General features: G+C 40.8%; 1 protein-coding gene and 1 pseudogene across 7 annotated transcripts; one reads left to right on the forward strand and one right to left on the reverse strand.

The window, feature by feature from the left end:
* The first annotated feature begins 12,936 nt into the window (after nucleotides 1–12,936).
* On the forward strand, nucleotides 12,937–101,749 carry NSUN6 (NOP2/Sun RNA methyltransferase 6). Of its 7 annotated transcripts, none has more exons than XR_005018649.1 (13): nucleotides 12,971–13,433; nucleotides 15,842–15,997; nucleotides 20,306–20,385; nucleotides 35,461–35,570; nucleotides 36,334–36,487; nucleotides 47,479–47,560; nucleotides 51,025–51,144; nucleotides 68,252–68,396; nucleotides 86,153–86,301; nucleotides 97,420–97,545; nucleotides 99,221–99,600; nucleotides 100,071–100,646; nucleotides 101,625–101,687. XR_005018649.1 is itself a non-coding variant. In XM_036842148.1 (11 exons), the coding sequence occupies exons 1-11, from the start codon at nucleotides 13,359–13,361 to the stop codon at nucleotides 101,627–101,629; spliced, it is 1,149 nt and encodes a 382-aa protein (XP_036698043.1). In that variant the 5' UTR covers nucleotides 12,971–13,358; the 3' UTR covers nucleotides 101,630–101,749. The 7 variants fall into 7 exon arrangements, 5 of the variants coding, with proteins under 5 accessions (XP_036698044.1, XP_036698043.1, XP_036698041.1 ...); XR_005018648.1 differs by having other exon boundaries at nucleotides 100,081–100,646; XM_036842148.1 differs by lacking the exons at nucleotides 97,420–97,545; nucleotides 99,221–99,600 and having other exon boundaries at nucleotides 100,574–100,646; nucleotides 101,625–101,749.
* LOC118889981 lies at nucleotides 77,899–78,707 on the reverse strand (annotated as a pseudogene).
* Nucleotides 101,750–102,253: the final 504 nt, after the last annotated feature.

Consider the following 102,253-nt stretch of genomic DNA (forward strand, 5'->3'; position numbering starts at 1 on the left):
TTTCTCACTCCATTGACATTGGACTTGGTCAAAAGTCTTCCACTGGTTGATTCAATAGGGCGAAAGTGATAGCCCGCCAGTTCCAAGTACCAATTAAGAGATGTTATGCTTACTGTTTTTCCCCTTGGGCTCCTACCACCTGCCGCGCTCTAGGTAATCATCAATCATTTAACCTGAGCTCCAGAATGAGAAGATACGGGAGGCACGCTTGATCCCAACCTTCAGCCTGGTAACTTAGCCAAGTGTATCTGAACCCGAACTGACCTGTGGACCTGAGAGTGAGAAATGAGAGTTCATTATCGTAAAAGCCACTGCAACTTGGGGGTTGTTTGTGCTGCAGCATTATCACAGCAAAACCTGATGAATACATTTCCCCAAATTTAGTAGTATCTTTTCTATTTTTATTAAAAGAAAAAAACAAACAAACAAAGAAACAGAGGACTTGTTCCAGTTGTTAGTTCTTCCTTAAACTTATTTTCACACATGACCTATAAAATAGTAGTCAGTCTTCTCCATGCTGGATACCATCTGTTTGCCCCTCCAAATGCACTCTCCCTTCTCTCCCACCAGGCTCTGCGCTTTAAGAGGCTTAACGTCACGTTTGGCCAATGGGGAGCATTGACAGAGAGTGGGAGTGGGAATATTTAATTCCTGAACGTTCCCCCTGCTGGGTCGCTGCAAACTGGCTGCTTCCAGTGGCCAAAGCACATAGTCTCAGCCAGGCAGCCCTCTCTCTCTGCATTTCATTCACAGCCCACTCCCTTTGTCCACGGGGGGCGGGGGGCCTTGGGGTGGTTAAATCCTGGTCACTAGCCCCAAGGTGCTGCACTGTCCCTTGTGGTTTCCTTATACCCTGCCCTCACCTCCACAAAGAACCCCTTCTTAAACTTCCTTCAAAGTGCTCAGTTGGAGTGTGACATCCGTTTCCTGCTGTGATCTTGACAATACAACTTCCTTGGTTAAATTTTATAAGAAGTATTGAAGTGGTGGAAGTTCAATTTAATCTGGTGTTCTGACTGACACACTTTATATCAAAAAGAAAACTGAAGCCCATCTATGTGGAAAATGTGCATGGCTCCCAGCCTTATTTTATTCTCCCCTGGAGACTCATTTTGTACTTGATCAGGCACCTGAGACCTTTTTCAGGGGCCCCTTTTCTGTCAGGCACCTTCATATTACTTCTAGCTCCAAAAGTTTATGCTAATTCACTCAAGAAACTTTCATAGGTTTTCCCTGTAATTTCCTCCATAATTGCTAGACTAACTTAGCTTTCAAATTTCTTCTCAGGATTCATAAATGAGAAAGACAAGTGAAACTAGAGTGGGGGAGGTAGAAGAATAGTTCTTCTCTTAATTCTCTAAACTTTTGTTGTAATGACCCTCTTTTTTTTTTTTGTTCCCCCAGTAATAGGCAATACTATTTTCCTAGGCTGCAGATCAGCCTTGAGACCTTAGGCAACATATTTGTCCTTTCTATACCCCAGTTTCTTCAGGACTAGCATGTCAAAATCAGTACTAGAATATCTACTTTCAGGTTTATTGTGAGAATTTAATACAACATATGTAGAAGTGATGAACCTGTATGGGGACCCAACAAATGCCCATTTATTCTTTCTTCCAACTGCATACTTTAAAATAATGCATTTCATGTACTTTTAAAGTTCATTCAGTCCTTCTGCAACTGCTTTTCAGAAAGTCTGGGTACTTGGAGGACTTCCTTTTTTTCCCCTTACTTAATATTTTTTTTTAATTGTGGAAAAATATGCATAACATTTTACCCTCATAAACATTTTAAAGTATATGGGTTCAGTATTGTAAAGTATATTCACATTGTTGTGCAACCAATCTCCAGAACTTTTTCATTTTGCAGTTTTGAAACTCTATACCAATTAAACAACAATTGCCCATATCCCTCTTCCCCAACTCCTGGCAACCATGACTCCACTTTTTTTTTTTCCCCAAAACTAGAGTCTTTTTTTAAAAAACTGAATGGTAGTTGATTTACAATGCTGTGTTAGTTTCAGGTGTACAGCGCAGTGTTTCAGTTATACATATATATAACTGAATATATATACACATACACATACACACACACACATGCACATATACTTTTTCAGATTCTTTTCCCTTAGAGGTTATTACAAAATATTGAGTAAAAAAAAAAAAAAAAAAAAAAAAATTGAGTATAGTCCCCTTTGCTATACAGTAGGTCTTTGTTGGCTATCTATTTTATATATAGTCGTGTGTATCTGTTAATCTCAAACTCCTAATTTATCCCTACCCCCTCCTTTACCCTTTGGTAACTATAAGTTTGTTTTCTATGTCTGTGGGTCTATTTCTCTTTTGTAAAGAAGTTCATTTGTATCTTTTGTTTTTAGAATACACATAGAAGTGATATCATATAATATTTGCATTCTACTTTCTGTTTCTATAAATTTGACTATTCTAGATACCTTAGGTAAATGAAATCACAGTGTTAGTCTTTTTGTGACCAGCGTATTTCACTTATCATAATGTCCTCAAGGTTCATCCATGTTGTAGCATATGTCAGAATTTCCTTTGGTGGACTTCCTTTTTTTTTTTTTTTTTTAATTTTTTGGCCACGTTGCGCGGCATGTTGGATTTTAGTTCCCCCACCAGGGATTGAACCCGCACCCCCTGCATTGGAAGTGCTGACTCTTAACCACTTGACTGCCAGAGATTGGTGGACTTCCTTTTAAAAGTGAATTTTCTAAGATATACTTACCAAAATTCCTATGTATCATTTAATATTATATTTCTCCATGTGTTGAAAGTGCCCCCAATGCTGCATTATGGTGAAACTGCAGAAAGTGTAATATGTCCTTAGAAAGCATCCTTTAGTTACTAATATACTCCTTATGAATATCCCATTTTGTTTGGTAAGTGTCCACATGGGGATGCGTATTATCCTGAATCAGCCAGCATTCTCTTCCACAGCCTCTTCTCCGTCAGCGCTCTTGCTTAGAATTGTTTTATGACGTTTAATGAACAAAAAGGATTTCTCTAAAAAAGCATATTTCAAACATTAACTATGTAGACCCTCCATTGACTCTGGAATTCCTGAGCAATTTTAATTTAAAATGCTCATTTTCCGCACTCATGCCTCCAGTGACTAGATTCCTTTCCAGGCTCCACTTCAAGCCTGGATTTCCGTATTCTTTCTCCCTGTTTGGAAAGTTCAGCTTCCCAGCGTTCCTGGAACTCTTCCAAATGTGAAGATTTGGGTCTCTTCCAAGACCTTCGCTGAATGCAGATGCGCCACTAACTTCTCCAGAGCCCGCCCCTGGGAAACAGGCACAAGGCAGTCTTGGTGGTGAGTAGAAAATACTGTCTCGGAGTCAACCTGGAGCAACTGTTATTCACTCTTTGTAGCTGTGGGAACAATTTCTGTTCTCTCTCTGCTTCATGAGGAAGTGGAGGTGCAGTGTGCAGAGGAGGATGACCCAGCTGTGGAGAATGCCCCAAATAGGGTCAACGTTGCCCCTTCCCCAGTTTTATTGAGACATAGTTGACATATATCATTGTATTACCTTAGGGTTTGAACACGATGATTTGAAATATCTGTATATTGTGAAATGATTACCACAGTAAATTCAGCTAACATCCACTGCCTCACATAATCACAACTTTTTCCCCTTGGGATGAGAACTTTTAAGAGTTATTCCCTTAGCAACTTTCAAATATACAAGAGTATTGTTAACTACAGTCACCATGCTGTACATCACATCCCCAGAACTTATTTGTCTTATAACTGGAACTTTGTACCTTTTGACCCCCTCCACGCCCACCTCATGCCTCTAAGCACCCATCTGTCATCTGTTTCCACGAGTTGGATTTTTTAAGATTTTACATATCAGTGAGATTGTACAGTATTTGCCTTTCTCTGTCTGACTGATTTCACTTAGCCGAATGCCCTTAAGGTTCATTCATGTTGTCACCAATGGCAGGATTTCCTTCTTTTTTTATGGCAGAGAAAAAAATTGATATCATATATATATATGTATATACGCACACACACACATATATAGAATCTCACATTTTGTTTATTCATTCATATGTTGATGGACACTTAGGTTGTTTCCATGTCTTGGCTATTGTGAGTTATGCTGCAGTGAATGTGGGGTGCTTGTATCTCTTCGAGATAGTGATTTTGTTTCCTTTAGACATACACCCAGAAGTGGGATTGCTGGGTCATATGGCAGTTCTATTTTTAACTTTTTCAGGAACCTACATGCTGTTTTTCATAGTGGCTGCACCAATTTCTATTCCCACCCACAGTGCACAAGCTTCCTTTTTCTCCACACCCGCACCGACACTTGGTATCTCTTATCTTTCTGATGACAGCCGTTCTAACAGCTGTGAGGCCATATCTCAATATGGTTTTGATTTTTGTTTTCCTGATTACTAGTGATGTTCAGCATTTTTTCATGTACCTGTTGGCCATTTGTATATCTTTGTTGGAAAAAAGCCTATTCAGTTTTTAATCAGATTGTTGTTTTTGTGTGTTATGGGGTTTTATGAGTTCCTTATGTATATACTTGGATATTAACCCCTTATTAGAGATATGATTTGCAAGTATTTTCTCCCTTTTCATTTTGTTGATGGTTTCCTTTGCTGTGCAGAAGGTTTTTCGTTTGCTGTGGTCCCACTTCTTTATTTTTGTTTTTGTTGCCTTTGATTTTGGTGTCATATTCAAAAATCACTGCCAAAACACGTCAGGAAGTTTACTCCCATGTTTTCTTCTAGGAGTTTGTGGTTTCAGGTCTTACACTGAAGTCTTTAATCCATTTTGAATTTGGGGGGAAGGATGATCTAGCTGTGGAGAATTTTCCAAGTGGGACCAACATTATGTCTCTTATACTTTATGTCTCTTAAACTTTCCTAAGTTTCCCAGTTTTAAAAGTTAACTTATTTTTAAAAACTTTTTTAAAATTAATGACCTTCATCCCTGGCCCTCTACCACAGCCCCACTTTTCATTTTCTTTTAGACTTGCCACAAAAGGTGTTTTCCTCATCCAGAATAATTTACCCAAGTCCCTCTCTACCATTCCGTAGGTTTCCCGTCCTTTAAATTCATCTAAAACTCACCTACCTCAGGGATCTTTCCCTGATTAAAAGGCACTGCTCTCTGTAGTAATCTGTTTACAAGGAAGTGCATTATAATTTATATAAGAGAACAATTCCTGAAATGCTTGCAAATTACTTTCTTTATAGATGCAGTATTTTAATGCACAGTCAAGCTCTGTGCTTAAAAGAGCTCTATAATGGGATTAATCACCCTTTTAATTTCTCTGTTGTGTTCTACGAATGTATACATATGTATATATAACTTAAATATAGATGTTTATACGTATATATCTTAAAGTTAATTATAATGAAAATTAATTAGTAGTACTTGTGTTTAATACTCTTGAGATAAACTGCCTTGTAAATATTTTGGTTGTGATATGTGATTAAGTGCAAGGGCTCTGCTACTATTTTGAGTTCCTCAAAAGCAACTGGCACACTGCTCAGACTATGGTGGACACCTAATTCCATAAATTTTTTGTTAACAATTGCTTTTTCTTAACCAAATTTTTAAAAAATTTATTTATTTTTTAGTTATTTATTTTTGGCTGCGTTGGATCTTCATTGCTGCGCGCGGGCTTTCTCTAGTTGTGGCGAGCTGGCTTCTCATTGCAATGGCTTCTCTTGTTGTGGAGCACAGGCTCTAGGCATGCAGGCTTCAGTACTTGTGGCACGTGGGCTCTAGAGCGCAGGCTCAGTAGTGGCGCATGGGCTTAGTTGCTCCGCGGCATGTGGGATCTTCCAGGACCAGAGATTGAACCCATGTCCCCTGCATTGGCAGGCAGATTCTTAACCAGTGCACCACCAGGGAAGTCCCTAGATTATAACGAGTTGAAAGTAAATGACAGGTAAGGAACTCAAGAGGGTAAATGTAGATTATTCTTTGGATTATAAAATGAAAAAGGCATATGAAGTATTAACTAGAGGAAAATTGAAGTTGGAAAGGAAGGGGTGTGTTAAGGTAGGAAAATTCCTGAAGAGACGGAATAATTGAATGAGTAAATGATCAATGTTTAGACTCTCCAGTCACGAATAATTAGGTTGAAATAGTCCTCTGCCACTTACTGCTTATATAATGTTAGGCAAGTTATAAAACCTCACAGTAGCACAGTTTTCTTATTTGTAAAATGGGGATAAGAATAATAATATTTACCTCATAGGCATGCATAGATCCTGATTTTGTGGGACCTTGAAATTCATACAATTTGGGGGTCTTTTAAAGAAAAGGAATAAAAGATAAAAAATTAAAAATTAGACAATGCTTTGGATGACTTGTGCAATTGAATGCTTTGAAGTTTAAGGTTCATTAGTCTCACAGTAAATCTGCCACTGCTCATAAAGTTTAATCTCAGAGGATTAAATGCTATAATGAAGCAGACCATAACCTAATGCCTGGCACCTAGAAAAGGCTCAATAAATGTTGCTGTGACTATTATTTGAACCTGTTTATAGAGTGGTGGGTAGAACCTCTTTAAATGGAGAGCGTGAAGATACAAGTGAGAGAGTGAGATAGACAGACAGAGAGAGTGAGAGAGAGAGAGAGAGAATCACCAATGGAGGAAGACACAGGTGGAAATGAGATGTTAGAAAATAGAGGCAGGTGAAGAGAATAAGTTTTCAGAGAGCAGTTCTTAGTTTGCTGAAAATGAGGTTACATGTATGCACAAATAAAGTTTTTAGGTGTATAGGAGCTCTTGATTCAAGAAACTCACGATTAATTGCCTCTGTCTTATCTGTAGGTTAGAGGCAAAATCACCTGTTGTGCGTAGAAGAACCCAGCTTGATGATACATTGCTTTAAAGAGCACCTGTATTAGTTTCTTATTGCTGCCATAATGAACTACCACAAATGTAGTGGCTTAAGACAACACAGATTTAATATTTTGTAATCTGCAGGTCAGAAGTCTGAAATGCATCTGCAGGGCTGTGTTCCCTCTGGGGGCTCAGGGAAGCATCTGTTCATTGCCTTTTCCAGCTTCTAGAGGATGCCTGCCTCCCTCAGCTTGTGGCCACAGCACTCTGGCTTCCATCATCACATCACCTTTTCTGATTCTGACCCTCCAGCCTCCCTATTATAAGGACCTTTATGATTACACTGGGGCTTCCTGGTTAATCCAGGATGATCTCCCCATTTTAAGGGTCCTTAACTTAATCTCACCTGCAAAATCCCTTTGCCATTCACAGGTTCTGGAGATTAGGACATGGACATCTTTGTGAGGGGGAGATGGGGCTATTATTCAACCTACCACATCATCTAGCTGAAACAATAATCAATATTGATTGACTACTGACCCACTAAAAACATAACCCAACAAAACGGCTTGTTTGTAAACTTTCCATTTGTGTTCTATTTGTCCTTTTTTAAAATTGCCCTCCAAATGTAAGTAAACCTATTAGAGAACAGTTCTGCTATAGCTCATTCTTTGTTGCAATTTACAAAAACTTTCATATGTAGTACATAATCTTATTTAATTCCTAGGATAGAACTCCATTGTCAGAAGAAACACGCACCACAAGTATAAAATTCTGGAAGATAATGAGTAATGCATAAGGCTCCCCAAAGATGGAAGTATTCCAGATAACTCTAGAAAAGAGTTGAATTAAAATGATTACAATAACAAATCATCTCCATGATTTATGTAAGTTAATAGGTAGGAAGGCAGAAATATGGGTGCAAATACTGGTGGGTCCATAGAAAGTTGGAATTTCTTCTTGATTCTTTCTTCCCCTGTCCTCATGCATCCACCTAAGTCACTAGGTCCCACCGAATTCCATGTGTTAAATGTCTTTCACATCTACCCACCTCCCTCCGACCCCATTGCCTGTATTACTGGAACTGCATTCTGATAGGTTTTTCTGCCTCTATTCTTGCATCAGTTGGAGACCTTTTCCCACAATCATCTGGCATGATCTTTTAAAAATGTTACATGAATCTGAGCCTGTTACTCTTCTGCTTTGAAACTGTTTAATGACTTGCCATTGGTCTGAGGATGAAGTTCTTCCTTGCTTACCAGGGCTAACAGGAAACTTCAAAATTAGGGCTGGGGCTCTCTCTCTCTCCATGCTATACTCTTGCCACTCAACCCCTCCCATACTATGTACCAGCTTTGTACACGACAATTCCTTCTGCCTGGAATATTCTCATTTTGGTCTTTTCCTCTTCCTCCCCAGTGTCCCTCACCCCTCCTGCCTGGTTAACTCCAAGTCAGCTTTCTGGTTTTAACGTAACCATCTCTTCTGGGAGGCCACGTCTCCTTTCTGAGAGGTTTCTGTGCTCTTTGATTCAGTTTTAGATTAGATTAAATTAGATTTTCTTGCCATTTCCTCTGCCTTGCACCCCATATTTCCCTAGTTTTAACAGTCATCATCTTTTTCACTGCTTAATAATTTTCTCTACTTCCAAAATAGACTGTGAACTCTCTGAAGGCAGTTGACTGTTTTCTCTGGCTGCTCTGCCTGAGTACCCAATGCAATGCTTGTTGCTTACTGACCCTAAATAAATACTTGCTGGATATGAATGATAAACTATTCTTATTGGTTCCGTTATTCACCTATCAATATATACCGAGTGCCTAATATGTGCTAGGTACTGCCCTAAGGCTGGGTCTACAAAGGTAAGTAAGACTGACATGGAACTTAATGTTAGTTTTCATCGTAGCCTAACCTGTATTTTGAGTAATTATTTAAATGACTCCATCTCTGCCACCGTGACTACTTCTTTCATGTGCCCATCGTGCCAGGCATGGGGTGGCTGAAGACAAAGGTTGGCTAACATCAATGGGCTGAATCATTCTGTCCAGTAAGTTGTTCAGTGCTTCCTCGGTGGTGGATGCCTTCTGGTAGGCAATTACATGTGATGTGAAAATTTTCATATGTCCATCCACATGCCTCTGCCTAAGATCTTATCTCTGACCTTTCAGTTTATTTTCTTCCAAGCCCTTGATGAGCAGGCCAAGCAGTTTGCTGCCACCCAGGAGTCAATATATAGTCTCATCTTGAGCCACTTCCTCCATGCAAAGTGGGTAGCAAATACACTGCTCACAGATTCTCTCATCAGGAAAAATTTCCCTTGACACTGTCATTCAAGGTCATCCCTAACTATGACTGTAGTCCCACCACTATCTATTTTTGTCTTCTACCCACATACCTAGACAACCAAACTGAAAACCAACCTCTAAATTTTTCTTCTCATTCAGCTGGTAGTAGAAAACCCCGAAAGAGCCAGAGATGTGAGCTGAGGGAGAAGCACTGGTGCAACTGTGGTGGGTGACATGGGGGTACAGGTTACTTCCTTGTGTAGATTGCTCTTGTTCATGCTTAATCCCAGATGTACCTTTTCCATCTCATGATGGGTTGCTGCTGGGTTCACGCATATTTATGACTTGGCGGATCTAAGAGAACCCAGTTTGTGATGGGCATTTTTTTTTTTTTAACTTGCTAAAGGAAGGTTTATTGACTACCAAGAATTGACAACATTTTCTCTAGGGTAATCAGATGGGTCATCATATTGTATGTGACATTCTTCCAGATGAATGGGAAGATACTATCGATAATGCTATTGATTGCCCAGATAGAGATTATATTTCGGTAACAGCAAGACAAGAGGACAGACCTTTTTCTCAGACTTGCTCATTTTTCCAGACAGATATTTAACGCCTTCTCTTCTCAGAGAGTACTTGGCACATGCTCTCTCTTGTGTATCACATTAATTGCTTTGAGATCTCTCTGCCAGGGAGTGCAGCCTGCTCTAAGTATTTTGCTGCGTTGGTCTAACCTCCTCAGGAACTCTCTCAGCCACTAAGGCTTGGCCGAATCGTTGGTTTGGTTTCCCACATTTCCAGGTCCATAATCTTTCGACTTGTAACCTCCAGACTTGCAAGCTCCATCATCTCCACCGATGAGGAGACAGTAGGTCCCAGCTTCCTTTTCCAGGGGGACCTGAGGAGCTGCTTGTACTGCAGTTTCTGGCCCTCGGTCTCGGTTCTGACCTGGTGCAGCTGCTCCTCCAGGGCCCCGATCTGAGGCTGGATCCGGGCAAGCCGAGCACAGTAGCTGCCTTTGGTGTAACACGCATTTTCTGACACTTACATTCTGGGGTGGGGTGGGTGGGGAGATAAGCTCTTCAAGACTCTGGGACCCACCACTTCAGTAAATACTTTAGAGGTCAGGGGCACGTTGGTACATCCTCTCCAAAGGATGTCATTTTTTGTTCCGTCTTCCCTTACAATACATTGATTTTCAAGCTTGTTGTCATTAATGCCCTGCTAAGGAAACTTTTAAGATATTTTTTTTGTCTAACAACTTCCCCATAATGGAATATTAACAGTACAGGTATACTGTATATTTGTTGAGGTTACTGTGGCCTTTGGAGGACCGCAAACCATTGTATGGTATACATTTTTCGCCCCCTTAGAACCACCTTTTGTCCCCATTACGATGACATCACCCCCAGTAATAATGCACACACTACTACAAAGAAGGAATTACAGTATCTGGCTGGTCTCTTTGGCTTCTGGTGGCGACACGTCCCACAACTCCGAGTACTGACCCAGCACATCAAGCATGTGACATGGAAGATGGCCACATTTGAGTTGGGCCTTGGGCAGAAAAGGGGTCTGCATCGCAGGTCCAGGCTGTGATGTAAGCTGTATTGCTGCTTGGGCAATACAATCTGTCTTTCTTTATGGATTTAGACCTGTTAGTGATGGCAAAGATGCAGTGTGGAGATGATGGCGAGCCCAGGGGGGACAGTCACAAATTTGAGGGGCGCTCTCAGGGCTCACACGTGAGAGCGAGGGCCTCCTTACGGGGTGCACACTAGGGGCCTCTCTTGCCTCATCATAATCCTAGTAATCCATAGTCCCGGGGGTCAAGTTCTCTTGACTGCTCCTCTGACCTTGTTGGCTGTAGGGTGACTCTGGTTACTCCTATGTTTTATTCTAGAAGCTTTTTAGATATAGATTTTACATTTAGGGAGGTCTAGGATCCATTCTGAGTTAATATGTACTTATGGAGGTTAGTCTCCAGATGAATTGAGATTGATAGATTTCCAGCCTTTCCTAGACTTTCTTTTTCCTAATCCTCTCATGCCTTCTTCATGAAATTAAATATTGAGAAATAGGGTTTTTATGTTTTTTTTGGGGGGGGGGGGTAAAAGGAAAGTTTTGGAGCATCACAAATTGAGATTAAGATTATATGATTATGTCTAAGATTTTGTTTCGCTCTCCCCACATTGGGGGCCATATCACCCCATCGAGAGCACAAAACCCCAACGGCCCTTGTATGGGTGTATTCTTATAGGGGGCTTCTTCTTCGTTTTTTTAAAGCTTACATTTTCTTTTTATTTATTGATTTAGACCACATCGCACGCATGCGGGATCTTAGTCCCCCCCACCAGGGATTGAACCCAGGCCCCCAGCAGTGGAAGCATGGAGTTATAGGTGTCTTCTTTTGCTTAGGCAATATGTATTTACTATGCCAACTTCAGATCTGTAACATGGACCAACTTTAGAACACCAAGAGACCTCGTCATCAACATAACCGTCACTTCAGTAATGTCTAGCCAAAGATTGTCTAAATGTCCTCAGCACTGTTCACAAGTGCTGAACTAGTGAACTAATGTCCAGCAAATACAAATATATGCTTTATCAGCACTTCCTTTCTCTGGTTTACAGAGCTATCCGTCCATTTATTCATCTACTCCTTCAGTATCTGAGTGCTTCTTACATGGTAGGCACTGGGTCTGCAGCAGCGAGGTAAAGTTTCTACCTTCTCAGAGTTTACAATCTAGTGCCCCTTGTTCCTTCCTCTCCCTTTTCTCCTAGATATCGATTCCAAACATTATTGGTGCTGTGGTCACAATCTTGAGGTTGCAAAAATTCCTTTGGAAATGGCTGGACTCCACATTTTCCTGATCACTTTCATATGATTTAGCCACAGAAGAATTCCATAAATTTACTGAAGAAATATGCCGTGGTGGAAAGAGTAGGTATTGGTTTTAGAAGCCAGGTGGCTACGGTCTTTATCCTGACGTTCTCACTCATTGTGAGAGAGTTATCATACTTCTAAAAACACCTCCGTGTGAGATTTAAAGAGAAAAAGACTTAAGAAAAAACTTCCTTCAGTTCTGTGTTAATGACAACGGTGTGTTTCAAAAAACACTGTCTCGGAGACAGAAGAATTATTTCTAGTTTCCTATTCAATCATAGGAAACTCTGCGACTTTCATTAGGTCCCTTCTCCCTTTGAATCTTTCCTCACCTGTAACACAAAGATTACGCCAAAGGTCTCCCGAGCTTTAAAGTAGAAATCAGTTCCGATACAGGGAACCTGTTAGTGTTATTCAACTAATTGTAAAAACTACCTGTGCGTTTTAAAGTTTTACCTGAGCATGTATGGATATTACAAGACCATTAACCCAGCTTTTAAAAATGTGAATAATGTTGTTTATTCACAACTGAAGTCAGACCAGCAAGCCTAAGAGAGGGAAGGTAATTTCAGAAAATCAAAGGGTGGATGATAGGCCCAAATAAATTCTGGTTTCATTCTTTCTTTGGAGGTCACCTAGCAGGTAACTGATTGACTCCTCACCTTATTCAGGCTAGCACGACTCAACCCTCCCCAATTGGCACCCAGCTCTGCCCGCCCACCTCCGCCCGACAGCTGGGCCTGTTTGCAGGTCCCGGAAGCAGCTCCTCCTCCATCCCCTTAAAGCGCCCGCCCAGGCCCGCTGCACGTGGATGCGCCGCGGGCGGAGCTGGGAAACTCCGGGGACGTGACGTAGCGGCAATCTGCGGCTGCGGATTGGAGGGCAGGGGAAGGAGGGGTGGGCCGCATTGCCGGAAGTGACGCATGACGGAAGCGGCTTTCTGCCGAAAAACAGGGGCCGAGGGACTGGAGATTGGGCCGCGGTGTTCCCAGCCTGGTTTCCACATCTCTGCCCAGTTCACGGCGGATTCACTCCTCACGGCTTTTTTTTTTCTTCTCTGCAACGTGAGTGGCATTGCCTCGCAGTGATTTCCGTGGGCGTCGCTAAAGAAGGCCCTGGGAGGAGAGGAAGCCGCTCCAAACTGGCCACGCTCCAGAAGGCGTGGAAGATTCCTCCGCGTTTCCCATTTTAACTCGGCGTGAGCAGCGCGCTCTTCCCGAGCATCGGTGGTCCCGGCACGTTGTGGGTGGGATTCATTGCCCAGACGCTCCGTGTAATTCGCAGAGAGGAAAAACCACCGTTTTCCAGCATTTCTCGTGGAGGAGGAGAACTAAGCGATAGGAAAATGTCTGTTTTTCCTAAAATATCTTTGAGACTTGAGGTTGAAAACTATTTGAAAGCGGGCTTTATGAATGAGGAGGTAGGTCAGATAAACACGTTAGATGCTACTTGCAAAAATTCAAATATGTACACGCTCTAGAGAAACAAAAATAATCTAAAAGGCAATCAAATGTTTACAGCCGTTTCTTAGTATTCGTCTTTCCGAATGTAAAATATGCTGATATCTTTCTGCAGGTATTTAATGAATGCTTTCCGAGCTAAGAGGTGTATGGGGTGTATGTTTTAACATTTAGGAATGGGAAAGGAGGGAGGGGGAAAAAGCGGTTGTGTGTCTGGCGGCGGGAATGCACTGAAAGGATTACAAGGGTGAGCAAGACAAGATCCCCGTCTCCGAGAATTTATGTCCTGTAGAGAAGAAACGCCTGTACTCTTACAGCGCCTGCCTTGGCACTCAGGTGGAAGGTTTACTATCATTCAGTGAGTGCTTCTTAAATGCCACCAGTTGTGCTAGATGAACTGCAGACCTTTACATCTCAATCTGCGCAGTCTTTTTTTGGTAGAGATTTCCTCCCCATTTTTTAAAGGTGAGAGAACTGAGGGTCCAAAGAGCGACGTTACTGAATCAAATTGACACCGCTGTCACGTAACAGTGTTGAAATGTGAAGGTAAAGAGCTCAGGTCGAATGGGAAAAGGAATGGATTTGGGACCCCAAGCCCCTGGTTTGCATCCCAGGGCTTTGAGGCAGTTACTTCACATCCCTTAACCTTTCTTTCCTTTTCTGTGAAATTTGAGGACGGTTAACAGTACTAAACTTTCAAGGTTGTTGTTTTAACGTATTAATCGTAAGTGCAAGCACCTGGCATCGCTTTGGCGCCTAATAGGTCCTCCACAAATGTTCCTTCCTTGTTCTGTTGGCCGTGCAGAGCACAGAAGTCCTCAATGAATGTTGATTGTCTTTTATTGCCAAGCCTGTGCTCTCTCCACCTTTCCACCGCCCCTGTAGGCAACTTTGTATTTTCCAAATCTTTGGTTTTCTATTCGAAGTGAAGCCGCAAAAATGTTACTCATTTTCAGAGATGTTGGTGAAGCCATGACTTCTAGGTTTGATTTCTACATTTTATTTCCAGAGATTATGTTAAGGGGCAAGACGGTACGGAAAGAGAAAATACCTTCTTGATTTCAAAGAACTTACAGTATAAGGAGCGTATTAAGAGAAATAGAGGCAGTCAGCAGTTTTTTTCCCCAGCAGTTTTAAAAAATGGTTAACATTGTTTTATAAAAAAAGATTCAAATGTCTGTCTTTGACACCACTTCTGCCTCAAACCCACTAACTATACGATTTTACAAAAAGAAAAACCATCCCTTTGTAAAAAGTATCAAAGGTAATGGAATATTCAGTTAAAAAAAACAAACCTTGAGAGAGTACTAATATTTTTAGGCTAGTGGATTATTAGGCTGGCAAGTGGTTTATGAAGATTCTGTGAGGCAGGGTATAGTCAAAGATGACAAAAAATGGGGAAATACGTGTCTCAAAAGCTTTAGTTAATTACAAGGAAACTTGGTCGTTTGAGTTTAACTTTATATCTGACAGGTATCTTGCTACCTGTCCTTTTTGGGACAATATCTATCTGTTACATTTAATAATACCATATTAAGAAGCTGATGTTATGGGGGCTCTTTGGGTGACGGTATCAGTGTTACTTATTCTTCAAATATTGGTGTTTTAAAACGTTACTAACCAATTTGCTCTAGGATACGAGGTTAGCAAGGAACTAGTTCTACAGAAGTGATGTAACAGTTAATGTTTTTAGAAATAAGTAGAGTGAAATCCTGAATTTATATGAATAAATGTAGCAGATATGTTAAAATGTTAATAATGCTTTGAAGTGAGGCAGTATTTTTAAAAAGTTTTTTAAAATTATTTTTATTTTTGGCTGTGTAGGGTCTTCGTTGCTGTGCGCGGGGTTTCTCTAGTTGCGGCGAGCGGGGGCTGCTCTTTGCTGCCGTGCGCGGGCTTCTCATTGCGGTGGCTTTTCTTGTTGCGGAGCACGGGCTCTAGGTGCACGGGCTTCAGTAGTTGTGGCTCGCGGGCTCAGTAGTTGTGGCTTGCAGGCTCAGTAGTTGTGGCGCACGGGCTTAGTTGCTCCGCGGCATGTGGGATTTTTCCAGACCAGGGCTCGAACCTGTGTTCCCTGCATTGGCAGGCAGATTCTCAACCACTGCACCACGAGGGAAGCCTGAGGCAGGGTTTTCTAAGCCCTTTTTGTCTGGTGTTTCACTAGGTGTTTATTAGCATAACCCTGTGAAATATCGCGATTCCCTTAGTGTTATTAACACATAAACAATACAGAGAAGTGAAATGGAACCGAACAATTGCTGAATGATGTTTCATTAGTTGGAACAAATGTATAGGCATATAGCCTGCTTAATATTTTTAATTTGTATAATGAAACTGAAACATTAACTTGTTCTTTTCTTCTTTTCAGGTTGTATCTGCTTTAGGTAAAGAAGAAGCAGAAAGGAAGTTTGAAACTCTGTTACATAAGTTGTCCCACCCTCCATCATTCACTACTGTCAGAGTAAATACGCATCTAGCCTCAGTACAACATGTGAAAAATCTGTTATTTGATGAGCTTCAGAAGGTTTGTGCACATTTTTGTCATTATGTACAGAATTAGATTTCTACAATCTATGTCATGTCACTCCTCACTAATATCATGTGAACGATATACTATTACAAGTTTACAGGTGAGGAAATTGAGGATCACGAATGTTGTTCAAGGTTACATAGTGAGTGCTCATGCTAGAACTTGAACCTAGTACTTCTGATTCTGAATTAATTTAGTGACTGGATAGGTCACTCAACTCCTCCGGGCCTCCGTTGCTTCGTCATTAAAATACATAAGCGGTCCATTCTAACCCTAAATGTCTGTGATATTGTAATAAGCAGCGTATAACGACCATGAGGGCAGATCACATAGCCAAGGTGAGCCCAGAGGTAAGGAGGTGCCTACTGATTACCTGTAGGATTATATTTTTTATTTTAATATAATAATTTAATTAAATATAATAAAAGCAGGAAATTAAATAATGTAAAGATATATTTTAAAGATAAAACAAATTTTTTTTTGTTCAACCAATAAAATAGTTTTGGCATAATACTCATTTTCTATAAGTGAAAACAGTATTATAAAATGGCATTTTTAAAGTTCCAGGCAGAAAAATAATATTGGAATTTTCTTGTTTGTATTGTTCTTCTTTGCTTTCAAAAGCTGTACATTTTATAAGTGAAATAAGTCAGATAGTGAAAGACAAATACTGCATGATATCACTTATATGTGGAATCTAGAAAATACAACTAACTAGTGAATATAACAAAAAAGAAGCAGACTCACAGATACAGAGAACAAACGAGTGGTTACCAGTGGGGAGGGGGGGAGGGCAGTATAGGGGTGGGGAGTGGGAGGGACAAACTGTTGGGTGTAGGACAGGCTCAAGGATGTGTTGTACAACATGGGAAATACAGCCAATGTTTTGTAGTAACTGTAAATGAAAGGTAACCTTTGAAAATTGTATTAACATTTTTTTTAAACCAGAAAGAAAACCCCAAAGCTGTGCATTTTGTGTTTCATACACTGTGCACTGAAACTTGCCTCCAAAGAAATGTAAGATGGAGGAAAACAGTTGCTTGAAGGGGGTACTTCAAGTTGCATTTTGTAGTTATTAAATCTCTTCTAACAAATAACCATGATAGGTGTCAGCAGACCTATTTCTACCTAATTACTGCCTAAATGAAAAGGAAGAGGTAAGCATGCTTAAAAGACTTGCATTTGTATATCACAGGCTGTGTTATCAGTTTACTCTGGATATAACTTACAGAAATTTTCAGAGAATTTTCACTGGTATTGATTCTTTTTTAAAAATTTTATTGATGTATAGTTGATTTACAATGTTGTGTTAATTTCTGCTGTACAGCAAAATGACTCAGTTATGCATATAAATATTCTTTTTCATATTCTTTTCCATTGTGGTTTATTACAGGATATTGAATATAGTTTCCTGTGTTGTACAAATAGGACCTTGTTGCTTGATTCATTTATTTTTTGTCTTTAATCTCATTACATTTATGGAATGTTTATCATACTCTCTTTAAGAACAATTCTATGAACTTCAAGTTGTGAGGAGATGACCAGGTTATAAGAAGAACCAGCTATGATTTCTGGCTGTATGAGAGCAAAACTTAGTATAATAATTTTAAATAAGACTTGGAGAAAGGTTAATGTGATTTTTAATAAGAGTGGTAATTTTATCGAGAGTAATGGCATTAGGCATAAAATATAAGCAGTTCCTCTAAGCAACTAAGATTATTACTTTTATGTAGTCATGCATGTAGGTTTTCAGTATGAAGGAAACTGTTCTGAGGCCTGTAAGGTGTCCATAACTTAGGCAGATCCAGATTGTTTTCTTTTCTAGCAAATTATTCCTAGAGCTTAGATAATCTAGGAGCCCACTCTGATGGGAATAGAAGATCTCAGGGGTTGTATCTAAGATCAGGCAGACAAAATCACTCCGGGCTTTTGAGTCCCTTTCCTTGAAGGTTAAGATAAGACTGAGGAGGTTGGGTCGTGGGCACTAGGTAAGAATCTGGTGGTTTGAGCAGTGCCTGTTTCTAGCAGGAAAAGAGATTCGCAGGAGGTTTTAGATTGTACATCTCCTTTCTTTTGCCATGTCCCAAGCTCATGTGTGTCCTAAAGACATATCCTGAACAGTATATGAGTGGGTGCTTTGTCTCCAAATATCTCTGTGTCACATATTGAAATTTAATCATTTAAAATTTCATTTGACTGGTGAAGGATGTGGAGAAACTGGAACCTTTATATGTTGCAGGTGGGAAAGTCAAGTGGTTTGGCTTCTTTGGAAGACAGTTTGGTGGTCTTTTAAAAAGTTAAACATAAATTTACTGTACAACCCAGCAATTCCACTCCTAGGTGTCTACCCAAGAGACATGAAAACATACGTCCATGCAAAGGCTTGGGCATGAACATTAATCGCAGCATTGTTCATAATCACCAAAAGGGAGAAGCTATCCAAATGTCCATCGACTGGTGAATAGAAAAACAAAACGTGGTATGTTGACAGTAGAACAGTACAGCAATGAAAGTGGTGAACTGATACATGCTACCACTTGGGTGAACCTCAAAAACACTATAGTGAGTGAAAGAAGCCACACACAAGACAGTCTGCATTGTATGATCCTGTTTATATGAGATGTCTCGAAAAGGCAGATTTCTAGAGAAAGAAAGTAGGGTAGTGGTTGCCTGGGGTTGGAGCTGGGAACAGGGATTGGCTGCAGGTGAGCATTAGGAATCATAGTGTGTTGACGGACGGGATCTAAAATTGGATTCTAGTGATGGTCGCACACTTCTGTAAATTTACTAAAAATCATTGAATTGTGCATTTAAAATGGGTACATTTTATGGTATGTAAATTAACTTCACTAAGGCTGTTTTCAAAAGGGCATGGGGTAGAAACAAACAGAAAAACAAGCAAGTGATATGCTTGGTTTAAAAAAAAGTTTGTGGTGTTTTATGGAAGTTACAGACGTGTGGTTTTATAAAAGTTTTATTTCTGTATCATTTTAATATCTGATAAAAAGGGAGAGAAGGAAAACCTTGGCCTGAGGAGGATTGATCTCTATGTAGAATATTTCTATAGTATAAAGAAATAGTACTTCCAAAGCAAAACAAAAACAAATGGCAAAATTCATTCTCTTCTCCTTGGAAGGATCCATAGTCTGGATGCTGTAAGGTATCAAACAATGAGAGAACATGAGGGAGAGAGGGAAAAAAAAAGGGAGAGAGGTTTGTTTGAATGAGTTTGCCCTTAAGATTTCTTACTATTCTGTTGGATATGGTTAGTTCACAGTATCCTTTGCCTGGAAGAAGCAGAAGGCAGAAGAGCTGTTGACTTGGTAGAAATATAGTTAGATTTCTAAAATCTGAAGAATTTTTTTTTCTCTTTCCTTATCAACTTAGAAATAGGTTGATTTGGGAAGTTTTCAGTAGGTAGTGTACGGATGCTACAAGGCAGTGCAGATATCTATTATGGTCACTGCTCTTTGGTGTATTATGTGAACATGAGTGAGTTGATAATCCCTAGCCTACATGACAGAGACTCGTTCTCCAGTATTTGCGTGTTGCGCTCTGACAGGGTACACAGCCCTTGCTGTCCAGTCCACTCTTCCGCGTGGAGTGCCCAGTTGTCTTCCGCCTGCAGCTGTGGTGTGCTGGTACATCCTGCACAACCCACTTTCTGGGAAAAATAACCCTGGTGTGTGGTGTTTGCTGAGTTTTCTGGTGTAAATGCTCCCACTCTGGTCGATTTCAAGCTACCAGCATGACCATGGAGTTGGGAAGAGCTGCAGAGTTGGCTCCCATGAGACTGGGAGTTGGCCCCAGCACCTATACCACTGGCCCTGCACTTATTCCCAGTCTGAAGGCCAAGTATGGTAGAGGATACTGAAAATCCTGAGCCTTTGCCAGAAAGCATCATCCAACTGACATGGCATCCAGTGTTGATAATATATAATAAATAGCATTTAATAATCTCAATCTTTAATGTCCTATTCATGCAATTCTGTATTGGATACATGTTTTCAGAGTAAGTCACGTAAGGTCAACATAGTTCATGTTTACAAAGTCAAAAACAGTAAGCAAAATTGAGCCTTTTACTTGTAAAGAAGTCAAGATACTTGAGAATCAAATTATAGAGAAAACATTGTTGTTTTGAAGTCTTTGATTTTTTTATAGTATCCCATGGAATAAAGTGAAAATACCCTAAATCAAGCTCATTACCATGCTCTGCTAGGTAATGACACTGAAAAGCTCTGTAATTTGAAATTTAACCAGTATATTGATTGCTTTGTAATCCTATGTGTTTATTTTTAACAGCAGTTTAATGGATTAAGTTTTCCTATTCTTCAACATCCAGACCTTCAGGATGTCTTACTTATTCCTGTTATTGGACCTAGGTTTGTAACTATTTCATTTTCAAATTGTATTCTTCTAAGTAAAAATGTCACAGGTTCTTTTTTACTGTTTGGTGAAAGTACTAAGTTTCTCCATTATTAGCCATTTGATTTAGATAGGAATTCACAAACTTGATAAATGCTGACTCTATAGTCTTTCATGGAAAATATTACACAAGAACACTAGGAATGGGCCCAGGTACCTTGAGAGTAATGCATTGTAGTTGCATTTAGTGCAGTGATTGATTTTTTTTCTGTGTTATATCATGTTTTCTTTTTTTTTTTAAACATCTTTATTGGAGTATAATTGCTTTACAATGTTGTGATAGTTTCTGCTGTGCAGTGATTGATTTTTTTCCATTCTGTAAGAAAATTACGTTTGTTTACTTGTATATCTTGATTCCACTGCTAAATTAAAACTTTTTTGAGCTACAACAAAAATACAAAGCAACGTTTCCTACTTTCATAATTGATATGTTTGTAAAATTTTATTAATTCACAGTTATGTTAAATTACTGTGTTTGTTCTCTGAGTAGAACAGATACTGTGTGTTTGGAAGGGATGTGTTTAAAAATTGAAAAAATAGGCTTTCATATTATAATGGGAGTTGTATTGAAAATCCCTAATTGTGATAAAAATTTTTTAATACCTCTAAGACTTTATAATAAACATAAAAATGCTCATTTTGTTAAAGCTTTAAAGTAATTTAGTGGTCAACAGTAGAGCAGTGGTTTTTGGTTTATCCACGCAGTGGAATGTTATATGGCCTTTATTATTATTATTTTTTATATGACCTTTAATGTGGGAGAATTATATGTACAAATAAAAGGTGATGTTCTCGATAAATTAAATACCAAAAGCATGTTGCTCTGTGTAGGAATGTAAGAAATCACATTTCTTTTGCAATTAAAAAACACACACAACTACAGATTTATACATATTTATTTATATACGGAAAAAAGTCTGGAAGGGTATAACATACCCAACTGTTGACAGGGATTAACTCTGAGGAAGTTGGATTGGGAGAAACTGGGTAAGAGGAGATTTTCACTTGTAACATTTCTGTCTTATTTTTTTTTTTACTGTAAGCACGTATTCTGCAATTAAAAAAATTGATTTTGTAAACTCTCTCTTTTTTTTTTTTGGCTGTGTTGGGTCTTAGTTGTGGCACGTGGGATCTTCATTGAGGCTTGCGGGATCTTTTGTTGCGGCGCGGGGGCTTCTCTCTAGTTGTGGTGCGTGGGATCTGTAGTTTGCAGCACGTGGGCTCTCGTTGAGGTGTGCGAGATCTGTAGTTGTGGTGCGTGGGATTAGTTGCCCCGCGGCATGTGGGATCTTAGTTCCCCAACCAGGGATTGAAACCGCGTCCCTTGTGTTGGAAGGTGGATTCTTTACCACTGGACCACCAGGCAAGTCCTGATTTTGTAAACTCCTTCTTCTAGCTCATTGTTAAGGGGGAATTTGCATTAGTGAAATGCAGAGATCTTAACTAAGTGTACTATTTGCTGAGTTTTGGTAAATTCATACAACTGTGTAGTGAAGACTCACCCCCATCAAGATATACACCATTTCCATCACCCAGAAAATTCTCTGCATTCTGCCCCCCTACCAGGAAACCACTGTTCTGATTTCTTTCATCTCCTAGTTTTAAACCAATTAGTTACTACAGTTGATCACAGTCACAGGTCTTTTGAGACCTGCGATTCATTTCAGAATGTACTGTGGACTCCATAGTTTTCCATAATCCTATATAACACTATTTCATTCTTTTTACTGGCTACGTAATAATCCTTTCATCTGTTCTTTGTAGTGAGCTAAACTACTCATTAAAACATTAGTGGGGACTTCCCTGGTGGTGCAGTGGTTAAGAATCAGCCTGCTAATGGAGGGGACATGGGTTTGAGCCCTGGTCTGGGAAGATCCCACATGCCGCGGAGCAGCTAAGCCTGTGCGCCACAACTACTGTGCCTGTGCTCTAGAGCCCGTGCGCCACAACTACTGAAGCCCATGCCCGTAGATCCCATGCGCCACAACAAGAGAAGCCTGAGCACCGCAACAAAGAGTAGCTCCCGCTCACTCCAACTAAAGAAAGCCTGCGCGCAGCAACGAAGACCAAAAACGCAGCCGAAAGTGAATAAAAAGTTAAAAAAAGTTAAAGCGTTAGTGAACTATAAAACACAAATGGTGAGTTACTACAGGAAAGCACTAAGAAATCTTTTAGGATTGTGGATTCATATACCTACCTTTCGTTTCTAAAAGGAACAGTTCGGCTCTTTTTTGCCTTTTAAAGTCATCATCACTTTTATTAGGTATCTTTTGACTTTCTACTATGAAATTTGAAGAAATTCTTAGGCTTAAATTTGCCCTAAAACCTCCACCAACCAATTTTTATTTACTGTTAGTTTTTTAATATTGTAAAGCCTTGTAACATTTTTATTCTACAAGCATAATTCAGGTGAATGCAGCGCTTGCTTGTAGCCCTATTGGCAGTTTATTTCTGAGTTCTTTATCTTAATTGATCTCTTGGTTGATCGAATAGCGTCATTTAGCAGGTCTCCAGCGCCTGCTTCCCTTCTCCCAAGTATGTCTCTTGTATGCTCTGTTTCCTTTCTCGCTTGAGAATTGCTTGTTGCCTTTATATTTAAACAACAACTTATAGGCTGATTATAGTCATTTCAGGCCACATGTTATTTCCCTCAGCCCTTTGTAGACACTGCTTCTACAATCTTATGGCCTCACATGTTGCTATGAAGAAATCTGAGGCCAAAAAATATTTTCCCCCTTACAACAGAATCTTGATTTTTCACTTGGAGATCTATGGGATTCTTAGGCACTGGACTTTAGAAACTATGCTGGGATATACCTTATAATTATAATAATAATAATTATTATTAATACTTATAATAATAATTATTCTCCTTAGTTTTCATTGAAATGCAGTGTAATTTTTAAATTACAAGTCTTCTGGTAGTTCTTTGAATATTTTTCTGTTCCATATTTCTGCCCTCTCTGCTAGGAGGACCCCGGTACTCTGCATGTTGGATGTCCAGTGCAGATGCTGCCTGTTTTGGGACACCCCCAGGCAGCCCAGGGTCTTGTGACGGGCCGGAAGGACTCACGGGACTCAGCGTCTAGTCGGGCTCATGGCGGGGATTCATTACACGAAAGGGGTACAAAAGCAGAATCAGCAGAGGGAGAAGGCACGCGGGGTAAAGTCTGGAGGAAACCAGGCGCAAGCTTGCAGGAGTCTCTCCCCATGGAGCTACCAGGACAGGCTTCATCCCTCCAGCAGTCAGTTGTGACGTGTGTAGAACCATTGTCTATGAGAGGAGCCCATTAGAGGCCCAGCACCCAAGGTTTTAGTTGGGTGCTGGTCATCTGGGCGCCCTCTGCCTGGCATGTAACGAAATTCCAGGCTCCCAAAAGGAAAGCAGGTGTTCAGCATAACCATGCTGCTTGGACGAACAGTTTAGGAACAGTAATTCACTCTTACAAGAGGTGGTTTTATATCAGTGCTGGGAACTGTTTGCCAGTCAAGTTTCCAGATGCTGGCCAAGGGCCAACCTTCCAAGTTGGCCTTTCTAAGAATAGCTGTCGCAAGCCTGTTACATTAACTGTTTAATTTCTGAGGATTTACTATCCTTTGCTTGCTGAGCTTGGCTAGTTCACTTTTGTTCTTTATTTTTTTAATCTTGTTATTATATCCCTTTTTTAAGGTTCTTTTTAGTTTCTTTGAAACTATGGAGAGTTTATTTGAAATTCTGCCCTTTTTTAGTCTGTACATTTTGTACTGCCTTTTGTTTATTACAACTTTGTTTAGTACTACGGATGTCCCTTGGTATCCATGGGAGATTGGTTCCAGGATACCCACCCCCTCCACCCCAACATACCAATAATCACAGATGCTCAAGTCTCATATAAAATGGTGTAGTGTTTGCATATCACTCATGCACATCCTTCAGTATGCTTTAAATCATTTCTAGATTACTTATAATACTTAATACTATGTACGTAGTTGCCAGTGCACAGCAAATTCAAGTTTTGCTTTTAGGAATTTTCTGGAATTAAAAAAAAATTTTTTTTTCATCTGTGGTTGGTTGAATCCATGGATGCAGAGCCTGAGGGTAGACAGGGCCATCTGTATCTACACGTAGTTCCCAGTTTGAATGAATCCTTGAATGAAAACTTTCACATAGATTCACCTAGTTTGTACTTCAAGTCAAGTCAAGTGTATGCCTAGACAACTCATCAGATGTGTCTTTCAGAAATTCTTTCACCAGGTCTTTCCTAGTGGCACAACTCTAGTCCTGGTGAGCTGAGCTGAAGAAGACTAAGGCTCCGTGTGAGGGGGTCCAGCTCACAGCTTTTCTGTTGGGGGCTTTAATTTTTGTTTATGCTTAGTGAACTCAGGGGAGGAGTGACAGAGTTGGCTGCGCTTTCCCTTCTCTTCCCTTAGCTACTTCTAGGCAGTTTGTCCAGTTTTGTTACAGAAAACACAGATTGTCCGCTTGTGCCAATTTTGCCAGTCCAGATCCTCTTTCATCTTTATCTGTAGGGAACAGGACACTGACAAGACATTCCCAGATTCTCCTTTTTTCTATCTGACCCTCTGGTCCTGGATCTAAGCAGTAGATATTTGTTTAGGCGCCCAGAAGCCTTTCCTTTTCAGAAGCATTCATACCCTGTTGAGGAACTAGGTTTGATCCAAATTTTACTGTGTTAGCTAATTATTCTCAATCATTTGGGTGATAGCTGTTTCTTAGTTTTCTTGCAAATGGAATTTTCTTTCAGATGTTTCTTTCCCCATTTCTGTGGGCTTTAGAAAAAGGAATATATTTATACTTTTACTCTTTGACTAATCTTTTACTAGAAGCTCAACATCATCCAATTATTTAAGATATCAAAACATAGGTTAAACTATTTATAGACAGTAAACAATTTAAAAAGTAATTTCTCACCATAAAATTCAGGTTCCCTCATTTTATTTAACATGCTATTTAATTTACTGATCAAATATATTTTAATGTTAGGAAGGTTTTATCACTGGTAGTAATTAGATTGAACATAAGGTTGCAATGCTGATTTTGATGGTATCAGTGTCAACTTTATTGAAAAACTTAGAGAAAATTGAATGCCAGGCTTCTCTTGATACAAGAGTATTTTGTATTTTTTATTTTTTTATCAAATTATAGTTGATTTACAGTGTGTTGTTAGTTTCAGGTGTACAGCAAAGTGACTCAGTTAAATATTCCTTTTCAGATTCTTTTCCCTTATAAGCTGTTACAAAATATTGAGTATAGTTCCCTGTGCTATACAGTAGGCCCTTGTTGGTTGTCTGTTTTATATAGTGTGTATATGTTAATCCCAAACTCCTAATTCATTCCCCCCACTCCCAATACAAGAGTATTTTTTTTTAAAGAAGTTTTTATTGGAGTATAGTTGATTTACAATGTTGTGTTAGTTTCTGTTGTACAGCAAAGTGAATCAGGTATACATCTACATATATCCACTCTTTTTTAGATTCTTTTCCCATATAGGTCATTACAGAGTATTGAGTAGAGTTCCCTGTGTATACAGTAGGTCCTTATTAGTTATCTATTTTATATATAGTAGTGTGTATATGTCAATCCCAATCTCCCAATTTATCGTTCCTCTCCCCCCATGACCATAAGTTTGTTTTCTACATTGATACAAGAGTATTTTTTTAAAAATGTTTATTTTACTATTTATTTTTATTTTTGGCTGTGTGTAATTAAGTACCTTCTTACTATTTTTCCTCCAATCTTTATTACTGTTCAATTGGAAAATCATCTTTAATGTTGATGCTTCACTCCTTTATTTAGAAACAGTTCAATAAAAATCAAGCTTTTAGTGTTTTTTATGGCCCTACGTCAACTTTTACATTTCCTCGCTAAAATTTCCATGAAGCTGACGTACACCTTGCCACTTGAATATGCTATCTTACATTTTTATACAATTACTTCTTGTGTTGAGGGATCCCCAAGACCACTCCCTGGCTCTGTGATTCCCTGGGAGGACTCAGAGGACTCAGCATATAATCGTATGCGTGACTATGATTTAATCAGTGAAAGAATCTGAAGGAAAACCAACAAAACAAAAGGTGCATGGGATGAGGTCTAGGGAAAACCATTTGCAAGCTGTAGGGTCTTTTTCCAGTGGAGTCATACAGGGTGCACTTAAGTCCCTCAGTAATAAACAAGGATGACAACATATACGTGAGATGTCACCAGCCAGGGAAGCTCTAATGAGACACGGCATCCAGGATTTTCATTCAGGGCAGGTTGTGTGGGTACCTCCTGCCTGGTATGTACCCAAATTCCAGCCTCCCAGAAGGAAAGTCAGTGTCCACCATAAACCATATTATTTGTTTACAAATACATTGTTACAAACAGTGTAGGCACAGTGAGCTACCCTTATCAGTTAATAGTGGGAACTCCCCTGATTCTAAGTTCCAAAACACTAGCCGAGGACCAGCCTTGTCACCAGGCCTCCCAAAGAAATGATAGCAGTTCTGGCCCACTATGTTAAGACTCATCTTTGTGGTCTCCCATTCTCTTCTTGCCATGAAATGGTTTTTCTCATAAAAACTTTCTGATTAACACTACAAGTTTCCATTTCACAAGATATTTTTTGAATTGGTGCTATGTGTGAGACGCAAAGACGTTACAAAGATGGATGGAACATAGTTTCTAAAAGCAGAGAATATTGGTACAAGTTAAACTGCAATAGATGCCATGGTAGCGGTGTGAATTAAATACCACTAGAGCATAGAAGAAGAAGGGCTGAGTGCGAAGAAGTGGGTAAAGATTTTCTCCAAATAGATGTTACTTCGGTTGAGCCTTGAAGGTGAGTAAGAATGAGGTGGATGAGGAGATAAAGTAGGTAAGGGTATGCGAGATAGAGAGAAAACATGCAGAAAGTACAGAGGTGTGAAAATAGATGGTGGTTCACGACAGAAGTGATCAGGCTTGGCTAATGAGTTCTCAGAGAGACGGGTGAAAGAAGATGCTGAAGTAGTTAGGAGAGGTAGACTGTGAAATGTGAAGGGCTTTTGCTTTTAAACTAGGGAGTGTTTTCTTTTTTGCATAGAATATAGGAGCCAAATAATTTTTATTACAGTCATGATTTTAGAAATACAATACTGGTAGTAGCATAAAGGTATGTTTTCCAAACTGTGTGTAGATCATGACCCATTAGTAGGTTGTGAAATCAATTTAATCGGTTTTTTTTAATATAATGGAGTATTTTGCATTTTTTTTTAAAGGAATTCCTTTATTTTTATTTTATTTATTTATTTATTTATTTTTGGCTGTGTTGGGTCTTTGTTTCTGTGCGAGGGCTTTCTCTAGTTGTGGCAAGCGGGGGCCACTCTTCATCGCGGTGCGCGGGCCTCTCACTATCGCGGCCTTTCTTGTTGCAGAGCACAGGCTCCAGACGCGCAGGCTCAGTAATTGTGGCTCACGGGCCTAGTTGCTCCGCGGCATGTGGGATCTTCCCAGACCAGGGCTCGAACCCGTGTCCCCTGCACTGGCAGGCAGATTCTCAACCACTGTGCCACCGGGGAAGCCCAATTTAATTGGTTTTTTGTTTTTTTTTTTTAAACATCTTTATTGGAGTATAATTGCTTTACAATGGTGTGTTAGTTTCTGCTTTATAACAAAGTGAATCAGTTATACATATGTTCCCATATCTCTTCCCTCTTGCATCTCCCTCCCTCCCACCCTCCCTATCCCACCCCTCTAGGTGGTCACAAAGCACCGAGCTGATCTCCCTGTGCTATGCGGCTGCTTCCCACTAGCTAGCTGTTTTACATTTGGTAGTGTATATATGTCCATGCCACTCTCTCACCCTGTCACATCTTACCCCTCCCCCTCCCCATATCCTCAAGTCCATTCTCTAGTAGGTCTGTGTCTTTATTCCCATCTTGCCACTAGGTTCTTCATGACCTTTTTTTTTTTTTTCCCCTTAGATTCCATATATATGTGTTAGCATACAGTATTTGTTTTTCTCTTTCTGACTTACTTCACTCTGTATGACAGACTCTAACTCCATCCACCTCACTACAAATACCTCCATTTCATTTCTTTTTATGGCTGAGTAATATTCCATTGTATATATGTGCCACATCTTCTTTATCCATTCATCCGATGATGGACACTTAGGTTGCTTCCATGTCCTGGCTATTGTAAATAGAGCTGCAATGAACATTTTGGTACATGACTCTTTTTGAATTATGGTTTTCTCAGGGTATATGCCCAGTAGTGGGATTGCTGGGTCATATGGTACTTCTATTTTTAGTTTTTTAAGGAACCTCCATACTGTTCTCCATAGTGGCTGTATCAATTTACATTCCCACCAACAGTGCAAGAGGGTTCCCTTTTCTTCACACCCTCTCCAGCATTTACTGTTTCTAGATTTTTTGATGATGGCCATTCTGACTGGTGTGAGATGATATCTCATTGTAGTTTTGATTTGCATTTCTCTAATGACTAATGATGTTGAGCATTCTTTCATGTGTCTGTTGGCAATCTGTATATCTTCTTTGGAGAAATGTCTGTTTAGGTCTTCTGCCCATTTTTGGATTGGGTTGTTTGTTTTTTTGTTATTGAGCTGCATGAGCTGCTTGTAAATCTTGGAGATTAATCCTTTGTCAGTTGCTTCATTTGCAAATATTTTCTCCCATTCTGATGGTTGTCTTTTGGTCTTGTTTATGGTTTCCTTTGCTGTGCAAAAGCTTTTAAGTTTCATTAGGTCCCATTTGTTTATTTGTGTTTTTATTTCCATTTCTCTAGGAGCTGGGTCAAAAAGGATCTTGCTGTGATGTATGTCATAGAGTGTTCTGCCTATGTTTTCCTCTAAGAGTTTGATAGTGGCTGGCCTTACACTTAGGTCTCTAATCCATTTTGAGTTTATTTTTGTGTATGGTGTCAGGGAGTGTTCTAATTTCATACTTTTACATGTACCTGTCCAGTTTTCCCAGCACCACTTATTGAAGAGGCTATCTTTTCTCCACTGTATATGCTTGCCTCCTTTATCAAAGATAAGGTGACCATATGTGCATGGGTTTATCTCTGGACTTTCTATCCTGTTCCATTGATCTATGTTTCTGTTTTTGTGCCAGTACCAAACTGTCTTGATTACTGTAGCTTTGTAATATAGTCTGAAGTCAGGGAGCCTGATTCCTCCAGCTCCATTTTTCGTTTTCAAGATTGCTTTGGCTATTCGGGGTCTTTTGTGTTTCCATACAAATTGTGAAATTTTTTGTTCTAGTTCTGTGAAAAATGCCAGTGGTAGTTTGACAGGGATTGCATTGAATCTGTAGATTGCTTTGGGTAGTAGAGTCATTTTCACAGTGTTGATTCTTCCAATCCAAGAACATGGTATATCTCTCCATCTATTTGTATCATCTTTAATTTCTTTCATCAGTGTCTTATAATTTTCTGCATACAGGTCTTTTGTCTCCTTAGGTAGGTTTATTCCTAGATATTTTATTCTTTTTGTTGCAATGGTAAACGGGAGTGTGTTCTTAATTTCACTTTCAGATTTTTCATCATTGGTGTATAGGAATGCAAGAGATTTCTGTGCATTAATTTTGTATCCTGCTACTTTACCAAATTCATTGATTAGCTCTAGTAGTTTTCTGGTAGCATCTTTAGGATTCTCTATGTTAATTGGTTTTTTATGGGCTTTTTTTTTTTTTTTTTTTTTAAAGAAATGGGGTATTTTATAATATTTTGGATTGTACATAGTAAGGTATTTCGTGAAATGTTTGCTATAAATGTATGTGTGTGTATACACACGTGTACTGGGATGTGACTTAAGTGCATTTCTTACCCTGGGTTATAGCCCAAAAAGCTTAAACACTTTTTTCAAAAGAAGATGAATTGCAAAACTGGAGCCAAGTTAGGGAACTATTTCAGTCTTTTATTCCCAGCAATACGGTGAACTAGATAAGTTGAGGATGTTTCTGCTACATAGGACTAGGAATACTGACTAAAAAATAGGTCATAAAATGCACAGTGGAGTGATTAAGAATGTAAGTGAAATATTCAGTGGTTAGAATGAAGAGTAACTGAAAACAGAGCAGTAAGTGTGTGAGCTAAGATTAAGGGTTGGGGAATTTGAGGGAGAAAATGCTTGGTCCCCTGAATTTAGGGGCTTTGGTTTTTTAAAAAATTTTAAGTAATTAATTTTTGGCTGCATTGGGTCTTTTGTTGCTGCACACAGGCTTTCTCTAGTTGTGGCGAGAGGGGGCTACTCTTCATTGCGGTGCGTGGGCTTCTCATTGCGGTGGCTTCTCTTGTTGTGGAGCATGGGCTCTAGGCACGCGGGCTCAGTAGTTGTGGCTCGCAGGCTCTAGAGCTCAGGCTCAGTAGTTGTGGCTCACGGGCTCTAGAGCCACAGACTCAGTAGTTGCGGCGCACGGGCTTAGTTGCTCTGCGGCATGTGGGATCTTCCCGGATCAGGGCTTGAACCCATGTCCCCTGCATTGGCAGGCAGATTCTTAACTACTGTGCCACCAGGGAAGTCCCTGGGTGGGGGCTTTGGTTTTAACAAGAGGATTCTAGTGCTAGGAGGTGAGAAACATCCAGTAGTCAGTACAAGGCAGTAATTAGGAGTTGGATCTCTCTTGCCTTGGAGTTTTTAGTTGGAGGAAAAAAAGTCTCTGAGATGCAGAATTCAGAGGTTTCATACCTATAAGGGCTTGGAATTCAAATTCATACCACCCAAGTGGTCTGGAAACCTGCAGTTTGGGAAATTAACATAAAAATTGGATCCTAAGCCAGTTCCTGAGATGCTTGAAACCACTCTGGAGTGGCACCCGTCAGCCCAGGCCATGCACCTTTCTCACAGTTAGAAGCCACACTAAGAATCAAACCACCACTAGTGAGGACCAGTGTATACCACAAACTGAAGGGATTAGATTCCCCCAGAACTGTAGCAAATAGAGCTAACTGGTAGAGACTGTAAAATCAGTCTCCTTGAAATGATAAAAAACAAAGGAAGAATCTAAAACATAAAAGACCCTAAGAGGGAAAAAAGAATTGAAAAAGAATTTCTAGAAATAAAAATATCATTAAAATTAAAAACTCATTCAATGAGCTAAACTGAAGATTAGACCCAACAGATGAGAGAATTAATGAACTAGAGGATGACTCATAGGAAATTACCCAGAATGCAGCAGATAAAGAAGGTAAAGCAGTTGAAAGTATGAAACTGAGTCATGGAAAAAAGAATGAAAAGGCACTACACGTTTCTAATGAGTCGCAGATGTATAGATTAGAAATAATGGGGAGAGACAATATTGAAAAATATAATGACAAAGAATTCTCCAGAATTGATGAAAGTCAGATTTAAGAAATACAATGTCTGAAGCCAAAAGTAATGATAAATCCATATCTAGGTACCTCAGAATGGAACTGAAGAACGCCAGAGACATCAGGAGGATCTGAAAGCAATCAAAGATAAAACGTGGAAGCTACTCAGTGATCAGGTTAAGAGGCGATGCACGTCTGATGTCAGGGGATGGGCCCCGAAGACCTGTCAGAGAGTTAGAGGTGGCATCACTTGGTAACTCAGTGAATGTTCGAAGTTTTCGGAAGAAGAGATTTAAGATGATGCCAGGCTTTCCAGTCTGGCTATTCAGATAGATAATGGCACTTTGTTCAAGACTGGAGACATAGGAGGATGAAAAGCATTGGGGTGTTACCAAGGATTTGAGGAGTGGGTCAGAGAATCATAACATTGTTCAGGACTTGTTGAGTTTGAAATAACTGTGGGACATGTATATATAGCTACCTGCAGGTAATCAGTCTGGAAAGGCTAATCATTAGAATATGTGGGTTAATAACAAGGTCCTGAAAACATAGGAAGAACACTCTTTGACATAAATCACAGCAAGATCTTTGTGGATCCACCTCCTAGAGTAATGGAAATAAAAACAAAAATAAACAAATGGGACCTAATGAAACTTCAAAGCTTTTGCACAGCAAAGGAAACCATAAACAAGACCCATAAACAGGACGAAAAGACAACCCTCAGAATGGGAGAAAATATTTGCAAACGAATCAACGGACAAAGCATTAATCTCCAAAATATATAAACAGCTCATGCAGCTCAATATTAAAAAAAGCAAACAACCCAATCCAAAAATGGGCAGAAAAACTAAATAGACATTTCTCCAAAGAAGACATACAGATGGCCAAGAGACATATGAAAAGCTGCTCAACATCACTAATCATTAGAGAAATGCAAATCAAAACTACAATGAGGTATCACCTCACACCAGTTAGAATGGGCATCATCAGAAAGTCTACAAACAACAAATGCTGGAGAGAGTGTGAAGAAAAGGGAACCCTCTTGCACTGTTGGTGGGAATGTAAATTGATACAGCCACTATGGAGAACAGTATGGAGGTTCCTTAAAAAACTAAAAATAGAACTACCATACGACCCAGCAATCCCACTACTGGGCATATACCCAGAGAAAACCATAATTCAAAAAGACACATGCACCCCAATGTTCATTGCAGCACTATTTACAATAGCCAGGTCATGGAAGCAACCTAAATGCCCATCGACAGACGAATGGATAAAGAAGTTGTGGTACATATATACAATGGTATATTATTCAGCCATAAAAAAGAACGAAATTGGGTTATTTGTTGAGACATGGATGGATCTAGAGACTGTCATACAGAGTGAAGTAAGTCAGAAAGAAAAGCAAATATCGTATATTAACGCATGTATGTGGAACCTGGAAAAATGGTACAGATGAACCGGTTTGCAGGGCAGAAATTGAGACACAGATGTAGAGAACAAACGTATGGACACCGAGGGGGGAAAGCGGCGGGGGGGTGGTGGTGGTGGTGTGATGAATTGGGCGTTTGGGATTGATGTGTATACACTGATGTGTGTAAAATGGGTGACTAATAAGAACCTGCTGTATAAAAAAAATGTGCTGTGTTGATAAAATGTTTAAAGAAAAATAACAAGGTCCTACTGTATAGCACAGGGAGCTATATTCAGTATCCTCTGATAAACCATAATGGAAAAGAATATGTATGTGTATAACTGAATCACTTTGCTATACAGCAGAAATTAGCACAACGTTGTAAATCAAATATACCTCAATAAAATTAAAAAAAAATATATGGGTAATTTTTGTGATTATTGAAATCCTGAGATTGCCAAGATTTAGGATTCAGAGTGAGATGAGCTGCCTGGCATGCTTTAGCACCTGGGGGAGTGCACCTCTTCTAGAGATAGCTAGAGAACGGGCAGTGAGAGTGTGGGACCAGGAAGGAGGATAAAGCTGAGAAGTTTACTGAGGTTTGATCATTTCGAGATCATGGGAAGAAAACGCACTTAATTCCCCCAGCAAGGAGTTACGACAGCACGTGTGAAATGTTGCCAACCAGGGAAGCCCATCAGACATGCAGTGCTCAAGATGTTTGTTTGGGGTAATCACACAGGCACTGCTGACCTTTGAAAAAGGCCGCTCTGAGTGTTGGAAGTGATACCCAGGCTTCAGTGATTTGAGGAATGGATGGGAGGTGAGAAATTGGAGAACACTCAAAAAAGCTGGATAGCAAAGGAAGAGAAAAAGACTTACCTTTGTCTAGTTTGAAATATTAATAACTTACTGTGCACCAATCTACCACTTTAGAAATATTTTTGAATTCCTCATATGTTGTCTATTTTAGTCTTTGAAGGCAGGGACTTTATTTCTCTTCTCTCCTAATGCTGTTATGAAACAGTATGAAACAGTAATGCTTGTTAAATGATGAAGCAGTTTTTTTTTTTTTTCCTTTGGGGGTTGTGATTTTAATCCACATAAAGCTTCATTGGGTGATTAGAATAGAAACACTTGATCATGTCCATTCTAACATGAAACGCATCAGGGCTGGTGATGGCAGATACCAGGCTGAGCCCCAAGGGGCCCCTTTTCCTGTTCTACCCTGTGTGTCATTTCCTGTGACCTCAGTCCTGCCTAATTATTTTTAAATTGAGGTATAGCTGATGTACAATATAAGTTACATGTGTACAGTATAGTGATTCACAATTTTTAAAGGTTATGCTCCATTTATAGTTATAAAATATTGGCTATACCATTGGCTACTTTGCTGAAATAATGCCATTTGCAGCAACATGGATGGACCTAGAGATGATCATACTAAGTGAAGTTAAGTGAGAAAGAGAAAGACAAATATCATATGATACCACTTACATGTGGAATCTAAAAAAAAATGATACAAATGAATTTATTTACAAAATGGAAATAGACTTAGAGACATAGAAAACACATTTATGGTTACCAAAGGGTAAGGGGGTGGGCGAGGGATAAGTCAGGAGTTTGGGATGAACAGATACACACTACTGTATATAAAATAGATAACAAGGTCCTACTGTATAGCATAGTGAACTATATTCAGTATCTTGTAATAACCTGTATGGGAAAAGAATCTGAAAAAGAAATATTTATATCTATGTATCTATATATCTATATATATAAAACTGAATCACTTTGCTGTACACCTGAAACTAACTCAATATTGTAAATCAACTATACTTCAATAAAGAAAAAAATATTGGCTATATTCCCTGTATCATATAATAGATCCTTGTAGCTTATTTTATACATAATAGTTTGTACCTATTAATCCCCTACTCCTTTCTTGCCCTTCCCCACTTCCCTCTCCCCACTGGTAGCCACTAGTTTGGTCTTTATATCTGTGGGTCTGCTTCTTTTTTGTTATATTCACTAGTTTGTTGTATCTGATGAAGCAGTTTTTGGTGCCACTTACTATCTTGCAATAGGATCCTCTTTCTATTTTCTTTTTCTCAAGTGTCCATCTTCTTTGTAACTTTTTTAAAAAACTATTTCTTCCGTATTTATCTTTTTTCAGCTTTTTCTCATTTATTCATTAGTGGCATTCCCACGGGACAGTTGAAGACCATCGAGGTTATTTACTTAGGGTTCAGATTGAAACACTGAAAAGGTTGATAGGCGCTGGAGGTGTATCACTGTTCACTTTCTCTCATCTTGCATCCCTAGGAAGAATGTAAAACAACAGCCCTGTGAAGTTATTGTTGGAGCCCAGTGTGGCAATGCAGTCTCACGAGGAGCCCACGTCTATGTTCCAGGAATCGTGTCAGCCTCAAAATGCGAGTATAACGTTCAGGTTTCTCTGTAGAACAGCCACTAAAATTTATGTGTATCATCAAATGGAGAATTTATTAAATCATCACGCAGGTATATTTCAGATTTACTTTAATAAGGATATTTTCCAAGTTTTGCATTTAGTATAGCCGGTTGAGGGGTATATCTGATAAGGACTAACAAGTGAGGCATCCGTATATGGGTTTTGTGCCCATTTCTTTTATTCCCTTTGAGGACGTGTGCGATGTTTAGAGGATCAGGACTGATGAATAGAGCGTAAGATGTCTGAAATTTTGTTTCGTATTCTTTACTCTGTTGCCCTAAAACCTCAGGCTGCTGTCCTGTCATTTGTGAGGGGAACATTCGGAACCTGGAATCTTAAATATTGGGATGAATCTCAGTATTCTTAATTTACTCTTTTAGGGAATGTTAGGTTTGGGAAAAATAATTTAAATAGAAGATATCCTTCCTTTTCTGCTCAGCTAAAGACTTCCAGCTGAGGTCAGATGTTTTGAAGACTGTTCTGTATCTTTGTTTTCCTAGGGGAAAAAAGCATCAATTCGATTTATTGTTGGCAAATGTTTGAAAGTAAAAAGTTACATTTTCTATTAGGGGTTACAGTGAGGCGGGTTAGTCTGCTTCATGCCCACTACTGATGCCCCTAGGCGTCCCCAGTCTTAAAGCTTGAAGACTTAAAGCTTAAAGAATTTTCACTATTCTGCCAAAGTACAGATAGATCAGTGTGATATGATTTTCTTCTTTCTCTAGTTATGAAAGGTGGAGATGTTGTTTCCGTGTACTCTGATATTAAAGGCAAATGTAAGAAAGGAGCCAAAGAATTTGATGGAACAAAAATATTTCTTGGAAATGGGATTTCTGAACTAAGCCGCAAAGAGATCTTCAGCAGGCTCCCTGAACTGAAGTATGTCAGCAAATGCCATTTGGGGGAAATAAGCATCCTTTCTGTGGTTCAAAGAAAATGAAAAACAATGTAAAAAATATATCTAGAAAACTTTAATGATCAAAGGGCTTTTTAGTCCAGACATAGATGTGGCTGCCTTAACTCTGTTTTCTATGAACGGAAATATACTTCACTGACCTTAAAAAAAAAAAAAAAAAAAAAATATATATATATCTAGTTGCATTATATGAATGATTTTTTTTTTTTTAGTGTAAGTTCAACTGGAAAATACTTTTTTAACCCATATTGCCATTTTTGGGGGGGGAAATATCCTTTTAGGTAAAAGAGTAAATGCTCAGATTAAGGAGCCTATTGTATATTAAGTTGAAAAGTTTTGTATCTTTGGAAAACATTACTTATCTTGATAAAGGATGAATTAGACCACCTCTCCAGATCTTTTTTAAACAGTCTGTGTGAAAAGAAAAGCTTATGGTTTTAATATTAAAAAGAAAAAAAATATTTAACTAAAAAATTTACCAGAAAGCCAGTACTCACATGAATACTTGTGGTCAAAAATTAATGTTTGGACTTACACCGAATTAAAATCCAAGTTATGTTAAAATCATCTCCGGTTGCTACAGGTGCTGAATAAATTAAATCGGTGGACAATCCAGTTTCTTATAATTTTTAAAAATTGAAGTGTAGTTGATTTATAATGTGTTAATTTCTGCTGTACAGCAAAGTGATTCAGTTATACATATACATTCTTTTTTATATTCTTTTCCATGATGGTTCATCACAGGATGTTGAATATGGTTCCCTGTGCTCTACAGTAGGACCTTGTTGTTTATCCATCCTGTATGTAACAGCTCACATCTGCTCACCCCAAACTCTCAGTCTACCCCCTCCCCAATCCCCTCCCCAATCCCCTCCCCCTGGGCAACCACAAGGCTGTTCTCCATGTCTATGAGTCTGTTTCTATTTTGTAGGTAGGTTCATTGGTGTCTTATTTCGCTTAGTGTTTTCAGGCTGTTTTAGGAATCCTGGGGACAGCTCTGTTACTCCACAGTTGACAGCTGATGGAAACATGCTGAAAGCTGTGAATTTATCCTGCTAGGACAGAGCCACATCCCTGATTCCTGGGACAGTTTTTTATATTAAAGCAATTTGGATTTATAGTTTATAGTTGAAAGCTGTGAATTTATCCTGCTAGGACAGAGCCACATCCCTGATCCCTGGGACAGTTTTTTGTATTAAAGCAATTTGGATTTATAGTTGAAATTAATTCTTCTAAAGAAATAGGCTATTCTCTCCACTTAGAGATAGCAGTACTTTCCAAATGGCCAAGAACAAGTATTTTCTTCTCCTTGGAGCACCTTCTGAAGATTACGCATACATCTGCTGTGTTAACCTTTGGGTCTGTAATGGGGAGTTGATAGCTTGACTGCTTCCTTTAGTTCGTTATTAGTGGTACTTGCTTTATCCTCTTATTTGACATGGTGGTTCCAGTAACTGGGTCCACAGATTTCTGAGTACTGTTTTCTTTGTTGGTGGGAGTAGGAGGCAGCCATCTTTTAGGAAACTGTTGAGTTTAAAAAAAAATTTATTTTTTATTGGAGTACAGTTGATTTACAATGTTGAGTTAGCTTCAGGTGACAGCAAAGTGATTCAGTTATACATATACACATACCTATTCTTTTCCAGACTTTCTTCCCACGTAGGTTATTACAGAGTATTGAGCAGAGTCCCTTGTGCTATGCAGTAGGTCCTTGTTGGTTATCCGTTTTAGACATAGTGGTGGGTGCATGGTAATCCCAAACTTCCAATCTTTCCCTCCCCCACACCTTTCCCCTCTGGTAACCGTAGGGCATTCTCTAAGTCTGTGAGCCTGTTTCTGTTTTGTAAATAAGTTCTTTTGTATAATTTTTTTAGATTCCACGTATAAGTGATACATGAAATTTGTCTTTCTCTGTCTGATGTACTTCACTTAGTATGATAATTTCTGGGTCCATCAATGTTGCTGTAAATGTCATTATTTCATTTTTTTTAATGGCTGAGTAATATTCCATTGTATATATGTGCCACATCTTCTTTATCCATTCATCTGTCAGTGGACACTTAGGTTGCTTCCATGCCTTGGCTATTGTAAATAGTGCTGCAATGAATATTGGGGTGCATGTACCTTTCTGAAGAATGAGTTCCTCCAGATACATACCCAGGAGTGGGATTACTGGATCATATGGTGGCTCTATTTTTAGTTTTTTAAGGAACCTCCATACTGTTCTCCATAGTGGTTGCACCAATTTACATTCCCACCAACAGTGCAAGAGGGTTCCCTTTTCACCACACCCTCTCCAGCAGTTATTGTTTGTAGATTTTTTGATGATGGCCATTCTGACTGGTGTGAGGTGGTACCTCATTGTAGTTTTGATTTCTCTAATAATTAATGATGTTGAGCATCTTTTCATGGCCATTGGTATGTCGTCTTTGGAGAAATGTCTGTTTAGATCTTCCCATTTTTTGAATGGGTTGTTTGTTTTTTTGATATAGAACTGCATGAGCTGTTTGTATATTTTGGAGATTAATCCCTTGTCTGTTGCATCATTTGCAAATATTTTCTCCCATTTTGTGGGTTGTCTTTTCATTTTGTTTATGGTTTCCTTTGCTGTGCAAAAGCTTTTAAGTTTCATTAGGTCCCATTTGTTTATTTTTGTTTTTATTTTCATTACTCTAGGAGGTGGATCCAAAAAGATATTGCTGTGATTTATGTCAAAGAGTATTCTTCCTATGTTTTCCTCTAAGAGTTTTATAGTATCAGGTCTTATATTTAGGTCTTTAATCCATTTTGAGTTTATTTTAGTATATGGTGTTAAAAAATGTTCTAATTTCATTCTTTTACATGTAGCTGTCCAGTATTCCCAGCACCACTTATTGAAGAGACTGTATTTTCTCGATTGTATTGTCTTGCCTCCTTTGTCATAGAATAATTGACCATAGGTGCTTGGGTTTATTTCTGAGCTTTCAATCCTGTTCCTTTGATCTACAAGTCTGTCTTTGTGCCAGTATCGTATAGCTTTGATGACTGTAGCTTTGTATTGTAGTCTCAAGTTAGGGTGTCTGATTCTTCCAGATCCGTTTTCCTTTTTCAGGATTGCTTTGGCTATTTGGGGTCTTTTGTGTTTCCATATAAATTTTAAAATTTATTGTTCTGGTTCTGTGAAAAATGCCATTGGTAATTTGATAGGGATTGCTTTGAATCTGTAGATTGCCTTGGGTAGTATAGTCATTTTGACAATATTGATTATTCCAACCCAAGAGCATGGTATATCTTTCTATCTGTGTCATCTTCAATTTCTTTCATCAATGTCTTATAGTTTTCAGAGTACAGGTCTCTTGCCTCCTTAGGTAGGCTTATCCTTAGATATTTTATTCGTTTTGTTGCAAGGGTAAATGGGATTGTTTTGTTAATTTCTCTTTCTGATCTTTTGTTGATAGTGTATAGGCATGCAAGAGATTTTTGCATATGAATTTTGTATCCGGCAACTTTACTGAATTCCTTGATGAGCTCTGGTATTTTTCTGGTGGCATCTTTAGGATTTTCTATGTATAGTATCATGTCATCTGCAAACAGTGACAGTTTTACTACTTCTTTTCCAATTTGGATTCCATTTATTTATTTGTTTATTTTGGATTCTGTTTATTTATTTATTTATTCATTCATTCATTCTTCTCTGATTGCTGTGGCCAGGACCTCCAAAACTATGTTGAATAAAAGTGGTGAGAGTGGACATCCTTGTCTTATTCCTGATCTTAGAGGAAATGCTTTCCACTTTTCACCATTGAGAATGTGTTAGCTGTGGGTTTGTCATATGTGGCCTTTATTATGTTGAGGTAGGTTCCCTCTATGCCCACTTTCTGGAGAGTTTTTATCATAAATGGGTTATCATAAATTTTGTCAGAAGCTTTTTCTGCATCTATTGAGATGATCATATGGTTTTTATTCTTCAATTTGTTAATGTGGTGTGTCACACTAATTGATTTGTGGATATTGAAAAATCCTTGCATCCCTATGATAAATCCTACTTGATCATGGTGTATGATCCTTTTAATGTATTGTTGGATTTGGTTTGCTAGTATTTTGTTCAGGATTTTTTGCATGTATGTTCATTAGTGATAATTGGCCTGTAATTTTCTTTTTTTTGTGGTATCTTTGTCTGGTTTTAGTATCACGGTGACGGTGGCCTTGTAGAATGAACTTGGGAGTGTTCCTTCCTCTGCAGTTTTTTGGAAGAGTTTCAGAAGGATAAGTGTTAACGCTTACGAAAATGTTTGATAGAATTTGCCTGTGAAGCCATCTGGTCCTGGCCTTTTGTTTGTTGGAAGTTTTTTAATCACAGTTTCAATTTCAGTACTTGTGATTGGTCTGTTCATATTTTCTATTTCTTCCTGGTTCAGTCCTGGGAGATTGTACCTTTATAGGAATTTGTCCATTTCTTCTAGGTTGTCTGTTTTATTGGCGTATAGTTGCTTGTAGTAGTCTCTTACGATCCTTTGTATTTCTGTAGTGTCCATTGTAACTTCTCCTTTGTCATTTCGAATTTTATTGATTTGAGCCCTCTCCATCTTTTTCTTGATGAGTCTGGCCAAAGGTTTATCAATTTTGTTTATCTTTTCAAAGAACCAGCTTTCAGTTTCATTGATCTTTCCTTTTGTTTTCTTTGTCTCTATTTCATTTATTTCTGCTCTGATCTTTATGGTTTCTTTCCTTCTATTAACTTTGGGTTTTCTTCTTTCTCTCGTTGCTTTAGGTGTATGGTTAGGTTGTTTATTTGAGATTTTTCTTGTTTCCTGAGGTAAGATTGTCCCTCTTTGAACTGCTTTTGATGTGTCCCATAGGTTTTGGATCGTTGTGCTTTTGTTTTCATTTGTCTCTAGGTAGTTTTTGATTTTCTCTTTGATTTCTTCAGTGATCCATTAGGTTGTTTAGTAACATATTGTTTAGCCTCCACGTGTTTGTGCTTTTACAGTTTTTTTTCTTTATTTTATTTCTAATCTCATAGCGTTGTCAGAAAAGATGCTTGATATGATTTCAATTTTCTTAAGTTTACTGAGGCTTCATTTATGGCCCAGCATGTGATTAATCCTGGAGATTGTTCCATGTGCACATGAAAAGAATGTATATTCTGCTGCTTTTGGATGGAATGCTCTGTACATAATCAAGTCCATCTGGTTTAATGTGTCATTTAAGGCCTGTTTTTCCTTATTGATTTTCTGTCTGGATGATCTGTCTGTTGATGAAAGTGGGGTGTTAAAGTCCCCTACTATTATTGTGTTACTGTCGAGTTCTCCTTTTATGGCCGTTAGAATTTGCCTTATATATTGTGGTGCTCCAGTGTTGGGTGAATATATATTTACAATTGTTATATCTTCTTGGATTGATCCCTTGATCATTATGTAGTGTCCTTTTTTGTCTCTTGTAACAGTCTTTATTTTAAAGTCTATTTTGTCTGATATGAGTATCACTACTCCAGCTTTCTTTTGATTTCCATTTGCATGCAATACCTTTTTCCATCCCCTCACATTCAGTCTGTATGTATCCTTAGATCTGAAGTGGTTCTCTTGTAGACAGCATATGTATGGGTCTTGTTTTTGTATTCATTCAGCCAGTCTGTGTCTTTTGGTTGGAGCTTTTAATCTACTTACATTTAAGGTAATTATCGATATGTATGTTCTTATTGCCATTTTGTTAATTGTTTTGGATTTGTTTTTGTAGGTCTTTTTTCTTACCTTCTTTTGTTCTTTTCTTTTGTGATTTGATGACCATCTTTAATGTTGTGTTTGGATTGCTTTTTCTTTTTTGTGTGTGTATCTATTGTAGATTTTTGGTTTGCGGTTCCCATGACTTTTATATATATATATATACAAGATTGTTTTAAGTTGCTGGTCTCTTAATTTCCAGTGCATTTCCGGTATCTGGCATTTGTACTCTTCTCACGGTTGCTGGTTTTGATATCATATTTGTGTGTGGATGATTTCCTACCTTTATGTTTGCTTTTACTGGTGAGCTTTTCGATTAGTAATTTTCTTGTTTCTAGTTGTGGCTTCTGTTCCATCTAGAGAAGTTCCTTTAGCATTTGTTTTAAAGCTGGTTTGGTGGTGCTGAATTCTTGTAGCTTTTGATTGTCTGTCAAATCTGAATGAGAGCCTTGCTGAGTAGAGTATTCTTGGTTGTAGGTTTTTCCCTTTCATCACTTTAAATATATTGTGCCACTCCCTTCTGGCCTGCAGAGTTTCTCCTGAAAAATCAGTTGATAACCTTATGGGGAATTCCCTTGTATTTTATTTGTTGCTTTTCCCTTTTTACTTTTAATATTTTCTCTGTCTTTAATTTTTGGCAGTTTGATTAATATGTGTCTCGGCATGTTCCTCCTTGGGTTTATCCTGTATGGGACTCTGTGCTTCCTGGACTTGGGTGACTGTTTTCTTTCCCATGTTAGGGAAAGTTTCAGGTATTATCTCTTCAAATATTTTCTCAGGTCCTTTCTTTCTCTCTTCTCCTTCTGCGGCCCCTATAATGTGAATGTTGGTGTTTTTAATGTTGTCCCAGAGGTCTCTGAAACATTCTTTTTTCGTTTCCATGGCAGTGCTTTACACCATTCTGTCTTCCAGCTCACTTATCCGTTCTTCTTCGTCATTGTTCAACTCTGTTGTTTAAATCTGTTGGCTCTTTCTTAAACATTTCTTGTATCTTCTTGGTCTGTGCCACCATTCTTTTTCCAAGATCTTGTACCATCTTTACTGTCACTACTATGAATTCTTTTCCTGTCTCCACTTCATGTAGTTGTTCTTCTGGCGTTTTATCTCGTTCCTTTGTCTGGAACATACTCATCTGCTGTCTCATTTTGTGTAGCTCTCTGTGTTTGCAGTCCCACAGGCTGCAGGATTGTAGTTCCTCTAGGTGTGTGCCACCTGGTGGGTGCAGCTGGTCTAAGAGGCTTGTGCAGGCTTCCTGGTGGGAGGGACTGGTGCCTGCCCACTGGTGGGTGGAGCTGGGTGTTGTCCCTCTGGTGGGCAGGGCATGTCCTGTGTTGTGTTTAGAGGTGACTGTGGCTCGGGAAGACTTTAAACAGTCTGTCTGCAGATGGCTGGGGCTGTATTCCCACCCTGCTTGTTTTTTGGCCTGAGGAATCCCAGTACTATATCCTAAGGGCTGTTGGGTGGGGTCAGGTCTTGGCTTCAGAATGGCGGCCTCCAGGACAGCTCACACCAATGAGTGCTCCCCAGTACCTCTGCCACCAGTGTCCTTGTCCCCACAGTGAGCCACAGGTGCCCCCTCCCTCCCCAGGAGACCCTCCAAGACCAGCAGGTAGGTCTGGCCCAGGCTCCTATGAAGTCACCTCTTTTTCCCTTGGGTCTCGGTGTGTATGAGACCTTGTGTGTGCCCTCCAAGAGTGGCGTTTCTGTTTCCCTCAGTCCTGTGGAGTTCCTGTGGTCAAGCCCCACTGGCCTTCAAAGCCAAATGCTCTGGCCTCTTCTCCTCTTGATGCCAGACCCCCAGACTGGGGAGCCTGACATGGGGTTCAGAACTCACTCCTGTGGGAGAACCTCTGTGATATAATTATCTTCCAGTTTCTGTGTCACCCACCCAGCGGGTACGGGATTTGATTGTATCATGAACGTGCCCCTCCTGCTGTCTCGCTGTGGCTTCTTCTTTGTCTTTGGAAGTAGTATATCTTTATAGGTAGGTTCTGACCCTTTTTTGTCGATGGTTGTTCAGCAGTTAGTTGTGATTTTGATGTTTTCATGAGAGAAGGTGAGCTCAGGTCCTTCTGCTTCTCCATCTTGTTAGGAAACCAAGAAAGTGTTGATTTTTAAACTCAGCATTCAGGTAGGCTGTTACGATTTCTTTCTCTGCCTATGTGAGAAAAAGCGTGCTTCCACAACAAAGAAATGTGGCATTTAGACACTGTTCATTATTTATATTCTTTTAAAACTTAGGACCAACTCTTTTAACAGTACATTTGTACAGTCAGTCAGTGAATTTGTGCCCTTTGGTTTCTTGAATGCCAGCTGAGTTGAATCATTAGTAGACTCAGAGATAGATTAGTTTACTAACAGATTGTTCATCCTATGAGGTGTCGTATTTCGCATTATTATATGGAAGTACATGGTACAGAAATAGTTTTAAAGGAAACATGTCAGCCCATACCTGAACAATAATTGGCTCAAGTTATTCTTTGTCATGTTACTTTAAATTAAATACCGTACAGATGGACACTCTTGTGCTGGTAGGCGTGGTCAGAGGGAGATAGTCCAAGGGGAACCAGAACTTGAAGCCCTGGTGGGAACTGGGTTAGGGAGGCAGGCGTATAAGTGTTCGTTTTAGTATTTTGCAGAGGACTGGAGCCCTGCAGGTTAGAGTCACTTGAGTGATGATTCAGGGCATTCAGTAATGGGTCTAGGTGCTGGCACTGGGGGCAAGGTGTTGATCAAGGTAGGTGCCCCAGTTGTCTCGACAAAGGACTGACTTTTGAACGTGAGGCAGTGACATTTCGCAAGTTTCTTTTGTGTATTTTCTGCTCAGGGGCAAGAACTATTAAACTAAGAAGTGGTTTGATTTGATGCTGACTGGAGCAAGGACGAGGCTTAACTCTGATTAAAGGTGCAGATTTGGAGATACCAAGTGTTGCACAGATGAGTGAGGGTAAAAGGCATGGGAAGAAGAAGAAAGGAGTTAACACTGGTAGTCAGACCCACCGCAGTGACAGGCCACAAATGCCTGCAGAAATTATTTCACTCTTAAAGGTCAGCATAAACCTGCTCTGCTGTGGCATAATAAGAAATACATAAATAATTTGATCTATGTCCCAGGTTGCTGGCATAGAGCTCCCAAAGCCCTTGGAATCTCAGGAGTGGTAAGAGTGCTTCTGTACCCCCGCCCGGCAGCTTCAGGACGGGGCTGTTGGCCGGAGCAGCCAAGCACGCGATCAGAGGCTGGCACTTGTGCCTCATCCCAGACCTCCGGGGAAGAGAGAGGGCCTGGAGACTGAGCTAGCCACCAGTGCCCGTGATTTAATCAGTCATGCCCGTGTGATGACACCTCCCTAAAAGCCACTGCACGAGGGGCTTGGACAGCTTCCAGGTTGGTGAACACATCTAGGTGCTGGGAGGGTGGTGTGTCCATGCCCCCTCTCACGCCTTGCCCGATGCGTCCCTTCTGTTTGGCTGTTTCCCCAGTTGTATCCTTCATAGTAAACTGGTGACCGTAAGTGAAGTCACCAGTTTTTTTTTTTTTTTTTTTTACAGAAAAGAAAGTCAAACTTATTTAATGAAAAACTAGAATTAATAAAAATTAGCAAATACACACACACACAAAATATACACACACAGCAGCACTGTGTATTGACTCACATAGGGGAAAAGCAGTGGTCCAAGTCCTCTCAACATGGCTTGTCAGTTAAAGAAAAAAAGACCCAAACGCACACACACGTGCGCGCGCACACAAAAAGACAAAACAAAAAACAACCCAATATTTTTCAACAGTATACTCAATCTACAACCAACACAAATTCAGAATTATTTTACAATGCTTCCTTTTTTAATACAAAAGATGCCCATCTTGGGTGTATATATATATATATATATATTTTTTTTTTTTTTTCCCAGTGGTTTACTGTTGACTTATTTTTAAATACATTAGTGTTACTGCATGCAACTGTTTCCTGTATTTTAATAGCCTTTCCTTTTATTTACCTTCATGTGTCAACAGCTTCCGGTTGGTAGGCAGACAGGTAAATTGTTTTCCTGAGTTCTGTGAGTCATCCTGGTGAATTGTCGAAGCTGAGGAGGGAGTCTAGGAGCCTCCAAATTCATAGCCGGTCAGTCACAAGGCCAGGTGGCAGCCTGGGAGGTGCAGCTGGCGCCTGGAGCGGGGCCAGTCTTGTTGGACTGAACCTGTGGATTCTGACGATGACCCCAGGCAGTCTGTCAGAAGTTAAGTGAATTGTAGGACACCCACTTGGTGTCCAGAGAGGTGGAGAGTTGGTGGGTGAGAGAGAAGCCCACACATGTGGTGTCAGAAGTGTTGTGAGTAAAATTAGCCCATCTACATCACGTAGGGTACACACCGTCTTTGTAGGTGTTTCTTTGCCACGGTCAGTTCATAGACTCTGAACTTATCTGCGTGCCGTGTCTGCGGGCCCCCTTCTTCTTTCCGTGCCCCTTTAATCCCTGGAACAGCACGTTGATTTTCCCGTTTTCTCTCTCTCTCTCGTGTAACCTATGCAGCTGGCCACGCTTGGCTTCTCTCTAACAGTGTGCTTGTGTACCTTCTCTCCCCTTGGACAGCCTCTCTGACTGCGATGTTTGTCTTAGTGGATCCCCGTCCACCAGGCCATCCTGGGCCCTGGCCCTTCCTGCTCTGATCAGGTCCACTGCCACTCACAGTTGGGGACAGAGGTGGCAAAGGTCATCCTGCGGATGGTGTCAGTGCTGGGCAGTTACTCTCTAACGAGATGAGAGGGAAGCAGTGTGGCACGTTTGTCATGGCTTATCACCAGCATGATTCTTAACATATGTTTTTATTTTTCATACAAGTACCGAGCATAGTGCCTGGCAAACCGAAGGGATCACAAAATGTTTGTTGAATTGAAAGGCTAATAACAATGGTCATAAATCTGTTACCAGAAAGATGAGAATGCATCAGTGAATAAAGACTCAGATGGTCTTCACTTTTTAGTCTGTGCAGATCTCTAAAGGAATGCAGTGGTGCTTAAATGAAAATTTTATGTAATTTTATCCTTTTTAGTGCTCCCAGTGGCCTACTCTCCTGTGGGTAAAAATCCAGAAACACTTCACAGGAATACTTTTAAGTATTTTGGTGTTGAGTAAAAAAGGTTTTAAAAAGGCACAACATCTTGTATTTGACATGTTACTTGTGTATATCCTTAGAAATGGAGATTGTGTAGATTGTCTAATTTATACTGAGTAATGTTAGACGTCCTGTTTTTCAGAGGCATAGGCGTAAGAATGACAGACCCAGTGTATCTGAGCCCCTCATTTGACAACGTACTGCCTAGCTACTTATTTTTACAAGTAAGTATTTGTGAAAGCAAAATACTTAGTGACATTGAAATATACTTCCGTGAATTATTTGAAATCTAAGGGTTTGTTTTTTCGCTTCTATTAACTTTTTTTTTTTTTGCAGTGTATTTATATGGTTTCTGATCTACCTTCGGTTAAGTAGTAAGGAAAAGCTTAGTAAGCACGTCCTCTTTTTCTCAAGTGATTGGCTACCTCTTCTCCCTTCCTTTGCCCAGCGGTGCTTATTGTAGGAGAACAAGGAGGATGAGACGGTGTGCACGGGGTGCTGGTGTCGTTGCTGCTCACCCGTAGGAGAGGAGAGGCTCCGCCATGTGGGACGGCGGGGTCTGTGTTCGTTTCCTCTCGGGCACCAGTTCTGAGCTTTAGTTTGAGAGCTTCTTCCTGAATGTGCTTTCCTCCCTCTTTCCTTCCTACCCTCAAGTTTAATAAATATGGTTGTACTTTTCTTATTATAAAATAAATGTCTGTAACTGCTGTAAAAAAAAAAAATCTACTTACTGTAGCTTATTGTAATGATTGCTTTCCATTTCCACTATTAATCCCTAAATAAAGCATGCATTTGCTATACATGTACGTGGTCCATGTGTAACTCTGAGTGAGATTCAGATGGTTTGCTACTAGCAGATTTTGGTCAGATGGTTATCAATTGCTGTGATATAACAAGTAATTTGTTTTCCTTTGTCCAGTTTATGATGTACTTTCATGTACATTAGCTCATATGATTTGTTACAGTCTGCTTGTTAGGTGGTAGTTTTATTATTTTATTATTAGTAGAATTACCAGTGTAACATGAAGATACTGAAGACCGGATCTGGTCGGGTTCTTGAATAAGGTTGCACAGTTGGTAGGTAGTAGCATCTGTACCCTAACTTAAGCGTAGATGACATTTGCTTTCTGCTCTGCTTAGTATGTAACCAGAAGTCATTTTATAAATCCAGAGGTTAATTCTGGGGTGAACAAATAAAAAACAGATTTACGTTTGTCATCTGATTCTACATTAGTGATGATGTAGACCATTAGGATGCATAACCTAATATAAAGTCATACGCGGTTATATAGAATCTTCTTCAGTAGTCTTTGCCAGCCTTTTTTATTTCTTTCTATTTTTTTTTTTTTGTTAATTTATTTTTGGCTGTGTTGGGTCTTCGTTTCTGTGCGAGGGCTTTCTCTAGTTGCGGCAAGTGGGGGCCACTCTTCATCGCGGTGCGCGGTCCTCTCACTGTCGCGGCCTCTCTTGTTGCGGAGCACAGGCTCCAGATGCACAGGCTCAGTAGTTGTGGCTCACGGGCTTAGTTGCTCCGCGGCATGTGGGATCTTCCCAGACCAGGGCTCGAACCTGTGTCCTCTGCATTAGCAGACAGACTCTCAACCATTGCGCCACCAGGGAAGCCCTATTTCTTTCTACTTTATTTTTATTTAAAAAATTTTTTTTTTAGAGAAACAGTTCCCAAGACTGCTCTTGCTTCTTTTTTAAAAAAAATTTATTTATTTTGTTTATTATTTATCTTTGGCTGCGTTGGGTCTTCGTTGCTGCGTGCAGGCTTTCTCTAGTTGCAGTGAGCGGGGGCTACTGGTGGTTGCAGTGCACGGGCTTCTCATTGCGGTGGCTTCTCTTGTTGAGGAGCTCGGGCTGTAGCCGCATGGGCTTCAGTAGTTGTGGCACGTGGGCTCAGTAGTTGTGGCTCATGGGCTCTAGAGCGCAGGCTCAGTAGTTGTGGTGCACGGGCTTAGTTGCTCCGCGGCATGTGGGATTTTCCCGGACCAGGGCTCGAACCTGTGTCCCCTGCATTGGCAGGTGGATTCTTAACCACTACGCCACTAGGGCAGTCCTGCCAGCCTTTTAAAAAGTGTGGTGTTGTGCTGGGCTCTTTGAATATATTATCACAAGCCTGCACTGACTGTAACTGAAGAACACTGATACCATTTCTTGAATGATGTTCAGCAACCTCTTAACTTGTGAAGATGAGGTAGTTCGTAGGGTGATTGGCTGTATTCCTTGTAAGCCCCAGAGTTAGGCAACTAGTACTTTGTCCATTCTGTGTGATTATTGAAGGTACTTTACAGATAGGTAGAATTATAGACTTGGGAAAATCCCTGGTGAAATTTGTGGGTTTTTTTTTTTTTTTTTGATGCCTCTTGCCTTGCCTTTCTCTGGAAACCATTATCCCCAAATCTGTACTGTTACTTGTTTGCAGCAGCTAACGCGGAAGCTTCAGATTGTGGGTTCCTTGTTGAGGAGAGAAGGTTGTAAAGGGCTGGTGATAATTGATTATTTCTCATGTTAACACTTGAAGTTACACAAGGATGTACTTTATAAAGTTAATTGGAGTGTTGCACACAATCATTAAAATTACGAATGTGCAATATTGTTTGGTTTTTCAAAACCACAAAGGAAACTTTTGATGTGCCTGATCACAATCCACAGAAGTACAGAAATGCCTTTGATGTCTTTCACAACTGAAATGATTGACAGTGAAAGGTTTAACACTTAGATATTTACAACAGCTGTTTTCAGTTATAGGCTAGTTACATTCTAGGTTACCTGGAATCAAAAATGGTGCTCAAAAGTTGATCTTTTCATTGCCTGGTTTCTTGGAAATGATTGATTTAAAAGCCAGATGAGGTTGGATCATCTGAGTGCTTTAAATGCATACTGCTGCCTGGACGCTACCATAGGAGTGGGTTTTAGTTGGTCTGTCTGGGGTGGGGCCTGGGTCAGGATGGCGAAAGGCTCTCCCAGGTGGTTCTAGTTTGCAGCTAAGGTTGAGAATGGCTGTAGTGTAGCACGGGTGCACAGCTAGCTGCACGTTAGAAGCACCTGGGGAGATCGTAAAAACACTGATGCCTGGCCCTATTGCCAGAAATTCTGATTTAACTGTTCTAGATGACTGCACATTAAGAAACAGCAAAAGACAGAACTCACAGGGTGATTGTGTCATGCAGCCAGGATTGAGAAATACTGTAGAGAAAGGTAGTAGATGAAATTGTTTTAGGGAAACTTTGTCGTCACCTAAATATTTAATGAAGCCTCTTCACTGGGACTATTTCATGCTCTCAACTGATTGCATACCAGAAGGTTCTTAACGTATTACGTTGGATTGGAAATTTCTGTCATCTTTGGGCATTACATTAACGTTATCTTTGTTAGGGGTGAAGCATCACTATCATCTCTAGATGGAGAATCACTGAATCTTCAATGGCCACATACGTGTTTTAGTGTCTTTATATTAGAGTTCAGTGTTTAATGTGTCGTGCATGTGTGTGGCTGTCCTGTGAGATCGTAGGACACCCTGGGAGATTGTTAATATCCCGACACTGGTATGCCTACAGAAAACATACTCTTGGCCAAGGATGCTGTACTGGGTTACCTCCAAAGATTTCTTTACATCCTCTGATTCTGAAACTTAAAATGATCTCTTGTCACTGATAACAAATTATTTTTTTTTTCCTTATAGAATTTGCCGTCTGCTGTAGTAAGTCATGTTCTGGATCCTCAGCCTGGAGAGAAGATTCTAGATTTGTGTGCGGCCCCCGGAGGCAAAACAACACACATTGCAGCGCTGATGCACGACCAGGTGAGGCCGTCGTCACGCAGAGCTGCTCTTGATACACTGCGTGTCTCAGTGATGGAGGTGGGAGTATGTGTGACTTACGGAACATTATACAGATATTCATAATCTGGTCGATTTCGATTCAGCCAAAGAGAAGGCTGCTCAGTAATGTCATGCATCACATATTAAGTTCAGTAGACCATTGTCAATTGTGAAGACTATCTCAAGACCTTCCTGAGTCCCAGATTTGCCTAATACATTCATGGAATGGAATTTTTCCCTGAAATAATTAAGTCTAAATGAAACATTTAAGAGACCTTTTCATGTTCTTAATTACAGGACTTGACACTTTTTTTTTTTTTTTTTACATGGATGACCACAACAAAAGCAACAATGATTGCAATTACCAAACATGAAACACACTCATACTATGTCATAATATTGACATTCAGTCCAGTAATCCTCCACTGTAACAGCTCCTTTACTTTGCAGTGAAAATTGATTTGTATATTCTTTGCCTCTGAGTCCTTGTGGGATTTTTTTTTTTTTTAAATTCAGACAGAAAGTCACAAAAATTATACTCATCCTCATCAGTTCACTCAGTCCCATGTAATTAATTTTTTTTTCATCTTGATCTTTTGTTAGCACTTTTATGAGTTCATCAGTTTTTCATTAGAGTTCTGAAATGCTTATTCATTCAGTTCAGCAGTACAGTCAGTTACCAGAACCTGTACTTGTCAGAGTCTTTTCCATGAATTTCTTGAAGATGAAAACCCTTTTATAGGAACATATTTGCAAAATCATCAGAGTACACCCAGAACTGTCTGTAAATGACAAAAGACTTAAAAATGACCACGGTTAAAGATTTGATGAAGTTCATAATAATGCAGTTGACAAGAAAATTAGTTATTTCTGAGATATACATTTTAAAGTAATAACTAGGATTATTACTTATAACATTATACCAGAACATATAAGATTTTTAGAAATTTCATGTAATGTCTGAAACATTTATATTAACATATTTCCATACATATTTCCATACAAATACAAATATAAGATTTTTAGAAATTTCATGTAATGTCTGAAACATTTATATTAACATATTTCCATACATATTTCCATACAAATACAAATATAAGATTTTTAGAAATTTCATGTAATGTCTGCAACATTTATATTAACATATTTCCATACAAATAACCCAATGAAAGTTTAGTATTAGTTGTTTTGTTTGTTTTTTTATACTGCAGGTTCTTATTAGGCATCAGTTTTATACACATCAGTGTATACATGTCAATCCCAATTGCCCAATTCAGCACACCACCATCCCCACCTCACCGCAGTTTTCCCCCCTTGGTGTCCATATGACCATTCTCTACATTTGTGTCTCAACTTCTGCCCTGCAAACTGGCTCATCTGTACCATTTTTCTAGGTTCCGCATACATGCATTAATATACGATATTTGTTTTTCTCTTTCTGACTTACTTCACTCTGTATGACAGTCTCTAGATCCATCCATGTCTCAACAAATGACTCAATTTCGTTCCTTTTTATGGCTGAGTAATATTCCATTGTATATATGTACCACAACTTCTTTATCCATTCGTCTGTTGATGGGCATTTAGGTTGCTTCCATGACCTGGCTATTGTAAATAGTGCTGCAATGAACATTCGGGTGCATGTGTCTTTTTGAATTACGGTTTTCTCTGGGTATATGCCCAGTAGTGGGATTGCTGGGTCATATGGTAATTCTATTTTTAGTTTTTTAAGGAACCTCCATACTGTTCTCCATAGTGGCTGTATCAATTTACATTCCCACTAACAGTGCAAGAGGGTTCCCTTTTCTCCACACCCTCTCCAGCATTTGTTGTTTGTAGATTTTCTGATGATGCCCATTCTAACAGGAGTGAGGTGATACCTCATTGTAGTTTTGATTTGCATTTCTCTAATAATTAGTGATGTTGAGTATCTTTTCATGTGCTTCGTGGCCATCTGTATGTCTTCTTTGGAGAAATGTCTATTTAGGTCTTCTGCCCATTTTTGGATTGGGGTGTTTGTTTCTTTGATATTGAGCTGAATGAGCTGTTTATATATTTTGGAGATTAATCCTTTGTCCGTTGATTCATTTGCAAATATTTTCTCCCATTCTGAGGGTTGTCTTTTCGTCTTGTTTATGGTTTCCTTTGCTGTGCAAAAGCTTTGAAGTTTCATTAGGTCCCATTTGTTTATTTTTGTTTTTATTTCCATTACTCTAGGAGGTGGATCAAAAAAGATCTTGCTGTGATTTATGTCAAAGAGTGTTCTTCCTATGTTTTCCTCTAAGAGTTTTATAGTGTCCAGTCTTATATTTAGGTCTCTAATCCATTTTGAGTTTATTTTTGTGTATGGTGTTAGGGAGTATTCTAATTCATTCTTTTACATGTAGCTGTCCAGTTTTCCCAGCACCACTTATTGAAGAGACTGTCTTTTCTCCATTGTATATCTTTGCCTCCTTTGTCATAGATTAGTTGACCATAGGTGCGTGGGTTAATCTCTGGGCTTTCTATCTTGTTCCATTGATCTATGTTTCTGTTTTTGTGCCAGTACCATACTGTCTTGATTACTGTAGCTTTGTAGTATAGTCTGAAGTCAGGGAGTCTGATTCCTCCAGCTCCATTTTTTTCCCTCAAGACTGCTTTGGCTATTCGGGGTCTTTTGTGTCTCCATACAAATTTTAAGATGATTTGTTCTAGCTCCGTAAAAAATGCCATTGGTAATTTGATAGGGATTGCATTGAATCTGTAGATTGCTTTGGGTAGTATACTCATTTTCACAATGTTGATTCTTCCAATCCAAGAACATGGTATATCTCTCCATCTGTTGGTATCATCTTTAATTTCTTTCATCAGTGTCTTATAGTTTTCTGCATACAGGTCTTTCGTCTCCCTAGGTAGGTTTATTCCTAGGTATTTTATTCTTTTTGTCGCAATGGTAAATGGGAGTGTTTCCATAATTTCTCTTTCAGATTTTTCATCATTAGTGTATAGGAATGCAAGAGATTTCTGTGCATTAATTTTGTATCCTGCAACTTTACCATATTCATTAATCAGCTCTAGCAGTTTTCTGGTGGCAGTTTTAGGATTCTCTATGTATAGTATCATGTCATCCGCAAACAGTGACAGTTTTACTTCTTCTTTTCCAATTTGTATTCCTTTTATTTCTTTTTCTTCTCTGATTGCCGTGGCTAGGACTTCCAGAACTATGTTGAATAATAGTGGTGAGAGTGGACATCCTTGTCTCGTTCCTGATCTTAGAGGAAATGCTTTCAGTTTTTCACCATTGAGAATGATGTTTGCTGTGGGTTTGTCATATATGGTCTTTATTATGTTGAGGTAGGTTCCCTCTATGCCCACTTTCTGGAGAGTTTTTATCAGAAATGGGTGTTGAATTTTGTCAAAAGCTTTTTCTGCATCTATTGAGATGATCATATGGTTTTTATTCTTCAATTTGTTAATATGGTGTATCACATTGATTGATTTGCGTATATTGAAGAATCCTTGCATCCCTGGGATAAATCCCACTTGATCGTGGTGTATGATCCTTTTAATGTGTTGCTGGATTCTGTTTGCTAGTATTTTGTTGAGGATTTTTGCATCTATATTCATCAGTGATATTGGTCTGTAATTTTCTTTTTTTGTAGTGTCTTTGTCTGGTTTTGGTATCAGGGTGATGGTGGCCTCATAGAATGAGTTTGGGAGTGTTCCTTCCTCTGCAATTTTTTGGAAGAGTTTGAGAAGGATGGGTGTTAGCTCTTCTCTAAATGTTTGATAGAATTCACCTGTGAAGCCATCTGGTCCTGGACTTTTGTTTGTTGGAAGATTTTTAATCACAGTTTCAATTTCATTACTTGTGATTGGTCTGTTCATATTTTCTGTTTCTTCCTGATTCAGTCTTGGAAGGTTATACCTTTCTAAGAATTTGTCCATTTCTTCCAGGTTGTCCATTTTATTGGCATAGAGTTGCTTGTAGTAGTCTCTTAGGATGCTTTGTATTTCTGCGGTGTCTGTTGTAACTTCTCCTTTTTCATTCCTGATTTTATTGATTTGAGTCCTCTCCCTCTTTTTCTTGATGAGTCTGGCTAATGGCTTATCAATTTTGTTTATCTTCTCAAAGAACCAACTTTTAGTTTAATTGATCTTTGCTATTGTTTTCTTTGTTTCTATTTCATTTATTTCTGCTCTGATCTTTATGATTTCTTTCCTTCTGCTAACTTTGGGTTTTGTTTGTTCTTCTTTCTCTAGTTTCTTTAGGTGTAAGGTTAGATTGTTTACTTGAGATTTTTCTTGTTTCTTTAGGTAGGCTTGTATAGCTATAAACTTCCCTCTTAGAACCGCTTTTGCTGCATCCCATAGGTTTTGGGTCGTCGTGTTTTCATTGTCATTTGTCTCTAGGTATTTTTTGATTTCCTCTTTGATTTCTTCAGTGATCTCTTGGTTATTTAGTAACGTATTGTTTAGCCTCCATGTGTTTGTCCTTTTTACGTTTTTTTCCCTGTACTTCATTTCTAATCTCATAGCGTTGTGGTCAGAAAAGATGCTTGATATGATTTCAATTTTCTTAAATTTACTGAGGCTTGATTTGTGACCCAAGATGTGATCTATCCTGGAGAATGTTCCGTGCGCACTTGAGAAGAACGTGTAATCTGCTGTTTTTGGATGGAATGTCCTATATATATCAATTAAATCTATCTGGTCTATTGTGTCATTTAAAGCTTCTGTTTCCTTATTTATTTTCATTTTGGATGATCTGTCCATTGGTGTAAGTGAGGTGTTAAAGTCCCCCACTATTATTGTGTTACTGTCGATTTCCTCTTTTAGAGCTGTTAGCAGTTGCCTTATGTATTGAGGTGCTCCTATGTTGGGTGCATATATATTTATAATTGTTATATCTTCTTCTTGGATTGATCCCTTGATCATTATGTAGTGTCCTTCCTTGTCTCTTGTAACATTCTTTATTTTAAAGTCTATTTTATCTGATATGAGTATAGCTACTCCAGCTTTCTTTTGATTTCCATTTGCATGGAATATCTTTTTCCATCTCCTCACTTTCAGTCTGTATGTGTCCCTAGGTCTAAAGTGGGTCTCTTGTAGACAGCATATATATGGGTCTTGTTTTTGTATCCATTCAGCCAGTCTATGTCTTTTGGTTGGGGCATTTAATCCATTCACGTTTAAGGTAATTATCGATATGTATGTTCCTATGACCATTTTCTTAATTGTTTTGGGTTTGTTTTTGTAGGTCCTTTTCTTCTCTTGTGTTTCCCACTTAGAGAAGTTCCTTTAGCATTTGTTGTAGAGCTGGTTTGGTGGTGCTGAATTCTCTTAGCTTTTGCTTGTCTGCAAAGCTTTTGATTTCTCCATCAAATCTAAATGAGATCCTTGCCGGGTAGAGTAATCTTGGTTGTAGGTTCTTCCCTTTCATCACTTTAAGTATATCATGCCACTCCCTTCTAGCTTGCAGAGTTTCTGCTGAGAAATCAGCTGTTAACCTTATGGGAGTTCCCTTGTATGTTATTTGTCGTTTTTCCCTTGCTGCTTTCAATAATTTTTCTTTGTCTTTAATTTTTGCCACTTTGATTACTATGTGTCTCGGCGTGTTTCTCCTTGGGTTTATTCTGTATGGGACTCTCTGCGCTTCCTGGACTTGGGTGGCTATTTCCTTTCCCATGTTAGGGAAGTTTTCGACTATAATCTCTTCAAATATTTTCTCTGGTCCTTTCTCTCTCTCTTCTCCTTCTGGGACCCCTATAATGCGAATGTTGTTGCGTTTAATGTTGTCCCAGAGGTCTCTTAGGCTGTCTTCATTTCTTTTCATTCTTTTTTCTTTAGTCTGTTCTGCAGCAGTGAATTCCACCATTCTGTCTTCCAGGTCACTTATCCGTTCTTCTGCCTCAGTTATTCTGCTATTGATTCCTTCTAGTGTAGTTTTCATTTCAGTTATTGTATTGGTGATCTCTGTTTGTTTGTTCTTTAATTCTTCTAGGTCTTTGTTAATCATTTCTTGCATCTTCTCAATCTTTGCCTCCATTCTTATTCCGAGGTCCTGGATCATCTTCACTATCATTATTCTGAATTCTTTTTCTGGAAGGTTGCCTATCTCCACTTCATTTAGTTGTTTTTCTGGGGTTTTTTCTTGTTCCTTCATCTGGTACATAGCCCTCTGCCTTTTCATCTTCTCTATCTTTCTGTAACTGTGGTTTTTGGTCCACAGGCTGCAGGATCGTAGTTTTTCTTGCTTCTGTTGTCTGCCCTCTGGTGGTTGAGGCTATCTAAGAGGCTTGATGGGAGGCTCTGGTGGTGGGTAGAGCTGACTGTTGCTGTGGCGGTCAGAGCTCAGTAAAACCTTAATCCACTTGACTGTTGATGGGTGGGGCTGGGTTCCCTCCCTGTTGCTGTGGCGGTCAGAGCTCAGTAAAACCTTAATCCACTTGACTGTTGATGGGTGGGGCTGGGTTCCCTCCCTGTTGGTTGTTTTGCCTGAGGCAACCCAACACTGGAGCCTACCGGTGCTCTTTGGTGGGGTTAATGGCAGACTCTGGGAGGGCTCACGCCAAGGAGAACTTCCCAGAACCTCTGCTGCCAGTGTCCTTATCCCCACGGTGAAACAGAGCCACTACTCGCCTCTGCAGGAGACCCCCCAGCACCAGCAGGTAGGTCTGGTTCAGTCTCCCCCAGGGTCACTGCTCCTTCCCCTGGGTCCCGATGCACACATTACTTTGTGTGTGCCCTCCAAGAGTGGGGTCTCTGTTTCCCCCAGTCCTGTCAAAGTCCTGCAATCAATTCCCACTAGGCTTCAAAGTCTGATTCTCTAGGAATTCCTCCTCCCGTTGCCGGACCCCCAGGTTGGGAAGCCTGACGTGGGGCTCAGAACCTTCACTCCAGTGGGTGGAATTCTGTGGTATAAGTGTTCGCCAGTCTGTGAGTCACCCACCCAGCAGTTATGGGATTTGATTTTACTCTGATTGCGCCCCTCCTACCGTCTCACTGTGGCTTCTCCTCTGTCCTTGGACGCGGGGTATCCTCCTTGGTGAAGTCCAGGGTCTTCCTGTCAATGATTGTCCAGCAGCCAGTGGTGATTCTGGTGCTCTCGCAAGAGGGAGTGAGAGCACGTCCTTCTACTCCGCCATCTTGGTTAATCTCCCTTCAGGACTTGACACTTTTTAAACTATTCAAATAAATTCTACCACTGAAAGTTAATTTGGCAGTCCGTTATTAAAGTGTCCAAATATATATTGTTGATATATATGCAAATATAAAGATGATAATAAATATATTGGGTTGGCCAAAACGTTCGTCCGGGTTTCTCTGTAAGATGTTTTTGGCCAACTGAATACATGCACACATACTGAACATCTGTATGTGTCCGTGTCCTTCTTGCCTTGGGGTTCAGAAAAACCATGATTTGGCTTAATTAATAAAGCCTGCTTCATTGTCACAAAAGAAAAGTCTGTCCTTGGATAACTTTAGCTCAGATATTACTGCTTTTTCCTATGTATGCATATTTGCTGATGTGTTTTCTTGCATCGTGCGCTAGTTTTATCTGTGTTCAAAGCTGTGTGGCCTTGTAACCACTCTGTGCTTCAACTGGGATTCTTCAGCTCGAGAAGGATACGGCCAGTTGATGCTGTCTTTCCGGTTTGTTTCAAATTCTGTAAAACCAAATGGTTCCTAAAATATTTGCACATGCTAGTAGCTCCACCTACAGTAGCTTTCTTGATCTAGAGTCAGATTTTAATTGATGGACTGATTTAAAAAATATTGATTTATTCTTACTGTGTGCCAAGTACTGGCGTACAGCAGTAAACCATAGTGACCACAGTTTCCTTCTTCGTGGAGCTTACATTCCAGTAAAAGGACATAGATGAGAAACAAATGAGTGAGTAAAAGATAAGGCATATATAGCTGTGGGAGGGGTATGGGATTGGGAATACTGGGGAAGGGAGAGTGAGTTTGCAGTTTGAAGTGGGTGGCGAGGGAGAAGCCCACTGGAAAGGTGGCATTTAGGGAAGACTTACAGGTGGGAAGAATGTACCAGCCAGAAGAGACGTAAGTGCGAACGCTCTGAGGCTGGATGCTGCCGACCTGCTAGGGAAACGGGTTGGGGGGGACCGTGGTAGTTTTGCGGTGTAGACTAAGTGAGGAGCGGGGTTGGGGGGGGAAGAGATCAGAGAGTGGGGGCCGGGGCATGGGCGGAGCAGCTTCGCAGGCTCTCCCGGGACTTCACGTCCGCTCCAGCAATGGGACGTCCTTGGAGGTTTGGGGCAGAAGAGCGACATAAGCTTGCGTGCTCCTTACCTTGGCTGCGGCGTTGCAGACAGGCTGCAAGAGGACAGTGGCGGAAGCAGAGAGACCGCTTAGGAGACAGCAGTTCAGGGGCGTCATGGGGGTGGTGAGAAGTTGATCAGATTCTGGGTGTGTTTCGAAGCTGGGGCTGTTAGGAGTTGTTGGTGGATTGGACGTGGGTTGTGAAAATGAGAGGCCAGCGCAGCGTGACTCCTTAGGTTTTTGGCCAGAGGACCTGGAAGGATGGAGCTGCCAGGTCGGGAGGACTACGGGAGGGGCACGTTTTGCAGGGAAAAATCAGCCATTTAGTTTTGGTTCTATTACAGTGCGGTCCCATTAGGCAGCCGGGTGGTTCTATTACAGTGCGGTCCCATTAGACAGCCAGGTGGTTCTATTACAGGGCGGTCCCATTAGACAGCCGGGTGGTTCTATTACAGGGCGGTCCCATTAGACAGCCGGGTGGTTCTATTACAGTGCGGTCCCATTAGACAGCCGGGTGGTTCTATTACAGGGCGGTCCCATTAGACAGCCGGGTGGTTCTATTACAGAGCGGTCCCATTAGACAGCCGGGTGGTTCTATTACAGTGCGGTCCCATTAGGCAGCCGGGTGGTTCTATTACAGGGCGGTCCCATTAGACAGCCGGGTGGTTCTTACAGTGCGGTCCCATTAGGCAGCCGGGTGGTTCTATTACAGTGCGGTCCCATTAGACAGCCGGGTGGTTCTATTACAGTGCGGTCCCATTAGGCAGCCGGGTGGTTCTATTACAGTGCGGTCCCATTAGACAGCCGGGTGGTTCTATTACAGGGCGGTCCCATTAGACAGCCGGGTGGTTCTATTACAGTGCGGTCCCATTAGGCAGCCGGGTGGTTCTATTACAGGGCGGTCCCATTAGGCAGCCGGGTGGTTCTATTACAGTGCGGTCCCATTAGGCAGCCGGGTGGTTCTATTACAGGGCGGTCCCATTAGACAGCCGGGTGGTTCTATTACAGGGCGGTCCCATTAGACAGCCGGGTGGTTCTATTACAGGGCGGTCCCATTAGACAGCCGGGTGGTTCTATTACAGGGCGGTCCCATTAGACAGCCGGGTGGTTCTATTACAGGGCGGTCCCATTAGACAGCCGGGTGGTTCTATTACAGTGCGGTCCCATTAGGCAGCCGGGTGGTTCTATTACAGTGCGGTCCCATTAGGCAGCCGGGTGGTTCTATTACAGTGCGGTCCCATTAGACAGCCGGGTGGTTCTATTACAGTGCGGTCCCATTAGACAGCCGGGTGGTTCTATTACAGGGCGGTCCCATTAGACAGCCGGGTGGTTCTATTACAGGGCGGTCCCATTAGACAGCCGGGTGGTTCTATTACAGGGCGGTCCCATTAGGCAGCCGGGTGGTTCTATTACAGTGCGGTCCCATTAGACAGCCGGGTGGTTCTATTACAGTGCGGTCCCATTAGACAGCCGGGTGGTTCTATTACAGGGCGGTCCCATTAGACAGCCGGGTGGTTCTATTACAGGGCGGTCCCATTAGACAGCCGGGTGGTTCTATTACAGTGCGGTCCCATTAGACAGCCGGGTGGTTCTATTACAGGGCGGTCCCATTAGGCAGCCGGGTGGTTCTATTACAGGGCGGTCCCATTAGGCAGCCGGGTGGTTCTATTACAGGGCGGTCCCATTAGGCAGCCGGGTGGTTCTATTACAGTGCGGTCCCATTAGGCAGCCGGGTGGTTCTATTACAGGGCGGTCCCATTAGACAGCCGGGTGGTTCTATTACAGGGCGGTCCCATTAGACAGCCGGGTGGTTCTATTACAGGGCGGTCCCATTAGACAGCCGGGTGGTTCTATTACAGGGCGGTCCCATTAGACAGCCGGGTGGTTCTATTACAGTGCGGTCCCATTAGACAGCCGGGTGGTTCTATTACAGTGCGGTCCCATTAGACAGCCGGGTGGTTCTATTACAGTGCGGTCCCATTAGGCAGCCGGGTGGTTCTATTACAGGGCGGTCCCATTAGACAGCCGGGTGGTTCTATTACAGGGCGGTCCCATTAGACAGCCGGGTGGTTCTATTACAGGGCGGTCCCATTAGACAGCCGGGTGGTTCTATTACAGTGCGGTCCCATTAGACAGCCGGGTGGTTCTATTACAGTGCGGTCCCATTAGGCAGCCGGGTGGTTCTATTACAGGGCGGTCCCATTAGGCAGCCGGGTGGTTCTATTACAGGGCGGTCCCATTAGGCAGCCGGGTGGTTCTATTACAGTGCGGTCCCATTAGGCAGCCGGGTGGTTCTATTACAGGGCGGTCCCATTAGACAGCCGGGTGGTTCTATTACAGGGCGGTCCCATTAGGCAGCCGGGTGGTTCTATTACAGGGCGGTCCCATTAGACAGCCGGGTGGTTCTATTACAGTGCGGTCCCATTAGGCAGCCGGGTGGTTCTATTACAGTGCGGTCCCATTAGGCAGCCGGGTGGTTCTATTACAGGGCGGTCCCATTAGACAGCCGGGTGGTTCTATTACAGGGCGGTCCCATTAGACAGCCGGGTGGTTCTATTACAGTGCGGTCCCATTAGACAGCCGGGTGGTTCTATTACAGTGCGGTCCCATTAGGCAGCCGGGTGGTTCTATTACAGTGCGGTCCCATTAGGCAGCCGGGTGGTTCTATTACAGTGCGGTCCCATTAGACAGCCGGGTGGTTCTATTACAGTGCGGTCCCATTAGACAGCCGGGTGGTTCTATTACAGTGCGGTCCCATTAGGCAGCCGGGTGGTTCTATTACAGTGCGGTCCCATTAGGCAGCCGGGTGGTTCTATTACAGTGCGGTCCCATTAGGCAGCCGGGTGGTTCTATTACAGTGCGGTCCCATTAGGCAGCCGGGTGGTTCTATTACAGTGCGGTCCCATTAGGCAGCCGGGTGGTTCTATTACAGTGCGGTCCCATTAGGCAGCCGGGTGGTTCTATTACAGTGCGGTCCCATTAGACAGCCGGGTGGTTCTATTACAGTGCGGTCCCATTAGACAGCCGGGTGGTTCTATTACAGTGCGGTCCATTAGACAGCCGGGTGGTTCTATTACAGTGCGGTCCCATTAGGCAGCCGGGTGGTTCTATTACAGGGCGGTCCCATTAGGCAGCCGGGTGGTTCTATTACAGGGCGGTCCCATTAGGCAGCCGGGTGGTTCTATTACAGGGCGGTCCCATTAGGCAGCCGGGTGGTTCTATTACAGGGCGGTCCCATTAGGCAGCCGGGTGGTTCTATTACAGGGCGGTCCCATTAGGCAGCCGGGTGGTTCTATTACAGGGCGGGTCCCATTAGGCAGCCGGGTGGTTCTATTACAGGGCGGTCCCATTAGGCAGCCGGGTGGTTCTATTACAGGGCGGTCCCATTAGGCAGCCGGGTGGTTCTATTACAGTGCGGTCCCATTAGGCAGCCGGGTGGTTCTATTACAGGGCGGTCCCATTAGACAGCCGGGTGGTTCTATTACAGGGCGGTCCCATTAGACAGCCGGGTGGTTCTATTACAGGGCGGTCCCATTAGGCAGCCGGGTGGTTCTATTACAGTGCGGTCCCATTAGGCAGCCGGGTGGTTCTATTACAGGGCGGTCCCATTAGGCAGCCGGGTGGTTCTATTACAGAGCGGTCCCATTAGACAGCCGGGTGGTTCTATTACAGTGCGGTCCCATTAGACAGCCGGGTGGTTCTATTACAGGGCGGTCCCATTAGACAGCCGGGTGGTTCTATTACAGGGCGGTCCCATTAGGCAGCCGGGTGGTTCTATTACAGTGCGGTCCCATTAGACAGCCGGGTGGTTCTATTACAGGGCGGTCCCATTAGGCAGCCGGGTGGTTCTATTACAGGGCGGTCCCATTAGGCAGCCGGGTGGTTCTATTACAGGGCGGTCCCATTAGGCAGCCGGGTGGTTCTATTACAGTGCGGTCCCATTAGGCAGCCGGGTGGTTCTATTACAGGGCGGTCCCATTAGGCAGCCGGGTGGTTCTATTACAGGGCGGTCCCATTAGGCAGCCGGGTGGTTCTATTACAGGGCGGTCCCATTAGGCAGCCGGGTGGTTCTATTACAGGGCGGTCCCATTAGGCAGCCGGGTGGTTCTATTACAGGGCGGTCCCATTAGACAGCCGGGTGGTTCTATTACAGGGCGGTCCCATTAGACAGCCGGGTGGTTCTATTACAGGGCGGTCCCATTAGACAGCCGGGTGGTTCTATTACAGTGCGGTCCCATTAGGCAGCCGGGTGGTTCTATTACAGTGCGGTCCCATTAGACAGCCGGGTGGTTCTATTACAGGGCGGTCCCATTAGGCAGCCGGGTGGTTCTATTACAGGGCGGTCCCATTAGGCAGCCGGGTGGTTCTATTACAGTGCGGTCCCATTAGGCAGCCGGGTGGTTCTATTACAGTGCGGTCCCATTAGACAGCCGGGTGGTTCTATTACAGGGCGGTCCCATTAGACAGCCGGGTGGTTCTATTACAGGGCGGTCCCATTAGGCAGCCGGGTGGTTCTATTACAGGGCGGTCCCATTAGGCAGCCGGGTGGCTCTATTACAGTGCGGTCCCATTAGACAGCCGGGTGGTTCTATTACAGTGCGGTCCCATTAGGCAGCCGGGTGGTTCTATTACAGGGCGGTCCCATTAGGCAGCCGGGTGGTTCTATTACAGGGCGGTCCCATTAGGCAGCCGGGTGGTTCTATTACAGTGCGGTCCCATTAGACAGCCGGGTGGTTCTATTACAGGGCGGTCCCATTAGACAGCCGGGTGGTTCTATTACAGGGCGGTCCCATTAGACAGCCAGGTGGTTCTATTACAGTGCGGTCCCATTAGGCAGCCAGGTGGTTCTATTACAGTGCGGTCCCATTAGACAGCCGGGTGGTTCTATTACAGGGCGGTCCCATTAGGCAGCCAGGAGATGACGTGGAGCAGGCAATGGGATATTTGAGTCCAGGGTACAGGGGAGAGGTCTGCATTGGAAATGGAAGTCTGGAAGTCGTCAACACATGGATAAAACATGCGAGGCCGTGAGGCTGACGCGGGGCGGTAGAAGGTAGGGGAGGCTGGAAGGTGAGCCTCGGGGCTGCGGTGTGCCGACACTCGGGGCTCGGGGAACCAGGAGCAACGGCCACTGATGCGGCAGGACCACCAGAGGCCCGTGATGCCCTGGGCGCCGCGCCAGGAAGGGGTCGAAAGGGGACGGAGCGAGCAGCTGGGTGAAATGTCCCGGCTGGGCCAGTGAGGTGAGGCCCGAGAACCCCCTCCCCGTGGACTCAGCACCTCGTAGGTGATGGGCGGTGAGTGGAAATGCCTGCTTGGATAGAAAATGAGAGGAAGCAAAGAAAGTGAATCAGGACAACTCCTTTGTGGGGGCAGGGCACGTTTGTATCGGAGGGCAGGGAAATGGGGCAGTGCTTGGAGGGTGGACTCGGGGAGTCCTTTTTCTAAGATGAGGGAAATAGCAGTGTATGCTGATGGAGAAGAGAGATTAAAAGGGGAAATTGGTTACCCCCGAGGGAACGGGAAAATGGCTGGAACAGGATCTTGGGGTAGGTGAAATGGGACAGGATTTGATGCACAGTGGCTTTAGATGGTGGCATGAGACAGCTTATCCATGGAAATAGGAGGTAAGGCCGAGGATATGGGTAGAGGTGTTGGTGGGCTGGTACACGTGGTGGGAGGCTGGGAGTTGGCTTCTGGTTGTTCCAGTTTTCTCTGAAAAGGAAGCAGGGTCTTCAGATGGGAATGGGGATGGGGAAGGGGAAGGCAGGGGGTCAGGGGTTTGAGAAGACAGGAAGTATCGATCTAGGGTAAGGAGTGAGAATGGCCTACGGATGTGTCATGCGAATTCAATTTTGCACCAAGGGCCCCATGAGTACAGCAGTCATGGATTTAGAGTGAGATGAGTTGGGCTAGTGATGTGCTTTTTGGCTGTGTGGGGATAGACAGGAAGTTGGCGAAGGCCTGGGTTTAATCACAGCTGAGCTTTTGTCCCTTGGATGTGCGAGAAGCAGACGCACGTGAGTTGAGGATGTATATACGGGAGTGTATGTAATGTGCCGTAGAATCTCAGCCGGCTGAAGAGCAGAGCAGGGACACGAGAATAGTGAGGGCCGGATATCCGCTGTCACTTTTCTAATTTAGCTCAGATTTATGCAGCAGTAAAAATGCTTACGTGCCTAGGAAACTCAGCGGTTTTCTTCCTAGTACTAATTTATAAATAAGAAAAAATTACCTACTGAGGTAAGACTTTCTGGCATGGAAACCTCCATGAGGCTGATGTAGCAAAAGCCTTTGCTCCAGCTAATTTGCCTGATAAAAGATACAGTATTTCCCACTCTCGCAAGTGCCCGATGTTGGACTTTGTCAGGTGATACATTTTTGATCCGTATTTGATGATGCTTAGGACTGTCAAGGGATTTACAAGCAATCTTGCACAGAAAATAGTTGGAACTTGTACTGTGTCAGGATGAAATTGTAACTTTTCCCTTTCATTAGTGCAGATAACTTTAATTGTCCGAAGACTTCTGATGAAAATTGTCATTTCTTACACATTCATATTTCACACTATTAGAATTTCTGAAACATTCACAATGTCACAAATGGGGATAAAAATATATAAATATAAAATTGTGTATTTTCAGTAAATACACTGAAGGCCTAAACCTGTCATCTCTGCACTATAAATGTGTGTGTGTATATGTGTGTAAAATCCATACACTGTCTATATGCTCGTCACATATACACAGACATTGCAGTAGCACTAGTATAACCTCAATGAGCAGCCTTAAATCTAAGAAAGATCTCCAATAGAAAAAGGTATTTGTCGTTTAAATATCGTGGAATTGATACCCATGGTTCATTAGAGGAGATAAACTTGCCTATTAACTTACACTACTGTTTGTTGAAAAAGAATTTAAGGTGGTAACAGTAAAAAAAAAAAAAAAAAAAAATCTTTAGGGAAAAAATGCATTAAATACCACCAGTGTGTAAAATGAACACAAAACAGAAGGGTTCATTTTATGGAGTTGTGGTATTTAATGCAAATCATTTTTCAGTTTTCCTGAAAGCTCAAATGTAAAGATTATATGCTTTGAGGAAGTGATAATTATCCCCCTTACTTACGGTATGATGTTGATTGTGTTTGCTTAAAAGTATATTCACTCAGAGGTATTTTCTGCTCTCCCGTAAGAAGTCTTTCCAAAGAGAGGCTGGATATTAGAGGTGTGTGCATTCTCTGCTGGTTTTATAACGCTGTGTGAAAACAGCCACACAGCCTTGGTGGCACTGCATCACCTCCAGAGTCTGGGGTTCAGTCTGTGGCCCCCAGCCTGACTCTGGCACCTGGTCAGCTGTGGGTTGGCCGGAGTGTCTCGTGACCTTGGGTGGGCTCACTCACTTGGGTTAGGCTCAGGTTGGCTTAGCTGAGGCCACTGGAATGTCTTGCCTCTGGTTCCTGCATCTCTTACCCTCCTGTGGGGCTAGGGCACTAGCACGGCAGAGCGCAGTAGCTGAGGGTCAGCAGTGGCAGAGGACAAAGCAGAGCAAGGCCAGCGTTCCGCGTCTCTCCTTGCATCACTCCTACTGTCATCCCGTCGGCCAGTGCAAACCAGGTGGCCGAGCCCGACTCGGACCAGCCGGGTGTTGCAAGGTCAACGGCAGAGGGTGGGGATACATGGAGACTTGAAGAATTGGGGCCATTTAGGCAATCTCCCAGTGGGCCAGCACCTAGGAACCTGAACAGAAATATTTGAGCCAGAATTGAATCCCTGGTTTTGTTAATACTTTCAATTTGTCATTGTTGTTGATTTTTTTTTTTTTTGTAGTTAAGCAGAATTTTGTATAAGTGAGGCTTCCAGTCTTATACTTTTGTAAGAGCAGCCTTCAGCCAGTGCAGTTTCTCCTTCACTGTAGTTACAGTGGAACCTTATTCTGGTGGTTTTTGCCTGCTTTTCCAGTTCAACTCACTTGAAATGGTTTCCCTGTCCGTCAAGGTATTAACTGGAACTATGCCGGCCACTGAACCTGGTGTCACATTCAAGAACATAATCAGCAAATATTCAGTATTGTAGTCTATGCAGTCAATGCGTATGTCACAACAAAGAGGAACAAAAGCCAAAAAAATACATTGAAACGTTTACATCACCATCTCTGCAGAACATTTCATAGTATGTTTTAAAATACCATGTGACTCTCACAACTCATTCACAAAACTGTAGCCTCTTGTCTTTATTGACTTTGCCTTAATCAAAGTGTTCCCATGTAAAATTATTTTTGAAATACTACCAGTGCAGAACATTTTGCTGTGATATACAGGCTTCTATTTTTCTGTCTTTAGTTGTCAGAATACACATGAACTTTGTTATATGTATGTATCTCAGAAAATATTGGGCTGAGGATTGATTTTACAAGTAACATTCGTCTGTATCTTAGAGGACCAGAAGGCAAATGTCTCAGAACGTTAGTTCATGCTCTTCCAGAGGTGAGCAAGGCACATCAAATTGGCGATTTTTTAATATTTATCTCAAATGGGTATTTTAAAGTTTCTTTAGAAGATCGCAAACACTGCTTTTGCTTTTGAGTTTTGCGGATTAAAAGTAGATGGGCATTATAAGAAAATTATCTGGCAAGATTGCGTTCTTTAAAAGGTAAGACTTCAGTATTGGATGTAAATTTGATATTCATTTGGATGATGACTTCAGCTTTAAAACTGGGGATAGGAGGAAAGTGGGGAAGACTAAAATTGTCCGTTTTTCTCATTATTAATAACTTTCATGACTGCTTTGGATTTTCACTTTTTTATGTGTTTGTTTTGTTTTTTTAGGGAGAAGTGATAGCACTGGATAAAATATCCAACAAAGTAGAAAAAATAAAGCAGAATGCGTTACTGTTAGGGCTAAATTCCATCAGGGCATTTTGCTTCGATGGAACAAAGGCCCTTAAACTTGATATGGTTAAGGACACAGATGGTGAGTTAAATTTTATCTTTTTTTTAAAAAATTTTTTATTTATTATTTATTTATTATTTTTATTTTTGGCTGTGTTGGGTCTTCGTTTCTGTGCGAGGGCTTTCTCCAGTTGCGGCAAGCGGGGTCCACTCTTCATCGCGGTGCACGGGCCTCTCACTATTGCGGCCTCTCTTGTTGCGGAGCAGAGGCTCCAGACGCTCAGGCTCAGTAGTTGTGGCTCACGGGCCCAGTTGCTCCACGGCATGTGGGATCTTCCCAGACCAGGGCTCGAACCCATGTCCCCTGCATTGGCAGGCAGATTCTCAACCACTGTGCCACCAGGGAAGCCCTAAATTTTATCTTTTAAAGGCTTTTATAATTGGCATTTACAAACAGATTGTCAGATTTTGCTACCTATGTTCTAGCCCCTAAATATCCATAGGGCCTTGGCATGGATCTAAGGTATTTTGCCATAATAGATGTCTTTTTGCTTTTCATCTCATCTTTGAATATCAAGTTTTTAATACAGAATCAAACCTCCAAGACTTGATCAAACTCTTTGTTCTTAACCTATTTGTTTTATTTTTTTATTGAAGTATAGTTGATTTGCAGTGTTCTGTTAATTTCTGCTGTACAGCAAAGTGATTCAATTATACATATATATACATTTTTTTTAATATTCTTTTCCATTATGGTTTACCACAGGATACTGAATATAGTTCTTTGTGCTATACAGTAGGATCTTGTTGTTTATCCATTCTATATATAAAAGCTTACATCTACTAACCCCAATCTCCCACTCCATCCCTCCCCCAGCCCCTCCCTTTTGGCAACCACAAGTCTGTTCTCTGTGTTTGTGAGTCTGTTTTGTAGATAGGTTCATTTGCGTCATATTTTAGATTCCACATTTAAGTGATACTATATGGTATTTGCTTTCTGACTTACTTCACTTAGTATGATAATCTCTAGTTGCATCCATGTTGCTGCAAATGGCATTGTTTCATTCTTTTTCTATGGCTGAATAGTATTCCATTGTATATATATGTAACACATCTTCTTTATCCATTCCTCTGTCAGTGGACATTTAGGTTGTTTCCATGTGTTGGCTATTGTGAATAGTGCTGCTAGGAACATAGGGGTGCGTGTATCTCTTTGGATTAGAGTTTTCTCTGGATATATGCCCAGGGGTGGGATTGCTGGATCATATGGTGACTCTATTTTTGGTTTCTGAGGAATCTCCATACTGTTCTCCACAGTGGCTGTACCAATTTATATTTCCACCAACTGTGTAGGAGGGTTCCCTTTCTCCATATCCTCTCCAGCGTTTGTTATTTGTAGAGGTTTTAATGATGGCCATTCTGACTGGTGTGAGGTGGTACCTCATTGTAGTTTTGATTTACATTTCTCTAATAGTTTAGCAATGTTGAGCATCTTTTCATGTGCCTACTGTCCATTTGTATTTCTTCTTTGGAGAAATGTCTATTTAGGTCTTCTGCCCATTTTTCGATTGGGTTGTTTGTTTTCTTTTTGTTGTTGAGTTGTTTGAGCTGTTTGTATATTTTGGAAATTAAACCCTTGTTGGTTGCATCATTTGCAAATATTTTCTCCCATTCCGTAGGTTGTCTTTTCGTCTTGTTGATTGTTTCCTTTGCTGTGCAAAAGCTTGTAAGTTTGATTAGGTCCCATTTGTTTATTTTTGTTTTTATTTCTATCACCTTGGGAGACTGACCAAAGAAAACATTGGTACGATTTATGTCAGAGAATGTTTTGCCTATGATCTTTTCTAGGAGTTTTATGGTGTCATGTCTTATGTTTAAGTCCTTAAGCCATTTTGAGTTTATTTTTGCGTATGATGTGAGGAAGTGTTCTAACGTCATTGATTTACATGTGGCTGTCTAACTTTCCCAGCACCACTTGCTGAAGAGACTGTCTTTTTCCCATTGTATATTCTTGCCTCATGTGTCGAAGCTGTGTGATTGACCATAGTTGTGTGGGTTTATTTCTGGGCTCTCTGTTCTGTTCCATTGATCCATATGTCAGTTTTTTGTGCCAATACCATGCTGTTTTGATTACTGTAGCTTTGTAGTATTGTCTGAAGTCTGGGAGGGTTATGCCTTCTGCTTTGTTCTTTTTCTTCATGATTGCTTTGGCAATTCTGGGTCTTTCATGGTTCCATATGAATTTTAGGATTATTTGTTCTAATTTTGTGAAAAATGTCATGAGTAATTTGATAGGGATCGCATTAAATCTGTAGATTGCTTTGGGTAGTATGGCCATTTTAACAATATTAAATCTTCTCATCCAAGAGCATGGGATGTCTTTCCATTTCTTTGAATCATCTTCAGTTTACTTTTTTAATGTTTTATAGTTCTCAGTGTATAAGTCTTTCACCTCCTTGGTCAGGTTTATTTAGTATTTTATTTTTGGGGGTGTGATTTTGAAAGGTATTGGTTTTTTTTTTTTTTTTTTTTACATTCCCTTTCTGCTATTTTGTTGTTAGTGTAAAGAAATGCAACCGATTTCTGTATGTTAATCTTTTATCCTGCTAACTTGCTGAATTTGTTTATCAGTTCTAGTAGTTTTTGTGTGGACTTTTTAGGGTTTTCTGTATATAAAATCACGTCATTTGCATATAATGACAGTTTTCTCTTTTCCGCTCCAATTTGGATACCTTTTATTTCTTCTTCTTGTCTGATTGCTGTGGATAAGACTTCCAGTACTATGTTGAACAGAAGTGGTGAGAGTGGGCATCCTTGTCTTGTTCCAGATTTTAGTGGGAAGGCTGTCTGTCAGCTTTTCACTGTTGAGTATTATATTGGCTGTGGGTTTGTCATAAATAGCTTTTATTATGTTGAGATATGTTCCCTCTGTACCCACTTTGGTAAGAGTTTTTATCATGAATGCATGTTGAATTTTGTTAGATGCTTTTTCTGCATGTATTGAGATGATCATGTGGTTTTTGTTTTTTCTGCTGTTGATGTGGTGTATCACATTGATTTGCATATGTTGGACCATCCTTGTGAACTTGGGATGAATCCCACTTGGTCGTGGTGTATTATCTTTTTTATGTGTTGTGGATTCAGTTTGCTAATATTTTGTTGAGAATTTTTGTATCTATATTCATCAAAGATATTGGTCTGTAATTTTCTTTTTTAGTGGTTTTCTTATCAGGGTGATGGTGGCTTCATAGAATGTCTTTGGGAGTGTTCCCTCCTCTGCAATTTTTTGGAAGAGTTGGAGAAGGATCGGTAAGAGTTCTTTGTATGTTTGGTAGAATTCACCTATGAAGCCACCTGGTCCTGGACTTCTGTTTGTAGGCAGTTTTAAAATTACAGATTCTATTGATATTTCACTTCTAGTGATCAATCTGTTCAAATTATCTATTTCTTGATTCAGTTTTGGTGGACTGTATGTTTCTAGAAAGTTGTCCATTTCTTCTAGGTTGTTGAATTTGTTGGCATATAATTGTTCATAGTATTCCCTCATGTTTTTTGTATTTCTATGGTGTCAGTTGTTATGTCTCCTTTTTCACTTCTTATTTAGTTTATTTGGGTTCTCTCTCTTTTCTTCTTGGTGAGCCTGGCCAGAGGTTTGTCAATCTTGTTTATTACCCTTTCAAAGAACCAGCTCTTGGTTTTATTGATTTTTTTCTATTGTTCTTAGTCTCTATTTTATTTATTTCCCCTCTGATCTTTATTATTTCCTTCCTAATGCTGACTTTAGGTTTTGTTTGTTCTTCTTTTTCTAATTCTTTTAAGTGTTAACCTATTTGTTTTAGTTTCATATTACAGTTCAGAAAGCTGAGATTTGAGACAAGCCTTTCAGTTTTATGAGTCTTCGTTTTTCATTTTTCTTGAGGAATTGGGGATATAGAGCCGGAGGGGGAAAACTGCCACATATCTTGTTTTGTAATAAAATAATACATTAGTTAAATTGCTGTATTTCTCTCTCTTTGTCTCTGTTTAGATTTGGTTTCATAAAGTATTCGAGAAACTTGCATATTTTAATGAACTAATTGGCGTTAGTTTTTCTAGAATGTTCATTGATTAAAGATGCTATTTGATTCATGATAACTTTAAAAAATTAATTTACTTATTTATTTTTTTATTTTCTTTTATATTGGAGTATATTTGATTTACAATGTTGTGTTAGTTTCAGGTGTACAGCAAAGTGATTTAGTTATACATACACATGTATTTATTCTTTCCCAGGATTCATGATGACTTTTAAAATGCCTGCTACATCAGTAGTAATGTGAAAATCCACATACCTTTAAGAAATTATTTTGTAACTTCTGCCTAATATGTAGTAAGTCACACGTGATTAAAAAGCCAAAATAAATGAAGCACATGGAATACTTGCCAGAAAAACAGGGAATATCCTGAAGAAGAGTGGGAGCAGGTCGGATTGAATTGCCAGATTACATGACAACAATGTGTCATGTCAGTGGCTTGTCAGCCCTAAAGTGTTAGCAAGGGGTTTGCAGGAGTTTATATCAGTGTGTAGGCTAGGGGACTGTACCAGAGAGACCGAAAATACAGTGACTTAGAAAAGATAGAAGTGTTTTTTGGTTTTCTTGTTTATTTTTGTCTCACTGAAAAATTAAAGAGGTGGACATCCAATGCTGGGAGCTTCATCTCTGGGTCCAAGACAGCTGTTCCAGTTTTTTCCCGGGGGGTAGGGAAAGGGACTGGGAGATGCACAAGACCTGGAAGTGGGGTGCATATCCCGCTGGCCACAACTTAGTCGTTTGATCAACTTAGCTGCAGGGGGGGGGCTGGAAAACGTAGTCTTCAGCTGTGTTGCCATGTGCCCAGTTCACACTATTTCTATAGAAAAAGAGGATAATTGTTATTGAAGAACAAATAGCAGCCTGCTAGAAGCTTTGTACTATTAAAAGTGGAGATGGTGACTGTTTCCATTTTTTCCTTTTATTCATCAGTAAAATTTTTCTTCCCCCTTTAAAGTAAGTAAAAGAGCTTGAAAGCCTCTGAGTGGGTAAGTGAGGTGCATAGTATAAAGTGCAGGAGTGACCCAGTAACTGTATGCTAGCATCAAGCTATGTGGTAGTTTTCCTACACAATTTGTTCTGGTTATGTTCTGCTGTTATCCCACATCATGCCACCACTTAGTGATGAAAGCCACAGTAATCATTTCATTATTCCTCACAATTCTGGGGGCTGACCAGACCCTCAGGTAGATGGTTCTTACTTGCAGTATCTCGTGCAGTTGCGGTCATGTGGTAGTTGAGGGAGATGTCATCTTGAAGGTGCTCTCTTTCACATACACGTCGGGAGGGTGATGGTGGCTCTCTGCTGGGACCTCTCCACGTGTCCTGGGTACTCTCAGCGTGTTGGTTGGCTGGGTTTCGAGGGCGAATGTTGGAATAGCCCCAGGCAGCAGCCACGTCCCCATTTATGACCTATTCCAGACGTCACTTAGCATCGATTCAGCTGTTGCCCAGAATAAAGGAGAAGGAATATTACATCCCACCTCTTGTGTCACTGTGATGAGTGTCAGTGTCAAATTGTAAGAATGTATGGAATGGACGATATTGTGGCAGCCATCTTTGGGAAGTATAATTGCTTTCACAGCTGTAAACTATTTTTATTAAAAAAAAAATTACTTATTTGGCTGCACCGGGTCTTTAGTTGCGGCACACAGGATCTTTAGTTGCGGTGTGTGGGATCTTTGGTTGTGGCATGCGGGATCTTAGTTGAGACATGTGGGATCTAGTTCCCTGACCAGGGTTCGAACTCAGGCCCCCTGCCTTGGGAGCATGGAGTCTTAACTGCTGGACCACCAGGGAAGTCCCAGATTATTTTTATTTTTAGTTATACATTTTTATATGCATAATGGATTGTTAGCTGAACACAGGAAGGATAAGGAATACTGACTTGAAAATGCAGGAGTGTAAAAGTAGTAATGATTCTGCAAATTTACATCAAGGTGATTTTCACCAGTTCTATAGACTGCAGTAAATATGATTAAAATTCTTATATAGCATTCTAAGGTGATTTCAATACTACAGAAAATCTAAAAAGAGAGAATAGAATGAGCTATGTGTTCAGTTGGGCTTTTATTTATTAGGAATAGAGGTTAGCCACGCCTGTAATGTTCTAGTTACTTATAAGGGGCAGCCTGAATCCAGTCTTGTCCCTCAGAAGGAAACAAGTTGTTTTCTAGTACCTAATGTAAGTACTCCAAACATCAGTCCTTGGCAGTTTTTATTTTTGATGCTGAGGCAAAAGTTTGTCATATTTAACGTTTTTGAAAAATTACTCTTTTTCTTTCGTAATTTTAAATTATGTCAACCTATATCATTTGTTAAATGGGAGAAAAAATATTTTTTTCTTCATATTCAAGGATGAGTAATGTTCTAGTGTATGGATAATACCACATTTTATTTATTCATTCATCAGTTGATGGACATTTGGGTTCTTTCCCTTTTTTGTCTGTTATGAATAATGTTGCTATGAACATTTGTGTATAAGTTTTAGTGTGTTTTGTCTCTTGAGTATATACCTAGAATTGGGCTTGCTGGATCACATGGTAACCCTCTGTTTAACCTTTAACAGAATTGTCAGACTGTTTTACACAGCAGTTTGCAGCCTTTTTCAACCCACTAGCAATGCACTGAGGGTTCATATTTCTCCATATCCTCACCAGCACTTAATATCTGTCTTTTTGGTTATTGCTATCTTGGTAAGTGTGAAGTGGGATCTCACTGTGGTTTTCATTTTTATTTACTAGAAGCAGATTTCCCAGATGGCTAATAATGTTAATCATCTTTTCATGTGTTTATTGACCATTTTACATCTACTTGTCCATTCAGATCCTTTGCCCATGTTTTAATTGGGTTGTGTTTTTATTATCAGGTTGTAAGAGTTCTTTATATATTCTAGCTATAAGTCCCTTATTAGATATATAATTTACCATTAAATTATGCCATTTTGTCAGTTGTCCATTTACTTTCTTGATGATGTCATTTGAAGCACAAAGGTTTTCAAGGATGTCCATTTTATCTATTTTATCTTTTATTGCTTGTACTTTTGGTGTCAGATTCTAAGAGTTTTGTGGTATGACCTCTTACATATAGATGTAGAATTCGTATTGAATTAATTTTTGTATATGGTGTGAGAAAAGAATCCAACTTTATTCTTTTTCATGAAGATATCCAGTTGCCCCAGCATGGTTTGTTGAAAAGACTATTTTGCTCCATTGAATTGTCTTGGTACACTTTTCGAAAATCAGTTGACCGGCAATGTAAGGGTTCATTTCTGAACTCTCCGTTCTCTTGCATTGATTGATATTTCTGTCCTTAAGCTGATAACACTGCCTTAATTACAATAGCTTTGTAGTAAATTTTCATCTGCAAATAGAGATAGGTCAGTTTCTTCTTTGCTAACCTGGATGCCTTTTGTTTCATTCTGTTGCCTAATTGCCCTTGCTAGAACCTTAGTACAGTGTTGAATAGAAGTGGTAACAGAGAACATCCATGTCTGATGTTCCTGATTAGTCTTTTTGCAAGTGGCTTAGAACTGTAGGTTTGTCATAGCCTTTATCAGGTTGAGAAATTACATGACTATTTCTGGTTTGTTGGATATTTTAGATCATGAAATGGTGTTGGATTTTGCCAAGTGCTTCTTCTGTCTTATTCAGATGATCATGTGGTTTTTGACTTTTATTCAATTAATTTTCAGATTTGGAATCCACCTTGCATTCCTGAGATAAATCCCACTTGGTCATAGTGTATAATCTTTTTCATCTATTGGTGGATTACGTTTGCTTGTATTTTATTGAGGATATTTGTTCCGTATTTGTAAGAGATACTGGTCTGTGGTTTTCACTCTTGTGATATCTTTGTTGGGTTTTGGTTTCAGAGTAAGACTGGTCTCATAGACTGAGTTGGAAATTATTCTTTTCACTTATGTTTCTGAAAGAATTTGTGAAGACTTGGTGTTATTTAAAAGTTTGGTGGATTCATCAGTGAAGTCAGCTGGGCCTGGGTTTTTCTTTGTGGGATTTAAAAAAGTTACTGATTCAGTCTCTTTACTTACTATAGGTTTATTCAGATTTTCTCTTTCTTCTTGTATCAATTTTGATAGTTTGTATCTTTTTAGTAATTTGTCCATTTCATTTATCTATACAGTTTATAGTATTCCTTTATAATCCCTTTTCTTTCTGTAGGATCAGTAGCAATATCCCCCATTAATTACTGATTTTAGTATTTTGAGTCTTTTGGTCAGTCTAATTAAAGTTTTGTCAATGTTGTTGATTTTTTCCAAAGAACCAATTTTCAGTTTTGTTGATTCTTGTTTTTCTTTACTCTGTTTCATTAATTTCTGCTCTAATTTTTTTGTTTTATTTAAAAATTTTAATTTTATATTGGACTATAGTTGATTTACAATGCTGTGTTAGTTTCAGGTGTACAGCACAGTGATTCAGTTATACATACACATGTATCTGTTCTTTTCAAATTCTCTTCCCATTTAGGTTATTACAGAATATTGAGCAGAGTTCCCAGTGCTATACAGTAGGACCTTGTTGGTTATCTATTTTAAATACAGTAGTGTGTATATGTCAATCCCAAACTCCCAATCTATCCGTCCCCCCACCTTTCCCCTTTGGTAACTGTAAGTTTGTTTTCGAAGTCTGTGAGTCTGTTTCTGTTCTGTGAACAACTTCATTTGTATTATTTTTTTTAAGATTTCACATATAAGTGATATCATATATTTGTCTTTCTCTGTCTGACGTACCTCACTTAGTATGATAATATCCAGGTCCATCCATGTTGCTGCAAATGGCATTATTTCATTCTTTTTAATGGCTGAGTAATAGTCCAGTGTATATATGTACCACATCTTCTTCTTTTTTTTTTAATTTAAAGAAAAAATTTATTGAAGATCTGAAAAACAATTTCTAAAAGATTGACTTTTCCAGAAAACTGTAGCTACACAATGCATTGTGCCTATCATGTTAAAACCTGCATTAGACACAAATACAGAAGCCATGAAACAAGCCACCATTCTTCAACAATCTGAGCAAAGATAAAATGCCTAAGGAACAACATGGATGACTTGCAAAGGATGGGCTCTTTAAGCACCATAAAAAAAAAGGGGGGAGCACAAATGGATGAGTGTGTTCAGTTATACACACTGAATTGAACCTTTGGCACTAGGAATCAGGGCGTTTTGTCACACAGCATTAACACATTATAAAAGTGTGTGGTGGCAAAGGAATAGAACCACCAGCATTCAAACGCAGCTTTGTCAACTAAGCAATAAAATACAGTATGTCTTTCTGTTGTCCATCATTGAATACACTGGTAGCAACTTTGAAATGAAAGAAAAGAAAAAAGGAGCTGTAATTCCTTTCATTTTCTCTGTTTAAATATCAAAGAGAAAACAAACATCAATTCTATTATACACTGACATTTCCAAAGTACCTCATTTGTACAAGAGAAGGACTAAGAAACAAAAATGCGTTTACAGACATCCAAACGTAAGTGAGTATAAGCACCTCACACAGCTTTCCGATGGTACTCAGGAGGAGCCGCTTCGTTAATCGCTGGCACTAAGCAGAGTTGCAGAGTTCTTTGCCAGGTGTTTTAGGAAATCATGAAGATAATTCAGTAATAAAGCAAGGCTCTTCTCATCCAGAGGTGTGTGGGCCAACATTGCTCCAGTTTGTACAGATAATCTCAGTAGATGTGGCGCTCCATGCACGTGGGACATGGGCGTCATCAGGGTGATCTGCGAGGATTTCAGCATACTGTGGTCTCTCATATTTGCAGAGCAGCTGAGTGCCCAGCATTACATTGAAGTATTCCTTTATCTCTGCCACAACTTCATTAACAGCATACTCCTTGTTATCTGTGTTTCCTTGAGATTTCTTGTAATTTGCATAGTCCGCTAGAATGGAATCCACATTCTTCTTGGCAGGAAGATAAAGAGCTGTTTTTGCCGGGTAATTAAGTCCCAGTCATCAACAGGCCTCGGTTTTAGTTCTTCAGGAATCTTTACTGTAACTTCAGCTCGGTTCGTGAATGTTTCCTCGTTGTCAACAGTAGGATCTACTTGGGGCCTTTTCTTGTAGGAGGCTGAGGTGTCTCACTGGTACTGCCACTATCTCCATTTCCAGGTGTTTTCTGTTTGTTCTTTTTTGTTTTCACGTCAGCATTTTTCTGTTGCAGACCAGAAGTCTTCTTTCCAGGGGCAGCCCCTCTCATCTTCCCCTCTGCGTACTGCTCCTGATTGGCTTTTTGAAGTTCTCGTTGTTTGGTGTAGATTGGTGTCCACGTATTTGAGTACTCTGCTTTCTAGAACCCATTCACCTCAATTTGTATTCCAACCACTGTAATGTATAAAGTATTACACTTGTTTATCCTTTATGGCAACCTTTACACGCTTTGCTTCATAAAGAAGAGGCCCATGGAAGCACAGCACTCTCTCACTCTCCTGGAATTGAGGCTTTGGGTCCTGCTTCAGTGCCATTTATAAGTGATCGCTGCTGCCTCCTCCTCCTCCCGCCATCCCCGACTGCTGCCCCCTACTCTCGACCCCACCCAACTCTGTGTCAGACGCGCCATCAGGCACTGCCAGCTCTACATCCTGGGCCCTACCGCATCTTCTTTATCCATTCTTCTGTCGATGAACATTTAGGTTGCTGCCATGTCTTGGCGATTGTAAACAGTGCTGCAGTGAACATTGGGGTGCATGTATCCTTTTGAACCATGTTTTTGTCTGGATATATGTCCAGTAGTGGGATTGCTGGGTCATATGGTAGTTCTCTTTTTAGTTTTTTAAGGCACCTCCATACTGTTCTCCATAGTGGTTGTACCAGTTTACTTCCCACCAACAGTGTAGGAGGGTTCCCTTTGCTCCACACCCTCTCCGGCATTTGTTTGTAGACTTTTTTAAAAAAAAATTATTTATTTATTTGGTTGTGCCGGGTCTTAGTTGTGGCAGGTGGGCTCCTTAGTTGTGGCATGCGAACTCTTAGTTGTGGCATGCATGTGGGATCTAGTTCCCTGACCTGGGATCCAACCCTGGCCCCCTGCATTGGGAGCATGGAGTCTTAACCACTGTGCCACCGGGGAAGTCCCTGTTTGTAGACTTTGATCATGGCCATTCTGACTGGTGTGAGGTGATAACTCATTGTAGTTTTGATTTGCATTTCTCTGATAATTACTGATGTTGAGCATCTTTTCACGTGCTTTTTGGCCATCTGTACGTCTTTGGAGAAATGTCTATTGAGATCTACTGCCCATTTTTTGATTGGGTTGTTTGTTTTTTTGACATAGAGCTGCATGAACTGTTTTTATATTTTGGAGATTAATCCCTGTCGGTCACATCATTTACAAACATTTTCTCCCATTCTGTGGGTTATCTTTTTATTTTGTTGATGGTTTCCTTTGCTGTGCAGAAGCTTTTGAGTTTAATTAGGTCCCATTTGTTTGTTTTTGTTTTTATTTCTATTACTCTAGGAGACGGATCAAAAAAGATATTGCTTCAATTTATGTCAAAGAGTATTCTTACTATGTTTGCCTCCAAGAGTTTTATAGTATCTGGTCTTACATTTAGGTCTTTAACTCATTTTGAGTTTATTTTTGTGCATGGTGTTAGAAAATGTTCTAATTTCATTTTTTACATGTAGCTGTCCAGTTTTCCCAGCACCATTTATTGAAGATGCTGTCTTTTCTCCATTGTATAGTCTTGCCTCCTTTGTCGTAGATTAATTGATCATAGGTGCATGGGTTTATTTCTGGACTTTCTGTCTTGTTCCATTGATCTGTATTTCTGTTTTTGTGCCAGTTCCATACTGTTTTGATTACTGTAGCTTTGTAGTATAGTGTGAAGTCAGGGAGCCTGATTCTTCCAGCTTTGTTTTTCTTTCTCAAGATTGCTTTGGCTATTCAGAGTTTTTTGTGTCTCCATAGAAATTTAAAATTTTTTTGTTTTAGTTCTGTGAAAAATGCCATTGGTAATTGGATAGGGATTGCACTGAATCTGTAGATTGCCTTGGGTTGTATAGTCATTCTGACAATATTGATTCTTCCAACCCAAGAATATGGTATATCTTTCCTCTGTTTGTGTCATCTTCGATTTCTTTCATCAGTTTTTCATAGTTTTCAGAGTACAGGTCTTTGTCTCCTTAGGTAAGTTTATCCGTAGGTATTTTATTCTTTTTGATGAGATGGTAAATGGGATTGTTTCTTTAATTTCTGTTTCTGGACTTTCATTGTTAGTGTATAGAAATGCAACAGATTCTATGTTTTAATTTTGTATTCTGCAGCTTTACCGAATTCATTAATGAACTCTAGTAGTTTTCTGGTAGTATCTTTAGGATTTTCTATGTATAGTATCATGTCATCTGCAAACAGTGACAGTTTTACTTCTTCTTTTCCAATTTGGATGCCTTTTATTTCTTTTTCTTCTCTGATTGCTGTGGCTAGGACTTCCAAAACTATGTTCAATAAAAGTGGTGAGAGTGGACATCCTTGTCTTGTTCCTGATCTTAGAGGAAATGCTTTCAGCTTTTCACCTTTGAGAATGATGTTTGCTGTGGATTTGTCATATATAGCCTTTATTATGTTGAAGTGAGTTCCCTCTATGCCCACTTTCTGGAGAGTTTTCATCATAAATGGGTGTTGAATTTTGTCAAAAGCTTTTTCTGCATCTATTGAGATGATCATATGGTTTTTATTTTTCACTTTGTTAATGTGGTGTATCACACTGATGGATTTACAGATGTTGAAGAATCCTTACATCCCTGGGATAAATCCCATTTGGTCATGGTGTGTGATCCTTTTAATGTATTGTTGGATTTGGTTTGCTAGTATATTTGTTGAGGATTTTTGCATCTATATTCATCAGTGATATTGGTCTGTAATTTTTTTTTCTTTTCTTTTTTTTTGGTGGTATCTTTGTCTGGTTTTAGTATCAGAGTGATGGTGGCCTCATAGAATGAGCTTGGGAGTGTTCCTTCCTCTGCAGTTTTTTGCAATAGTTCCAGAAGGATAGGTGTTAGCTCTTCTGTAAACGTTTGATATAATTTGCCTGTGAATCCATCTGGTCCTCTACTTTTTTTTTTAAATAAATAAATACATTTATTTATTTATTTATCTGTTTATTTTTGGCTGCATTGGGTCTGCGTTGCTGTGTGCGGGCTTTCTCTAGTTGCGGCAAGCAGGCTTCAGTAGTTGCAGCACACGGGCTCAGTAGTTGTGGCTCGCAGGCTCTAGAGCGCAGGCTCAGTAGTTGTGGTGCATGGGCTTAGTTGCTCCTTGGCGTGTGGGATCTTCCTGCACCAGGGCTCGAACCCACGTCCCCTGCATTAGCAGGCAGATTGTCAACCATTGCGCCACCAGGGAAGCCCCTTGACTTTTGTTTGTTGGGAGGTTTCAATCACAGTTTCAATTTCAGTACTTGTGATTGGTCTGTTCATATTTTCTCTTTCTTCCTGGTTCAGTCTTGGGAGATTGTGTTTTTCTAAGAGTTTGTCCATTTCTTCTAGTTTGTCCATTTTATTGGCATATAGTTGATTGTAGTAGTCTCCTATGATACTTTATATTTCTGTGGTGTCCATTGCAACTTCTCCTTTTTCATTTCTGAGTTTATTGATCTGAGCCCTCTCTCCTTTTTCTTGACGAGTCTGGCTAAAGATCTATTCTGCCATCTTGTCTCAACACCGCTCAAAAATTGAAAAAAAAAAAAAAAGTGCTTGTTACTGGTTCTTGTTTCCTCATCTCTCAAGCTGAGAACCAGTTTCCAGTAGGGCCTTGAGCCCACTGGTCAGGGCTACACGGTTTCCCTAGCTGAGCTTTGAGGTGAGAGGGAAAATGCACCCTTCTTCAATCCTCTGTTCTCTTCCCCACAACGATTGCGGTGTGGGGTGATTGGCACTGGGGCTGGAGACACACCTCTGGAGCCCCTTTTACCCCTGAGAGCCGCAGGCCAAGCTGAAGCGACTGCGGCCCTGGCGTCGGGGGAGCCTCTCTGCTCTAATTTTTATTATTTTCTTCCTCTGCTTCATTTTTAGTTTGCTCATCTTTTTTCAGTGTCTTAAAAATGGAAGCCTAGTCTGGAGCCTGTGCTCCGCAACAAGAGACGCCGCGATAATGAGAGGCCCGCGCACCGCGATGAAGAGTGGCCCCCACTTGCCACAACTAGAGAAAGCCCTCTCACAGAAACGAAGACCCAACACAGCCATAAATAAATAAATAAATAAACCCAAAAGTTAAAAAAAAAAAAAAAAAGACTCTCTTGAGGTTGTTGATGGAGAGCAATTTAAAAAAAAAAAAAAAGGAAGCCTAGGTTATTACGTTGAGACTTTTCTTTTTTCTCTTTTTTTAAAAAAATAAATTTATCTGTTTATTTTTGGCTGTGTTGGGTCTTCATCGCTGCGCAGACTTTCTCTAGTTGCGGCGAGCAGGGACTGCTCTCCATTGCGGTGCGCAGGCCTCTCATTGCGGTGGCTTCTCTTGTTGCAGAGCACGGGCTCTAGGCGTGTGGGCTTCAGTGGTTGTGGCACACGGGCTCAGTAGTTGCAGCACACGGGCTCTAGAGCGCAGGCTCAGTAGTTGTGGCGCACGGGCTTAGTTGCTCCATGGCATTCAGGATCTTCCTGGACCAGGACTCGAACCCATGTCCCCTGCATTGGCAGGTGGATTCTTAACCACTGCACCACCAGGGAAGTCCTGAGACTTTTCTTTTTAATGTACTTATTTACAGCTGTAAATGTCCCTCTAAGCACTATTTCACTACTTCCCATAAGATTTGGTACATTGTGTTTTGTTTTCGTTCATGTCACAGCATTTTAGGATTTACCTGTGATTTCTTTGACCCACGGTTATTTAGGAACATGTTTTTAAATTTCCACATGCTTGGAATTTTCCAGATTTCTTTCTATTACTAACTTCTGTTTTCATTCCATTTTGGTGGGAGAAGAAATGTTGTATGAGTTTAACCTTTTTCAAATTTACTCAGTTTTGTCTTATGGCCTTGCATATGGTTTGTCTCCACATGCACTGGAGAGGAATATGCATTCTGCTGTTACATAGTGTTTTCTATTAGGTCTAGTTGGTTTATAATGTTGAAGTGTTCTGTTTCCTTGTTGGTCTTCTGCCTCTTTGTTCTTTTCATTAGTAGTAGTTCTGTTTTTAATTTTATGAGGAACTTCCATACTGTTTTCTATGGTGGTTGTACCAGTTTACATTCCCACCAGCAGTGCAGGAGGGTTCCCCTTTCTCCACATCCTCATCAACGCCTATTATCTCTTGTCTTTTTGATGACCTGTGGTTTTGATTTGCATTTCCCTGATGATTAGTGCTGTTGGGCATCTTTTCATGTGCCTGTTGGCCATCTATCTGTCTCCTTTGGAAAAATGCCTGTTCAGGTTCTCTGCCCATTTTTTAATCGGGTGGTTTTGTTTTTTTGATACTGAGTTTTGTGAGTTCATTATATACCTTGGATATTAACCCTTATCAGGCAGATCATTTGCTACCATTCTATAGATTGTCTTTTGGTTTTGTTGGTGGTTTCTTTCACTGTGCAAAAGCTTTTAGGTTTGATTAGGTGCCAGTTGTTTATTTTTGCTTTTGTTTTCCTTGCCTGAGGAGAAACAGAATTGCTGAGACTTCTGTAAAGGAGTGTGCTGCCTGTGTTTTCTTCTAGTTTGTGTATGGTTTCTGGTCTTACATTTAGGACTTCTGTCCATTTTGATTTTATTTTTATATATGGTGTGAGAAAATGTTCTAACTTCATTCTTTTGCGTATAGTTGTCCAGTTTTCCCCAGATCTCTTATTGAAGACTGTCTTTTCCCCCACTGTGTACTTTTGCTTCCCTTGTCATAGATTAATTGACTATAAGTGTGCGGATTTATTTCTGGGCTCTCCAGAAGTTTAGGGGCAAGGCTCCCTGGAGCTGGGATTCAGAACTCCAAGGGAGGGGGTTTTACCTAGCTGCTGTGCTACTCAGGGTCCAGAGCAGGTGACTGCAGTGAGCTGGGACTTACAGCTTGAGAGAGGGGGCTCTGTCCACTTCAGACTGATACTTAAGGGAAAAAGCTGGAAACTGTACCTGTCAAGGCGAAGGGCTGTTACTGGGATTGTTTTGACAGAAACAACAAGGCATCAGGAAGGATCAAGTCCTGTTCTCTACCCCTTTTATCTTTCATCCTCTTCCCACCCCCATCGCTTCTCTGCCTCCTTTTGGTGAATCTTGAAGCCAACAGGCAGAGGAGAATTGTAGTTCACAGAGTTCCCGCCTCAGCATCACACAGCAGAGTAGAGGCGGGTAAACTTGGAGCTCAGAAGAATATAGCTTAATAACTAGCATATTTGGAGCAGAACAGATAGTCCTTGAAATAGGTTCAAATGTATACTAAAATTTCATTTATGACAAAATTAGCATTGCAAACCTAGAGGGAAAAGTAAATTAATAAATAGCTCTAAGATGATTTTTTTGTTTGGAGGGTTGGGGGAAAGGTTTATGCACAAAAGTAACTTTAGGATGGATTAATGTTTACTGTCAAGAATTAAACGGAAAATAACTAGAAGCAGGTATAGATGAACATTTATTTGACTTCATAATGGGGAAGATTTTAAAGCATGAAAGCCAAGCTAGAACTCAAAAGAAAAAAGATAAATTTAATACTCAACATTTATGTATGTAAAAAAAAAAAACTGTGGCAGATGGCAAATAGTGGGAAATATTTGTAAAATAGTTAAGAAAGGTGAGATTACTATTTTTGATGTACAAAGAGCTCTTCTAATCAATACAAAATAGACAAGTCTCAGTAGAAAACCAGCAAAGACGATGTGACCATCTAAACAAAAAAATACAAATGGTCAATAACACAATTATCAACTTCAATGAGGATTTTGGGGAAAGTACACTCATGACACTGGAAGTGTAAATTGCATATAGTCTTTCTACAGGATTTTATCAGTATGTATTAAAAACCTTAAAAATAATTGCTTACTTTGAAAAGATATTTCTTTGGAGGCAGTCGATAAGAAAGCAAGGATGGTTGTGGATGGAGATAAGTTAAATTGATAAGAGCTTGTGTCTCACAGTTTTGCAGTCAGGAAAGCAGGTTATCTTGGGGTGAGACCCAGAACGCTGCTGTGGGCACTGTAGGAAAGCAGTCTGCAGTAATATCTTGCCTACAGTTAGGTACCATAACTATATGAGCAGACCTGCTTGGTTTCATGATTTTCTCCAGTAACCTTAAGTAGATGAGAAGCTGGAGTGGAGAAAGTTATGTAAGCAAATGCAGAGGGAAACCTGTGGAAGATTGGATTCGGGGCTATGTAGACTCATTCTAGAGCATAGCCTTGCTGATGGCCACAGAAGTAAGGAGGCCGAGGAACCGTAGATCCAGGATGTTTGCCGAGAACCTAAAAGGTAGTCTCTTTTTCTGGGGCTGTCTGCAGTAAGATTTCCTAAGAAAAATACCAGCTCTTAGAATGACTAGAGTTAATTTCATGTCCTAGCTCTGATGAAGTGTGGCTTCTGACATTGGGGGTACTGGTCTTGTTTGATTAGGCCTTGGCTTGCGCTATATCAGTTAATCCTATAATAATCACATCTTTAACCTCTTTTACCTGTAAGTCAGTTAGCTTAACCAGCTACCTGATGGAATGGAGGAATTGTTATGCATTACTTTCTATTCTAGATTATGATGTTAAATTCCGATAATTGCATCTGTTTCAGGAGTTTTCTGTGCTAATAGGGCAGAGAGCAAATAATGTTTATGATTCTCTTTATAGGAGAACCTCCGTTCTTACCAGAATCTTTTGACCGAATTCTTCTGGATGCTCCCTGCAGTGGAATGGGACAGAGACCAAACATGGCTTGTACTTGGACTTTGAAGGAAGTGACATCGTATCAACCATTACAGCGAAAACTCTTCACTGTGGTATGTAATGATCTTTTGCTGTGGGAGAAAGGTGACCTTTACTAGTTTGATCTTTTAAAGACTGAGAGCAGAATTCACAGCAGCATTATTCACAGTAACCAAAATGTGGAAAAAGCCCAGGTGTCCATCAGCAGATGAAGGGATAAGTAAAATGTGGTACGTCCACACAACAGAATATTACCCAAAAGCCCAGGTGTCCATCAGCAGATGAAGGGAGAAGTAAAACGTGGTACGTCCACACAACGGAATATTGCCCAGCCAAAAAGGAATGCAATTCTGATACACGCTACAACATGGATGAATTTTGAACACATTATGCTACGTTATATAAGCCAGACACAAAAGGACCAAATGGTGTGTGATTCCGTTTATCTGAGTATCAAGAATAGGCAAATTCATGGAGACAGAAAGTAGAATAGAGGTCACCAGAGGCTGGAGGGACAGCAGAACGAATGGGGAGTCCCTGTTTCAGGGGGTCCAGAGTTTCAGTTTGGGATGATGAAAAAGTTCGGGAGATGAGATAATGGTGATGGTTGTAAACAGTGTGAGTGTACTTAATGCCATTGAATTGTACACTTAAAAATGGTTAAAATGGTAAATTTTATATACACTGTACCACACACACAGAACACCGGAGACCTGGTTTTCCTTTATGTTGACTCACTTTTTCATCTCAGGCAATAGTAGAATTTCTTCTCTGAGACATTTAAGGAATTTCAAACATTCTGCTCTGTCTTAAAAATAGAGTGTTGTTGGGACTTCCCTGGCGATCCAGTGGTTAGGACTCCATGCTTCCACTGCTGCAGGGTGCCTGGGTTCGATCCTTGGTCGGGGAACTAAGATCCCACACGCCACACGGTGCGGCCAAATAAAAAGGGGGGGGGGTTGTTAACATAGTTACTAATTGATGTAAAACATTTGGGTATAAAATAAATTACTTTTTTATAGGGTTCTTGGATCATCTTAGTGAATTAAAAGTGGGAAATCCAATAGAGGCGAACACATTCATAAGATTGGGAAGTGACAGCATCCAGTGTCAGATATAGAAAGACCATAAAAATGTAGCAAATCTAACGGGTCTACAGTATGTTTCAGAAGAAGCCCAGATAGAACATGTGAGAATTTCTGTCAGTCTTGCCAACATGATTTCATAGGATGTAGACAGCATTTGATCAGAGATGATCCCACCATTTCCTCTGAGTTCTCTAATTACAAATACACAAGCTGCAGCAACAGTGGATATGCTCTGATGATTCCATCTCTGAAGGTGTCTTTGAGTACATTTCTTTTCAGCACTCCTGGTGTCTCCTTTCCTACACAAAAGTGGCACTAAGAGTGGATTGTTTAAGCTTTTATTGTATATGGTCTTCAGAGAACACATCCTGGAAGTTAAAACAGCAAGCAGCAGAAAAAAGAAGCTTTGCTTACAGCTGCAACCCAGTTTGATATGAGGGTAAAATTAGGACCCTGTTTTAAGAGACCTGGCTCTTTGTTCTTTTTAGCTCATAGCAAAAAGACATTTTAAGAGGCTACTTGGGAGGAGATGTGTTGGTCTCAGTGACAAGGAGCAGCTGACCGTGTGCAAGAGAGAGGGTAGAATCTAGTGGGTGTGCCGTTGGGTGAGGGTAGGAGTTGAGACCATGGACACGGTGCTTCCACATAAGTTACTCTAGGTACCTGGGTTCCCATATGGGAGAAGTGGGTAGGGTAACTCCCCCTGACGGGGCTACCGTTCTCATGGCGGTTATAAGATTTGTTGAGAAGAGCCGTGTCATGTGCTTAGAACAGCAGCTGGCACCCAGTAGCAAAGTTTAAATTTTGATCAGTGTACTATGGTTAAGAAAGCATAGTATATGCTTTTTTTTTTTTTTAAGATTTTCATTAACATTTTAAAAAAATCTGGGGATTTGAAAAGAGAAACTTTAGTTATTTGGGACAAGTTCATTTTCATATTACACCTTATTTCCTGGACAGATACTCATTGGGCACCTCCTATATGTAATTCACAACTCTAGGTGCCGATGACATGCTAGTCAACCCCTGACCTTTTACATGGGGTTTCTGTTCTAACTGGGGAGGAAAATAAACAGCCAGTTGAGTTAGAGATTTCTTGTATTCCAAGGCAGTGACCTAATGAAGCAAACTTTAGAGAGGAAGGGGGATGGGAGCGCCTGATCAGAACAGTTGAAAATTGTACGTGGGCTGGGCAGGGAGGGCGCTGCTGAGACACCGAAGTAGAAATAAAGATAAGAGGATGTTGAGGAGGGAGTGAGCACTGCAGGGAAGGAGCAGAGCTTTCCGGGCTGGTGCAGAGGTCCTGAGGTCGGTGTGTGCCACGCACGTTCCAGAACAGCAGAGGCAGGTGGTGCTCAAGCAGGGCAAGCCAGGCGCACGAGAAGGGAAGGCTGTGAGGGGCCTGCTGTACGCAGGGCCTCGAAGGCCACTCTGAGGACGTGGGCTTTGACTCCAAGGGATGACGGGAACATTGGAAGGGTTTTTTTGTTTTGTTTTTCGGCTGTGCCATGCGGGTTGTGGGATCTCAGTTCCCTGGCCAGGGATTGAACCTGGGCCACGGCAGTGAAAGCCTGGGATCCTAACCACTAGGCCCCCAGGGAACTCAGCATGGAAGGGTTTTGAGCTGAGAAGCCACCGTCTTAAAAGCACTGATCTGGCTGCTGTGTTGAGAATAGATGGTAGGAGGGCAGGGAATGAAGCAGGTAGGAAACTGTTTGAATAATCCAGGCGAAAAATCATGAAACTTGGAGCAGAATGATAGCAGTGGAAGTTGGTGAGAAGTAGCCACCTTCTGGATATTTTGAAGGTAGAGCTGATGGCATTTGCTTGATGACTGGGGAACGTGAGAGCAAGAGGCATAAAGGATAATCTGAGGTTGGGGCCTGCGTCCCCGGGGAGGACGGGAGTCTGGCTCCAGGAGGTTTCAGAGGAAGAAGGTAGGAGTTCAGTTTGGGACGTGTCACATCTGAGGGTAAAAACATTGAGAATGCAGTTGAACATATGGGTACAGAATTCAAAAAGGAGTCTCACCTAAAAATGTAAATTGGTGAGTTTTCAGCATAAAAATGGTATCTAAAGCTGTGAAACTGAATGGTCATATTTGGGAAAGTCTTGGTCCAGATGGACTAAAACAGGTCCAAGATAATGAAGTGCATCTGGCCTGGAACACTCTAATTAAAGAGGGAATCCTGGTCATACAGACCATCACGTATTTATCCCAGACACTTGAAAAAGGTATCATATATGTTTATATTTTTTCTTTATACATTTTTATTTTGTACACATTTATAAATGTTGTGTGTTACAACAAGCCTGACTTACCCTTCCCATTTAAAAAATAAACCATAAATAATATAAAAGAATCATGGTCCTTTTCTCCTTTTATAAATCCTACCCATGAGTCTTTTTTTTTTTTTTAATTTTTTTGGAGTATAGTTGATTTACAATGTTATGTTAGTTTCAGGTATACAGCAAAGTGATTCAGTTATACATATATCCATTCTTTTTCAGATTCTTTTCCTATATAGGTTATAACAGAATACTGAATAGAGTTCCCTGTGCTATACAGTAGGTCCTTGTTGGTTATCTGTTTTATACATAGTAGTGTATATGTGTTAATCCCAAACTCCTAGTTTATCTCTCCCCCATACTGTTATCCCCTTTGATAACCATAACTTTTTCTTCTATGTCTGTGAGTCTATTTCCGTTTTGTAAATAAGTTCATTTGTATCATTTTTTTTAGCTTCCACATATAAGTGATATTATGTGATATTTGTCTTTCTCTGTCTGACTTGACTTCACTTAGTATGATAATCTCTAGGTCCATCCATGTTGCTGCAAATGGCATTATTTCATTGTTTTTTTATGGCTGAGTAATACTCCATTGTATATATGTACCACATCTTCTTTATCCATTCATCTGTTGATGGGCATTTAGGTTGCTTCCATGTCCTGGCTATTGTAAATGGTGCTGCTAGGAACACTGGGGTGCGTGCGTGTATCTTTTTTTTTTTTAATTTTTATTTTATATTGGAGTATAGTTGATTTACAATGTTGTGTTAGTTCCAAGTGTGCAGCAAAGTGATTCATTTATACATATACATATATCCATTCTTCTTCAGATTCTTTTCCCATATATAGGTTATTACAGAATATTGAGTAGAGTTCCCTGTGCTATATAGTAGGTCCTTGTTGATTATCTATTTATATATAGGGTAGTGTGTATATGTTAATTCCAAACTCCTAATTTATCCCTCCCTGCCACCTTTCCCCTTTGGTAACCATAAGTTTGTTTTCTATGTCTGTGAGTCTGTTTCTGTTTTGTAAATAAGTTCATTTGTATCATTTTTTTTTTAGCTTCCACATATAAGTGATACTATGTGATATTTGTCTTTCTCTGTCTGACTTGACTTCACTTAGTATGATAGTCTCTAGGTCCATCCATGTTGCTGCAGATGGCATTATTTCATTCTTTTTTTATGGCTGAGTAATATTCCATTGTATGTATGCACCACATCTTCTTTATCCATTCATCTGTGGATAGACATTTAGGTTTTTTTCATGTCCTGGCTATTGTAAATAGTGCTGCAGTGAACGTTGGGGTGCATCTATCTTTTGTAATTATGGTTTTGTCCAGATATATGCCCAGGAGTTGGATTGCTGGATCATATGGCAACTCTATTTTTAGTTTTTTAAGGAACCTCCATACTGTTCTCCATAGTGGCTGTATCAATTTACATTCCCACCAACAGTGCAAGAGGGTTCCCTTTTCTCCACACCCTCTCCAGCATTTATTGTTTGTAGGCTTTTTGACGATGGCCATTCTGCCTGGTGTGAGGTGGTACCTCATTGTAGTTTTGATTTACATTTCTCTGATAATTAGTGAAGTTGAGCATCTTTTCATGTGCTTTTTGGACATCTGTATGTCTTCTTTGGAGAAGTGTCTGTTTAGATCTTCTGCCCATTTTTTGATTGGGTTGTTTGTTTTTTTGACATAGAGCTGCACGAGCTGTTTGTGTATTTTGGAGATTAATCCCCTGTCGGTCACTTTGTTTGCAAATATTTTCTCCCATTTTGTGGGGTGTCTTTTCGATTTGTTGATGGTTTCCTTTGCTGTGCAAAAGCTTGTAAGTTTAATTAGGTCCCATTTGTTTATTTTTGTTTTTATTTCCATTACTGTAGGAGGTGGGTCCACAAAAATATTGCTGTGATTTATATCAAACAGTGTTCTACCTATGTTTTCCTCTAAGAGTTTTATAGTGTCTGGCCTTACATTTAGGTCTTTAATCCATTTTGAGTTTATTTTTGTGTGTGGTGTTAGAGAATGTTCTAATTTCATTCTTTTACATGTAGCTGTCCAATTTTCCCAGCATCACTATTGAAGAGACTGTCTTTTCTCCATAGTATATTCTTGCCTCCTTTGTCACAGATTAATTTTCCATAGGTGTGGGGTTTATTTCTGGGCTTTCTATCCTCTTCCATTGATCTATGAGTCTGTTTTTGTGCCAGTACCATATTGTTTTGATGACTGTAACTTTGTATTGTATTCTGAAGTCTGGGTCTCTGATTGATTCCTCCAGCTCCATTTTTCTTTCTCAAGATTGCTTTTGCTATTCGGGGTTATTTGTGTCTCCATACAAATTTTGGTGTCAGGGTGATGGTGGCCTCATAGAATGAGTTTGGGAGTGTTTCTTCCTCTGCAGTTTTTTGGAAGAGTTTCAGAAGGATAGGCGTTAACTCTCCTGTAAACGTTTGATAAGGTTCACCAGTGAAGCCATCTGATCCTGGATTTTGTTTGTTGGAAGATTTTTAATCACAGTTTTTTTTTTTTTAATAAATTTATTTTTTATTTATTTTTATTTTTGACTGCATTGTGTCTTTGTTGTTGTGCGCAGGCTTTCTCTAGTTGTGGCGAGTGGGGGCTACTCTTGGTTGCGGTGCGCGGGCTTCTCGCTGCAGTGGCTTCTCTTGTTGCGGAGCACGGGCTCTAGGCACGTGGGCTTCAGTAGTTGTGGCTCGCGGGCTCTAGAGCGCAGGCTCAGTAGTTGTGGTGCACGGCCTCAGTTGCTCTGAGGCATGTGGGATCTTCCCAGACCAGGGCTTGAACCCGTGTCCCCTGCATTGGCAGGCGGATTCTTAACCACTGCGCCACCAAGGAAGCCCTAATCACAGTTTTAATTTCAGTACTTGTGATTGGTCTGTTCATATTTTCTATTGCTTCCTGGTTCAGTCTTGGGAAATTGTACCTTTCTAAGAATTTGTCCATTTCTTCTAGGTTGTCCATTTTATTGGCATATATGTGTTCATAGTAGTCTCTTATGACTCTTTGTATTTCTGTGGTGTCCATTGTAACTTCTCCTTTTTCATTTTTAATTTTATTTACTTGAGCCCTCTCCCTCTTTTTCTTGATGAGTCTGGCTAAAAGGTTATCAATTTTATCTTTTCAAAGAACCAGCTTTTAGTTTCATCGATCTTTTCTATTGTTTTCTTCATCTCTATTTCATTTATTTCTGCTCTGATCTTTATGTTTTCTTTCCTTCTGCTAATGTTGGGTTTTGTTTTTTCTTTCTGTGGTTGCTGGTGTAAAGTTAGGTTGTTGATTTGAGATTTTCTTGTTTCCTGAGGTAGGACTTTATTGCTGTAAAATTCCCTCTTAGAACTGCTTTTGCTGCTTCCCATAGGTTATGGATCGTCCTGTTTTCATTGTCATTTGTCTCCAGATAGCTTTTGATTTCCTCTTTGATTTCTTCTGTGACCCATTGATTTTTTAGTAACATATTGTTTAGCTTCCATGTGTTCATGTTTCTTACAGTTTTTTCCCTGTAATTGATTTCTAATCTCATAGCATTGTGGTCGGAAAAATGCTTGATATGATTTCAACTTTCTTAAATTTACCGAGGCTTGATTTGTGGCCCAAGATATGATCTATCCTGGAGAATGTTCCATGTGCACTTGAGAAGAATGTGTATTCTGCTGCTTTCGGATAGAATGTTCTACACATATGTGAATTAAGTTCATCTTGTCTAGTGTGTCATTTAAGGCCTGTGTTTCTTTATTGATTTTCTTCCTGGATGATCTGTCTGTTGATGAATGTGGGGTGTTAAAGCCCCCCTCTATTATTGTGTTATTGTCGATTTGTCCTTTTATGGCTGTTAGCATTTGCCTTATATACTGAGGTGCTCCTATGTTGGATGCATATATATTTACAGTTGTTATATCTTCTTCTTGTATTGATCCCTTGATCATTATGTGTAGTGTCCTTCTTTGTCTCTTGTAACATTCTTTATTTTAAAGTCTATTTTGTCTGTTATGAGTATTGCTACTCCAGCTTTCTTTTGATTTGCATTTCCATGGAATACCTTTTTCCATCCCCTCACTTTCAGTCTGTACATGTCCTTAGATCTGAGGTGGTTGTCTTGTAGACAGCATATATATCGGTCTTGTTTTTGTATCCATTCAGCCAGTCTGTGTCTTTTGGTTGGAGTATTTAATCCATTTACAATTAAGGTAATTATCAATAATGTGTTCTTATTGCCATTTTTGTAAATTGTTTTGGATTTGTTTTTGTAGGTCTTTTTTCTTCCCTTCCTCTTTTGTCCTCTTCTCTTGTGATTTGATGGCTATCTTTAGTGTTGTGTTTGGATTGCTTTTTCTTTTTTGTGTGTGTCTATTGTAGATTTTTGGTTTGTGGTTCCCGTGAGGTTCTGATACAGCAGTTTATATATATACAAGCTTGTTTTAAGTTTCTGGTCTCTTAATTTCCAGTACATTTCCAGTATCTTGCATTTCTACTCTCCTCATGATTGCTGCTTGGATATCATATTTGTGTATGGATGATTTCCTACTGTTACTTTATGTTTGCCTTTACCAGTGAGCTTTTCCATTTGTAATTTTCTTATTTCTACTTGTGGCCTTTTCTTTTCTGTCTAGAGAATTTCCTGTAGCATTTGTTGTAAAGCTGGTCTGGTGGTGCTGAATTCTTTAAGCTTTTGCTTGTCTCTGAAGCTTTTGAGTTTTCCATCAAATCTGAATGTCGTATCTGAATGAGGGCATTGCTGAGCAGAGTATTCTTGTAGTAGGTTTTTCCCTTTCATCACTTTAAATATATTGTGCCTCTCCCTTCTGACTTGCAGAGTTTCTGCTGAAAAATCTGCTGATAACCTTATGGGGATTTCTTTTTATGTTATTATTATTTTTTTTTTCTTTAAATTTTATTTACTTATTTATTTATTGGCTGTGTTGGGTCTTCGTTTCTGTGCTAGGGCTCCCCCTAGTCACGGCAAGCGGGGGCCACTCTTCATCGCGGTGCGCGGGCCTCTCACTGTCCAGGCCTCTCTTGTTGCGGAGCACAGGCTCCAGATGCGCAGGCTCAGTAATTGTGGCTCACGGGCCCAGCTGCTCCGCGGCATGTGGGATCTTCCCAGACCAGGGCTCGAACCCGTGTCCCCTGCATTGGCAGGCAGACTCTCAACCACTGCGCCACCAGGGAAGCCCCTCTTTTTATGTTATTTGTTCCTTTTAATATTTTTTCTTTGTCTTTAACTTTTGTCAGTTTGATTAATGTGTGTCTTGGCATGTTCCTCCTTGGGTTAATCTTGTATGGGACTCTCAGCGCTTCCTGGACTTGAGTGAGTGTTTCCTTTCTCACGTTAGGGAAGTTTTTGCTATAATCTCTTCAAATATTTTCTCAGACCCTTTCCCTCTCTCTTCTCCTTCTCAGACCCCTATAATGTGAATGTTGGTTCATTTAATGTTGTCCCAGAAGTCTCTGAAATTGTCCTCATTTCCTTTCATTCTTTTTTCTTTATTCTGTTCTGTGGCAGTGATTTCTACCACTGTCTTCCAGCTCACTTATTTGTTCTTCTGCCTCATTTATTCTGTTATTGATTCCTTCTAGTGTATTTTTCATTGCAGTTATTGTATTCATCTCTGTTTGTTCTTTAAATCTTCTAGCTCTTTGTTAAACATTTCTTCTGTCTTCTTGGTCTGTACCTCCATTCTTTTTCCGATATCTCGGATCATCTCTACTACTGTTACTGTAAATTCTTTCTCAGGTAGATTGCCTGTCTCCACTTCACTTAGTTTTTCTTTTTGGTTTTTATCTTGTTCCTTCTTCTGGAACATATTTCTCTGCCATCTCATTTTGTCTAACTGTATGTGTTTGTGGTCTGCATTTCTCAGGCTGCAGGACTGTAGCTCCTCTTGTTCCTGGTTTCTGCCCCCTGGTGGGTGAGGTTGGTCCTGGGGCTTGTGCAGGCTTCCTGGTGGGAGGTGCCTGCCCACTGGCGGATGGAGCTGGGTCTCATCCCTCTGGTGGGCAGGTTCATGTCAAGTGGTGTGTTTAGATGTGGTTGTGAACTCAGTATGGCTTTAGGCAGCCTGTCTGCTGATGGTTGGGGCTGTGTTCCTATCCCACTGGTTGTATGGTCTGAGGTGTTCTAGCACTGGAGCCTGTAGGCTGTTGGGTAGGGCTTGGTGTTGGTGCCAACATGGCAACCTCCTGGAGAACTCAGGCCAGTCAGTATTCCCTGGGACCTCTGCCACCAGTGACCTTGCTCCCATTAGTGAGCCACAGTCAACCCCTGCCTCCCCAGGAGACCCTCCAAAACCCACAGGTAGGTCTAGCCCAGGTTTCTACGGAGTCACTGCTTTGCGCTTGGTCCCAGTGCATGTGAAATCTTGTGTGCGCTCTCCAAGACTGGAGTCTTTGTTTCCCCTCGTCCTGTGGAGGTCCTGCACTTAAGCCCTGCTGGTCTTCAAAGCCAAATGCTCTGGAGGTTCCTCCTCTCGATGCCAGACCCTCAGGCTGGGGAGCCTGACCAGGGGCCCAGAACTTTAACTCTTGTGGGAGAACCTTGCCCTGTATTTATTTTCCACTTTGTGGGTTGCCCACCTGGTGGGTATGGGATTTGCTTTTATCGTGAAAGCGTCCCTCCTACTATCTCATTGTGGCTTTTTGTCTGTGGATATATTGTAACAAACTGTCTTTTTTGGTAGGTTCCGATCTGTTTTTGTTGATGGTTGTTCAGCATTTAGGTGTGATTTTGGTGTTTCCGTGAGAGGAGGTGAGGTCAGGTCCTTCTACCCCGCCATCTTGTCTGGAATCGAGGGCTGCTTTTGGTCCGGATGCTTGCTGCCTCTTTCCTCAGTGTGCGCTGGCCGTTACCCACTTGATACGGGGTGTGCAGGTGCGGTGGTCTGTGCGCGCTCCCGGTACGGCTGGGGCAGCCGTTGGCACCCTCTCCCGTGTCTCCCAGTGGTGGCAGCGGCCCGTGTGCTCCCGGGGATAGCGGGGGCGGCGACGGGAGCCCACTCGCGAGTCTCTTAGTGGTGGTCGTGGCCTGTGCCTGCCTCTGGAGCCCATGATGGCAGTGGCGGCTCGTGCCCGCCCCCGGAGCTTGTTTAGGCCGTGTCCTGTTGCCTCGGAGCGCGTGTAGGGAAAGACGCTCCTGTGGTTTTCCCACCCCTCTCCTCGCGTGCCCCACCCAACAGTGGTGCCTTGCCGTCTCTCATGGGCCCAGGCTTCTTCTGAGTGCAGCCTCAGTTGCCATTCTGCAGCCTCTTCAAGGTGTCTTCACACAGCCAACCCCGGTCCTCTCCCTGGGACTGTCTCTGAAGCCCAAGCTTCAGCACCCAGCGCCCCGCCTCCCCATACCGGCAGCTGAGTGTCTCAGGCTGGGGAGTGCAGGGCAGCGGGACAGACCGCCTGTGCCGGTCACTGTCCGTTTTGCCTTCCGCAGGCTGGTTGCTGCGTTCATCTCCGGGGCTCCAAAGCTCCGCTTCCATCCAGGCTGGTCCTCCCGCCAATAAGGGGACTTCCCAGGGTGCAGGGAACTTTCCTTCTGCACAGCTCCCTCCCAGGGGCGCAGGTCCAGTCCTGATTCCTTTCTCTCTCTTTTTCTTTTTTCTTTTGTCCTGCCTGGTTATGTGGAGGTTTTCTGGCCCTTCCAGAAGTCTGAGGTCTTCTGCGAGCGTGCAGTAGGTGTTCTGTGAGAATCGTTTCACTTATAGATGTATTTCGTGTATATATTTGTTTACATACATTATATTTAAAATGTTCACTTGCTCTTGCGATACTCATCATTCGATCACACCTGTCTTTAGGCAGCTGAGCTGCTGAAGCCGGGGGGTGTGCTGGTGTATAGCACGTGCACTGTCACCCTAGCAGAAAACGAAGAACAGGTCGCCTGGGCCCTCGAGACGTTTCCTCACCTTCAGCTTCAGCACCAGGTGAGGGCCACTGCCATTGTCTCTGGGTGATCCGGTAAGTCGTGGGAACTTAAGCATGTTGATAAACACAGAGAGTGATACGAAGAGACGTGTCAAGTAAAACTTCTGAAACAAATCTTGTGGTACACAGGGTTTCTCTAATGAGAGCTGTTCCAGACAGGCCCCTAGAGGATTTTCACATCCTGACCCAGTTTTTCCAGGCCTTCACTCTCTACAGTTGTGTTAAAATGCCACAGAGCTCAGGGGGATTTTTGTTACATGTTTATTTGACTTGTGGCTCTTGTTCATGTTACTCAGAATTTTGTTTCTAAAACCCTTCCTCCACCCCTCAGTCCTGTAATTTTTCTGATAGGGCAAATGTTGAGCAGTTTTCTCATATCACACCAAAGCCCAAGAGGCTTTAATAACTGGGATATCAAAAGACTAGCCAAGGGGGGGAAATGGTTCAGGCTTATTGCTTCCTTCTGGATTCTTATATAAGATAGGGACCATTTAAAAAGGTTTCTTGTACTTTATTTTACCTAGCACTGTCTTTCTGTTCTGGTTTTTATTAAAACTATATTTATGACTAGATTTTTTAGCCCGTGATGTTTGAGATTAGGTTTAAATCTGTGGTAATGCTCACATTCATTCAGATAAACTGAACATCTAATGTCAGTTTTTCCAGTACAGAATTCTAGTAAGTAATTGGAATATATAAACAGAAGGCAATACAGAGATGGTTTCTAGACTCAGAAATTAAGATAAGTGCATTGTAGATGAAAAGAAGACTTGAGAATTCACTTGAATTTGATGTGTGTGTATATACATATACACTCAGTATGTACCTAAAAGAGATGGAACTCCCCTCACACACACATGGGTTAATAAACAATAGGTTTTCAGATATAAACCTAAGAAAATATATCTTCAGTAACACAAACATTTGTGAAATGGTGACTTAAGTTAGGCTTATGCATCTTTTGTAGTAGTGGTTTGCACGGATCACTCAGTTCCTTATGATTCTGTGTTCCTCTAAACTAATCGAGGCAGCTTTAGTTTTCTCATCTCCTTTAATATCCTAGTACATTTAAAAACAACAACAAAAAAAGAGGACTTTTATCATCCAATAGGTATGGGCCAGAGAGAGGCATCTTCAGATGCCCGAGAAGCTCCTGTCAGTTTTGGGGAGTCTGACAAATAAAGCTGGGTTTTCACCTCCTGCTGTAACTGATAATAATGTTCCACTTGCTGAGTGCCCACTCTGTGCCAGGCCCGATACCACCTTACTTACTTAAGCCTCAGATCAGAGTATTTCACCTGTTTCGTAGATGAGGAAGCAGGTAAGGTAAGTTACTTTCCTAAAGCCACGCAGCTAAGCTGTGGCAGAGCTGTGATGTGAATCCACGTGCTTCAAACTGTGCAGCCCAGGTCTCTTCTGCATGTCGTGGGCCTTGATAAGCGTAAGGGCCACCCTAGGGACTCAGTCATCAAGTGGCTGCATGTTACCACCCTCCCACTCTACTACCCGGAAAAGCAGCGTGTCCATTTCACAAAGATAAAAGGTATTTACTCATTTTTCTGTTTCTGGAATTGGTGGTAGGTACAGCTCAGTTTGTCCTTTTACGTAAATGGTACACAGGCACACTTCCCGACGTGAGGATGTTTGTCTGTGTTTATTTGTCTCTCCGAGCAGGACCCTCAGGTTGGAGGAGAAGGGATGCTGGGAGCCGGCCTGTCATCTGAACAACTGAAACGGCTGCAGCGATTCGATCCCTGCGTGGTGCCGTCACAGGACAGCGACACTGGTTCTCTCAGAGACGCCAGGATAGAAGACATGATTTGGCTCGCAAATAAGGACTGTATAGGCTTTTTCATTGCAAAATTTGTAAAATGCAAAAGCACCTAGGAGAAGGATCCTTAGAGATGAAAGTTCCAAACGTTTTACATGTTTTTTTTTTTTTTTAAACCAAAAACTGTTGTCAGGCCACATGATTGATGTCGTGGTTGCTGAGGAAACAGAAAAGGCTGCCGGCTGTCCCACCGGGAATCAAGAGACTGTACTTCACAGAGGAGGTAGCCGGGGGGTGGAGAAGAGGGCACTTTGAGACTATATCTTGTGTGTTTAAAATACTTTTCCTTTATGGATTTAGCAGAGTATAAAGAAAAGGAGATGCCTGAAGATGTCTGGAACATATTTTCATTTGGGGTCTTTGTTTTAATTCGTAAAGAATGCAAGTCATTTTTAATGTTAAAATCAGTGGATTTAACAAAAGGAATAAAATTAGCAGTATTTAATTTGGTTATAAAACACGTTTTCCGTTATTGAGTTCCTTCAGAATTCAGGGTGTGGGAACTGTAACTTATTTATCAAGTGCCAGGAACAGAGCTGGGGATTTTACGTGACTTTTTCTGTTTACTATTTGGTAAATCAACCCTCTTTCAAATGAATTCTGGACTACTCCCAATGACAGTCTCCCTTCACTATGTTGACTTTTTTTTCTTCTGTCATATTTTAAACTAAAAACTAAAATGAATTTTTTTAGAATTCTGTAGATTAAAAATGAGACTGTCGCACAGTTCGGGTACCTTTTATCATCTAACGGAACACATGCAAGTTCTTCGAGATGTGATTGGTGAGAAAGCCATCCTGTGAGAGCTGGGAAGTGGCCGCTCTCAGCCAAGCCTTGGTGGTCTCCCTCTGAACAGAAGCGACTCCACAACACCTTCCCCAGGCCAAGCAGCTGTGACTACATCAAGATGAAACAAGACCACGTCACCGTCAAACCTGAAATCGCCCAGACTGCGCAAGTGACCAGGCGTCACCCGTGGTGGCCAGGATAAGTGGATGGCCTTTTTAAAATGAACTGTAACCGTGGGCTTGCTTTTCCTCCTACCTGCTTTTTAGATAAAATATATTAAAATACCCAGCCATAGTTGAAAAGCTATCTCATGTCGTGTTAAATACATCTCTTTTGTTAATTCAAATCACCTCAACATTCCTGAGCCTCGGGCAGTTGCCTAACGGTTTTTTTTTTTTCCTTCATAGGTCTCGGTCTCCATTAGGAATTTCTTGCAACTTCCTTGGATCCGTGAAGAATGCTCATCTCACCTCGGATCAGGTGAGATCTTCAGAGGCCTCTCCTCTGAGGAAGCCTCTCTTGCACACCCTTCTCTGGGGCTGGTCGGGCATGTCTCTCTCTACACCCCTCCTACCTCTGTCTCCTCCTGTCACGGCACTTGACACATCACTGTAGTGTACGAGGCATGCCCTGGACCGCTGCCCCCAGGCTTGGGAACATTCCAGAGGCAGGACTGTGCTTTCTGTACAGCTTCAGAGCAGATCATTGTTACACGCTTATTGAACGAGGGAAAAACCCCGTCAAGCTCCCTAAGATTCAAACACGTGACTGACTGCTTTCCATCCCTCATTCTGCCTGATATCCAGTAGATGTCGTCTGCCTAAAGAGAAACACTGTTCACCTGTGGTGAACTTCTGCTTCTAGGGCTCAGCATACTTCCTCGAACTTTCAATACGTTTTTGAAAAATACAAAAAATCCATCCCTTCTTATGCTCTCTGCAGAGCCTTAGGTGCTAGGCTGGGATGGAAATGGTAGGGAAGGAGCCTAGTAGCAAATGTGTGAAGTTTTGATTAGTACCAACAAATATCAAAATACAAGCAATACAGGCAAAACAGAAGAAAAATAATTTGCATATTGAAAACAGGACAAATAAAAAATATTGCTAAAATTCGTTTCTTTAACATAGACATTTTTCAGTGGGTTTCTTTCTTTCAAAAAAATAAAACAAATTGGAAAATAAAACACATTCAATCTTAAGGAACACAGACATTTAAGAAAAAATATGATAAAAGGACAAAAATCAGGGAAATGTGGAAGAGAATGAATATATTCTCTTTTAACATATTTAATGTTACCATAGTTATATCTGTGAAACAGAAGCATTTTAATTCAACAGTGAGTACGTTTTACTTCAAAACCGTGTATCACATTTTAAACAGTAAAGTACAAATAGTTAAAAATATAACACGATTCAACAACTGACCCAGAGCCCTCTGATTGCCTGTTTTCTCCGACAGCATGACTCTTGACGTGTTAGTGAGATTATCCAGGGCTAGCAGCATCGTGTCACCGAGCAAAGGGCGAGGAATTACATTTGTCATCAGAAGGGATCTTCATTTTAGAAAGGAAAAGTACAGTTCAGCATCAGAGGCAAGAATTGCAGAACATATAGGATGAAGGTGGGAGAAAGTTGGCTTTGCCGTGCTCAGGCCTTCAGAGGCCTTTGACCTGCCGGAAGCTGTCACTTCTCAGATGTCGTGGGGAGATGACCACAACCCATCAGTGACGGGCAGCACCCCCCAGGGTGATGCGCCACACACGGGAAGTGCAGGTGAGTATTTTACATACTTTCAGCTGTAAGAATCATTCCTAAAATGGCACTTAATACGACTAATAGTAGACAGTGCAGAAGCCAGCTCTTTATTTGTTTGATATGAATGAATGACTTTAAACCAGGCTTGTTGAACAGTTCAGTGTAGCTGACAGTGAAGGTTTAACATGAATGCAGAGCAGACCATGTTAAAATGTGGCATTGTCCCAAAGTACAGAATAACTAAGACATCCTACATTTAGCAGCACCTTTTTGTAACAGTAACTTAAATGAGCAGTAGAGAAAGAGCAGAGGAAAGGCTGAAATGGGTGTGAC

This window comes from Balaenoptera musculus, chromosome 2 (genome assembly GCF_009873245.2).
Source record: "Balaenoptera musculus isolate JJ_BM4_2016_0621 chromosome 2, mBalMus1.pri.v3, whole genome shotgun sequence".
Taxonomy (NCBI): Eukaryota; Metazoa; Chordata; class Mammalia; order Artiodactyla; family Balaenopteridae; genus Balaenoptera; species Balaenoptera musculus.

What these genes read in the sequence shown, in the direction of transcription:
- NSUN6 (XM_036842146.1), top strand. Translation starts at nt 13,359, where the DNA reads ATGTCTGTTTTTCCTAAAATATCTTTGAGACTTGAGGTTGAAAACTAT. An exon ending in TATTTGATGAGCTTCAGAAG is followed by an intron (nt 15,998 to 20,305) that starts GTTTGTGCACAT and finishes TATTTTTAACAG; the next exon opens with CAGTTTAATGGATTAAGTTT. An exon ending in CAGCGCTGATGCACGACCAG is followed by an intron (nt 51,145 to 68,251) that starts GTGAGGCCGTCG and finishes TTGTTTTTTTAG; the next exon opens with GGAGAAGTGATAGCACTGGA.